At 48.8% G+C, this 143,821-nt stretch overlaps 1 protein-coding gene across 1 annotated transcript; it reads right to left on the reverse strand.

The window, feature by feature from the left end:
• Window positions 1-19,379: 19,379 nt before the first annotated feature.
• Window positions 19,380-113,077, reverse strand: LOC114584680 (heparan sulfate glucosamine 3-O-sulfotransferase 4-like). Its single transcript, XM_028706712.2, has 3 exons — window positions 111,417-113,077; window positions 24,087-24,762; window positions 19,380-20,571 (listed from the first exon to the last, which is right to left on the reverse strand). Exons 1-2 carry the CDS (start codon window positions 111,980-111,982, stop codon window positions 24,126-24,128), a joined length of 1,203 nt encoding a protein of 400 aa, XP_028562545.2. The 5' UTR covers window positions 111,983-113,077; the 3' UTR covers window positions 19,380-20,571; window positions 24,087-24,125.
• Window positions 113,078-143,821: the final 30,744 nt, after the last annotated feature.

Below are 143,821 nucleotides of genomic sequence, written 5' to 3' on the forward strand. Positions count from 1 at the left end.
GCTGGGCCTTAGCAATGAACTCGCTGACAAGGTGTTCTGCACTCGAGGGGAAATGTCAGGTGACAGTTTCTGAGCACATCTGGGACCAAGGAACAAAGCCCCTAATGCGCCAAGCTTTGCTCCTCTGTAGGATTTGGGGGAGGCAGAGGAAGGAAAAGGGAGGGGTTAGCTCAGCAAAACACCCAGGGGAGGATTCTGTAGGGAAAGCCCAACTTATTGCCAAGCTCCTGTTGCTGTGCAAAGGGAGATGTTGGCCTCACAGGAGCTACAGAACACATCAGGGTCCCCTTTGGCATGGAGTGTGTGAGGAAAGTGTGTGTGTGTGTAGCTTCTTTGTGTGTGCGCTCAGTCAGACTTCCAGCAACTTTTAATCAGAAGCATTACTGCTTCTGACCATGGAGGGTGAGCTGTGCCATCATGGATAGTAGTCATGGATATCCTTACTCTCCATGAATTTGATCTTGCAGCCTTGCTTCTTCAGCTGGGCTTAGAGATGCTGCTTCTCCACTTTCCAAAAGAGACAGTTTTGTGCCCTGCTTCTCCCCCTCTATTTGCCACCGGGAGATACCTTGCCATGGTAAGTCACCCGGTTTCTCTCCCTTCTCCTCCCCATCACCAGCAGCCTGTTTAAACTCTCAGCTGTTGCTTTTCATCTCTCCTCTCTCTCCACAAGAGCTTGCCATGGGAGGAGACCAGAGTCCATTAAGGAGTGAGTCTCTGCATGTCAGGCTATGTTTAGTATGACGGGGCTTGCCGACTCAGCGGTGTGTTGGCTTTGCTCCTTATTGGCAGCTGTGGCTCACCTCTGGCTTTTTTGTGCTCAGAATGGATTTGCGTTGCTCAGTTCCATGCAAGTGAAGCACCAGCATAGGGGAGAGCTCATTGCTTATCATGCGGCATTACACACTGAGCACATCAAATAGTCCAATTTAGGTTCAGAAGCTGCTGTGAGTGGGTAGTTGGATACCCAACTGTCCCCATTAGAATTACTGTGGTCAAAGAAGGTCCATGCATCCTGTTCAATTCCCACTCACAGGCTAGGCAGCAGGTCCAGAAATTCTCTCTGGATCTGTTGCTTCCTTCAGGGAATCTCAACTGGAACCCAGTTAGGTGCCTCTGGAGCTGCTGATGTTGAGTCTGTGCAGGGGAAAATGAAAAGTCAGTGAACATCCCTCAGAAAAATGATATGATTGCAAAGAAGAGAGTGCCTTTGGGCATCTTCAGAGTGCCCATCACTCATGCAGTAGGATCCGTCAGTAACCAATCTTCACAAACGCAGAATTTGAGAATGGTGTCCCCAGTCAGTATATGTCAATCTGACCAGGCATTATCCTGCATTTTAAAAGCAAATTTTAGAAATGCACCAGTTCCTCTTGAATGGTCTGGGGCTGTAAAGGCTGTGACCCGCCTTGGCTCACTTCCAGGAAGCAGAGTCCTGCACTAGGGTTTTCTTCCTGGCACGACCTGGAGCCCAGAATTTAAAGGCTCTTTCTCAGAGCACTCAGTGCAGCAGTGGTGGGGTGGGGGGCTATGATCCACATTATCCCACCCCCTGCAGTACATGGTTGCAATGAATCATTTGACCTGAGGCCCCCTTCCAATGTCATCTGAGTGGAACAAACATTATCTTTCCAGCTGGCCCTTCTCTTTCCCTGCCCTCATTCCCAAAACATGTCCTTCATTTGTTGGCTAAACATTCTGTTTATTCCGTTTTCATGCCTACAGAAATGCAAACAAGCAAAATAAAAACACAAGTAAGTAAAAAAAAAAAAAAGATGCCAAGATCCAAAACCCTCCAAGAGTCGGAGAAAACCCAGCTCTCAGATTCGTCCTGAAAAGGAGTTGGGAGAAGAGGAAAGTGGGAGGGTGCCTTCCTTCTGGGAATGCCACGTACAAGTCAAATTGAAAGGCAGAGTCAGAGACTATAATGGATTAGCTCCTCAAGAGATAGGCAGACATGCAAGTCTTGAAGGCTTTCTTCAAAATGGGGACTGTCATTCCAAACAGAATCCAGTCTCTGTCATTTCCTCCTCTTCTCCCCCTTGGTTTGCAAGGCAATTTGGCCCGCAATTAACAAGTCCCAGACCCTGCCAAACTATCAGTGAAGAGAGGGGAGGTTTTGGCTCCTCCACTGCACACACAATTAAAGTGTGCAATACTTCAGTTTCTACAGATTCACAGCTCATAAAAGAGGGACAGAAATTCATGATTGCAGTAGCAGGATAGGGAAGGGGCACCACCTCCACCACCCCATGCCATTCAGATTTGGGGAACTTGGTTGCAGGATTCACATCAGACACAATTTATTTGCCAATACTGTAGGCCAAGGGAAAACAATACCACAGCGCAAAATGTGAGTAAAGGCATCTGTTTTCTTTGCCACTATCAGGTCTCTAATTCAACTCCCATGGTAGCAGCACAGGAATGTGGCCTACCTACCTACCTAATATACTTGCACACATAGAAATGGAGTTGGAAGGGATCCCAAGGGCCATCTAGTCCAAGCCCCTGCATTGCAGGAATCACAGTTAAAGAAAATAATAATAATAATAATAATAATAATAATAATAATAATAATAATAATAATTTATTTATTTATTCTCCTCCCTCCCATCTGGCTGGGTTTCCCCAGCCACTCTGGGCAGCTTCCAACAGAATATTAAAATACAATAGTCTATTAAACAGGGTTGCCTTCAGATGTCTTCTGAAAGTCTGGTAGTTGTTTTTCTCTTTGATATCTGGTGGGAGGGCTTTCCACAGGGCGGTTGCCACTACCATGAAGGCCCTCTGCTTGGTTCCCTGTAACTTGGCTTCTTGCAGTGAGGGATCCACCAAAAGGCCCTCGGCACTGGACCTCAGTGTCTGGGCAGAACGATGGGATTGGAGATACTCCTTCAGGTATACTGGACCAAGGCCGTTTAGGGCTTTAAAGGTCAGCACCAACACTGGCAGGTTATCATCCAACCTCTGTTTAAAAGCCTTTAATGAGGGAGAGCCCACCACTTTCCGTGTAAGTCCATTCCTTTCTTGAACGACTCTTCCCACCAGAAAATTCTCCATAATGTTGAGTCAGAATCTCCTTTCTTGCCTTTTGAATCCATTGGTTTAGGTCCTCTACTCTGGAGCAGCAGAAAACAAGCTTGTTCCATCCTCCATCGGACAGCCCTTCAGATATTTGAAAATGGCTCTTCTATCCCTTCTCAGTTTTCCCTTCTCCAGGCTAAACACCCCCAACTCCCTCAAAACACACACACCATTGAACTCCCACTGTTTTGCCCTACTTTTGTAGCAGGTATTGACGAGCGAGTGTTTCTCCTTCTTACAGTTTTGACTTTCATACTGTAAGGTGTTTGGGTTCTCCCCCTCCCACCTCCCAGTGTGCTTAAATCTGCTGGAGTTTAAAATTCAGCTCTGTTTGTAGGAATTCAATTATCCCTGAAGATTACACAAAGATTATCAAAGCTGTAAACAGCCGAAGATGCTCTAAGATCAATGAAGCACAACAAAGACCATATTTAACGGGAGGCATAAAAGTGTGAACGTGCAGACAGACCCTGACAAGCGAGCAGAGCGCCTCACCATCACCAGGATGAAGGTTAGAGAGTCACAGAGATCTTGGCTGCAACCTAAGCCAGGACAGGGCACAGCACTGCTGCCTGGGAGCCCAGATTTCTCCTTCATAGCTGAGCAACAAATTTGCTCCAAGAAGGGGCACCCATTAGATTATTGTGCTCCTATTATTGAGCCTGAAAGGTGAGGTTCAAAGTTAGAGTTGCGCAGAAGCAGATGAGAGGAAGCGGCAGCTCACTTGAGGGGGAAATGTTAGAGAGGGAACCTGCAAGCAAAGTTTCTGCATTTTAGTTGAGGAAAAGCTCAGCTGGTAGAACATGAGACTCTTAATCTCAGGATTATGGGTTTGAGCCCCACATTGGGTGAAAAATTACTGCATTGTTGAATTAGATGACCCTCATGGTCCCTTGCAATGCTACAAATCTGTGAATCTGTGATTCATTATCTTTGCCACTGATTCATTAATCACCTTCTAAACCACAGTTTCAATACATTTCAAACAGGACTAAAACCCTAATAAGTAGACTCTCATGATAAAGACCTATTTGTCCAGCTCAGAGAGGCTTAGCCTACAGCCTCTACCCTGCCATATCCCAGTTCAGAGGGATGATGGTCTTGGCATCATCCAGTCTTAGGCAATGAGACTTATTCCTTTATTGGGATTACCGGGAGGTGCAGGGAACCCCAGTTTCAGAGCCAGAATCAGTTTTCCTTGCATGTCCTGCTAGACGTGACACAGGGTGTTCCAGAACAGAAGTTCTCATCTCATCATTCTCATCTCATGTCCCAGGAACTGAGCTGAAACAACCCAAAGGCAGCTTTCCACACTGGAGTCTCAGTATTGCTTCTTCTGCCTGTATACAGCAACCTGTTCACCATGGCAGCTTGAGCTGACTGAGTCTTCATATAGCTCCACTTTAGATGTTCTGTTGTGGGGTGCCACTTATCTGTGAGCACCTCAACAGAAAGACTTGCACAAGAGATCCCCACCCCCAGAGTTATGGCATTGTGGGATGGGGTGGGAAACACAGCCACATGAGAATGGCTCCTTTTAAGCAAGTCCTGTGTGGATCAGAGAAGGCAACTGGAAGTCTGTGTGTTGGGGAAGGCTTAGAGTCATGGGTTGAGTGATGCTGTGTAATCGACGGCTTCAAAGGATCAAACTATTCAAAAAATGACCCAAACTGCAATTCTGGACTATTTGACAGGCATACGTTCTGCCTTCTAGAGTCAAGAAGCTTTGTTTGCTGGCCCCACAGACTGTGGGGTGGGTAATCTAATCAGAACACTGCATGGTGCATCTCCCCACTGCCCCTGCACCAATATTTACCGGTACCTGCCGGCCATCCTTCTCCATCCCCAGTGCGATTGCCTCCCCCTAACACTTTTTGCCTTCCAAGTCCTCCCACTCTGAACAGGATCCAGCCAGCTGCTTCTCCTTCTCATAATATATTGTCGCTATAATACCAAGCCTACCAGAACAATGAACTTTACAGGATGGAAATACCGGCCTCCTGTTTTGCAAACTAAACATAATTTGTATTTGCAATCAGATTTGTGGTTGCTGCAGCTGGTGAGTGATGATGGAAGCAGAGAGAGGAAAGGCGGGAGAACACTATGCAGGCAGGAGTGTGTGTGTGTGTGTGTGTGTGTAAACACAGCTTCCTGGGTGTAGTCACGTCTTTGGGGGTATCTCAGGAGCACAGTATCCAGTAAATTGAACTGTCTGTGTTGAGCCTTAAGGAAAGGAAGGTGCCCAAGGCAAATGGTTGCAAAAAGTATTTGGGATGGATTGACCATGTGGGGTGAATCAGAAATGGTTTTTCTCTTCCTTTCCCTAGTTCTAGTCCCCACCGCAGCAGGAGGGTGTGAGATGCTGCTGGGAGTTGTTAACTGATAATAAATTAGGCAAGCACCTTTTGCTAGCAATCAATGTAAAATCCCAGAGCCATGGCTTTTACTTCAGTATCTACACTCTGTCTTCCCCAACTTGGTGCCCTCCAGAGGTTTTGAATGACAGCTCCCACCAGCCCCAGCCAGCACAGCTGTATGAGGCTGGTGCTGGTGGGAGCTGTAGCCCAAAACATCTGGCTGTCACACAAGGCTTGGGAAAGCTGATTGCATCCAGCCTCCTTTTTCATCTCTTTCCTGACATTGGCATTCCAGTGGTGTTTCCCTCTTTGTTTCCTTGCTAAGTGCCAGAAGTTATTTGGGAAGAGTCTCTTCCTGCTCCAGAAGACTCCTGCCTGCCTGACCCCGTTCCCCTTCCCCAGGCCTGTGGTCTCGTTCTATTTCTCCCCCTGCCAATGCCTTTCCCCTTTATTTACTTCTGCTTTAATCTGCATATTATCAGCAAGTGCAAAAGTCCTCCAGAGGAATGCCTGACAAATGATGCCGGTTTTTACAAAACCCTCCATACTCTCCTCTCTTGCTGCCTTCTAATTTGTGCTGGCATTATAACTATGCATCAATAGACAGGCAATATTATGTTAAGAACATGATAAAATGCCAGCAGCTTCATAATGGCACCAGCCAAATGGTAATTTCTGCTTCAGAAATTGGTCATTTATTTTGCCTGGTCCGTTCCTATGTTCAAATTAGATGAAGTTTAATATACTGTAAAATTGAATGTATTCTATCCTTTTCAACCAGCCTGGCATGTGTGCTGTGATTTATGGTCCCCACAAACCTTCAAATGTTAAATAACCTCCTTTTTGAGGTGTTGCCTCTCGTGCCAAACACTTTAAGTAACAGGCAGGCACAATTTTATGAGCTTCCTCTGCTCAGCCGCCACTTTCCTTGGCCCACATCTCAAACACCAACACCACCAGGAGCAGCATTTAACACACGAGATGGAGTTTTAAAAGCAGCTATATTAATTGGTACATTAATTTTCTCCTATTAACTGTAATTGGGAGGGAAGCAATTCTTTCCCAAGCAAGGGCTGTGATTTGTGATTTACATGTTTAATGGTGTCACGAGAAAATGGAAAGTGCCTGGAATATGTGAGTTCTTTCCCCAAGAACTGGGGGTGGGAAGTGGGGAGGGATGTGAGGCTTGTAGCACTTTCCCCAGGTGTGCCCTTTGAGCTTTCTTCACTCACTGTTGGTGGCACTACCTGCCCCTGGGCAACCGCTGCACTAGAAGTGCCACCTAGGAGAGGCAAGCGGGAGATGGAAGCGAGTGGAAAGAGCATGTGTGGGATAAAGTGGTGAGAAATAGCATCCTGCCTCTCTTGCTTCCAGCAGAAGATGGCTGCAAGGAGATGGTGGGGAGGCTCCCTCTTCTTTTGTGGAGATGCTGTGCAGTCAACTCTCCTCTGCTGGACCAGGCAGGTCAGGGCTTGCGCTAAAAGGCTGTCTTTCCTTTCCCAGCAGGATGGGAGAGATCTGGGTGTATGTACAGTCCCTGCCACCCATGTCAAAACTAACAAACATCCATCCAAGTCCACTTGGAGGAAACCCGAATGAAGCCTATAATTAACCCACCTGGTGTGCAGGAAGGCCTTACACTATGGCCTTCTTAGCAATGTGCTCCTCAACTTATTTTTTTAGCATCCCTTCTTGCCTTCTTGCATTGTGCTGGCCATAGATTGGGCAAAATGTCATTTGGACAAAATGAAGGAAGCCTTCTTGGCTCAAATAGCTTATTTGCCTCTGCTCATCAACCACACTGACGTCCTCTTGGCCCTGGTGGTACTTTTCCCAATCTGTTGTTTCCTTTCCCACTGAGCTGCTCTTATTGTGGTTTGGTACAACACCCAGGCATTTGGGAGAGATTTGTCTGTCTTTCTCTTTCAGTTTCCTTTTTTACCGATCCCCTCATTTCTTTTAAAGCAAAATGTAAGCACACTGGATTTCTTGGCAGTTGACATTTGCATGTATTTGGGTTTGATAGCAGTAAATATTGCCTATTCCCAATTGGATTAGCAACACTTACATCTTGCACCAGGTCTTGGGCACCACTTAAGATTAAGTCCAATGTCACTGCCCCTCTGGTGAATTCTAGGGCACAGCCATTTATGGTATTCAGAGACTTTACCTCTTTGTCATCACTGGAACACATAAGTAGCCAGTCTATGCGAGGTCAACTGAAAGACTGCTCTGTGAAGGTACCACTCCTCATTTCCCTTGCACAGCATCAACACTGCAAAGTAGGCTAGCCTGAGAGACAGTGAGAGGCTCACTGTCATCCAGTGAGCTTCATGGCTAGGAGAGGATTTGAACTCTGGTCAAGGAGGGGAGACTATTGGGGTTCCCAGGTGGGGTGTGTGTTCAAGGCTGGCTCTAGAAGAGCCCCACAGGTTGGCACTGTGGACACAATCTACTCTTGCTACAAGGCATGCCTGGTCTGGTGATCAGCCCATCCCCAGGAAGACTCCTCACACTAACAGGTAAATCACTGGGGGATTGCAAGACCTTCGTCCCCCCTCAGGCCTTCTCAGTTGTGGCACCCAAATCCTGGAACTGACTCGACCACGAGACCCTTCCTTGCCTGTCTTTAGAAAAAAGATTATGCTCACCCTCTTCCGATGGGCTTAACACTATTGGATCACATGCTTCCGTGACCATTGTTTTTCTGATCTCTTGTTTTTAGTGTTCCTTTCATTGCAATCATGTTGTTTTAAATTATTATTATTATAGTATCATTGTGAATGCACATTTTAAAACATTTGTTTATTTCTGAAAATGACATCTGATCCTTACCAGGGTGGTCCTCAAGAGAGTGAAAAGACCGTTGTCCACCTTCCCCCCATCTAAAACATCAGGAAAATAGAACTCCAGGAAGTAGGCATTCAGAACAGTGCAGGAGAGTTAATAAATTAGCATTGCTCACAGGCCTGGGGGAGCGGGGAAAGAAAAGTCTTTGCCTGGCCATGCCATGGTGGCAAAGTGGGCACCAGGAGCAAGAAGGGCATCACCACTGTTGGGAAACCATCACTGCAAAGTGTCTCTCCCTGTGTGCCACCCTCTCCCTGTCTGCCACCTGCTTTTTAAAGGTAAAGGGACCCCTGACCATTAGGTCCAGTCGTGACCGACTCTGGGGTTACGGCGCTCATCTCGCTTTATTGGCCGAGGGAGCCAGCGTACAGCTTCCGGGTCATGTGGCCAGCATGACTAAGCTGCTTCTGGCGAGCCAGAGCAGCACACGGAAACACAGTTTACCTTCCCACCGGAGTGGTACCTATTTATCTACTTGCACTTTGACGTGCTTTCGAACTGCTAGGTTGGCAGGAGCAGGGACCGAGCAATGGGAGCTCACCCTGTCGCAGGGATTCAAACTGCCGACCTTCTGATTGGCAAGTCCTAGGCTTTGCGGTTTAACCCACAGTGCCACCCGTGTCCCTCTACCTGCTTTTTAGGGACACCCTAAAAAGAGCCTCAGGTGTAGTTCTTGTCACACAGGGCAAGGCAGTCCATCACATACCTGATTCCTAAGCCAGGCCAGTCTTTAAAGGCAAGCAGAACCAATATCTTGAACTGTGCCATAGTTGATGGTGCTGAACTCAGCTGAGGGAGCCCCTGTGCTGCTCATAAGAACATTGGAAAAACCTGGTCACAACTGGATCAGGCCAAAGAGGGAACCATTGATACCCTTATCCTCCTCCATTGTCTAATTCATATTGGGCTAAGTTGGATCTTCCCTTCCCTTCCCTTGTCCTTGCACAGCCATCTCTAATTGACCAGATTTAAATGCCTTGAACTTACAAATTGCAGTATGCGAAACGTCGAGATAGGAATCTCTCTGCATGAGAGATTGAAACAAGACACCTCAGTCCAGCAGGAATTAACATGTGCATCAAGATAAAGACAGCACAGGCGTCAAATGGGGGTTACGAGAAGACAAGGGGGAAAGATGCAATGCCAAGAATTAAGCAATGCTGCAGCCTTCACCAAGCTGATCCCCAACCTGATAGCAGTGGATTACTACAACCCCCCTCAGCCACAACAAATAGGACTTTATGATGCTGCGGCTGATGGGCACACCAGGTTGGGGGAGGCTGAAGTTGGTTTCCAAAGGGGTTCCTCAAAAAGCAAAGGCAGCCAAGTTGCTCCCTCAGAAGGTGTGTGTGTGTGTGTGTGTGTGTGTGTGTGTGTGTGTGTAACAAATCCATCATCTGACAACATCTTTATTAGGACCATCTGAAATGTCCCAGAATAGTGAGCAAACTCTTCCAGTGTCAGTTTCAGAGTGATGCCTGCTTGAGTGTATCATTTCTCTGGGCCAGGCACACATTTAGAACAGGGGCCTTTCTCCTCCCTCCCTTGTTTGTTTTGAAAAATTGGATAATTGATTGGTGACCTTTACCTGCTTTTTGTTCTGTTTGTTCAGGCTCCTCATATTTCTGGCTGCCTGATTTGTATTTCTAGCCAGACTTGGCTGTGTAGCATGTGCCTGTATGTTGATTTCCGCCTGAGTGCACTAGCAAATGCCCTTTTGGGTGCCCCACCCAGTCCCTGGGGACAGTAACCCAATACACCATTCCATCCTAGAAACCAGAAACCAAACTCATTTGTGCACCTGAGATGGGGCCTGGAAAGCTCCTGTTACTTTATTGGTGTCCCTGGGACTTCAGGAGCTCTGGTTGTTGAGGGGCTCCTCCCTTCCTCCTTGTCATAACAACCCAGGAGACCAGCAGTGACCAGGAGCCAGAGTCAGAGGCTACAGTGTTCCTGGCTAATGAGCTGGTTCCTGGCCCTGATCCTGATGCTCACAGCCTGAGGCTAGTAGACAGGACCCCACTTACATCAACACTCCTGTGCCAGTCTAATGGTGCAGGGAACACACCAGACAAGAGGTCCTTGAGCACAGAAGTGACTGTCCTTAAGCCAGATTTTAGTTTGCCAAACATGGTCAGAGCTTGAGGCTGAGGCTTAGAAGGGCTCAGTTCGCTTCCAACCCTTGTCAGAGGAAGTTGCTCTCTTGGAGCTCTCCAAGGTTCTGCTTTGCTGCTACTGCTGCTGCTGCACTTCCTTGACCTTCAGCTGTTCCACTGGATTAGAACCAGGCACTCCTGTTGCACCCCTCTCAGGTCTCCTTCTGCCTCTGCACAGGCAATGCCAGCAGGAACCCAGAACCACACATACCATTCAAAGTTCCAGTCCCAGAGCTTCCTTGGTCTCTCCTGTGTGTTCCCCGCCACCTGAGATTCTGGGCCAGCAGCTGCTTGTTCAACCTCTTCCTAGTCCTGTCCTGATGCTGCTTCTGTGCAGCTCCAGCAAATCTCACAAGACCTGGGGGCCACATATAGAAATGAACCATCAGGCAGGTATGATTCCCCTCACTTCCCTTGTGGTGTTGGGCTTGCAGCCCCAGCCTGGCTCCCTGGATCCCCCCCCTTCCCCCTCTGACCAGCAGAGTCATTTGTGAAGAGAGAGAGTCCACAAGACATTTCAAGAGAGCCAGTCAAGTATTGTGGTTGGACTAGTGTGTTAGACTTGGACCTCAAAGACCAGGTTCAAATCCTCTCCTAGCCATGAAGTTCACTGGATGACGTTAAGTCACTCACTGTCTCTCAGGCTAGCCTACTTCTCAGTGTTATTATAAAGGTAAAGGTAAAGGGACCCCTGACCATTAGGTCCAGTTGTGGCCGACTCTGGGGTTGTGGCACTCATCTCGCTTTATTGGCCGAGGAGCTTCTTCCCTAAGGGATATTTGGTGTGTGTGCATGGGATCTTCATTGGCATTATGGCTGGGGAGGGAGTGGGTAAACCTCACCTCTCCCTGGATGGTGGTCCCAATACAAATTGCCACCCTGCATCAAAAGGATCCTTTTCAGGTATGCCCCTCCTTTTCTTGTGGTTGGTCCCACCAGGTTCCAGGACATCCATCTCCTCCACTCCCCACATGGCCAGGTATGGGGCTGTCTATGGGCCCTGAGCTGGAGCTGTGCTGGGTGCCTTCACAACCCTTCCACAGAAACATCTTGCATCCAGTTAGTAAAATATGCAGATTAGCTGCATAACTGAAGAGCTGCACATTAATTAATTCAGGAGGTTCACTGTTCCATAACATTAGAAAACCCACACGGCAAGACGGAGCTCAAAATTAGCTGGTGCCGAGAAGTGTTTCCTTGGGGGAAAGGAGACAGCGCGGATGGACTAAATATTTTACAAAAGATCAAATTTGTCCGTTGCTCATCTCGAAAACTTTCAAGTCAGTTGCAGCAGCCGGTTGAGTTCCTCCGCCCATCACCCCCCCCCCCCACTGATGGGATAAAACTGCAGAAACCTCATGGGTGGAGAGGGCTGGTTGGGAGGAAGAGGGTTTTGACTGAGGAGCAAGCAGCCACCTCTTGAAGACCAGGAGGCTAAGAGGCGCACTGCAGAAAATGTTCCAGGGGCAGAGTTGGAAAAGAGTTTCCTCACACACACATACCCCCCCAGTAAAGCCTGGGACCCCTTTCCTGCCTGTGTTGTCTCCTCCAAGCACTCTCCTGGATGGGTTTTTAAAAATGTTTTCAATGCAATAAAATATCCACGGGGTGATGGCAAGGATGAAGGGCCAGAACCCAGCTGCCTCTGACAGCTCAGCTACTAGAAGTCCAGGAAAAATAGGCTGCCAATAAATGGACATTTGGAGGGGCTGCCCTCAGGCACAGAGGGCTACATCTTGAGCAAGCCAAGGAGAGGCAAGCCCAAAGCAACCAGGATGGAAAATCACAACGTACGACTTTGGGGCTGTGCTCTTTTCTGGAGCCAAGTGACTTGCACAAGAGTATACCCCCCCAAACCCCCCCCCCCACACACATGGCTTTTGGGACTGCACTCCCACACGAATTATGTAACTTGCATGATGGCAACACTCTAGCAGGGGCCAGGTGACTGGTCCATGGGCCCAGACCAGAAATGGGCATCTTTGGGGACCATCCAGTCAGAAACTGGGATGGCTTCTGTAATTCTGGGATTACCTGCTAAAAGTAGGACATTTGAGGGGTATGCTCTCTTGACCTCTCTGCTAGCAGGCTGGAGGCAAGAGCTGTCCCTAAATTCTCACAAGCAGGAGAAGGCAGGAAGGAGACCCCCCCCCAAAATATCAGTATAACCCTGGGAGTGATGGAGCACAGATGAGGGCCACTGTATGCCCCCCTGAGCCAAGAACTCTTATTAATCCCTGGGCAACTCACCGGCAGGCCCTTCTCTAACAAGAGGACTCAACTTACTTTGTTCTAATCAGTAGCCATACCTTTCGCTTTGAGTGCCAAGTTGCCCCTTTGGGCTCACTGAAGTGATCATCGTCATGAAAATCCACCTGCTGATCACGCAAATACGCCCAATGATCAGCCTGGCACGCCCCCTAGCGGCTGGCATTTGCACCCCCTGGCGAGTGGTGCACACATGCCTGGCGTGCGGTTTTATGCAATCGGCAGTCAGATCTTCACGATTGGCAGTGGACGCGATCTGTGGGCAAATCTGTTTTGCGGCCAACCCTCCCTAAATGGGTTAACCTAAAAAAAGCTCAACAACTCTGGACAACGTTCCCAAATATTGCAATGTGGGGGGCGGTGTGACAAAAACGAGGGGTTGGCTCCCATCAGACCACCGTCTGGTGCAGGACACACCTATCAGCTGCACTGGCTAGGAGCACCAGTCCATTTCCAGGCCCAGTTTAAAGTGCTGGTTTAAACTTTCAACACCCTATCTGCACAGCTTTGAGGCCAGGGGATCTTCTCCCGAATGAACCTAGCCAGATCTTAAGATTTGCTGCAGAGGTCCTGCTCCAGGGGCCACCAGTCAGTGAAGTAAGGCAGATGACCACCAGGAAGATGGCCTTTTCAGTACTGGACCCCAGTTATGGGACAGCTATCCCAGAGACTGACCTGGCACCTTCCTTGGAGTCTTGTTGGCTCCAGGTGATGAAGACCTTTCTATTCACTCAGGCCTTTTATAAGGGTGGTATGTATATAGATGCAGGTATCATATTTTAATATTTTAATATAACTTCGTCTTGCTGGGTGGTTGACAAATGTCACAAATAAACGAACAAAAACTGGCCTTTCAGACTGCAGAAAAGGATGCCTGCCTCATAACAGTAACTTGGAACTGGGCTTCCAACATCGACTTCCTCAGTTCTGTGGAATAGAGTTCCTGATGAGATGTGACAGGTGCCCACTGTCTGTATATTCTGGAAACAATTGGAGACATTGATGTTTTGACAAGCTTTTCCATGTGGATGAAGGCACCTGCCATACCTGTTCATTTTTTATTCTTTAAAAACCCCATTAGTTATTTTCTCTACTGTTCTTATCGCACATTTGTTAATAGCCTTGAGATACATATAAAACGGGATCTGTTGTTGTTGTTGTTATTATCATCAGTGCTTTTTTCTGGGGGTACGCAGGGGTACACATTCCCCTAAACATTTTGTGAATCTAAGTTTGGCCTCATTGAGGGGCAGTATTTCAATATGAGTAGGAAAATGAGAGTACCCCTAAACATTTTTTTTTTAAAAAAGCACTGATGATGTTGATGATTATAATACCTGCCTGCCTGCCTGCCTGCCTGCCTGCCTGCCTATCTATCTATCTATCTATCTATCTATCTATCTAGGGAAAGAGGGTGGAGATTTCCATCTCTCCTCCTGCCTCACGGCTCCCTGCAACAAGCTAGTCCTTTAGCTTCCTGGTTGCTGGTGTTTCTGAGGGCGATGGTAGCCCTAGGTAGTTCAGAGGGTCCTTTAGAAAAAGATGAAGGTATTGTAGGATCCCTTCTGGCAAAACCAAGGTGAAAGCCTTTCTGTTCCCTGAATGTAGGCACAAGACGGTTCTGTTCCTGCTGCCTCTGCTATGGTACTTAAAGCACAGAGAGTAGCTTGTTGGTGTTGCTTTACAGGCTTGCACCTGCTGCATATGCCCCCACCAGGGGCTGCATCCATCTGGCCACTCATTTATGGACTCAATGGGTTTTGGGGGCTGGTGTGCCTGTCTGGGACTGCAAGAACTGAGCAAGGGTGTCTCAAGATTCTGGCAGACCACATCCCATGGAGACAGGGATGTATTCCATTTGGTGCATCACAAATTGTGCAGATCTGCTCTTTAAGGAAATCTGCTAAGATACTTGACACAACTCCCAGAATTCTTTGCTTTTCTCGCATGCTGCTTTTCTTTAATGCTGTACAGCAGCAGACAGCATTTTCCCTTAGGCTCAAGTTCAGGGAAGAGTGGAAATGCCCAATCAATCAATCATCATAGAGTTGGAAGGGACTTCAAAGTTCCTCCAGTCCAACCTTACCTGCTCAGTACTTGTGTACATCTGATGAAGCTGAGTATTATACAAGACAGAGAAAAGGAAGTAGTTCTTTATGCAGTTCAGAGTTAAACTATGGATCTCGTTCCCACAGGAGGCACTGAAGGCCAACAGCTTTAAAAGAGGATTAGACAAATTCATGGAGGGGAAGGCTATCCATGGTTATTGAGCCATGATGGCTATGCTCTGCCTCCATGGTCAGAGTTGCTGAAGACCACAGGCAGGAGAAATGCTCTTGTGCTCAGTTCTTGTTTGCTGGTTTCCCACAGGCAACACATTGGCCACTGTGAGAACAGGGATCTGGACTAGAAGGGCCATTGGTCTCATCCAGCAGGCTTTTCTTGTGTTCTTAGTTCATGAGATCCACTTCCAAGGCATTCCTGATAGAACACCTCTACTTACAACTTCTGAAGAGGGAGAATTGGCCAACTTCCCAGGCCAAATTTGCGGATGATACAACAGTGGTGGGGCTCATTAGTGAGAACGATGAGACTGCTTATAGGAAAGAAGTACAGGGGTTAATTCAATGGTGTAAAGAAAACAATCTTATGCTTAACACCAAAAAAACCAAAGAACTCATAATTGACTTTAGGAGAAAGAAAAGTGTATTTTTACCATTGCACATAAATGGCGAGGAGGTGGAGAGGGTTGGTAGTTTTAAATACCTGGGCATTTATATCTCTGAGGACCTCTCATGGACTGCAAATATTAATATGGTTGTGAGGAAGGTGCAGGGGAGGTTGTATTTCCTGAGAATGCTCAGGGGACTGAATCTATCTCAGCACCTACTTCTGTCCTATTATCACAGTACCATCGAGAGTGTCTTAACCTATAGTATATTATCGTGGTATGGGAGCAGCTCTGAAACGGATAAAAAAGCTTTACAGAGAATAATTAAAATTGCCCAGAATGTTATTGGGCTCCAACTACCAACCCTGGATGAGATCTTCACGTCTCGCACTTTGAAGAAGTCACACAATATCCTGAGAGATCCCACCCATCCTGCTCACAACTTCTTTGAACTGTTGCCTTCGGGCAGAAGATATAGGACCATGAAAACACGAACCACACGCCTTCTGAATAGTTTCTATCCAAGAGCTCTGATTGCACTAAATAATGATCTCAGGGCCAGTTGCAAGAAATAGCAAGCAGGGAGTAGGAAGGAATGAGATAGGTTTTAGGTTATGTTATGCCTTTAATAGGTTATGTTATATTCTGGATTATGTTATGTTTTTATAGATTATGTCTGAATAGGATGAGAGTGTTGGAGATACGTGCAAATGTGTATGTGAACCCGGTCTTTGGGTGGGTGTTTGATTTTCGTTGTTGTGTATACTGTGTATATACGGACAATGACAATAAATTTATCTATCTTCCCTGCTCCACTGCTCCACAGCCTGTACCATTAGGACTTCCTTCCTCCTGTTTTGCCTCAATCCCCTTCCTAGCAACTGGGACCCTCTAGATCAGGACCTGCCCTCTGGAGCAGCAGAAAACAAATTTGCTCCTTCAACTTCCTGACATCCCTTCAGATTCTGAAGACGGCTATTGCACCTCTTAATCGCCTCTTTTCTGGACTAAATATACCAAACTCTTTCAACCTTTTCACATAGAACTTCGTCTCCAGATGAAAGGGAATAGAGAAATCTTGTGACTCACCATCCTATTAAGGAGAAAAGACACTATTTCTGAAAGGAATTGTCATTTGAAAGCTTGTTAGGCAGGAAGCACGACCAGTCCTGCTCCATTTTTGCAAACTCTAAATCAGGGGTAGCCAATCAAGTGACTTCCAGATGTTTTGGACTACAACTCCCATCATCCCTCATGCTTACTGAGGCTGATGGGAGTTGCAGCCAAGCCTGCTCTAAATCAGAGGCAGATTTAGGGCGGTGTGAGCCTACACCAGGCGTGCAGCTGAGGAGCGTGCCTTCCTAAAGCCCAGTAAGGAGGCATGGTGGTTCTGACAGGGTCCAAAAGTCTTCCTTCCTCCTTTCCAAAGCCAGGCAAACACTTTCAGGCTTTGGGAAGGAGGTGTGAGGGCTCTAGACCCCTGCCAGAGCCTCATGACTCCTTCTCAAAGTCTGGCTTGGCTTAAGCCAGGGCTGCAAGGGCTGTGGGGAGGGCATCAAATGGCCTCGCACTGGGTGGCATATTATAAAGGTCTGCCTCTGCTCCAAATGCTGCCATTGTGAAGAATGCCAACCCATGAGGGACTCCTACCATTCCCATTCTACGCTTTTGCATTTGGCTCCCAGGCCTGAGATTCCCCCAACCCTGATCTATACTGAGCCCTCAATTATCTGAGGCTTATACCATAAGCATCCGGCAACGCTCAAATGGAAAGAAAGAGAGGGTGGTGATGTATCTGCATAGGATAGGACAAATATCATGGGAAACATCTATCCCAGTCCTGAATGAGTGACCGAGCAAGGAATGTACCTCTTCATAAGTGTGGTTCATGCCATGCATGAATCAATTCAACAGACATTCTGAGTCTTGTGGCCTTTGTCATTCAAGCTCAAATGTACACAGATTTCACTTTCTGCTTCTCGGGACTCTGTTGCTGTCTCACCCAAGGCTGGTGCTCTTTGTGGGTGGTGGGGGAGAAGCTTTCCTTTAATAGCAAGACCCACACTTTATTTTGGGCAGTGGCTCCAACTGTGGGACACCAGCCTAGGCAGGTGGGGGAAGGGAGCCAGCTTTCTGCTTGGCACACTGATGGCAGAGCCCTGCAAAGCTTTCGAGGGAACAGCAGGTGGGCACAGCCTTCTGTCTGATTATCTAAAAGTACAATGGCCCTTGCATCTTCAAAGGGCACACAAAGAGGAGAGTTTTCTGCCTTTTCCTTGCTTTCATCTTAATTCTGGTGATTATTTTGTACAGCTGCAAGGATCTGTCTAACTGAAGCTGAAAACCTTACTCAAAATATTTGCCTGTTTGCCTAACACAATGCCACCACATCGTCATTTGATATCTAATTCAACCTCTGGTGACTTTTTTAAACGTCTGGTGGAGGCGTGGAGTGGCTGCAAGGAGAGTGAGTGCCCTCAGAGATGCTTCCTGAGCAGGAAGGGCTTTGGCACCAAAACCTTTCTCTTTTGCCTAATGAATATTCCACCCTGCTTTGGTAACACCCACCGCTAATAGTGCTTAATGGTGCCTGTAATTGGTGTCTCAAGTTATTCAAAAGTAAATTTACTAGAAAATAATTAGCAATTTTATAGTTCACTACTTCTTCATTTTGTTGATTAAAAAAAAGAGAGAGGGGAAAAACCCAGTTGCTTTTTATCAGATGACACAATAGCATGAGGTTGTGAAATAGCTAATCCCAGCTTCCTGAACTGGGATGAGTGGATGCCAGACAGGAAACTTCCAAACCTATTTCCCTTTGGGGTCATTATGCAGCACAAGGGGAAGATTTAACAGACCTGACCTTACCCACTTTCCTATTAGCCAGGAAGTCCAGGCAAAGGCATCGCCACAGCTGCATTCAGATGCCTTGCAAAACCCAGCTGTGGAATATCTTGCAGGTCTGAACTTCCATCAGCTTCAAAGTGGACACTTCATGAAGGACCTGCTAAACCACAAGCTGGTTGGCAGGTGGAGTCACAAGTCACCATTATGGCCATGGCTCCTCCTCACATGGATTTATGAAGCTGAACAGATGGAGAGCAAAAGCAGGCAAGCAGCCACCACCATTGCACTCTGGGAAGCTCAGATCATGCAGAACTGTGGTTAGTGCCAATCATAGCTTGGTGTGATGTCAGAGTTGAGCCTCACTGAGATGAGGGGCCCTTTCCTGTGCAGGGCAAGGAGACAGGCAGCTCCATAGCTTACATCAGGAGCTGAAGAGGCAAGATAAGGCAGCTGAGAGGCTGGGGTGGCTGGGACTGGGTTCTGATCTCCACTTGGCAATGAAGCTCACAGTGCTTCCGCCGGTTTCAAGGGAGTCCCAGTCTTTCATTCTTGCTGCCCTGTCTCACAGGGTTAGTGGCAAGAACGAAGAAGGAAACTTTCCTGAGCACTTTTAGAATGTAAAAAGAGCCTGCTGGATCAGGCCAAATGGGCCCATTTAGTCCAGCACTCTGTTCTCACAGTGACCAACTAGATGTCTGAATGGGAAACACTGTCCCCCCCCCCCCCGTGGTTTCGAGCAACTGGCATTCAGAAGCACTGCAGACTTTGGGAGAAATAAGAGGATAGAGACATATGTGGGATAAGTGCCACGGTTCCTCCTTGGACCTCTCCTCCTGCCCCACCCCACACCTGTAGTTCTCCAATCAAGGTCCAGCTCTGTCTAGCAAAGAGGCAACAAGGCTTCCTTCTGTTGACACCAATAGCCCCAGCTAAAATTCAAAGGGTGTGTGTGTCTGTTGTGCTTTGTGCTCTTTCACTACCTCATATTTAATCCTCCCTTCCTCAGGTGAAACAGAGAGTGGCTTTGTCAGGTTTCCTGCTGGCCGATCAAACCCCCCCCCCCCGAAAACAACAGTGGCAAATGCAGCAAGCCCAGCCCTCCCCCACCCCCCTGCCCACCTCATAAAGGGAGCAGAGAAAGGCAACTGCCATGACAAGGTTTTTATTGTTTAGTCAGGTTTGGCTCCAGATTCACGCTTGGTATTTCCATATCTCTCAGGTAGAGGGTGATGACACAGAGGGGGGAGGGGAGGCGTGAAGACAGCGAATGGATGGAAGAGGGAGGCAGCTTAAGCAATTTAGCTCCTGGGCGATGAATGCTCCCATTGTCAATCTCTGAACTCCCCCCTCCCCCAGCTTTCCAGGACAATGACTCATCCAGTCTCTGTGAGTAGAAAATTAAATATAATTTATGCTTTGCTAATTGAAATCAAATACAAAATTCAATCTTCTGTGTGCTGGGAATGCTGACATTTAAAGAGGGGAGACAAAAGCCCAAATTCAAGGGAGCGCTTTCTGAGCTGGTGGCGAATGAGGAGGTCTTCTTGCGTAGCAAAAGCGGGTGGGTGGAGCTGAGGACTTTCACCAGTGTGGCTGATGCAGGCTAACTGCCAGGAAGAATAAATCCCCCAGATGCCATCAGCTCTTTGCACTGGGAGCTCACCAGTATGCTGAGACTCCAGGCCAGCAACTTCTCCACAGAGGTGGAGGGTGGGTCACATGAACGGTAAAAAAACAACACACACGCACACACGTAAATAGCCCCACTTTTTTGTGCTTGGGAAGAACACTGGGATGCTAGTCAGATTTCCTGAATCTCTGGGTGGGCGAGACCCAGGCCTTCCCTTCCCTTTGGCCTTGTGGGGCCGCTCCCGAAGTCAGTCTCAGGGGTTCCACCCATATCAAAAATAAACATCTGAATGTATGGTGCAGGATGCAGGGTGTGTGTGGAATGGCTCTTGCCCTTCACTCGCGTCAACTGGGCATTTCCCCAGCACAGTGGCCACCTCCTGCTGCAAAGGGACCCTGGACAGAAAGAAGCTCCTAGCATCTCTTGCCAAGGTCTCAGTCAATCCTTCTTCCTCTCTGGATGCACAAAGAGGATCAGTTGACTCCACCAAGAGTGGCCAAAGAGGGTCTTCCCTCGGTGTGTCCTTTATGCTCAGGATCCTGCTGGTCTGGAAATGTGGGGCGGAAGGAGGCGATTGTCCAGGTGCAAAAGGGATGGTGTTGCCCCCATCTTTGTCCATTGAGCAAATTCCCTTCAATTATGGTGGCCAGTTCTGGACCCAGATTTCAGGCTAGGCAAGTCCGGCCCTTTCCCCAACTCAGGCAGATTCTGTGTGGAGCGAGTAGGAGAAAGGCAGCAGTTAGAGACAGCCAAGACATAAAATCATAGAAGTGTAGAGTCAGAAGGAATCTCAAGGGTCATCCAGGCTAACCCCACACAATGCAGCAATCACGGCTAAAGAATCTCTGACAGGTGGCCATCCAAACTCTGTTGAAAAACCTCCAGTGAAGGAGAGCGTCCACCACCTCTTGAGGGAGTCCGTTCCCTCTGGGAGCCAGTGTGGTGTAGTGGTTAACCCTGAACTGGGTTCACATCTCCACATGCAGCTGCTGGGTGACCTTGGGTTAGTCACACTTCTTTGAAGTCTCTCAGCCCCACTCACCTCACAGTGTTTGTTGTGGGGGAGGAAGGGAAAGGAGAATGTTAGCCGCTTTAAGACTCCTTCGGGTAGTGATAAAGCAGGATATCAAATCCAAACTCTTCTTCTTCTACTGTCGAATAGCCCTTACTGTCAGAAAGTTCTTCCTAATGTCAGAAACTCCTTTCTTGTCATTCAGGCCCTAGCCCAGGCTTCCTCAACCTCGGCCCTCCAGATGTTTTGAGACTACAATTCCCATCATCCCTGACCACTGGTTCTGCTAGCTAGGGATCATGGGAGTTGTAGGCCAAAATCATCTGGAGGGCCGAGGTTGAGGAAGCCTGCCCTAGCCTCTGGAGCAGCAGAAAACAAGCTTGCTCCATCTTCTATGTGATAGCCTATCAGGTATTTGAAGATGGCTATCATACCATGCTCTCAGTCTTCTCTTAACCAGGCTGAACATCCCCAACTTCCCCAACCGTTTCTCATAAGGCTTGGTTTCCAGACCCTTTGTCATCTGGGTCACCCTCCTCTGCACACCTTCCAGCTTGTCTATGGCTCCAAAGCCCCACACATGAGGATCTCTTTGGCTTTGCAAAGAGCTATGGCTACTTTGCTGTAGCTCATGTGTGTGTTTAGTTTGAATAGCTGTGGCTGGCAGGCCACTTCACTTTTTAAGTTATTCTCCTATTTGTTTTTCTTAATAGTCCTGATCTTGGCCTCTTGTAACCTGAATGTTCCCCCTCCATCAGCTGATCTCCAATTGCCATTTCTCACCTAGAGGAAGAACCAAAGAAACTTTGTCACTGTTTTGTTCTGGCTGGTGCAAGATGACAAAGGAGCAGCAGGTGAGTGCCATTGCTCCAATTTTACAGCATAGTCCCAACTCCCACTTGACTAGCAAACTGTCTTGGTCCTGAGCAGAGGGGTGGCTACACGACTCCCACTGTATTTATCCAACATGCTTCATTTTACCATGGGGTCAGGATTGTGGGGGTAGGGAATCATGCTGAGCTGCATGATGAGGGCGCAGTTGTGCCCAGTGATTTCCCCTCCACTGAACACTGGTGTGTTTTTTTCAATGAGGGGCATCCCCCAGCTAGTCAATGAGGAGCTCAAACCTGGTAAGAGTTAAAAATGAGTCCTTCACCTGAATCCATTCATCACTGTGAATTAAATTGCACAACAACATGGCTCTCATTTAGCAGAGGAAATGACAGTTTAATAACATGTGAAACAATTTAAAGTCAGCCCTGGTGCAGATTTCCAATTTTCATGCAATAATAATTTGAGTGGGGGGGTGGAGATTGCGGGGTGGGGGGGGGGAGGAAAGAATGTTTTATGTCAGATGCTGTTTTTACTCCTAATCGGGCTAATATGAACCGACATTTACTTGTGTGGAAACAAATGGTCCCATCCTGGAGCCCAGCCTCCTGCCAAAAGTTGACAAATGAATTTAGCACCTTTTTCCTGATCCCAAATTCGGGGGCCACTTGACTGGGTAATGAAGCGCATGATGTGCTCTCAGCCCTGGGGTGGCTTTGCCTCGTTACGGAGCCATAGCTGCCTTCCGTGGCATTTCCAGTATTTAGCTTGATCAAGAGGGCGTCTGCATGCCAGAATCAAAGCTGAGCCTGGAGTTTGGCAACAGGCATCATGCACGTGCATCTGTGGCAACGAGGCCAGGCTGACAGATGCGGGGAAAGAAAAACAGCTGCGAAAACGGCTCTAACTCTCATTAAAAAAACCAGAGGGGGACTAAAATGGACTGATGTGGAAATGAACTGCCGCAAATACCCCACCCCCCTAATACATGAATGGCAGTGGAATGGACTCCCTCGGAAGGTGGTCAACTCTCCTTCCTTGGAGGTTTTTATATGGAAGTTGGATGGCAAGCTGTCATGGATTCATCATCACCACCACCACCACCACCATAAATTTATATCCTGCCCATCTGGCTAGGTTTCCCCAGACAATCTGAGTGGCTCCCAACAGAATATTATTATTATTATTATTATTATTATTATTATTATTATTATTATTATTAGAGCAATAAAACATCAAACATTAAAAACTTCCCTAAATAGGGCTGCCTTCAGATGTCTTCTAAAAGTCAGATAGCTGTTTATTTCCTAGACACCTGATGGGAGGGCATTCCACAGGGTGGGCGCCTCTACCAAGAAGGCCCTCTGCCTGGTTCCCTGTCACCTCACTTCTCATAGTTAGGGACCGCTAGAAGGCCCTCAGTGCTGGACCTCAGTGTCTGGGCTGAATGATGGAGGTAGAGATACTTCTTCAGGTATACTGGGCCAAGGCTGTTTATGGTTTTAAAGGTCAGCACCAACAATTTGAATTGAGCTCGGAAACATACTGGAAGCCAATGTAGGTCTGTGATTCCTGTATGACAGGGGGTTGGACTTTGGGTCTCTACAGTTCCATGATTCCAAACTTTCTTCTTTACAAAGCTTTGTTTTCATACCCACTTACATGGGCTGAGGGAAGACCAGGGAGGTAGCTATGACAGGCAGGAAACTGGGCAGCCTGGCTTGAACTTAGGAAGGCTAGAGGAAGCGGCCTTACACTAAGCCAGACCGCTGGTCCATCAAGCTCAGTGTCGTCCACAATGGCTAGCAGCAAAGGCTCTCCAGGGTTTCAGGCAGGGTGTCTCTTCCAGCCTTACCTGGAGATGCCACCAGTGGGGATTGAACCAGGACCTTCTTCGTGCCAAGCAGGTGCTCTACCTCTGAGCTATGAGGCGCCTTCCCCAGAAGCGGTGCAATTTCAACTAACCCTGGCAAAAAAACTTTCTCCGAGGGAAGGAGGAATTCTCCAACTGTGTCCTGGAGCCCCTCCCTTTCGTTGCAGTCAATAGAAAGTGAGTCACTGATGGAAGCCCTAAGGCAGGGGTAGCCAGCACAGTGACCCCCTTCAGACATTGCTGAACTCCCAACTCTCATCATTCCCAACCATTGCCCAGGCTGTCCACTGGGGCTGATGGGAACTGGAGTCCAACCACACACCTGGTTGTCTCCCCCTGCCCTAAGGAGTGCATCAGGAGAAACCCCAGGCAGAATCTTAGAGGTTCTTTTCCAATGGGAAAGCCTTCCAGGAACCCAAAGTCCAGTTTTGCAACCCTATCAGGCCCTACAGAAGTGTTTCATCACATGCACACACACACGCATACTGCTGATGACAATTCATTTACCTCTGGATAGGAGACAACTTCTTTCTGCCTGCCACAGCATCACTTATCCCCCTCTTCCTGCTCCCACTGGAAATCCTGGCCCGTCATTTGGTAAAACATGACATTGAAGGGCTTGTAAAATTTCCGGAGCCTCTGAATTACATCCCGATCAATTTTGGGGTGAGTTCGGCCCTTGGACTTGCCCAGGCACCGGGGGGCGCTGCTGTCCTCCGGCTTCTTCAGGCAAGGGAACCCCTTGGTCTTATTGAAATAGAAATATTTCTCCGACACCACCCTCTTGAGGCCCAGGAAATCCTGCACTTTGGCCATTTCTCCGGCAGGGTCCGTGATGAGCCGTTCCCCGCTGACGAAGTGGATCTGGGAGAGCGGGAAGTACTGGAGCCAGCTCTCCAGGTGCAGAGCATAGATCCCAATGCGGATGGCGCTCCAAGAGGCATCGATCAGCCCGAGAGTCCGGTTCTTGAAAGCCAGCACCTCAAAGGTGGGGATCTCCGGCTTCTTGGAGAGCGTCTGGGTGTAGTCGGAGATGGCCCTGGTGACGGGGTTCCTGACCACCACAATCAGCTTGGTGTCCTTGGCCATGGAATGGATGCGCTTGGGGGCCTCATTGGTGACAAAATAGCTGGGCGTCTTCTCCATGGTGAGCTGGCCCTCCAGAGTCTTGGGCATCACATCCCTAGAGGGCAAGAGAAAAGAGGAGTTTTGTTGGCCACAGACAAAGGCAGTGCCTGGATGTCCCACCCACCTGCCAAAGGATCAGCCTGAGCACAACATCAGAGTTGGAAGAGCTTCAGAAAAGGGCAACTAAAATGATGAAGGGGATGGAATGGCTCCCCTATGAACTTTGGGGCTGTTTAGACAAAAGGCGAGTAAGCGGTGACCTCATAGAGGTTTATACAATTATGCCTGGCATATCTCTTGACACTAGAACTCTTGGACATGCAATGAAGCTGAAGGTTCAGGACAGATAAAAGAAAGACCTTCTGAACACAGCACATAGTTAAATTGTAGAACTCAACCTTCCCCAGGAGGCAGTGATGGCCACTAACTACTTGAATGGTTTTAAAAGAGCATTAGAGCAATTCATGGAGGAGGGGGCTATCAATGGCTACTAGCCATGATGGCCATGCTCTGGGTCCACAATCAGAGGCATTAATGCTTCTGAATCCCAGTTGTTGGAAGCCACAGGAGAGGAGAGAGCTCTTGTGCTCAAATTCTGTTTGTGAGTTTCCCATGGGGGCGTCTGGTTGGCCACAGTGAGAACAGAACGTTGGACTAGATGGGTCATTGATCCAACAGGCTAGTGCTCTCAGCCCTTCACTGCAACAGAAGATAGAGCTTGACCACCCCTTGCCTTTGAGCTCCAGGGCATGGCAAGTGTTAAAAGTGGCCTCAGGAAGCCATTATACAGTCAATTTGCCATAGGCATATGTAGACAAAAGTTAATTGACAATAAACCTGTCCCATACCTGCCTGAGCAGCAAGCCATCTGCTCAATTAAGCCTATTCACTTCAGAGCCTTGTACCAAAGTGGTACATTTAGGATTACACAAGACCTTTTTGTTATGATGACATGCTTTTAAATGTCTCTGCTAATAAAACTTAATACAGACGAAGATCCCCTGCCTCTTGTCCCATAATTAAATTTATTTACTATCTTGCGTGCAAAGGAGGAATGACTTTTCTTTTATCTCTAATTCACATGCTCTGTCAATAATTAACTGCTGCTGGGTTTTGAGGTTCCTCTGCAAAGTGTTTTTTATGAGGCAGGAGGAACTTGCTTGCCACTTCACTAGTCGCGGAGCTGCACGGAGCTCCTTGGCAAGGCGGTTGCCTGCGCACCATGGCAGCTGCAATGCAAAGGCTGGCCCAGCCCACCAGGGAAGGGTAGAGCAGAAGGGGGTCCACCAGCATTCCAGATGCCCCTCTGGAGGGTGTAGCAGACTGGAATGTTTATGATGACGCTCTGTGGATTCCCATTTGGACCTAGTCAGCTGCTCAGACGTAATTGAGCAACAACCAGAGAAAATGGCTACTGGCATGGTCAGTTTGGTGTAGTGTCAGACTAGGACTTAGGAGAGACCAAGGTTTGAATCCCCACTCAGTCATGAAGCTCACTGAGGGCCAGTCACTGCCTCGAAGCCTAACTTACTTCACAGGATTGTTGTGGGATTAAATGAGGAAGGGGAGAACTCCTTGGAGAAAAAGGTGGAATATACAGTGGTACAGTGTCGGTTACAGACACTTCAGGTTACAGACGCTTCAGGTTACAGACTCCGCTAATCCGGAAATAGTACCTCGGGTTAAGAACTTTGCTTCAGGATGAGAACAGAAATCGTGCAGCAGCGATGCGGCAGCAGCTGGAGGCCCCATTAGCTAAAGTGGTACTTCAGGTTAAGAACGGACCTCCAAAATGAATCAAGTTCTTAACCTGAAGTACCACTGTAAATGGAAATAGATAGATGGACAGATGACAGACAGGCACCCCCCAGATCCAGCTCTGCTCTGGTAGCTTCTGGGGTTGTTTTTTGGGGGGTGGGAGGTGGGGGTGGGGAGCCTAAGCTGCAGGATAGGAGAACCCTCAGGACTTTCTTGAAAAGTGAGGCTCCGAAATGTCCAGCATTTTTTCGAGAGGAAGATGATGTAGAGGCATCCATATGAAAGGCATTTTGCTACCAGAGGCTGCTTCTGCTGCCACCCATCAAGCTCTAGCACCCATCACAGCTGGCTCTTCCATGCTCCCCCCACACCTTTCCCTATCACTGCCTCCACTATGTTTCTGTCCACCTCAATCTGAGGCTCTCGGGGTCCTTCCTCAGAGTGAGGCATTGTTGATCACATGTCTTTGTGCAGCACCTCTGCCATTTCTGCAGTGGCAAATACTGTTGGAGGTTGAATTAACTGTTTGGTTTTAGATTATTCATATACTTCTGGGCATTTCCAAAAGGGAAATCTCTAAGTGGTCTGGAGACATCACAGCCAGAAGGCAAAACCCCATAGATTAAAACACCATTAAAAATTACAGATAAAAATCAATGCCAGTCAATAAATAGCAGAAATCCCATCATTTAAATCAATGCAGTCAGGAACCACAACAAAGTGTGAAACTTTGAACAAGTGCTGTCTGTGGCCACCTCGCCTATATTGTCTCTTTCTGGAGAAGAACCCTCGGTGTTAGGAGCACTGCAAGCATTTTACTGCAGTGACAAAGTGGCAGTGGTGCTCCCGGGGAGCCTCTGCTGGCCTGGGGCCTTGGTCCCTGGATGACTGGGGTATCAGCAGGGTCAGCAGGAGCAGCAACCTCTAGCTGGGTACAATGGAACAGTGGCAGGCAGCAATGACAGCATAGGAAGCAATAGGCCAGAGACAGCAGAGGGAGCCTCTAACAGGTGGTCCTGGAGGAGCCTTGCGAGCTCAGCATTTCCTCCCAGGAAATCTTCCTGCTGTCTGTGATGCAATAAGAGGAAGGAGAGGGAAGGACCCTCGCCAACATCAAGGGATGATGCTAATGCCAAAGACAAAATAATTTCAGTCAGCCACTAAGCAACATTACAGTAGGGAAACATGGGCAGCAGCCATTTTTCAGTGAAATTAGCCGGGGGGGCTTAGTTCCTTTCTGTCACTATTCCTTTTGAATGTTGTGGAGGTCTGGATCCCATATCTGTTTGCAAACAGCAAAGCCACCCAAGTGAGGTCCAGCTTGCTCCCCGCTCCCCTAAATGAAGCCAGTGCTTCCATGCAAAAGGGAGGGTGCCACCCAGGAGTGCCAGCTTGGCCCCATGACTGTGGGTGCCCAGGGCCGTGGGTGCATAGCTGTCAACTTTCCCCTTTTCTTGCGAGGAATCCTATTTGGAATAAGGGAATTTCCCTTAAAAAAAGGGAACAGTTGACAGCTATGCATGGGTGCCATGAATCGTTCAGGGCCCTGGCACCAAAATTTGTGGGTTCCCAGCCCTTTCATGGGGAATTTTGTGGGTGCTTGGGCACCCCGGGGCCCAGAAAGTTGGCACCTATGCTGCCACCTTTTCCAGAAAGGGAGCAACTGAGCTCAGGCAAGTCATCTTGGCTGTGCATCTTGAGGGCTGATGCAAGGAGTGTGTGTGTGTGTGTGTGTGTGTGTGTGTGTGTGTGTGTGTACGCCTGGGAGGGCATTTTGGGGCCCATTGCACAGTGTCCCACCATGTCTGCCTCTCCCTCCCTCCTGGGGCCACAGAGGCAGGGCTCATGAATAAAAGGGAGAGGCCAGCAGAGCAGAAAAAAACCCTCATGCTCTTCCGTTCTCACCGCATCCCTCCTTGTAATTTTCATGAGTTATTGGAGAAGGTCATTGGCTGCTCTGGCTGGCCAAATATTTGATTAGCTGGCACTGCAATCCAAATGCAGGAGCTGGTGGGCACTCAAGCCTTCCCCTTGGCAATCAGACCTCCCCACAGCCCTCTAGGTCAGCTGCACCCATTGCTTTGGGCTCTGGGAAGCCTGATGGTGACGCCCCCAGATGCTGCTCCTCCTCTGCATCGAAATGGGGCCCAGAAGTCTCTTGGTATATTGGGGGTATTCCTGGGGTGCTCAGAGGGGCTGACGGTGCCTTCATCCTCTATATGCGAAGCTCCAATATCCTCCCTGGATTATGACCCTGCCTTAGGCAGGAAAACTTGATGGGATAATTCCTCTCCTGTCGGAACAGCCCACCTCTCTGTTCCATTTAGGGCACATATTATTTATCTGCAAGCGGGAGGAAATTTGTCTCCCGTCCCTGGTTGCGGCAGTGAAGGCTGGCTCCGAAATGCCTTTGAGGGGGAAAAGAAGGTGGCTGAATAATGGCTCTTAACTGCTGGCTTCAAACAAGCTCTTAATTCTGAAAGGATACATTTTATAAATTTGCGAATTTGCATGTTGCCAGCCCACCCCCCACCCCTTTGTGACTTATTTAAATCCAGATTATCCTGTTTATTCCTTCAGTCACAGCTGTCATTTATCTCTGCGTAGGCTGCTTGTTCATTATACGGGCGGGGGCTTCCTGCAATCCTGCACGGAAAGGCACCTTTTGTTGGCTGTGTTTTGATGCTTTTGCTGCAGAAGTTTAACAGGAACTCCCGCAGATCAGGGCCACTGAAGCGAAGGTGTCCAATGGGTGCCTTGCCAGGGGTGGCCTCTGAGCAGCAACCGTCTCCTCTGAGTGGCGTGGAGCCAGCTGCTCACCAACATAGCATGGGAGAAACATCTGTTTTCATCTTTAAACAAGAAGCTTGTGGCTTCCTCCTCCTCCTTCCCCATTTGTACATTAACACATCCGGCTGTAATTGCTTGGCCTCTCAACTGTGCCCTGTTAGTATCCCAGTCAGACAAGCTAGGAATTTTCAAGGGGATTGAGCCTGCCTGCCTGCCTGCCATTAAAGGCAGCAATCTGCATGAAAACCAAAGTCTATTTGCTGTAAGCCCCCGAGTCAAATCTCTTGTTGAATTTGCTCAACAAAAAAAAAGAAGAAAAAAGAAAGAAAAAAGGGAGGGGGGGGAGAACCCACCCTTGGTTTCTGCTGGAATTTGCATAGAAGTAATGTCTTGTAAATCTCTTTCTGCTCTCTGAATCCATATTCAAGACCAAAAGCATTAACTTTGAAATGTTGTGCTTAATGCTGAAAATAATTTTAATCTCTCCAAAGCCCCATCACCAAAGTGTGCCCTCCAATCCCTTTGAATAAGCAACTCAGACCCCACAGCTGCCGCTCCATAATGGGGGCATATTGCTTTAATTCCCTGGGGTTTTTAACAAACCTTAAACACAGCTTGTAAAGAGCTTTACTGAGGAACATCCTGGTTGCCCATATGCTCCTCATGGAACAGGAACTAGCCCACACCAGGGAAATGTGGAAGCCATCTTCCACAGGGTGTTGGTGTGCACTGAAGGTGCTTGACAGGTTGGGGGGCAGCAGAGGGGGGCCTGCAGATGTGGCAGGAAGGAGGGGTACAGTCTGGCCTCCAAGGAACTGCCATATGTGGACAGAAGGTGATCCAGGTTGTATGGAGGTGACCTCAACACTGGAGGGCAGCAGAGGATGCCTTGTGTGAGCCAGACCAATAATTCAGTGTTGTCTGCACTGACTGGCAGCAGCTCTCTGAGGTTTTAGAGAGGAATCTTCCTTGGAGATGCCATTGGGGATTGAATCTGGGACCTCCTGCACACAAAGAAGAGGCTATTCTGCTACAGGTGAGAGCAAGGAACATCCCACCATAGAGAGAGGCTTTGCAGTTCAGCCACCACCCCTTGCAAGAGGTCAGGGGCTGCCCTGTGAGTGAAAAGTCATTTCCCCTCTAGGTCTCTTTTGCTCTTCTTAAGGGAAGCATTCCTATGTTGGAAAGAAGTCTGTCCTGCTGCTCAGTAGGTGCTTCCAAGGAAGTTGACACAAAATAATAATCAATGTCTAACATTAAAACATTAAAGTATTTTTAAAACAGCACAATAATAACAAAAACAGCAGTAAGAGCAGCAATAAAGACCGAGAAACTACAGGAATAAAATTAACCATCCATGAAAAGCTATGGGGATTATCGTTGTCTTCTTCACTATCCTCCCAAAGGCTGTCCATCACAGGGAACAGCACTTCTGAAGTCAGAGGAACCGAAAGCAAGATTCCTGCCACAGACCTTAAAATCTGGGCAGGGTCGCACAGGAGTCCCAAACTGCAGAGGGCAGTTGTGCTTCCAAAACCCAAAGTAGGTAGTTCATGTCCCCTGGAACAGAATCAGTGGTGTACCATGTGTTGCCAGTGTCCAGGGCCACACCAAGTGGAAACGGATGGAGTATGCATGCACATTCAACTGCCTAATGGTGTCCACACCACCCAGAAGACTGCAGTCACAGAGATAAGAAGAGTTGTTCCATTGCCTGGAGAGATCACTTCCTGGTTCACATGGAGAAGCTGTTTTCACCAGAGCCCAGTGATGGAAACATTCAGCTGTATTGGGATAGCATTGGGTGTTGAAATTTTGTGCCCCTAACAATTTTGCACCCGGGGCAACTGCACCTGTGCCCCTCTCCCAGCTATGCCACTGCATAGAATAGAACATGGGTAGGCAAACTAAGGCCCAGGGGCTGGATCCGGCCAAATCGCCTTCTAAATCTGGCCCACGGGCGGTATGGGAATCAGCGTGTTTTTACATGAGTAGGATGTGTGCTTTTATTTAAAATGCATCTCTGGGTTATTTGTGGGGCATAGGAATTCGTTCCTCCCCCCCCCACAAAATTGAGTCTGGCCCCCCACAAGGCCTGAGGGACAGTGGACCGGCCCTCTGCTGAAAAGGTTTGCTGACCTCTGGAATAGGACCTTACAACAAAATCATACCGTATTTTTCGCCCTATAGGACGCACTTTTTCCCCTCCAAAAATGAAGGGGAAATCTGGGTGCGTCCTATGGGGTGAATGCAGGCTTTGCTGAAGCTTGGAGAGCAAGAGGGATTGGTGCACACCAACCCCTCTCACTCTCCAGGCTTCAGGAAGACATCCGCAGCCTAGGCAGCCCTGCGGGAGTTCCCGCAGGGCTCCCTACGCTGTGGATAGCAGCCTGCTTCCCAGAGCATCGGGCGCCCTGAAAGCAGAGGGCCCGGCGCTTCAGGAACACATCCACAGCCTAGGCAGCCCTGCGGGAGGTCCCCGCAGGGCTCCCCACGCTGCAGATAGCAGCCTGCCGCCCGGCGCAAGGGGCGCCCTGAATGAGAGCGCCCCTGCGCCGGGCAGACATCTGCAGCGTGGGGAGCCCTGCAGGAGTTCCCCGCAGGGCTACCCACGCTGCGGATAGCAGCCTGCCGCCCGGCGCGAGGGGCGCCCTGAAGCAGAGCGCACCCGTGCCGGGCAGACATCCGCAGCGTGTTGGAGCCCTGCAGGAGTTCCCCGCAGGGCTCCCCATGCTGCGGATAGCAGCCTGCCGCCTGGCGGGCAGAGCCCACTGAAGCAGAGCGCCCTGCGCACCGGGCAGACATCGGCCAGCCCCACAAGCTCGGGGGACAGCAGGGAGGCGCAGCACCGCCATCCTGCTGTTGCTCGACCTGCTTCGGTTTCCCCGACCTGCTTTTGGGGGGAAAATAAAGGAAAAATATTTTTCCTTTATTTCCCCCCCAAAAAACTAGGTGCGTCCTATGGGACGAAAAATACAGTACATATCTTTACTCAGAAGTGATTAGCTTTCATATTGATGGGACACCCCTCCTAGGAAATCCTGTTTAGGAGTGCAGCCTCCAATCAGCCAAGGTCTCCTTGTCACTGCCACTCAGAACAAGCACCGGTTTATCCTCCTTTCCAAGTTCAACAGTTGCAGCACTGGTGGGGGAAATAGGGACATTCAGGGATCAAATCTGTGTTGGGGTTTGATTTCTTTGGGAGAGGCAAATATCCAATTTTTCCAGTTTTGAAAGGTGTCCACAGGCCTCTAAAGGCACACACACACACACACACACACACACACACACACACACACACCTGGCTGAAGGCAGGAATCTAAGCCTGGAGACCCCGCCCTGAGCAAGGGTTTCTTTTCAAACAGGGCATCAGGGCAGCTTCTTTCTCTGTGACCACCTGAAACTTGCATTTGGTATCCTTCAGAAAAGTGTGGATGCTTCTCCTCCCCCCCCTGCCCCCCCCATAATACCATGTCAATGGAATGTGTTTGTGAGTATTACCATAACAACCAAGGTGCCAACGTCAGCTACAACCTGATAGGATCAGGAGAAGCAGAGGATGGAAAGAAAGGAGTGAAGTTGCTACAGCAACCAGACCGTGGATTTGGAGACTGTGTCAACAGACAAGTTACAGAGGAAATCAAATGGTATCTCCACCCGCCACCATCTGAACAGCAGTGTCGCTGCTCAGGTATTCAAGGAACATGTGCAGAGGGTGAAGAGGGTGCATGCGCTGTGGTGCATTTGCGGCACCTCCCCACAACGCCCTGCTCCTGGCCTGCAATGACTCCCCCAAATTGAGCAGGAAAGGCTCACCAGTGTATCCACCTGAACATGCTTAGAAGCCCTGGCCAGGGTGCAGCTCATAATGCAAGGCTCCTGATTGTGTGCCGGTGTGCATGGGGCATGTGTCTAGATGTGCATTTGGGTTTCTCCAGACCTGCACTCTTGAATCCATTCATTCCCCTGGCCAAATATTATTCTTCCCCATACAACTTCCCCATCCCTGCCTCAGCTCTGAGCCTTTGTCATAGAGGCACTTTCTGCAAGACCAGGATCAGGAATAGGTCCTAAAGTGCTTGAAGGCAGCCTGAACAATGTGCCCGATCAAGGACATCTAAAGTATCCTCCACCCCTTTTAATCTGGCTATGTGACAGAGACAGCATCCCCAATCCAACACCCCATAGCCTCTCACTAAGTGAGGCAAAGAGGTCATTCCCGACCCCTCCCAACTTTCCCAATGCCCGACTTTCCCAATCACTCTGGCTGCATCTTTCCCTCTGCCTGCCTGTTGCTTCTGCCAGCAAGGCAGGGGGACGATCTCCGCACAGCAATTCACCCAGATTGCAGAGAGGCCACTCAGAACTCCCCTGGGGTGGGGAAGGAGCTCATCAGTGGAGAGGAAATAAGGAGAGTGCATGAGAGAGAGAGAGACAGAGATGTGACCAGGCAATCTGAAGAAGTGTCAGAGATAACAATCATCAGGACCACAGCAGACACCGTGGCTCCCCGTGAGGCCCAAAGGCTGCTCTCTACAGAGAGCTCAAGAGGTCTCTGCTGCATGGCAGGAGGAAATAAAGGAATGTCTGGGAATCGGAGGGGGGCGTCTGGGTCAAGGAACTTTCCTCCTCCACTTACTTTGCTCCCAAGGGATGTGGGTGGTGCTTTGGTCTAAAACACTGAGCCTCTTGGGCTTACTGATCAGAAGGTCAGTGGTTCGAATCCCTGTGACAGCGTGAGCTCTGTTCCAGCTCCTGCCAACCTAGCAGTTTGAAAGCACACCAGTACAAGTAGATAAATAGGTACTGCTGCGGCGGGAAGGTAAATGGCGTTTCTGTGCGCTCTGGCACTCATCACAGTCCTCCGTGCACCAGTAGCAGTTTAGTCATGCTGGCCACATGACCTGGAAAACTGTCTGTGGACAAACGTCAGCTCCCTTGGCCTGAAAGTGAGATGAGTGCCACAACCCCATAGTCGCCTTTGACTGGACTTAACCATCCAGGGGTCCTTCACCTTTACCTTATTTTGCTTCCATCTCCAAGAGAGGAGTTAAAGACTGCCCCCCACCCCAGTCAACAAGTTGAGTGAGGGATGGAATCAAACTCTGTGTTTGTGTGTGCACTAGGGTTGCCATATTTCAAAATGTGTTGAGCTTTTTTTTTTTTTTTTTACACTAGCAACATGTGCTGCCATATTTCTGGATTCTCCCGGAGATTTCAGCGTTTACTGCCCAGATGCTGCTTAAGAGGGCTGAATACCAGCTGTGCCCAGAAAATTCCAGACGTATGGCAACCCTAGGTGTGTTTGCGCGGGGTGGGGGGGTGGGGGGATGCATTCCCAAGCAAACCTTCCTCCCAGAAATCTGCTCCAGAAATGATGCAGTGGTCATCTGAAAAGTAGCTCCAGTTCTGGGCACCACCATCCATGTTCAGAGAAAAGTGCATAAATGGCCCCAAAAACATTTAGCAGAGCTGCTGACAAATGCCCCTCAAAATAATTTCAAAGTGGTATTTTTTTAAACAAACCTTCAAGAACTTCCCCATGTGAGGGAAAGTGGAGACAAGCATGCTGAGTGCTACCTGCACCCCCTTTGGGGAGAACACCACAGTAGATCATCAGGGGGGAGCATCCCACATTTAATCCCCATGGGTGTCATCTCCAGGCTGGCTGGGAAAAGACTCCTAGCTGAGAAACTTGATTGTAGGACAACCCTAAAGGCTCTCTATTCAGTCAGTTTTGGACACTTAGCTCTGTGCTCTCTCTCTCTCTCTCTCTCTCTCTCTCTCTCTGTGTGTGTGTGTGTGTGTGTGTGTGCGCGCGCGTTTGTGTCTTGTGCTTGGGTCCTGCTAGCAGGTTTCCCACAGCCATCTGGTCAGCCATTCTGTAAGAAAAATGGCCTGACCCAGCAGGCATCTCCTGTTCTTATATTTTGCTGGTGTTTTATATATTTTTTTACATGCCTTGCACTTTACATTACGAATTTATGATTTTTTTGGTCCTTAATATTCTAGGTTTGAGTACATTCTATTCTGCCTTGGAAGGGACCCTCTAAACAGTGAGATACAAAGTAAACACAATAAGGAGGGTTATTATGCTGAAAGTGGTTCACAGAAGACAGTAAGTCGAATAGCCATAACAGCTAAAAAAAGAGAAAGATGTCCTGCCATGTACCATTGACATTTCAACCATTACAATTCATTTAAAACATAACAACAGTTTAAACAAGGATGAAGCGATATCCCCAACACCAATAATATCAACATTATATCCACAAGGAGCAATTCATTTAGTGGTTCCTATTAAGTGACTGAACAATCAAATAACTCACCCACGCCAAACTACCAGCAAAAGAGACCCTCCTACGGTTTTCAGCAACTGGGATTCAGAAGAATTGCTGCCTCCAACTATGGAGGCAGAGCAAAGCCATCATGGCGAGGAGCCATCAGTAGCCCTCCCCCCCTTGAATTTGTCCAGTCCTCTTTTAAAGTCATCTAGAGGTTGGCTGCTATTACTGCCTCTGGTGGGAATGAGTTTCATCATTTAACTATGCACTGTGTGAAGAATCTAGTAACCTTCAGCTTCCTGAATCTAGTAACCTTCCTGAATCTAGTAACCTTCAGCTTCATTGGATCTCCATGAGTTCTAGTCTTTTGCGAGAGCAAGAAAAACTTTTCTTCCATCCACTTTCTTCATGCTCTGCATAATTTTATAAAATGAAGTTTACAGCCTCTCCCCACTAGGAATGCTGGAAAATTCCAAGAGAAATGGAAATGGGAGGAGGAATTGCAGGTGCTCACTTATTCCCCCCCCCCCCCAGGCCCAGAATGGAAATTGATCCAGTGAGTAAGATTGGGATTTGCTGTTTCTGTTGTTTTCATTCTGTAAATCATATGCAATTTATGAAGTTTCCCCTCCCACATTTGCACTGTGTTTTCTTTGTGCTGAAATGGATGGTGTGGAGTGTAACAATAATGTAATTAGTGACATTAAATTTTACCACAACAGACAGCGAGATGAATAAAGTACGTTTTGTCAGAAGCTGGACTGCAGGGGAAGAGAAACAGTGCTGCTTGCGACGGAGATGGATTCGAATGGAAACTGATGCCTTCTCCCATCTCAATTTCCGGTCCCACATTTTTACAGCTGAGCAATGCAGGAGCCTCCCATTTCTGCCATCTCAGCCAGGTAGGCCCGCCCTGTGAGGTAGCGAAGAATGGCTCTGGAAAGCAGTACCCCCTGCAAATGCCTCAAAGGCTTTGGGGGAAGAGAAAGACACCATGGGGAGGTGAAAAGCAATGCAGCTCCAGGTTGCACAAGCTTCTTCAAACTCAGCCCTCCAGGTGTTTTTGGCCTACAACTCCCATGATCCCTAGCTAGCAAGACCAATGGTCAGGGATGATGGGAATTGTAGTCTCAAAACATCTGGAGGGCCGAGTTTGAGGAAGCCTGCTGTTGCAGCATAAGAATGTAAGACCCCTGCAGTAGGATCAGGACAAAGAGGGACCCCAAGTCTTCTGCTCTCACAGTGGCCAACCAGATGCCCCAAAGGGAAGCCCAAGCAGGATGTGAGATCCTTCTTCTACTCTTTTTCTCCAGCATTCCAAAGTAGACTGGCTCTGTCCATGGAGGTTCCATTTAGGAATAATAAGAAACTAAGAAGAGCTCTGCAGCAGCTCAATCAGGCCAAAGGGCGTGCGTCTCATCCAACATAGTCTTCTGCTCACAGCGGCCATCCAAAAGAAGCTCACAAACAGGGCCTGAGCAAAACAGCAGCAACACTCCCCGCTTGCAATACGCAGCAACTGGTATTATTCAAAGGCATTCCCCACTTCCAACAGTGGAGGTATAGAGTACAGCCATCAGGCATGCCTCCCCCCAGTGAACAGAAAGAGAGGAGTTAGGGGAAGGCACTCTTGGCCTCAAATAAGCTGTGCGGATCAGCTTGCATTGTGACTAAGGGTGTATGTGGAATGCAGGGAATCCGGGCTAAGAGTTTTTAAAGCCCGTTCTCTTCTTTTGTTAAAGCTCTAAGGAGCTTTGAGAAGCCTTCCTGCTATCATTTGCCTGCATCGGTTTTGGGTGGGGTGGGGCTGGGACTGAGCAGTGCATCTCGAGTGGGGTATTCTCTGCCTTTTAATGCCATCTCTAAAGGGCCTGGAGGAAAATGCCTTGACCGTCTTGATCCCTTTGCTCCCTGGATGCTCCCTTCTGGGCCCATTTCCCAGCTACTCATAAGACAAGGACATAAGAAGAGCCCTGCCAGATCATGTCAAACGAAGCCCATCCCTTACTCACAGAGGCCAGCCAGATGCCCGTTATAGGAAACTCTTAAGCAGGATCTGAGCCCTCTCCTTTCCTGTGGTTTCCAACAACTCGGATTCAGAAGCATTGCTGCCTTCCACTGTGGAGGCAGAGTGTAGATATCAGGACTAGTAGCCACCACTTTCCTCCATGAATTTGTCTAATCCTCTTTCAAAGCCATCCAATTGGATGGCAGCCATAACTGCCACCTGTGGGAGCGAGTTCCATAGATTAACTCTGCACAGAGCCTAGGACTTGCCGATCGGAAGGTCGGCGGTTCGAATCCCCACGACGGGGTAAGCTCCCATTGTTCGGTCCCTGCTCCTGCCAACCTAGCAGTTCGAAAGCACGAAGTGCAAGTAGATAAATAGGTACCGCTCCAGCGGGAAGGTAAACGGCGTTTCTATGCACTGCTCTGGTTCGCCAGAAGCGGCTCAGTCATGCTGGCCACATGACCCGGAAGCTGTACGCTGGCTCCCTCGGCCAATAAAGTGAGATGAGCACCGCAACCCCAGAGTCGGCCACGACTGGACCTAATGGTCAGGGGTCCCTTTACCTTTACCTTTATGTGAAGAAGGCCTTTTTCATCCCAGATGTTCCCTGCAAGCCCAAGTCCAGTCCTTGGCACTGAGGGGCATAGGGTCTCTTTGGAGCTAAGCTGAGGGTTTATGCTAAAGGAAGAGAGAACTGCGTAGGGGTCACAGGAGGGGAACCTGGGATTTCAGGGAGCAGAGAGGGAGAAACAAAGATGGAATCCATTTTCCTTCCTGGGTAACAGATGCCAGGAATCACAAACCTCCAAGAGAGCTGCCTTCCTCTGTGGATCCTGCAGAAGTGTCAAGGGGGTTGCTAATACCCAATATTAATATTATGGGTTTCAATTGCCGGTGTGAATCTGCAAAGTGAGCCAGCAAAGGGAAACCAGGCGGCTTCAGCCAAACCAAGGGAAATAAAAAATTGACTCATCTGTGCAATTTAGGGCTATCTCACCCTGCACCCCCCTCCCCCAAAAAGAGAGCAGTTGGTGTTTCTGAGGAAGAGAGGGAGGCTGTCAAAATGGAATGTTTAAAATATAATGCAGCAGGTCTCTCTGGTGACGAGTTCAGTTTCATCGCTGGGGGAATTTACTCCCACCCAAAAGAGCAGATGAGAAATAATGGTCCTCTAAATGAAACCCCCACCCCCCACAGGATCAGCTTAAAAAGCTTTTAGGAGGAAAAAAGGTAAATAAATTCCACTGCTGAGCTGTGGATATGGATGTTATCCTAACCCAGCACGAATAGCCAGAGCGATAGTAATGGGGGAGTCATCAACAGCTAAGAAGATTGCAACTCTTAAGGGAGAGTGGCAGCTATGATTGAGCTGGAGGAGAGGCGGGGTGGGCAGGGGGACTACATGCACACACACATCCTGCTCCCCCCTCATTGTCTTCCTATTTCAGGAGGAATTTAGGCAGGGGTGCTAAATAGAAATTTCCTATTTATTGGCAAAGGGGAGGAAGCATCGCTCCGGTCCTGGTTTCAAAATCAAATCTGATGGGCCCTGTTCATGCATTATTCATAGGTTGGGCATCATTGTGTAGTCTGTGGAGTGGGTCCTGATGTTGTCTTTACCAACCTGGGAGCACCTGGGAACATCAGTTCAGAGGGGATCCCTGCATCCGGGATGCCCACAGAGCCAGGTGCCACAATGATGTGGGAGACCCTACTTGGGAGCAGGTGCCTGCGTGTTGTACTTTCTTTTCCGATCATCTGCACACAGCACAAGGTTGTTGAAGGAAGATGTGATTTGGAGGCTGTGCTGGAGGCTGGTCTATGCAGTTATGCCACATGGTTGAGCAGAGTGTGAGTAGGGCTGCTGTGACATCATGACACTGGTGCCAGGATCACTGACTGGCTGGATCACACAGCCAGCAAGAAGGGCAAAACTCTTAAGAACAGCAACAGCAGCAAGGTGGGTGTGGTGGTGAAGTAGGGTGAAACAACATGAAAATGGCAACGGTTGGAAAAGTCATCTGGATAATGTTTTGAGGACCCAGAACTCTCCCTTTAACCACCTACAAGGTTCTGCCTGCAAAAATGTAGCTTGGTCCTCCTAGGAGCTAGAGAGAGAGTCACTCACAGTGGTGGGTTTTGCACCACAAAGCTCAAACAGCAAAATGACACGACCCTTATAAAATATGTTAGGCATGCAGAGAGAAGAAGAGGGAGCATGTGGTCCTCTCCCTTTGGCCTTGAAGGGAATTCCCAGCCATTTCAGTGATTGCAGGTAGGTGGAATATAGAATCATAGAATTCTACAGTAGGCAAGCACCCCAAGGACCATCTAGTCCAGCCCCCTGCAATGAGGGAATCATAGCTAAAAAATCCCATCCAACCTCAGTTTAAAAACCTTCCAGGAAGGAGAGCCCATCTCTTTCTAAGTTAGTCCCATTCCACCGTTAAGCAGGTTTTACCCACAGAATGTTCTTCCTAATGTTAAGTCAGAATCTCATTTATTGTAGTTTGACTCCATTGGTTCAGGTCCTCCTCTTTGCCTGCTCTGGTCTCTTGCCAGCCCACAGACCAGATGCATACCCCTCAACTGTACTGATTAAATTGGGAAATCCAATTTTTGGGGGGCCATGCTCTCACACGGGTCATGCAAGTCATGCAGGAGCGTGGCCCAAAAAGACAGGTGTCCAGCTTTTCAACTGCAACATGTTGGAAGGTATGCAGATGGACCAGACCAGCCTACCCAGAGCACCCAGGAGGCTTCATTAAGAGGACTGAGAAATGGTCTGGTTGTGCAATGCTCTTTTCCTGGGAAGCACCCCCTCTGTGGGCACTTGCCCTGCACCAACTAAGAGTAGGCTGCCTGCTCCCTTCACACCAGAAACTGCTCTTGTGGTGGGAAAATGGATCAGCATTGCTCAGCTTGCCAATGCCTCTTCACCACCACCAGTGCCATCTGTGCATACAAAAGATCCCAGCTTCAGCACCCAATGGCACCTCCAGGTAGACCTGGGTAAAACCCCTTCCATGAACCCCTGCAGAGCCATTGCTGCCAGTCAGGGTAGACAATACTGAGCTAGATGGAGCAAGGCAAGTTCCTATGCTCTCTTTTCTGCAGCTGCAAAGTTTGGCGTGGCCTCCCACTGAGTTGCTTGCCCCCACTCAAGCAGTCTGCCCTTTGACCTTGTCATGGGCCAAGCAGGATCAGAGCCTGCCCTGAATCTTCCAACATTCAGCTTCATTGGATGTCATGTGGCAGTAAGCTCAGTATCATGAGAGAGAGAGAGTTCTGCTACCAGCAGCCTGGTGGTCAGATGTGCTTTAGAGAACCTTCCTTCTCCTCCCCATTCTGAGTACTAGCTATGAACAAGCAAAGGTTGCCACCCTGAGCCAGGCCACTGGCCCATGTGGTTGACAATAAATCTTAACAACAACAACCCCTTTGCCCAGCACTGACTGCTCTGAGTTACGTCAGCTCTCAAGGGTGGGAAGAACTTGTAAATCCTCCTATCGCCTAAGGCAGTCAGTTGACCCTAAGGACACCACAACTCCCACCCACCTAATATTGAGCCAGAAGGAGGCAGCTGTCACCCAGGCCAGCACCCAAGGGCAGTCCTGCTGTTTGTGCCTTCCCTGCCTTGCTCGTGCCAGGGCTGAATTTCATTCATTATGCATGCAACTATGGTAATTCCCCCCTCCCCCCTGCATCTGCCTGTGTAGCATCCAGCATCCTTATTATTCCAAGTATTCCCCCCCCATCATTTACTGGCTGGCCTTATTATGGTCCCTGCACCCTCCCTGTTCTGTAGGGTGCTTAATTGCAACAGAGGTGCAATCAGAGCCAGCCATGTGGCTGGTAATTGACTGAATTCTAATAACCGCCAGCCCAGCAGAGCCACAGTAGCAGGCGGAGCTGGTTGGAGGGGGCAAGGGGGGAGCTGCCTGCCCCCCAGGCCCACGGGCAGTGCCTGGCCGGGAGTGCCAGCAAAACAGACCCGCTCACGCACTGGCATACCGGGTGACAGTTTGGGCATTAACATAGATAGAGTGCTATTTATATCAGTTTGTACATTTAATCAGATTTTTTGCAGTTTTCAGCAAGATGTGGACTCCATCCCTGTCCAAGGCATTTGGTTCAAATCAGTTGAGACAGAGAATAATCAAGATTTATGATGCTCATTCTGAGTCCGGATCACACAGTCAGTGCAGCTGGAACGGCTCCGGTGCTGCCTCTCCCAGAGCCTGGCCGGCTGGCAAAGGCTTCGCTCTCCCTCGTGCGGGAGATTTAATGTCCATCTTGCAAACTGTCAAAACACGTCAGCTGCTGCAGATAAGGGCAAAACAACACACACACCGTTTCTGATCGGCACTTTCCCTCTGACTAAGGTGGGCATCTGTGCTCAGGAGCCATTTACCTCCAATGCATCTAACAGAGGCTGAGAGGGCAATAGAGTCTTCCTGGAGGTGATGCTTTTAAGAAGCAAAGCCAGTGGGAAGAATCCAGCCCACCTGACGTCATCACAGGAATGCTGCTTCACACATCATCAGGGTACCTGTCCATCTGGCTCAGTATTGTCTACACAGGCTGGCAGCAAAGCCTATCCAGTGTTCCAGGCAAGGGACTTCCCCAACCCAACCTGGAAATGCCACTGGAGACTTTCCATATGCAAAGCACTTGCTGTATGATTGAGCCATGACTCCTTCTATCACATGTAGCTATGGCGGCCTCTGCTAGTTGTGAGCCAAAACTGTGCAGGCCATCACAGGCTGATAGCAATGGCTGGAGGGAAGGGGAGGTGCTGCAGGTCTCCACTTCAAGATGCTTATTGCCACCCAGAAAGGCCAGGGTTGTCTTGGCGGGGGAGAAAGAAGGGAAGCTCAGTGAAGCCACTTTTCAGACTGGGCCACATAAATGCTATTGAATTTCCTTTTAACAACTGTGGTGGTAGTGGTTTTTATGGTTGTTTTCACCATGAGGTCCCTGGGAAGGATGTAACAATTTAAAAAGACAATATTAAAACAAGGGAATAGGGTGGGCCTTTCCATCTCTTTCTCTCTCTCTGGTGTCCAAGGCCAGAGGAAAGAGATGTGTCTTCAGCAGATGACAAAAAATGACACACAGAAAGTGCCCAATATCTCTCTGCGAGGAGGAAATTCCACAGCTCGGGGTCTGCCACAGATAATGTCATTTCCTGGGCCACTCCCAAAAAACTTATGAGGATGCAACTACCACCAACCTCATGAAAACAAAACCCCTAAACAGGGCCGTCTTTAGCATATGTGCTGCCGGGGTGCAAAGATCCGCCCAGTGCCCCCCAATTTAGTTTAGCCCCCAAATTAACTTTTAATGTGCTTATGAACTGTAAGTGATGAAATAAAAACGTGATTTGCAATGTTTCACTTGGGGTCAGCAGCCCCTTTGACATGACTGATCTTGCACTGCCTGCCTGCCTGCCTGCCACGAGATCAGTCGTGTCAAAGGTGCCGCTCACCCCACTGCCGCATAGCAGCTCAATACAATACATAACATAATATTTTGATGTAAGAGTTAATTTCGCGTGCACGGTGCCGTTGAGTCTGACAAGCGCCATCATTGTGAATGACAAGCGCTGCCACTGGCGCTGGCACAGCGCGGCTTTGGTAAATAAGTGCACAAAGTCGAAAGTCCTTTAGTGAAACAGTAGGTATACATTTCGGTAATACCTAGGTATATATGTATTTTGTTTTTCTAGCTTGATCAGAATTATTTATTATTTCATAACAGGTAGATAGTTAAGAGCTTAGGTGGCTTCAGTGGTGGGCGCCTGGCGCCCCCCAGAATTCGGCGCCCGGGTGCACCACACCCCTTGCACCCCCAGGTAAAGATTACCCTGCCCCTAAACTTCAGAAAAACCCAGTGGTGGTAATTTTATTTATTTATATAATTCAGACATTTATATACCACTTAATGGTTTGCATTTCTAAGCAGTGGACATACAAACAATCCACAGCAAATGGCACAATAAAACAATAAGAAGTTATCATAAAACTGAATGGGGCACCACCCCACCAGTCTCAGTGTCTCCTCAGCCAGCCCCTACCTGCTTTCTGACTCCTATCTAAGGGATGGTGGTCCTGGCTGTCAGCTTTCTCCTCCTCAATCTCAGCAGGGGGGATGAGGATGAGGATGCAGACAACATCCATTCATCATTGGTTCTGGTTCCACCTACTACTGGGCCCCCTGATTCCTGGCTTCCTGACTTCCTAGTCCCAGTGGGCACCAGCTACCACTGGAGAAACCCATGCAAGAAATCCCCGGGCCATGCCCTGGGGTGGATTTCTAGTATCACTGGGTAGAAAAGGGCTCAGCATCCTTTGGAGAGGCAGCCAGATGGATGCAGTACCTGGAAAGTCTTGGGCACAGTCATCTTAATTTCCTTCCTAAGGAATGTTGAAAGCTGCCTTGTACAGAGACAGAACCTTGGACCACGTAACTCAGTGCTACCTACACAAAGTGGCAGTGGCTGCCCATGGTTTTAGATGGGGCATCTTTCCCCACCCTGCCTGGAGATGCCATTGGGGACTGAGCCGTGGTGGTGTAGTGGTTAGAGTGTCAGATTAGGACCTTGGTAGATGGGTTCAAATCCCCACTCAGCCATGAATGAAGCTCACCTTGGGCCAGCCACCACCTCTCAGGCTAACCTACCACACAGAGCTATGGGGATTGATGGAAGAGAGGGAGAACCTTGAGCTCCATGGATAAAAGGTGGGATATACATGCAACAAATAAAAAAACATTCTAATCAGGTGCTCTACCATAAAGCTATGGACCTTCCCACAAATCCTGCCCACCCTTGATGCTGGTGTGTGAAGCTGCTTGGAATGAAAGAGGGTTCAACTCACAGCTTCCTCCCAGTGTGTGAAACCCAAGAGCAATTCCCCATCAAGTCAATAAGGTAAACAAAGCCCAATTTGGGTAAACAGAATTAGTGGTGCTGAAGAGCTGTGGGCATTGCTGCACATACTGATTAGCATAAATGCTCAACACAAACCAATTAACACTCTCCAGTCAGCTTATCCCATGTCACTTTGCACAAACACAAAGCCCGACACTAAACACACATTGATTTCTTCGTAAAGCCCAGCCTCACGCGATCCCAAACTCAGCAAAACTGAAGGCAATTACTCCTTCCAAAGCTCACATTTCCTGAGAAGCTGATGAAGGTGTACTGAGTGAAGACCCAACCTGCCTCGAGGGGGTAGACTGCAGCATGTGTCTCCCCTCTCCTCAAAAAGGATGTTCAGAACAGGGCAACCCAAATCATCAAGGGGAGACAGTGACTCCCCTATGAAGGAAGGTTGCAGTGTTTGGGACTTTTTAGTTTAGAGAATGGACAAGTAAGGCAACATGGTGGAAGTTTATAAAATTATGTGTGGCATATCTGCATAGAGTCTGACACAGCAGGCTCTTCTTATGTTCTCTCTTCCTTCAGCTAGTGGTAAATCACCTTCAAAAGCCCAGCCCCAGAAGACACATGTTGCTTTCTGGCCAGAGACCTTGCTAAAGAGCCTGTTGGCATTCCAAACAAAGCAGCACTGGCTGGGAGCCTTATTGAAAGGGGTTGCTGAAATCATCTCCCCCACCCCCACCCTATGGATGGCTCTCAGCAACGGTTGCATTAAAGAATGTGGGTCCCTGAAAATGACTCATCTTCAGGTGCCCAACAACTTGAAGTCCCTGCTCCCTCTCACTAAATCAAGCAGCCCGGAACAGCTACAGTGGTTGTTTGTTTAGGGACCCTATGTTCCAAAAGACGATCCTAGGGCATTTTTACACAAACCCTTTAGCACAGAGCCTCCTAGTGTCCCTGTTTTCCAGGTATAGTCCCAAATTGACAGAAGCCGTCCTGGTTTCTGATTTGATCCTGGAAAGTCCCACTTTTCCTTAGGACGTCCTTATTTTCATTGGAGAGGTGATGGAGGGTATGATGGTAGGACATCAATTATTGCCCAATAGCTTGTTAGAGGAGGAGAACTTCCTGAGACCAGAGTATGGTACTGCGGATAGCCTGGTGGGGTAAAAGATGATCAGCACTAGTTGGTTGTTGGAAAAGACAACAGTGGGCTGGAGAGCAGCATTGCTCTCCTGTCTCCACAGTTTCTTCCAGACATTTAGTCTGGAATACGAATAATTCAGTCACTCAATTTTTATGGAGAATCCAGATGCTGTTGCTGCCAGGTTATTGCATTCCACTCTGCTTGTGTTGTCTTTATATATATATATATAAAATCTAATTTGTCGTGGTCTTTGTGTGTGTGTGTGTTGAAATGCAGCTGCAGCACCAGCCTGCCCGCTGTGGCCTGCAAAGCAGTACTGAGGCTTTCCAGGGCTACTGTCCCTTTAGTTTTCTATCCCTTGATTTGTTTCAGCTTCTTAGCTCATGACATTCCTGAACCAGCCCCTTATTCAGTAAATTCCTGGGATGGTGGCTCTAATTACTAGATGCCTCTTGCGTGGACAGAGCAATTACTTACTTTTTAGGACTAAGCAGAAATCCTCCATCTGCTTCTGTGGTTCCATTCATGGACCATGAGAGGGGAGGGCATTTTTTGCTATTTTTGGTGGGTGGTGGCATCAAATCACTGTTGCTCCCCTGCCACCTTGGTTGCTGCTGGCTGACATGTTTAAATCTCTACAGTGGCTCAGGAATGCATCATCCACAAGGAGTTGGGGAAGTGGCAGTGAGCCTCACCCTCAAAATTCAACCCCACCCTTGAAATATGAAAGTGGGGAGTGCAAAGCACCATGGCCCAACACTATTTTATTTTACTCTTAAGGATCAGAGCTGTACAACTGCAATTAATTTTAAAAATGCAAAGAGGAAACTAGAATTTAAAGCTGCCACTGCCATGATTCCCTCCCCCCCCCCCCCCGGGAAGGAACAGGAACTGACTGAGAGCTCACCCACACTTACCTTTGCTTCGCATTTCTATGCACAAGTCCTGGCTTTCCAGGTCTGTGTCCTGGGTTTGGTTTGGTTTTCTCCCAATGCTTTCCCTGCAAAAACCCTCTCTTTACCACTGAATCAGAGCAAACAGCAATCCGTGAAAAACCTGAATTGCTATTTGCTCTAATTCAATGGTAAAGATCAGATTTTCCTGGAGAAAGCAGTGAGGCAAAAAAAGTGTCGATCTGTGCCTAGAAAAGTGTAGGGCAAAAGAAAAGCGTGAATGAGCCGGGATTAAGGGCTGGATGCAAGAACACTGCAAGTGAACAGAAAGCACTAAAATAGCAGAGCTGATTTCAGAGAAAATGGAGACAAGAGGGCAATGAATACACAGGGACAGTTGCAAGAAGAAGCAGGATGCAAGATTACTACTACATTGCAGGAGGTGGACCAGATGACCTTTTGGTTCCGTTCCAGCTTGACAGTTCTATGATTCTGTGGGAAAGATGGTGGGGTCTTGCTCATGGAGAAAGGGTGCTGCTGGATTTGTAAGAGAAATTTAACACTCTATTAGGGGCTTTCTGAACTGCTGTTTTAATTCTGCTTCCAGCTGTGTGTGGAAGAGCAACACTTTTATCAGTGCTAACTGCCCTCCAACATTTCTCCAATGAAAATAGGGACACCCAGTGTGTGTTTTTTCTAGAAAAAGAGGTGCCGGAACTCACATGAACACCTCCCTTGTTCTAAGAGTGTGCAATGGCACCTACCTGAGAGGTGCTGGAACTGAGTTCCAGCTGAAAAAAAGCCCTGAGGTTTGGGTCCAACCTGGTGGGGCAGTGGCTGAGCTGTTCCCCTTTCAGAGGAGGGGCAGGACAGCGAGATGCATGAGTGGGAGCCGAGAGAGCCATCTGCTAACATGCCTAATTGCATGAGCTAATTCCAATGCCATCCAGGTGTTGCCGCCATCAACAAGGTTAATAAAAGATGAGGGGGGCACAGCTGGCACTGCGGCTTGCAAGGTGGACAGGCCAGGAGAGCCAGCTTGGAGCAAGGCGCAGACAGTTTGGCTCCAGCCCTCAGCAAGCACTGATTAAAAATAAATCTCCTTTTCGTTTTGGAATCTGCCCGTCAGCGCCTCCTTGTAGGTGGAATCCATTAAAAAATTATCCTTTGCAAAGGTGCTCAAGTCTTTTTGACGGTTAGCAGCAGCAACAGCCTGCATCAAGGAAGGTGGAGGGGGGAGAGTCAGGGGAGCTAATTGGTGCCAACCTGCCTCCATTGTGGGCCAGCATCAATAAGCAAGGCTGTGCCAACAGGCCGCTGACTCAGGCAGAGCCCATTCAAGCTCTCCTGCTGTGGTCGGGAAGGAACGACTTCTGCGCTTCATGCTAATGAAAGGTAATTGAAGCTCCAGTCATGACTGCATCTTGCCAAGCAAAGTCTGGCTGCTGCAAACTCAGGGTGGGCCAGTGAGTAACTAGCTAGCAAGGTCTCATTATCTCCGCAGAACCAAGCCGTGGAGGGGGGGGAGGGGGAAGGAGGAGGACGAAGGGAGAGAGAATTCCTCTCCATAAAAATTAACACTTTAGCAGGGAGCCAAATGGTGACAGCTAATGCACTTTTGAGCGAGATCTAAATTTTATTCATAAGCTTCAGTGTCAGGCCTAAAATAACATTTTTACAGACACTCTGAGCATAAACAGCCCCGCTGACTCCAAATCAGGGAATCTGGGCCTGGGAATGAGGCAACTCAGTCATTTGGAACAAGGAGAGGCGCGTTTTTGAGCCATTGCTCCCGATAACAAAGGAGGCCTATGTGCTCCTCACACCATCTGCTTGCCTGCAAGGGAGCCCGTCTGCTGGAGGAATGGCAGCCCAGGGCTCCAGCCGAGGAGGAGGAGGCAGCAGCAGCAGCAGCAGCACACTAAGACTTACACAGGGTCCTCAAAGGGAGCTAAGCCCACAGCAGGTCCTGAGACTCTGATGTCCAGAGGGGCACCAGCCAGCAATCCAGCCATGGCATCATCCCCACAGCTCTGGCCAAAGGAGGAAGCCATAGGCAGGAGAGCAGCCACATTGTCCGGAGCTGTCTTCATGCATCAGGAACTCTAAAGCAGCACTCTACAGCCTTCAGGCTACAATTCCCTGCCAGCACAGTCATTGGCCATGTTGACTAGGGCTGATGGGAGCCGTAGTCCAAAATGTGTGCAGGGCACCAAACTGGGCATGGCTGCTCTCCAGGCTTCCAGGTGAGGGATGCTCAGAGTCCATTCCAGCTGCTCCCCAGCCCTGGTCCATGGCTTAACCAGGAATAGGTCTTGCTTGGAGCCCCTCTGACTTCATCTCTCAGTGTCTTGGCCCCACAGCAGGGCTTACCTAAGACCATTTGTGGAGACAATACCCTCAGCACACTGGCTTGAGTGAACCAAGAGTGCCCAGGGTGGAGGGGAAGCCTTTGGGAAGACTTGGGCCCCACTCCTTTTAACTCTGGTCCCAGCTTCCACATTCATAGATTAATTTTAAATCTATTTATTTAGAGCAGCTGGCCAATCTCTGTCATAACGAAAAGGTTCAAGGGGCAGGGAAGCGTTCTCGACACATAGCAGACACCTCTCCTGGGAAACAAGGCACCCCAGGGCTTCTTCATAAGAAACATTGAGCCCTCCCATTTGGCAGCTTTTCTGCCACTCAAGTCTGGAATGGATCAAGCTGGGGAGGACGCACACATACAAAGAAAACCCAAACAAATGTGGGAGCAGAGACAGGCAGAAGGGAAGCCCAGCAGCACCCACAGCACCCAGCTCTTCCTGCCAAACTAAATCTGTCTCCCAAGGAAGCCTGGGTCACTCTACCAAGCTGCCACCTACAGTTGCCATTGGGATGTTTCCCAGAAAGGGCGGCGATGGGTGGGCGGCCACAAGCCTTCAATCAATATTTACTCAACACGTAGGCTACCCTTTGGAGACCCTTAATTGCAAATTAATCATCATTAACTGACAGTAATTGAATTTGCTTAAAGGCAAGTCTCCCGCTTGCTCCCATCAGCAAACAAGGCACTCGGGATGCTGCTGCTGCTGCTGCTGCTGCTGCTGCTGCTGCTGCTGCTCTCAAGGGTCTGCAGAGGGACATGGGGCCTTCTGCTGAGTCAGACAATTGGTCCATCCACTTCAGTAATGTCTACACTGACTGGCAGCAATGGCTGTCCTGGGGTTCAAGCAGGGTTCGCTCCCAGCCCTACCTAGATATGCCGCCAGTGAGGACTGAATGGGGGACCTTCTGCATGCAAAGCATTTGCTCTGGGATTGAGCCACAGCCCTTCCTCAAACATGGAGAGTCAGCAGGACCTGGACCAGGCAGACACCCAGCTGAGCTCAGCTTGGACTAAGCTTGAACCCTTGCCTTGTGGCTCCCTCTCTGGTAGCCGCCCTGCTCCAAAGCATCCCAGGGAACTCAGAGCACCAAATGAGGAGGAGAAAGAAGGAGGGCACATTTTTCCCAAAGGGACTTGTGCTTCAAAAGGCACCTCCACCAAACAAGTCGGGGAGCATTTCAAGGGAGTCCCCATGGTAAGGCTGCCTGCAGAAGGAGCAAGATGGGACTCTTGATCTGGAGAGACAGCAGATCAGGGCTCTGTGAGCTGATGACTGAAGCCATGAAGATGCAGAGAGTTCCTGTCTCATGTCAGCACTGTTGGGCAGAGGTACTGAAATGGCACTGTAGGCACCCACACTGATAGGGAACTTGTTTTTCCTTCCATGCCCAAAAAACAGAATGTCTGTGTCACCAGTCCTCATGGCAGGTTTGGCATATAGAATCACAGAATTGTAGAGTTGGGAGGGACCTCAAGGGCCATATAGTTCAACTCCCTGCAAGGCAGGAATCACAACTATAGAATCCCTGACAGATGGCCATTCTGTGGGAAAATCTGCAGTTAAAATGACAATTAGGTTGGCTAAATAAGCATACAAAGCGGTTGAGACTTGCAGAGTTCCTGTATTCCTGGTGAAGACAGGTCTATGTGACGTCATATCCCCTACTTCCTGTGGCAAAAAATGGGACAAATGATATTAATCTTTTCTCCTTCCTCCTTGCCTCACTTCATCTTTTTCTTTCAAGCCAGCAATGTGAGCAGACATCCATGCCTGGGGTTGGCTCAGAGCCCAGACTCTATTTTGGAAACTAATTTTGTATTTTGCAAATAAGAGGGATTTTTACCTGTATACTACTTTAATATATATGCTGCCTGCATTGGAATGTAAGTAAACCTTTTAGTTTTCACTAAAATGTGTGGTTTGTTCTTAGCAATGAGGACAGAAAGGGGAAAGGTCAGCAGATCACAAATAAATAGGGATAATTCCTAGCTTCCAGTAAGCTGCAAAAGCACATAAGTGTTTTTACTCTGCTAAAAGGGCTTCAGAGCCTGCTTACTCTTGTATTTCTACCACACATGTGGGACAGGAGGTTTAAATTTTAATTTACAGATTTAATCCTCAATCCATCTCCATCATATCTGACCTCTGTTTAAAAGCCTTCAATGAAGAAGGGTCCACCACCTTCTGAGGGCATCCATTCCACCAGCAGACAGCTCTTACCATCAGAAAGTTCTTCCTAATATTTGATCACAATCTACTTCCTTGTCATTTGAATCCATTGATTTGGGTCCTACCCTCTGGAGCAGCAGGAAAAAAGCTTGCTCCGTCCTCGAAGGGACAGCCCTTCAGATATATGAAGGCTATTGTCGTATCACCTCTCTGTCTTCTCATTCCCAGGCTGAGCTTCTGCAACTCCCTCAACCATTCTTGATAAGGCTTGGTTTCCAGAAATGAGAGATCCTGTCTCCTCTAAGTTCAGTGCAGGGGTAGCAGTCAACATCTAGCCCTCCAGGTGCTACTGTTGGACTCCAATGCTTATAAGCCCCAGGAGCCGGCATGCACAATGGTCAGGGATGAGGATGGGAGTGGGAGTTGCAATAACATTGGGGCGGGGGGTGGGATCAGACTGGCTACCCCTGATTTGGGACAAATACCTCTGGGGACACCTGGCCTGCTGTGGGAGAAATGATAGAAAGCAGGGAAATGTGCAGTTCTGCTTCACAAAACAGTCAAGGAGCAAACACGGCCTCACAGAGGTCAAAGCAGCAGCCAATGGTCCTTGGGGCTGGTAGGGAGGAAAGCAGGGAAGGCAATTGTAGATGGCACCGGAGCAAAAACAAGCAAATCATGTGTGTCAAAATGAGATAAATCTCATTTCTTCTTTTGATGGAGTTACAAGCTTGGTGGATCAGGGAAATGCATTAGTGTCTCTTGATTTCAGTAAGTCTTTTGATAAAGTCCCCCATGATATTCTTGTGAGGAAGCTGGTAAAATGTGGGTTGAATGAGGTAACTATTACGTGGATTAGCTGGTTGACTGACTGAACTCAAAGAGTACTTACTAATGGTTCCTCATCATCCTAGAAAAAAGTAACAAGTGGGGGTGTTGCAGGGTTCTGTCTTGGGCCCATTGTTGTTCACTGTCTTTATAAATGATTGGATCAAGGAATTGAGGAGATGCTCATCAAATTTGCAGATGACACCAAACTGGGAGGGGTAGCTGATGCCACAGAAGACAGAATTGGGATTCAAAATGACCTTAACAGATTGGAGACCTGGGCCCAACCTAAATGAGATTAGTTGTGATTCCTGCACTACAGGGGTTAAACCAGACGACCTTTAGGGACCAGCCACCAGTGGCTCCAAGTGTTTTAGAAGTAAAAAGCCAAGTGTGGGCAAGATCCCCAAAGCACAGGTTGGAAGAGCTTCCAACTCTTCTCTTCTGAGCCAAGGACAAAGAGGCTGAAAAGCCATTTCATCTTGGCCAGCCACTCAGTCGTTCTGCTGATGATCTGGATCCCATCCTTGGCTATAGGCAGCAGAAAGTCTTCTCTCTCTCTCCTCTGCTCCCTGGATGGTGCCCTTCCACCTTTGCTTAGGAGCTGCTGGGGCAATGAATGATTTACACCTGAGCCATGAATGGAGCCTTGGAGGATCTTCATAAATTCTCCCCACCACCACCACCACTGGAGTGACTGCCATATGTCATCGGGGAGGGTGTCATCTCTGTGTCTTCTCCTTTGTTGTGATCCACACAGAGCCCCAGCAGTTGTGTGATGTGGGCGAGGAGGGCAGCTCCTCCGGTGTCTGCCTTTTTCCATGGGGCTTGACAATGTCATTTCAAAGGGAGCAACCACTGTTTAAAGATGAGGCCGCATGTTTTTCGCCAGCTCTCGCTCTCCCTGGCAAGCTCGTTTTATTTTTCTGAAGGGAAGCGACGGCTAGGAGATATCAGCATGCAGGCCTCTGCACATGTTGAGCTAGGGAGGGGAGGGAGGGGTGTACAGGGGCGAAAGGGGAAGCTGGTTTGCATGCAGCAATGGCAGCAGGAGCCAGCCGGAAAGCAATCGCCTCCTCTGCCTTTTGTAATGTCAACAAAAGAGCCCAGCTGCAGGGCAGCTCAAGACAAACCGCTACTCCTGGGAGGCGAGGAGCACCCAGCCAGCCCCTGGGCCTCCAGCAAGCCAGAGGGACATAGAATAATAGAACTGTAGAGTTGGAAGGGACTCCAAGGATCATCTAGCCTTTGCAATGCAGGAATCACAGCTAATCTGACATACACCCTTCTTACGCACAATCAGCCTAGAAGGTCGCTTCTTTCTCCTTAGCTTCAGTGTTGTCATTGGAGACTTCAGAGGAGAGTGGGGAGGAGGACAAAGTCCAAATCCATGGGGTCTGCTTAGAATCTCAGAATTGCCGTTGGGAGGGACCTTAAGGGTCATCTAGTCCAACCCCCTGAAATGCAGGAATCTCAGCTAAAGCATCCATGATAGATGGCCATCCAACCTCTGCTTAAAAAGGAGAGTCCACAACCTCCCAAGGGAGTCTGTTTTCAAATATCTAAAGGGCTGTCACATGCAAGCATATCATATGTCCTCGCAATCTTCTCTCCTCCAAGCTAAACATACCCAACACCATCCCCAGCTAATCTGTGCGGTTCAGTTGGGCAGAGAGGGGCTATGGCCCGCCCACCTTGCTCATTAAATTACCAATCTGATGGCCAGAGAATGAGCAGGTAGCAGCACCATAAGACTGCCTCAGCCTGGTGTCTATCCTATATTCCTTCCCCCTCCCCTTTTTTGCTGCCACAGTTAAATTCAGGGGTGATACCTCCAGGTAAAGCTGGCCTGGGAAAAGACTCCCTGCTGAAACTCTGGAGAGCCACTGCTGCCAGTCAGTGTAGATAATACAAGATGGATCAATGGACTGACATGGTACAGTATAAGACAACTTCTGGTGTTCCTATGTGCTTAGCAGGCTGGGTCAGGCTCCCAAACTGGGTAGTTAACCAGGGGTAGCTCTGATACAAGGGTAGGGAAAATATTTGGTCCTAGGGGCCGCAAACCTTCCTGGGGAACTTTCTCAGGACCAATCTCTATGCTCCATCCAGGCAAGGAAGAGCAGTCCGGATGCCCCCTGAGGATGTGTAGGAAATCAGAGGACAACTTCTGAGATGTCCCACATCATGACTGGCTGCTGATACAGAGCTGCCTGGAGCCTCCAGGTACCTCTGCAGACGGGCAGGTCAAGTGGACCTGGGGAAGCAATAGTCCTACCAAGTAAAGGTAAAGGTAAAGGGACTCCTGACCATTAGGTCCAGTAGTGACCGACTCTGGGGTTGTGACACTCATCTCGTATTATTGGCCATGGGAGCCGGCGTACAGCTTCCGGATCATGTGGCCAGCATGACTAAGCCGCTTCTGGCAAACCAGAGCAGCACACGGAAATGGTGTTTACCTTCCCGCTGAAGCGGTACCTATTTATCTACCTGCACTTTTGACGTGCTTTTGAACTTCTAGGTTGGCAGGAGCAGGGACCGAGCAATGGGAGCTCACTCCGTCACGGGGATTCGAACTTCCGACCTTCTGAACGGCAAGTCCTTGGCTCTGTGGTTAACCCACAGCGCCACCCGTGTCCCTTAGTCCTACCAAGTAGAAGGGTGTAAAAAGAGCAACTTGCCTCCCTGGTCCTGGACAGAGCAACCTTGAGAAAAGTAAACCACTGGCTTTTAGACTCTTATAATCTAGATGATGGGACGCGGGTGGCGCTGTGGGTAAAAGCCTCAGCGCCTAGGGCTTGCCGATCGAAAGGTCGGCGGTTCGAATCCCCGCGGTGGGGTGCGCTCCCGTTGCTCGGTCCCAGCGCCTGCCAACCTAGCAGTTCGAAAGCACCCCCGGGTGCAAGTAGATAAATAGGGACTGCTTACTGGCGGGAAGGTAAACGGCGTTTCCGTGTGCGGCTCTGGCTCGCCAGAGCAGCGATGTCACGCTGGCCACGTGACCCGGAAGTGTCTCTGGACAGCGCTGGCCCCCGGCCTCTTGAGTGAGATGGGCGCACAACCCTAGAGTCTGGCAAGACTGGCCCGTACGGGCAGGGGTACCTTTACCTTTACCTAATCTAGATGATGGGGGTGAAGAGAAAGCCCAGAGAGCAAAAAGTGGCTTCTAGGTACCAAATGCCTTCTTTAAAGAGATACCCAGCTGCCCTCCTGAACCATTTTCTTGCCCCTCACCTCTGTCCTGGAAAGGCAACTACAAGAGAGCCAAATCTCCTCAAATCACTGCAGAGATTCCCTTTGCCTACCTGGGCATGGAAGCTGCAGTTTACCTGGGAGCAAGAGCAGGGCGCTGGGGTGAGCCACAGCTCAAGTGCCAATGACAAATTAGACCTTCCCCCCAAGATGAAGCAATCACAGATTTACGGTTTCATCTGCAAGGGCCTCAACACCTCCTTCTGTGCAGTTATGTGGCCATTATGAGGGCGATTTAGCAATAAAATGTGACTGACTTCATTAAGGGCAAAGAAAAAGAGCACGGCGGCTCTTAAATCACAGGCAGGCCACACACAGGAGGAGCGGGACACCCACGCTGGATTTGCGCAAGGACCCTGGTACTGCAAGGGTGTGGGGTGTGTGTGTGCGCAGTGATAGTACTGCATTTTAAAACAAAAAACCAGTTCCTGAATTATGTTCCCTAGTCCAGACCCCAAAGGAGGAAAAGGTTCTTCCTGGGCAGAGGACTGCCTCAGGCTCTGGTGTGTGCTGTGCTGGATTTGAAATGGCTACCAATGGCTACTAACCACAATGTTTTGCTTCCACAGTCAGAGGCATCAATGCTTCTGAATACCAGTTGCTGGAAAGCACAGGAGGAGAGAGGCCCCTTGTGCTTGGGCCCTGCTTGTTGGGGCATCTGGTTGTTCATCAGGGACCAGATAGCCCATTGACCTGACCCATCAGGCTCTTCTTATGTTCTTAAGGCTGGGGGCAGGGAGTGATCACTGTCAGTATTGTGCTAAGGCCACCTCTCCCCACTCCAAGCCCAGAGCAGGAGGAGAGCAAAATCTGAAGGCTTGGCAAATGGGGCACGGGGCACAAGATCACAGCACAGGAGGCCACAATAGTGTCCTGCTTGTGGGCTTCTTCCCATTGGGGCATCTGACTGGCCACTGTGAGAACAGGATGCTGGACTGGATGGGTCCCCTTTGGTCTGATTCAGCAGGGCACTTGGTGCCTGTAGATTCAGTGGTTACTAGATGACCCCTGATAGATGCTTCATGGAGCGGCTCAGCCACCAGCAGAGAGGGAATCTGCTTTCCATCTCCCAGCCACTGCTGCCTCTTAATTTTGTTGTTGAAGGGTTCACACCAGGGGTTTGGGGGTTAGGCATTTCTTCACCGGGGGCTGCCCTCCCCCTGCCACTGGTGCAGAATTCAAGGCTGCCAACAGCCAGGGCTGCATCTAGTAATGTCTCTTTATAGCTGTGGCACGTGTTGGGGGTGGCGGGGGCAGGGGAGGAAGTTGGCAGGCTGTGCCAGCAAAGGCAGGGACTGACTTTCTGTTCTTGGATATATTTAGACACATGCTAAATTGGAAAACCTAGAAAGTTTAGGCAGAGCTTATAGGTGGAGGGCAGCTGGATGAATGGCTCTCCTGCAGAGATGGCAGACTGGCAGGCCAGCAGGAGGCTTCAACCAATGGAAAGTTTCCCCTTTCACAGAGGCAGGTTCTCTTTGCAGAGGGATTTGAGGCTGGTTCCCTGGGCACTTTGTGTGGCTTCCTTTCTCCCCTCTCACCACGGGGATGGGGGCGGGGGACGGGGACGGGGACGGACTCAAGAGGTGAAGCAGGTCCTCCAAATGCTTCGCCACAAATCCAGTCTGAAGTCATGGCCAACTCAGGAGATGGAACATCGATGGCAAAACACTGCCCCTGTCCATGCTGACAGTAACAACAAAAGGTTGTGTCAACCAAGGACCTGATGCTCTCTGTGTAGCTGACGCAGCTTCATAACTGGGACAGAGCCAGAAAGGGAGGGGGGGTGCAGATGGGGAGACCCAGCAAATGTAGTAGGCAGAGCCCATAGGAGGAGAACAGTTGGGTGAGAGGCTTTCCTGCAGAGATGGCAGGCTGGCAAACCACTGTGCACCCAGCAGTTTCAGCTGAGAAGTGGCTGTTGAGGCTGCCTCCTTTTTGCAATCCCCGCTGGCTTCCCTGCTGTGCTTGGAATGTGGGGGTGTCAGGATTTCCACCTGGCATTCCTGGAAGCAGCTACCAAATGGGCTGGAGAAGGGATGCCATCTGCCCAGCAGCACTCTTGCCGCCTCCTCCTCCCCATTCAGGGTTCATTAATAAAAAGAGCCAAGGAGAGAGGTGGTTGCCAAGTGGGGAGAGGCTCCAGCATCTCTAACCTATCAGCTTCCAAAATGACATCCAAGAGCCCTTCCCAGGCAGCAAAGACAGGTTGAATCAATATGCACAATAGGCTCTGACCTGCTCCTTCTGCCCCATCCTCTCCTGCACTGCTAAGGGTCATCTGGACAGAACTGCTGCCTTCTCTCTCTCTGCATTGCAGGGGGTTGGACTGGATGACTTTTTGGGTCCCTTCCAACTCTACAATTCAGCCAGGCTCAGCTGCCAGCATCCTGAATACTCCTCCATGATTATCTGAAAGGGGGCAGGAAGGGAACTTGAGATGGGGGAGGCAGAAGACATCTGCCAGGCAGGAGACACCTGTCCTTCCCAAATAGCAGGTGCACATCTTGAGACAAGGGAAACTCCTCCCTCTTGCTCCCCAGGCTGGGAGAGGGGGGATGTTGCAATGAGCAGCAAACCTCACAAGAGTAGTGGAGTGGAGGACAGTTCCCAAAGGAGCAAGGTGAACTCTCAGGGCAGGATGACACCAAGGAAACTCAAGAGAGGGAGAGAGAGAGAGAGAGAGAGAGAGAGAGAGAGAGAGAGAAACCCTCTGATCAGGAGAGTGTGTGTCTGTGTGGAGGTGGCAAGATGAGTGAGAGCCAACCCTGCCTTCCCAAGGCATCCAAGGCAGGAGGCAGTGGTGTAGCATGGGTTGCCAGCACCCAGGGCCGTGCAGAGGGGAGTGGAAAGGAGGAAAATGCAGTACACATGCACATTCAACTGCCTAATGGTATCTGCATCACTCAGAAGATTGCAGCTACAGAGATAAGAAAGGAAGAGTCATTCTATTGTCTGGAGAGGTCATTTCCTGGTTTGCATGGAGAAGCCATTTTCAATGGAGCCCAGTGATAGAAGCACACAGCTGTAATGAGGCAGCACTGGGGATGGAAATTTTGTGCCCCCAACAATTTTGTGCCTGGGGCAACCACCCCTGTGGCTCCCCCATGCTACACCACTGGCAGGAGCAGAAAAAGCCTACCTAGGCCATTATTTTCACACCTGGACGCTTGTGATGGGGATATTGAAGGAAAAGGGCTACTTGCTTCTTTGTCCCCTCCCTTCCCCTCTGTCTTAAGCCTGGTTTCTTGAAGGAGGGTGGCAGCTCAGTGGCAGAGCATTTGCTCTGCATGCAGGAAGTCACAGCTCCAACCCCTGACAGCATCTCCAGGTGGGGCGAGGAGAGGAAACCCTGGAGAGCTGCTGTCAGTCCTAAGAACATAAGGCAGGACCTGCTGGATAAAGTCAAAGAGGACTAAGCAGATGCCTCTTCCAGGAAGCCCACAAGCAGAACCTGACTGCAGCAGCAGCAGCCGCACTCTCCCCACTTGTGATCCCCAGCAGCTGGCATTCAGGGACACCATGCCTCTTACAGCAGAGGGAGGACACGGCCATGGGGGCTACTCAGCGTAGACGATGCAATGAATGTTCCGACTCGGTACAAGGCAGCTTCTCGGCTGCTGCTCTGTTCAGTGCCCATCTGTGCCGACAGCACAACCAGGCACACAGAAGCAAGCAGCCCCCAGCCTCTTCCCCGCCTCTCCTCCGCATTAAGAGCTGTGAAATCCTAAATGTGCTTGTTAAATGGAGAGCCTTCTCTGCACTCGGGCAGCTCCGCTGTTATCTCAGATAAGTCAGAGCCAAAATCAATTTTGCTTGACAGGTGATGCACTTCAAGTAAACCTGCTCTACAGGCCTCGGGGCGCTGCTGACTAGCTGAAGCAACTTGGCTTCTGTGAAGAGAATATAGAGTGGGATGGGCTGCTGCAGGCACGGAGGCAGTGAGCAGGGTTGGAGGGGGCAAAGGGGGCCTTGAGCGAGCAGCAGAGCACCTAGAACCAGCCAACACTCTGCGAAAAAAGAGGAGGGGAGTGGGCGCTGTGGACTGTGCCCTGCTCTCCCAACCCAGGAGCGTGACTTGGCCCTTCTGCTGCAGAGAGATGTTGAATCCAATCTGCAGGCAAAGGGCAGGGCTGGTGCAACAGGAATGCAGCTGGCTTGCGCAGCCACATAGGGTGTGTGTATGCATGAATAAGGTAGTTCTTTCATATTATGGGGGGAGGAGAATGCACCAGAGGGTAGAGGGGTTCCCCAGAGAACACCCCACTTGAATTCTGCCTAGGGCCCCCTTTACAGCTGCTTGCAAGCTCCTGGTTTTTATCAGGGTTAAATACCAGTGGCAAGGAGAACATAGGCTGGAACTGAGGCCCAAGCACTGAGCCCAGCAAAAGGGTCTGTGTCATTTTCCTGCCCTTAGAATCCGCTTGCACACTGCTGCCTGGGGATCAGGGGATGCTACTGGAGGGCTCAGTTTTTCCTACATTTTTCATATCAATAGTGCCTCTGTTCCTGCAGTGAGGCTACAGTAGTACCCCGCAAGACGAATGCCTCGCAAGACGAAAAACCCACTAGACGAAAGGGTTTTCTGTTTCGGAGGTGCTTCACAAGACGAATTTCCCTATGGGCTTGCTTCGCAAGACGAAAACGTCTTGCGAGTCTCGCCATTCCCCCCCCGCTCCCCCCCTTTTTCAAAGCCGCTAAGCCGTTAATAGCCTTTTAACAGCTTAGCCGCTAAGCCTTTAATAGCCGCTAAGCCGCTAAATCGCTAATAGCGCTAATCCTCTTAGCCGCTAATGGGGTTGCTTCGCAAGACGAAAAAACCGCCAGACGAAGAGAATCGCGGAACGGATTCTTTTCGTCTTGCGAGGCACCACTGTACTACAAAACCAGGAGTCTGCATGTGCTCCAGTGAGTCTTCTGCTGCCCCTGGTGACCATTAGGAGGCCCCAGCCCTCAGCAGTGCAAGGCAGAAATGGCAAACTTTGCTGGGCGATGTGCAGGGGAAGTGCTCTCTTTGGAGCTGCACTTCCAAGGCACTCCATGGAGCAGGGGTGGGGATCCCCTCCATCACTGTGCTGTGCTCCAGAAGGGCTCCATGCTGGAAGCAAAGGAGGGGAGTTGGCAACGCTCACTGCCCCCCTTGCACTCCCCTCTTGAGGCACAGAGCAAAGTGAGGGAGATGTCTTGGTAACACAAAATGTTGTTCAGCTACCAAGGCTCCTGCACAACACCTTTGCATGACATGGGCCTGATTCAGCTCTTGTGTAGGGAAGGATCCTGCCCACTCAGAGCCTATTGCAAAGCAGCAGGTGCAGGGACAGTGCTATGGAAGGAGTAACAGTCACCAATTGTCAGGTTTCCCTGGCAGATGCCCTGGATCTCCACTAGGGATGGGCAGCAGAGCCGGCTCTGCCATTAGGCAGACTGAAGTGGCTGCCTCAGGTGGCAGAAGCCTGCAAAGCATCAGCCCTGCAGGCCCCCCACCTGCTTTGCCACCGGTGCAGAAGCGGCACCAGTATTGGCTGAAATTGCATCCAAAATCACATAGGATCCCGCAGTGCTCAGAGATCTCATGCAATTTAGGTGAGATCTCACCAAAATAGGTGGGATATCACCCCAAATTGGTGTCAATGGAGGCAACACTTCTCCACCAGCAGCGGAGACAGCAGGGTGGGCGGAGAAATGGCGCTGGCCCCAGCAGGTATGGTGGCAGTGGCAGGGCAAGGTGGCACTTTCATCTCAAGTGACATGCCATCACTGGTGGGCAGGGCTTGTCTTCCAGAACCCTCTGCAACCAGATCAGCCCCACCATGAGGCAGGGAGAGTCTGGGGTGTGATTGAAAAGCAGCAAGTAGTTATTTAAAACTTACTGTTAATTGTTTTTTATATCTTACTGTTAATTGAAGGGACGTGGGTGGCGCTGTGGGTTAAACCACAGAGCTTAGGACTTGCTGATCAGAAGGTTGGCAGTTCGAATCCCCGTGATGGGGTCAGCTCCTGTTGCTCGGTCCCTGCGCCTGCCCACCTAGCAGTTTGAAAGGACGTTATGTGCAAGTAGATAAATAGGTACCGCTCTGGTGGGAAGGTAAACGGCATTTCCGTGTGCTGCTCTGGTTCGCCAGAAGCGGCTTAGTCATGCTGGCCACATGACCTGGAAGCTGTCTGCGGACAAACGCCGACTCCCTTGGCCTATAGAGCAAGATGAGCGCGCAACCCCAGAGTCGGTCATGACTGGACTTAATGGTCAGGAGTCCCTTTATCCTTTACCTTTACTAGATCTCTTAGTCACCTACTGCAAACAATTCCTCAGGTGACTTGCAGAAAGCGCAAAACATACAAAATGTAAAAGGAAATAATATTCTCAACACAGAATCCGAAAAAATGACAACATCTTATAATGTGGCAAAGACAAGTGTAGTCAACAGATACGAAACACAGCTTGATATCCATCACTCAGATACCATCAGATACCGCCAAATGCCTTCAATGCCTGGGAGGAGAGAAAAGTCTTATCCTGGTGTTACAAAGACGATAAGTTGGCACCAGGCAGACCTCTTACTGGGAAGGACATTCCACCAATGTGGTTCAGAGACAACTGCAAACGCCCTTGAATTTTTACTGCCAGGAAGGGGAGAGGTGCTTGCAATATTTTCTGCCTCAGGGGCCAAAAGAACTTGGCTGGCCACTTTGGGTACTAACATGCACCTTGATCAGGGGGCTGGGGATCATTTGCAGCTCTGCTTCAGGCAGCACAATGTCTTGGGTTGGCCCTGGCACTGCCCATTTGATACATGAAGCTCTCTCCCCCCTGGTCCTTGCTCTGATTAGCCTAACTTAGCCAAATGCTGGATGCTCTGCTCTCCAGACAGCAGCTGGGTGACTTTGCCATGGGACAACCTACTCCCTTTTCAGGTGATCATACTCTATATAAAAAAAGGTAGGCACCCATTGAGCGTGGGGCATTGCTTGGAATCAAATGTGCTTCTCTGAACAGCTAAAAAGGAGCAGAATGATAGCAGCCTCTCTTAGGGCTACCCCGCAGCAGATGCTCTACAGTAGCAGAATGGCTCTGAAAGTGTGTGGTGTGTGTGTGTGTGTGTGTGTGTGTGTGTGTGTGTGTGTGAGAGAGAGAGAGAGAGAGAGAGAGAGAGAGAGAGAGAGAGAGAGAGAGAGAGAGAGAGAGAGACTATCATCCTGGCACCAATTTGCATCAGTGAGAGCAACCATTTGAATCAGGGGCATGCAGGTTTTTATCAGCAGTTATTGAGAGGGGACACAGGTGGCACTGTGGTCTAAACCACTGAGCCTAGGGCTTGCTGACAGTTCGAATCCCTGTGATGGAGTGAGCTCCCATTGCTCGGTCCCTGCTCCTGCCAACTTAGCAGTTCGAAAGCACGTCAAAGTGCTAGCAGATAAATAGGTACCACTCCGGCGGGAAAGTAAATGGTGTTTTCGTGCGCAGCTCTGGTTTCGCCAGAAGCAGCTTAGTCATGCTGGCCACATGACCCGGAAGCTGTCTGTGGACAAACGTCGGCTCCCTCGGCCAGTAAAGCGAGATGAGCGCCGCAACCCCAGTGTCGTTTGTGACTCGACTTAACTGTCAGGGGTCCTTTACCTTTACCTTTTTATTGTTAGGTGGGCAATGATGGGTCCAAAGAGGCAGAGGCCCCTGCGGTGGTAGAGAAAGGTTTAATGGTTCCCTCTAGAGCACCAGGAGGCTCCCACCTCAGTGGAAGGAAGTGCTGTCACATGGAAGATGGAACAAGCTTGTTTTCTGCTGCTACAGAGGGGAGTACCCAAACCAATGGATTCAAACTGCAAGAAAGGAGATTCCAGCTCAACATTAGGAAGAACATTCTGACAAGGAGAGCTGTTCAACAAGGGAATGGACTCCCTTGGAAGGTGGTAGACTCTTCTTTCACTGGACATTTTAAAGCAAAGGATTGCCATCTGCCAGGGATTCTGTAGCTGTGATGCCTGCCTTGCAGGGGGTTGGAATAGATGACTCCTGGGGATCCCGACTCAGCAACTCTATTATTCAATGTGGCAAAAGGGTTTGGCAAAGGCAGCCCGCGGCTTATGAGGGGTCTGTGGCAGCAGCGGCAGCAGCTAAGCCCATCCCCCACCCCACCTCACCCCACCAGAGCCCTCTGAGGAAGAAACCCTTCTTCATATCAAGGGCAAAAGGAGCCCCAAACCTTTACAAGCCAATTTGCCAATGACACCTCTGCCTCCCGCAGCCGTAAATCCTACCGGCACTGCGGGGGAACAGCTGGCTTTGCCAGTCAGATTTGTAAGTCACTTTTATAGTAGCCACAACTCTGATATATCTGTTTTACTGCGGCTCCATTTCTACCTCCTTAAGGCAGGCCTGACTCAGCACTTCCCACCTGGAACGTTGCTGCTGCTGCTGCTGCTGCTGCTAGGACTTTATGGCTCAGGAATTAACCCTGGCAGCAAAAGGGGAGGAGGGGGGGAGGAGGAAGGAGCCTGGATCTCATCCCTATCCCCCATAATAGTCCACTGTGGCTCACACAAACTGCCACTCATTGCACTCCACAGAGGCCACTCCAGCAGCAGGTGAGCAAGGCAGGAGTGGGAGGCTCTTTCTTCACTGACCCCATCTGCTCATTCACCCTGTCCCAGTCCAGGCACAGTTGCCCCCCTTCCCAGCTTTGGGCTGCGGCCTCTGTCTCCCTCTTGACCTTTCTTCCCGGAGTCCACCTAGGCAGATACTGTCATTATGCAGTTTAGTCCCTAGGTGGCACTAGGCTGAGTTGCTCCTAAATTGGGGTGTTTTGTTGGAGTGGGAGGTGTTGCTGTTCTCTCTCTTTTTGGAACCTTTATTTTATATCTTGCTGTGATTTATGTTGAAATTCATAGAATCATAGAACTGGAGAGTTGGAACGGCCCTGGGAGTTATCTAGTCCAACCCCCTGCAATGTAGGAATCTCAACCAGGTCATATACAGTGGTACCTTGGGTTACATACGCTTCAGGTTACAACTCCGCTAACCCAGAAATAATACCTCGGGTTAAGAACTTTGCTTCAGGATGAGAACAGAAATCGTGCTCCAGCGGTGCAGTGGCAGTGGGAGGCCCCATTAGCTAAAGTGGTGCTTCAGGTTAAGAACAGTTTCAGGTTAAGAACGGACTTCCAGAATTAAGTACTTAACCCAAGGTACCACTGTAAATGGAATCCATTGGTTTGGGTCCTTGCCTCCGGAGCAGGAGAACACAAGCTTGCTCCATCTTCCATGTGACAGCCCTTAAGATATTTGAAGATGGCTATCATGTCTCCTCTCAGTCTCTTTTCCAGGCTAAACATACCCAGCTCCTTCAACCTTATAAGGCTTGGGTTCCAGACCATTGATCACCTTGGCTGCCCTCCTCTGAACACATTCCAGCTTGTTCGGTTTGGTGCATTTTTTTAATGTCTTATTTATTGTTTATGACTGCTGGATACGTATTTTTTTCATGTTGTGACCCACTTTGAGTATGGTTTGAACTGTGGAAAGGCACCATACAAATAAAATTATGTGTGTGTGTCTATATGTATGTTATGACCCCTGGGGTGGTCATGCCGAGTGAGCCCCAGCCTTTACTCCAGGGTCCATGACTGCCCCTATAAGCAACTCTTTTACACCTGGCTCTGGTTGCTGGACTTTGGGGTTGCAGCAAGAAACAAAGTAGACCCTGCAAGGCAAGAGCCTCCCCACTACTGGCTTAGAAGGCAGCCCTGTCAGGAGGCTGGATAAGGACTTCATACCCAACAAGTGTCCCATTTTAAGTGGGACACTCCAGATCACAGAAGCCAATCCTGGCTTCTGTTTGGATCCTGAAATGTCCCGTTTTTTGGTCTGGTACTCTGGCGTGAGTCCTCATGCAAGAACAGCAGACAGAAAGATGTTTGCTCTGGCACGAGTTAGCAGGGTCACTCCAGCTCTGACTTGCCCCAGAGCGCTGGACCAAAAGGTGCTCTGGTGTGACCATGCTGAGGAGCACCAGAGCTCCTTCTGCTCTGGCACTCTGGCACAAGTCAGCAGGGTTGCACAGAGGAGCCTTCCTTCCAGCTCCCTGAGATGATGCTGCAGACGATCAGCAGAGCACCGGACTGAAAGGCACCCTGCTCCTGACAGTCTAATTGGGAACGAAAATGTTGGGAGGTATGTAACTTTACTGTCTCTTCTTAAAGGAGAACAGAACAGATGGGCCACCCTCTGCATGCAATGCAGATACTCCGTAAATGAGCTATACTGCCTTCTGTTGAGTGAGGCCATTGCTCCATCCAGCTCACTACTGTCTGCATTGAATGACAGCGGCTCTGCAGGGCTCCAGGACACTCACAGTCCTGCCCAGAGGCTGAACCTAGGATCTTCCGCATGCAGTGTGTGTTCTCTGCCTGTGAGAAGGCAACCCTTCTGTTGGCTGATGGAGGGTGTGTGCCTGCCCCACCCGGCCCCCATCTAGCTGACAGGGCAGCTCTCCAGGCTGGTGGGGGTGGGGGCAAGAAAGGCCCCATTTTAGCCAAGTGTAAGTCTCCTCCTTAATGTGCTTCCTGGAGGGCAGGTGTTTGGCAAGAGCACTGCCCATTAAAGAAATCAATGGCCTTCGACTTTCCTTCCTGTGGCCCACCCTCCAGGGGGATTTGACAATGATGGAAAACAGATTTGTGTTAAATACTGCCAATAGGGCTTCATTGTTCAAGGTTACACAGGCTCTGCGGGAGCACCAGCGGCTTCTAATCCACTGTATGCACGGGAAAGGCTGCTTTGCACCATCAATTATGGTGGGGGCGGGGGCGAGGGGGAAGACTCAGAAGCTGAAAGAAAGACAAGATGGATATCTGTAGAGCCCAGCTCTCACTCCATGCAGGAGGCTAGGTGTGTTGAGGATGGGGTGGTCTGCAGCACCTCACTGGGACCCAGTCCACCTGGAGAGGCACAAGACCTATGTCTCATGGATGACACCAAAGCTCATCCTTCTGCAGCACATCCTTGAGATCTGCATATTTCAGATCAGAATTTATCACCACCTGTTCCGGAAAAGCTGATGGGTGTCAGGCCATTTCTCTCTCTGTGTTCAGTGAAGTCCAAATTACAGGGTTTAGATTGACCAATTTAGCCTGGATTTTCAATAGTCTCCACCTCCAAATTTCTCAGTTTGCTAAGTGCCCTAAATGCCAGCTCTGGTCTTGGATAAAAAAACAACAACAACTCGATCCTGCTTTGAAAAACAAAGCTAAAATGGGAGGGAGTGGATTTGGCTTTCCTATATGCAAATAGCAGCTGTGGGGTGGGGAGTGGGGATGGGGATGCCCACAAAGAACACCAGAAGACCTCTGTAGTGCTGGATTGGGCCAAGGAGGGGGCATCAAGCCTAGCATCCTGTCCTCACAGTGGCCAGCCATATGCCCTAATGGGAAATCTGCAAGGGGAGCAGGATGGCAATAGCAACCCTCTCCTGACTGGTAGAATAGAGCTATTATGACCAGTAGTAGCCACTGGCTAGTAGGAGGAAAAGGTGCTTTGCAAGCCCTCCTCTGTTTCAAGACTGCTGCCACCTTGGACTGGCTCCCTAAGGGGAATGAGATGGGGACAGGACAAAGGGGTACCTCAAAGACTAATGCTACTCAGGATAGGCCCACTGAAATTAATTAGGTCCATTCATTTCAACAGGTCTATTCAAGTTATATACAATCCCAAATCTCCAGACAATGGCAAAATGCAGCTGTTCTAGGAGTTGGTGACAGGGAGAACTTCACAGCTTTGTAGGCAAGATGCAAACGCTCACATTGCAGGCTGGCTCAGACCCACACCAGAGAAGGTGCTCAGGACCTGCCTCTCAGCAGGACAGTTGCTGCCCCTGCAGGACTCTTCTGTACAAGCCAGAAAGGTCACCCAGGCACCACTGTAGCAGCCACTGCTTCTTCTGGTTCTTCAATGGAACAGAGAGCTGGGTGCTCAGCCATGAGAGAGTGTCACTGCACCATTCTCCAAAAGGCTGAGCACCAGAAAAGGAGAGGAGCATCAGGAGATGCCTAGGATTGTGTGTGTGTTGAGGGGGGGGGGGGGAGGGCTGGAGCATGCAGTACCGAAAATCCACAAATAATTTCCATTTGAGAAGCTCAAAACTCAAGGAGCGATATTTGCACCAAACTCCATTTACACAATCCAGAGAGAAATGGGATGGGTGCAGGATCCACCTGGCTGCAATTTTTTCAAACAATTATTAAATGTTGCATTTTAAATTGCTGTGACCAGCCCTGGGACCTAAGGGTGAAGGGCAGGAAATAAACTAAATTATCAATATCATTAATATTAATAATAGCAATACATTTACTTTACTTATTATTTATTTATAGTTTATACTGTATATGTTTAGATGGCCCTTCAGCCAAAGTTTCTCAAGGTGGGATACCAGGAATACAAAACAAAAAACAAAAACATACCAGGAATGCAAGTTTCTCAAGGTGTGATAGATACCAGGAATACGAGAAAAGACAACTAAAATCAACAATACAAACCCTGCAGAGAAGGCACACAACTGCTCCCTTGTTCACATCACAGGAGGTGTCTCCTCTCTGGCCAATGGCATCTCTGCCCACCCACATGAGTCTCCCCAAGGAATTACAGAAACTGGCTGCCGGTGCCCTTTCAGGCTCAGTTCTCAAGTTGGAATAGAGAAAGTAACACGGAAAGCCGTTTTATGGGACATAGAAAGTCAGACCGTGGATCCTTCTTGGCAGGGAACTGCCATCAGCTCAGAGGCGAGAGGTGGAAGGGCAGTTGTGTTATAGGGAACCTCTGAAAATCTTGTGAAGGAGTTCCTGCTCTGGCGTGGAGCAAAGCCCCACCTCCAGTGGAGAGGAGGTGCGGGGACCAGGGGGTGCTAGGGAGAGCCTCAACACCGAGCCTGAGCAAACCGGAGGGGAGGGAAGAACCCCTTTGCCAGCGCCCATTCTGCACAGTAGGTTTTGGTGCAGGGAGGGGCGGAACAAGGCTGAGGGTCACGAGACTGTTATGCTGGGGGAGGTACAAAGACTGACCACTCCCAGATTCTGCTAGTGATTGAGCCAGACATGAACTTACGACGCTCTTCACTGTAAATAGTTTTCACTAAGAATAAAACCTGGAAAAGACAGGTTGGAGTCTTGCCTGTTTGCTGTTGAGCAACCACACCAGCACCTGACACTTCTAGTTCAGTATTTAGGAACAGAGGAAGCTTGGTCCATCTGGCTCAGTGTTGTCAACACTGACTGACAGTGGTTCTCCAGGGGTTCAGACAAGAGAAATTCCGAGCTTTCCCTGGAGATGCTGGGGATTGAACCTGGGACATTCAAGGCAGGTGCTCTCCTTCCCTTTAGGAATATAGAAATCTGCCTTATATATCAACCATTGTCCCATCTAGCTCAGTATGGTCTACACTTGCCTGGCAGCATCTCTCCAGGGTTTCAGGCCCTTGCATCTCTGTGGATTTAGCCTGGCACCTTCTGCATGCAGAGCAGGTGTTCTCTCGCTGAACTCCAATGTCTCTTCCAAAACCCTTTGTCGTCTGAGCGATCACAAAAAGCCCTGTCCCCATCCAAGCCACTATGTCTGCTTTGCCAGGGCCTTTGTGCTGAAGCTCATAGAGTCCAAGTTGAAAGCACTGGCTGCAGCAGCCCAGCACCAAAGCCTCATTAGCTCTTGGGTGGAAAATGGGAGCCAGTGGCAAAAGGATGCGGAGCCAGATAAGAGAAAGCTGTGGCAGCCAAGACCAGCAGGACGCCAGACGCCCCCAGTCTCACTGCAAGCTACCAATGAGGGAGATCAGGGTTATAGTAACAGGTCCAGAGAGTGGGGTTTGGTGGAGGTGGGGGTGGGAGATTCTCTTGCCCACCACCCAAGGAAACCTCTTAGGGCATAGCTTCTTAATCCCCCTCTGTGCTGCCAGATCCATTATTTATTTGCTCTGTTCCCATGAATAATGCAGGCATCTCTATAACAAGCAGCAGCTGCTCAGAATAAGGAAACAGAACAAGGAGGATTCAGAGCAAACTTAGGTAACAGATCCCTTTGAGCTTAGCTTCAGCTCTGGTGTGTGTGTGCGTACGCATTCCTGCACTCACATGGGAATCTAACTGAAGAGAAATCCCCTTTTGACAGAGACACCTGCCCATGCACAAGATTACCCATGGCTAGTGTCATCCTGGTGGCCAAATTGCTACTTAATGAATGTAAGAAGAGCCTGCTGGATCAGGCCAAAGGGGGCCATCGAGTCCTACATCCTGTTCTCACAGTGGCCAACCAGATGTTGCTTCCTTAAACACAAGAAGCAGGACTTGACCACAGCAGCAGCACTTTCTCCACGCTCAGAAACTTGGATTCAGAAGCATCCTGCCTCTAACTTTGGAGTAACCCTTGATAGACTCCTCCTCCGACTCCTCCAAGGATTTTGTGGGATATTTAAAATGCAGTCAAAACCAACCATTCATGTTTTGCTAGAAAGGCACATGATAGGAGTTGAAACTCACAGAGTTTTCCTGTAAACTTACTGGAGAAAACTCTATGAGAAATACTCCCACTGTGACCTGACAGTTGGAGGCCAAAGCTATATATTGTCCTACCTTCCTGGACAACACCCTCTTACTCTTTCCATCTTTTCCCGCTCTGCCAGCAGTGGATGAACACCAAGCTCAGTCCACTATTTTAAGCTAGACTTAAGTATGTCTTTGTAACCAAATTACCATTTTACGCTTGCCTGAACAAAGCTGCTGTATCTGTTTCTATTCAACAAGTATTCCGAGTGAGTAAATGTTATTTTTACCTTTTACAAGTCTGTTTGTGCGATTATTGTTTTAAGGGGGAAATAGCAGAAGAATCCAATCTGCCTTAAAACATTCTGGATTACTAAAACTAGCCTAAGTTCTCTTTTAAGCTGAAAAGGAATGGCACTCTGCTGAACTCACAAATGTGAGACAGGAAGGATATTTATACCGAATAAATATATCCACTCCTAACATCTATTCTATTCACATCCTAACACATTTGTCTAATCCTCTTTTAAAGCCATCCCAGTTGGGGGGCAACAACTGACAAGCTTCCCTTTGCTCTCTTGTTCTTGATCTGTGGGGCCTGGGCTGTGGAGGCTGATTGGGGAAAGGACCTAGCCTTTGCTAGCAGGGATACAGAAATACAGCATGGTGTGTGCTATAGAACTGTAGGGCTGTAAGGGACCCCAAAGACCATCTTGCACAACCCTCTGCAATGCAGACTAAAGAATCCCAGACAGATGGCTATCCAGCCTCTGCTTAAAAACCTCCAAGGAAGAAGAGCCCACGACTTTCCAAGGGAGTCCATTCCACCATCAAATAACTCTTAGCACCAGGAGATTATCCCTAATGTTCAGCTGGAATCTCCTTCCTTGGCACTGAATCCATTGGTTCAGGTCCTGCCCTCTGGAGCTGCAGAAAACAAGCTCGCTCCATCTTCCAGGGGACAGCCCTTCATCACCTCTCAGCCTTCTCAACTCCCAGCTAAACAATCCCAACTTCCTTGTATTTTGGGAAATAGAAAAGACAAAGGTAGCAGCAGCCCCCTTTCTGCATCTGACCTGCCTGCCGCACCTCCAAGCCTTCAGCTCAGAATATGTTGAGTATTTTAAGAGTCAGGAATGTGTAGCAGGCAGCTCAGTGGAAGCTCAATGGCCAGGATGTCTTTCCAGGAGATTTGGAGAACCTCCAGAGAGGGAATGAAACCTTCCCCATTCTGCACCCTCACCCCTTGACCATCTCTAGCCTTTTAGCCTGCTAGCAAATCACAGATGTAGCTAAGAGGCAGGCAGACAACATTGAACAGTTAAGAACAAACTGTGGGCGTTGGAAAGAGTTGTTCTGTGAATGGGGGTGTGGCGCAGATAGATGGGGAAGCCTTTCCTGAGTGCTGGGGTGGAGTTCGTCTCCTTTGCAGCTTAGAATCCTCAGGTTGATATTAATTAGGATCAGATGAAGCATTTCCACAGCCACTCCAGTCCCCAAGGTTGGTTTGCACTGGGAAGGTGGCAGAAGCCTTTAATAGGGGGTAGAGAATTCTGCCCCACAGGATGAGCCGTGATCCCCCGCAAAACTCCCATGGCTTCTGTGCTGGCTGCAGATGGAGTGGTCTTTCTTCCTCTCTGCCCAACCCTGGAGCTAAGAGAGCTGCCAGGAGATGCTCAGGATGATCTACGAGCACCATTGCAACCACCTGGGGGAACAGAACGGCCTGGAAGCGCAAGGACGGCTCTGCCACTTAGCTTATCACGTTCAGAGCCCAGTGGGAGAATTCAGGCAGTGGAATCCAATACTTTGAAGCCCCGTTAACTTCAGCTGGCTTCCTTCCCTCTTAGGCAAACCTCGCAGACTTAGAACTTCGAGTTCTTTGGCTTGAGGGGAAGGGGCAGTGAGAGAGGGTGGGGGAGATTATTGGGGTGTCTCATGCTTTTCAAAATTCTGCATCTTTATATATTTGTTGCTGTTAGAGTCTTGTCTCTGAGGAACATTTCATGATCGATTGCATTTATATCCAATCTTCTTCCTCCAAGGAATTCAAGGTGCCATACATGGTTCTCTCATTTCCTCATTTAATCTGCACAACAACCCTGTGAGGAAGGTTAGGCTGACAGTTACTGGCTCAAGGTCACTCAGTGAGCTTCATGGCCAAGTGAGGAGTCAAACCCTGTTTTCCCAGGTCCTAGTCTGACACTTTAACCACCAGGGGTGCCAACTTGAATAAAATATTGTGGGGGCCCAGGTAAGCCCCGCCCCACATAATCACATGACACAGTGCACAAACACCATTTGAATGGGAATGCCCATCAACTTTGTGGTGGTCCAACGCCCTCAAATATTTTATTGTGGGGACCAAAGCCCCAATAGATCCAAGGAGTTGGCTCCTATGTTAACCACTATGCCAAACTGGTGCTTAAGAGAGATGTGAGTTGATCAGATGGACAGAATACATTTTGCTGCTGGATGCAAAGGACAAGAGGGGACCCCCTTCCATCACCCCCACAGGCAACTTGGCTGGCAGCTGAATCTTTATTCAAGGGAGGGAGGGTTGTAGTTTTTGACAGAACAGCACCCCTCCCCTCCCCAGGGGGGTGAGAGTGTGAAACTCGTGGCCAGTCCCTCCCCACCACTTTCTGCCACCTGAGAAGAGCTGGCCCAATACATTTTGGTACATTTTGAGGTGACTCACAAAGTGGCACCCCCTCTCCCACCAGGGAAGGTCAACATCAGGAACAAACAAAAAAAATTCCTTCCAGTAGCACCTTAAAGACCAACTAAGTTAGTTCTTGGTATGAGCTTTCGTGTGCATGCACACTTCTTCAGATACACATCAGGAACAAAGGCAGGGAATCAGATCAACTTTGCCTGATGTTTGAACTGGGAGTCAAAGGCCATCAGAGGGGAGGAAGTGGCCTGCTATGAATCATGTCAGGTGAGGGGCACAGACTAGGAGACCCAAGAAGGCAGCCTCCCCATTCCTCCCTAGGGGTAGGATGCAACCAGCAGTGCTTCCTATTCACTGAAAGGCCACTGTAAAGGTGGCAGGGGGGGCAGGGGCTGCCAAGGAAGAGGCAAATCTGACCTCCAAGGAGTGTGCCACAGCAGCAGCAGCAGCAGCAGCAGCAGCAGGCAAAACATTCCTTGGAGGCTTGATCTGCTTCCCCTGTGCCTGAGGCATTTGCTTCACTTTGCCTCATGGGTGGGCCGGCCCTGCACCTGAGTCAGCTGCCTGACTTTGCTTGATGTATTTGAGTTTAAACGATTCTGCAGAAAAGTTCCTTTTTTGTGGAGAAGCAGAGCGATTCCTGGCAACACATCTCCACTTGTTCCTAGTCACCAACACCCTTATTTCTGCTATCCCAGAAGTCTTGATGGGCCACATGTGAGGAAAAGGACACCAGGGCCAAACGAGAACTGTCCTCCCTCTACCCTTCCCTGCACTTAAGGTAGCCTAAGGTGCATATTGATGAGCCTCATCCCTCCCCCTCAAAAGGTGCTGCATGGGGGAGAATGATTCACACAGATGCAGCACAATGCAAATGAAGAAGAGGCAAAGGAGGGGGGTGAAGCTGTGCTGGGAGGAGAGAAATGGTGGCACCTTAGAATTATGCCCAAGATGTTTCCAACATGACATCCCTTGGGGGCAAGAGAAACTCGCTCTCTCTTGTTCTAATAGTGACAGCTCAAAGAGTTCACTTGCAGAACTCACTTCCTGCGAAAGTGAGATTGAAATGCACCCAGGATATGTGGCAGTTCTGTTTCCATTCCAAGGCCTGGGTTGGGGCTTTGCCTCTCCATTAGCCCCAAACAAAATGGACCCCCAGAAGCCCTTGGAGGCCTCCCCCCATCTCCAAGGCTCCTTCTCTGACAAATCTTCTTTGCAAACTGGAATAGAGGAGGGCAGGAGCAGCTCCAGGGAAGGGCAGCAAAGTGCACAAGCTCTGCAAAGACCCAGTGTGGTTGGCACTGGCCGCATTGCAGGCTGGCACTGGCCCCGGCGTTTCAGCCGCGCAAAGCCTCAGAGTCACTTTGGGGTGCTCGGCTCAGCTCCAGGCTGCGATGTTCAGCAGCGTATTAAGGGCCCATTAGCATTAAGCCAACTGATGAGAATCAGCTCAGAGGCTGCTCCTGTCTTTATCTCCTGCAGGCTAGATTACCCTAAGACTTTGCAGCTTGCCAGGAGGACCAGCATCTCCAGCTTTGCCTTTATTAAAACCAAAAGGGGGAAGTGTGTACTGATTATACTCTGCATCAGGGGCAGAGACCCACTGGCCCATGGACCAGTTCTGATCCACCACACATTTTCTGATAGCCCCCCAGCACTCTACCCAACTTACTGGTGGCAGCATTGGCAGCAGCTGCCATTGCATCAGCAGGGAAGGGGCATCTGCAGTGGCATCAAAGGAAAGAAGCAGCCATCAGATGCTTCCCCCAGTGCCATGACCCAACGTATCACTAGCAGAGCTGCGTAGAGTCCAATGGCCATGGCCAACACTCAGGAAATATTGCAGCAGATCAGCAGTTGGAAGTTCAGTGTCTGATCAAATGGTTCAGTTTGGGGACCAGATCCAAAGTCTGGACCCCAAATACAGTCATATCTCGGGTTGAAGTAGCTTCGGGTTGAGTGTTTTCGGGTTGCGCTCCATGGCGACCCGGAAGTAACGAATAGTGTTACTTCCGGTTTCGCTGCTTGCGCATGCACAGACACTCAAAATGACATCATGCACATGCACAGAAGCGGTGAATCCCTTGCACATGCAGACGTGGGTTGCGTTCACTTCAGGATGCGAACGGGGCTCTGGAACGGATCCCGTTCGCATCCAGAGGTACCACTGTATTCTCAGCAACCACTAAAACAGATGGGGCATAATCCATCACACACTTGGTATTTTTGGCAGCCATTCTGAGCTCAAGAGCATGTTCAGAGTTTCATAAGGACATAAGAACAGCTTCCTGGATCAGGCCAATGGCCCATCTAGTTCAGCATCCTGTTCTGACCGTGGCCAACCCTGTGGGAAACCAACAAGCAGAACTTGCACACAAGAGTCACATCTCCACTACGTTCAGAATTGGAGGTTAAAAACCTTAACCCTCCACTTGAGAGTAAATTGAACTTGCTGGGAACTTCAAGCAACCTGGAGCATGAGAGGGGCCTTGTACCAGCAAGACGACTATATGAGTTCCTACTGAGCTCACTGTGGGGCTTCCACCGAGGGCAAGAAGAATGCTGGCTCTCCTTCCAAAGTTTCTGGCAGAATATGATGGACAGGAAGCACTTAGCGCTGCATAAATTCTGAGCAGTGTTGTTCTTGGGGCCCAGGACTCACCCAGCAGGTTACATCTGCTCAGAAACCATTTTTGGGTTCATTCAGCGGGAGCTGGCAAACCGGCGCGTGAATGACAGAACCGAGATGAGTTGAAAAGGAACGGAGGAGATTTAATAAAGGAACATTTTCAAATGCATAATTTACACACACATGGAAGATGTATCGTGATGAGGCCAAATATCTCATGTCAAGCAAATCACTTGGCAGCTTCAGCCGTCATGCCTTCAAAACGGAAGATGGCAGGAGCGATACCCAGAACAGGGAGAAGATGAGGAGTAGGGCTGCCGGGGAGCGTGTTCACATTTCAAGGGCTGGCCTGAGCTGCTGGAAAGGGGAGGACAGGCTCCTTCCTACATAGACATACACAAAGAGAACTTCTGGGATCTGACCCTTCCTCAAGCTCTTTGTCCACGAGAGAAATTTAGCCAAAGTCCCTGCCACGTGCAACTTGACTGATTTGCTCAAATCTTTCGGAGCGATGGTTTGCATTACAGGGGAGGTTTTCAGGCAGGGTGGCAACTTGTTACTTGGATGAGGGGGCCTCCAACCATAGTGGCAGAGCTTAACCACCAATAACCATCTCTTCCACAAATTCGTCTATTCCTCTTTTAAAACCATCCAAGTTGGTGGCCATTACTGCCTCCTGTGAGAGCAAGTTCCATAGTTTAATTATGTGCTGCATGGACCAATGGGTTCAAATGACAGTAAAGGAAATTCCAACTAAACATTAGGAAGAACTATCTGACAGTAAGGGTTGTTCTACAATGGAACAGACTCCCTCGGGAGGTTATGGACTCTCCTTCATTATTGCTTTTTAAGCACAGGGGGTTGGACTAGATGACCCTTCAGGTCCCTTCCAACTCTACAATTCTATGATTCTATTATTATCTCTCAGACCTGCGCTTGACTTCCTGCTGTCTTTGCAACAAATCCAGCTTTTTGCTTTCCAGATCTCTCCTTCCCCAGTCACCACTCTAATAAATTTCTAGCTTGTTTCTACAATCATTAGAATTGTTAGTGCCAAGTGCTCTAAAGGGATGGTAAATTGAGCTAACAAGTCAGTTCCAAGGAGACAAAACAGCCAAGATAATGGTGGCCAATCCTGAGTGTGTTGTGAGTAAATTGAGGCCGATTTGACAAGGACCCTGGAGAGGGACCTGCCTGGTTATGAGAAGGGCTCACTGTTTTCAGGAGGTCCTCACAAGGAAATCAAAGGAATCAGTCAGAATCTAGGGTGCCCTCCAAGTTGAGAGGCAGGCAGACACTGCACTGGAGCCCTGTGGTGGGGAGGGAGTCTGAATACCCAAAGCCTGGGTAGAAAATGAAATAAAAAAATTACAGGAAGACCGTCCTGAAACCATTTGGACTCCCAAACTGACCAAATGTTTTCTCTGCAAGGAGGGAGGGGGTGAGGGAACCTTCCCATTGTCTCAGGAATTGGGAAATCACCATCTCAAAGGAATGGCCAGACTACCAGGAAAGGCAATCAGATAAGGCATTATCAGATAACCTGGCAGACAGGAAAAACAGCAACATTCAAATTCCTGTTGTAGACTATCTTTTCTGTGATGTAGGTATGATCTTTGTGGGGGGTGGTCTTGGGTTGCACCCCTTCTGTGATGTATCTGTATGTATGATGTATGGAGAGGTGGTCTTGAACTCCAGGGCAGGAAATTTAAAATGTCTATATAAGGGCAGGCACACCTTGGTTCTGGGTCCTCTTCCTTTCCTGGGTGTGAGGGGAGCACCCTGTTGCAACAGTTCAATAAAGATCAGGCTTACTAGCTGCTTTGCTTCTCAATATTCTCTGGCTGGCCTCTGTTATTTTCTACTACTGATGGAGAACCAACAACGGACTCTCTAAGGGCTCTTGTGTCCCCCATAAGGGAATAAGGGCAGATTTTGTTTATCACAGAAGAGGTATGGGTGTAGCCAGGATTTTTGTTAGGGGGGGGGGAAAGGACTTTGTTGGTGGGACAGGATTTTTGTTAGGCGGTGCAGAACCGATATGAATTGTCAGTTAGTTAAGTATTTTTTATTGTTTTACTTGATCTGGGCGGGCAGGGGGAGAAGCTGCCCCCCTGCCCCCTCAGCTATGAACCATGAGAAGAGGTGCCTTCAGTGCTTGAGTTTCCCATGAAGGATATTGGGTTTACCCTCACACCATCCGTATGGTGCTACAAAAGAGCTCTGCCCCACCACCAGTCTAAATTACCACCAGGCACATGTACACAAGTCACACAGTAACAAGAGGAGGAGAATTCTCTCATTTTGCACAAGGAATCATAGAATTGTAGAGTTGGAAGAGACCCAAAGGTTTCATCTAGTCCAACCCTCTGCAATGCAGGAATCTCAGCTGAAGCATTCATGGCAGATGGGCATCCAACCGCTGCTTAAAAACCTCCAATGAAGGAGAGTCCACCATCTCCTGAAGGGGTCCATTCCACTATTGAACAGCTCTGTCTCATCTTTGTGTGCAGCCAATGCAAAGACAGATTTCTGGCACATGGAGCAGCTGTAGAGTAGAGCTGCATCATCTGTGAACAGGTGTGTGAATCTGAACTTATTTCTATGGTTTATCTCTGTAGATCATAGCATAAGTGAAAAGGCTGACATAACTTAAATATGACATGAGATTCTCCATTGTGAACCACACTTGACCCTGTTACCAGCTTCATCTCAAAATGGGTCCTGAAGGCATTCAGGGAGATATTCTGAGTTCCTCACACTTTATAAAGGTCAACATGCAAATTTAGTTGCCAAATACAGTCTATTCAAACTTCTAAATGGGGGCCCTCAAGGTAATGGTCATTCAGACAGCAGACAAAGCGATGACCAGTTTCAGTCAATAGCTTACTAAGGTCACAGTCTTTCACCCTTTTATTAAGCAAAACACCAGAGTGGGAAGCAATCAGCGTGTCCAGTTTTAGTCATTTTCTCACTAGGAAATTAAACTCTTAATTTGCAAGATGGGTAGGGTTGGAAATGGGCAGGAATTGCTTGTTTCAGAGCCCCTTCCTTCCCCACTAAGATGGAAAAAATATTAGAAAACTCCCTGATTTTCAGTAGTGAGTTGGCTGTCAGTAGCTATCCTAGCTCCAATGAAGAACTGTCTCTTTCTCAGCCCTCTCAAGAAACAGCACGAACACACTTTGCTTTAAGGACAGGTATATTCTTCCCTTTCTATTTCTTGATCTTAGCACAGGTCCTGCTGGCAAAATGGTCCCTGTAGGCTTTTTAAAACAGGGAATCTTTCACTCTACAAATCAAGGTGTGTGTGCATTGTAGGAGTGCAACCTGCTAAAATTGTGATTTCGCTATCTGAAGCAGCATTTCTATATTCTGTCAGCTCTATTTTGTATAATAAATCAAGATTTCTTTATTCCTTTGGTGTGATAAAATCTTGTGGGAATAAGGTTAAGGGTTAAACATGTATTCATAACAAGCGCATGTCATAACCCGAGGAAAAGACCCCCAACCTCTTTTTGCTGTGTGCGCAACCCTGCTCCCAGAGCAACTGTACACACAGACTGAGAAACACTTTTCATTGTTGTAGACGCATTTCACAGAGTGGCACTGAAATGACAGATGATGGTGGCAGCCCCTTATTCTCTGATGCCACAGCCAAGTCAGGTGGAGTTGAAGGTTTAAACTTTGGGACATCTGGGAGGACAAAGCTGCCCATCTCAGGCTCCAGGATAAAGCTTTCATGATATATAAAGTTTCTCCTTGTTGCTTATTTTTAAAAAACACTTTGTGGGTTGTTGTTTTTTCATTCCAGAATTTGGCATGGAACCAGCAAGGCTTGGGGAGATCTTAAGCAGGGCAAATGTTAAGATAAACCATTAGGCAGAGAGAAGCTTCTAAATCCAGGGTGGGAGGCTTACCCTCTCCAAATGACATGCGGGCAGCAGTGGAGCGGGGGGGGGGCGGCGGCCCTGTCAGGTGCAAAACACACTCAGGGAAACGCAAACGAAACAATAGCTGGGAAGGAAGAAACCTTTCCAAGAGTCCACAGTGGTAAACCGTTTCAATCAACGCCCTTCAACGTGTGAAAAGAACTGAAAGTGGGCTGTGTAATTATTAATTAGAAGGATGGGAGGCCGAGGGGGAGTGGGGAACCTGCTACTAGTTTGCACAAAAGCAACACTGGAACGAAGGCACCATCAAAGGCGTGGAGAACAAAGGGCTCCACTTGATTGCTCAGCGCTGGAGGAGGCAGGACGAGGCGGAGGAGGCAGGGTGTTTAATGAACAAGTGAGGGATGGCTTAAAAGCATGCAAGAGATTAATTAAGTGGATCCATGTCCACATTAACAAGCTATCAGTTAAAAGGGGGCTGGCGAACACAGGTCCAATTCATTCGGCTTTCCAAAGCTGAATTCCAGAGAAAGTTGCTCAAACAACGAAAAGGTTGTGGTGGACTCCGCCTTTTATCAAGATGGATGGAAGAAAGTCCTTCACTTGGAGCATCATTAAACTATGGAACTCTGTGTTTGAAAAAGGATCAGGATGGTAAAAGTAAAGGGACCCCTGGCCATTAGGTCCAGTCGTGGCCGACTCTGGGGTTGCGGCGCTCATCTTGCTTTATTGGCCGAGGGATCCAGCGTACAGCTTCTGGGTCATGTGGCCAGCATGACTAAGCCGCTTCTGGCAAACCAGAGCAGCGCACGGAAACTCCATTTACCTTCCCGCCAGAGCAGTACCTATTTATCTACTTGCACTTTGATGTGCTTTCGAACTGCTAGGTTGGCAGGAGCAGGGACCGAGCAACGGGAGCTCACCCCGTCACGGGGATTCGAACTGCCAACCTTGTGATCGGCAAGTCCTAGGCTCTGTGGTCTAACCCACAGTGCCACCCGCGTCCTTTAAAATGCATGGAGGTGAGGGCTATTGATGCGATGGCTCTGCTCTGCCCCTGTAGTTGGAGGCAACAATCCCAGAAACCACAGGAGGGAGAGTGCTCTCATGCTCAAATCCTGCTTGCAGGTTTCCCATAATAGGCATCTATTTGGTCACTGTCAGAACAGGAGGCCAAGCTAGATGGGCTACCTTTGGCCTGATGCAGCAGATGCTGGTTTAGATTGCTGCAATGCGTTGCTTGTGGGGCTGCCTTTAAAGATGGTCCAGAAACGGCAGCTTCTAACGGATGTTGCTGCAAGCGAAAGTGCAAGAAGAACTTTCTTCCCCAAATAAGTTATTTCACACAAAAAATACTTGTGTATGAAGCTCAAGCTTTGGGCAGTTTGAGAAAACTAGATGCCAGGCAGAGAAATCAGCTTCTCTGGCCCCATCTCCCCCCTGACATTGTATTTGCTTCATCCTCTAAAGGAAAAACTCACATTTTACTACAAAACGGCCACAACACCCCTGTGAAGCAGTCTATTCCTGCAGACAGGGTTGGCAGCAGCTTGAGTCACTGCAACCAGCCTTAAGGGGAGATTGGTGCTGGATCCGAGGCAGGAACAAATCTTTAACAGGGGGCAGAAAGGAGGGCCAGCTCTAAGAACTCAGCCTCAGCATTTTCCTGCTTCGGAATCCATAATCCATCACAGTCATATCAATTCCATCAATACATTGGATCTTTTGAAAAATGGCTGCAGCACGATGTGCATAACTTTCAGCAAAAACAGCACCTGAAAGACTAACACATTCATTTTGAAGCAAGCTTTAGCAGACTCCTGATGAAGTGGACTGTAGTACATGAATGTTTGTGCTGTAATGAATTTCCTAATGTTTAAGTGGGGGGCAGGGCTCTTTGCTGCTTTTGCAGCTAGTGGCTAACAGTCATTGACACCTCTCTGGAAATGATGACTTTAAGACAATTGTCACTGCTAGCATTATAATATCACACAGCACAGATGCAAATTGTGTTTGGGTTGCAACATAAATTTTATATTCAGTAAACCTGCCATTGTATGTATATATTGTGCTCTGCTTGTGGATTGAAGCAAATACATAAATAATTTTTTTTAGCCATCAAAAGAAAAGGAAGGAAACCAGTCAAGAGGGGCAGAATGTGGAGAAAGAGGCAGCCATGGAGAGCCACCGACCCAAGAAGAGAATTTGGAGCCTGGGGAAAACTCAGTGCAAGGCTTGCTGTACCACTGCAGAAGGAAGATGAAGAGCCAGGGGGAGAAGAAGCAGAGGCCCCCAAGTCAGCAGCCTGGAGAGAAACAAGGGCAAAATTGCTGCCTGAAGAGTGTCTGTGGGTCAGATCTTCCCACTCAATCCCAGTGCCCAGGAAAACCTGGGCCAAACAAAGAAGCAGTTTGGGGTTCAGCACCCACCTGGCAGGATGCAACCTCTGGGTGCCCCATGATGAGGGAGGAGGGCCCTGACAACCCCACCCCCAAAGAGGAAACGCAAGAGGGGGTACAGATTTGCATATGGCTTGCATGTGCTCATTTAGATGTACAGATCCACAAGTAGAACTAAAGACTAGGATTCAAACAGAGATGCTAGCAAGACAGAGACGCAACACAGTGGAAGCAAAGTGTTTGCTCACTTTGCTTTCCCTGGGGATGGGCAACTCCCAAGCAGCCCTCCTGCTCTCCCTTCTGATGGCTCTTGGACCAGAGGACTGTCTTCTGCAAAGCAGGGCACATGGCTACCTTTGCCTATGGCTCAATCCCGGTCTAGATTAGTTAATAGCTCTATGGATGCCTTGGAGGCACTGAGAGTGATGTGGGGGATCTCCAGCAGCAGAGTTGGTCCCCAACCACTGCACCCCCATATCCCAGCATCACATTATCTTTTCTGCCATCCTTCTGGAACCTCCTCCTCCTTTGGGGTTCCCATCGCTCAGCCCTATACTTGGACTCCTGGGAAAGGCAGGCAGGCAGGTGTGTGTGTGTGTGTACTGTGTGTGTGTTTGTATGTGTAAGGAAGGACCAAGGCTGTGTAAAATGGCTGTGCCTTTATGCTCCTGCAGGAAAGAAGTAGGTGCTTCTAATACAGTCTCCCCTTCTCACGGCCCTCCCCTCCCCCGTTCCAAACTCCTCTCCGCCCCCCCCCACCTCTCCTTCCTCCTTCTGCTCTGTGTCAGGTGGGCGGTTTGCCTTAGACTATTTTCTCCACAAGCACCTGCAGGCTTTCCCAATTAGGCATTTGTTCTGTGCCTGTTGTTTTTTTTAAAAGGCTACTCCCCCTCCCCTTTTTCACACACTAAAAAAAGCTCAGGGTGAAGAACATACCCTACAACATATCTCTGATGAAAATAGGGACGTCCTATTTCTTCTTCTTCTTCTTCTTCTTCTTCTTCTTCTTCTTCTTCTTCTTCTTCTTCTTCTTCTTCTTCCCCCACCCATCTGTCTGGGTTTCCCCAGCCACTCTGGGCAGCTTCCAACATATATAAAAACAATAAACATTAAAAAAAACCTTCCCTACACAAGGCTGCCTTCAGATATCTTCTAAAGGTTACTTATCTCCTTGGCTCAGGGGTCACACAACCCCATACTCTCCAACATTTCTCCAATGAAAATAGGAACATTCTAAGTAAAAGTGGGTGGCGCTGTGGGTTAAACCACAGAGCCTAGGACTTGCCGATCAGAAGGTTGGCGGTTCGAATCTCCGCGACGGGGTTAGCGCCCATTGCTCAGTCCCTGCTCCTGCCAACCTAGCAGTTCGAAAGCACCTCAAAGTGCAAGTAGATAAATACCGTAGGTACCACTCTGGCGGGAAGGTAAATGGCGTTTCCGTGTGCTGCTGTGGCTCACCAGAAGTGGCTTAGTCATGCTGGCCACATGACCCGGAAGCTGTATGCCGGCTCCCTCAGCCAATAAAGTGAGATGAGCGTCGCAACCCCAGAGTCGGCGATGACTGGATCTAATGGCCAGGGGTACCTTTACCTTTACCTAAGGAAAAGCTAGACATTCCCGAATCAAATCAGAAACAGGGACGGATTAGTTTTGTGATGACTGACACAAAGGGACAGCCAACTGGTGCTGGGCAACACCCACCTCCCCCCTGAACTGGTAAAACAGGGTCCTCTTTCCCTGCACCCACCCCAATCTCCCCACCACCATGCCACCCAGAAATGCAGACAAGGACATAAGAACATTAGCAGAGCCTGCTGGATCAGGTCAAAGGCAACCCATCTAGTCCAGCATTCTCTTCTCACAATGGCCAACCGGATGCTTGTAGGAAACCCACAAGCAGGGTTCAAGGACAAGAGCATGGGTAGGCAAACTAAGGGCCGGGGGCCGGATCCAGCCCAATCACCTTCTAAATCCAGCCAGCAGACGGTCCGGGAATCAGCATGTTTTTACATGTGTAGAATGTGTCCTTTTATTTAAAATGCATCTCTGGACTATTTGTGGGGCATAGGAATTTGTTCTCCCCCCCCCAAAAAAAAAATAGTCTGGCCCCCCACAAGGTCTGAGGGACAGTGGACTGGCCCCCTGCAGAAAAAGTTTGCTGATCCCTGGACAAGAGCAACTCTCCCTTCCTGCGGTTTCCAGGAGAATTGCGGCCTCCATACAAGTTCCATGATAAGTCTGCTTCCTAAAATGATCAACCTGGCACAAAACTAAACTACACCCAATGTGGGACAAAACACCCTTTAAACCAGTGGCGTGTGGTCAGTGGACTAGGGGAACTAGGTTGGTCCCCAAAATGTTCCCCTCGCACCTTCTTCCCAAAGGCTAGGAAGCTTCTGCCTGGCTTAGGGAGAGAGGCACAATCCTCCAACAGGCTCAGCAGTCCTCCCGCCACCTTCCCAAAACCTGCCTGGCTTTGTAAGGAGGCAGGAGGGCTCCAGCATTCTATCAAAGATCTGGCACCACTTTCCTTTAAGCCTGGGGAGCTTCCACCCAGTTTAAGGAGGGAGGTATGATGCTCACATGTGCGGTGTTATGATGTCACGTGTGTGATGTAATTCCCCCTGAGAGCCAGTGTGGTGTAGTGGTTAAGAGCGGTAGTCTCGTAATCTGGGGAACCGGGTTCGCGTCTCCGCTCCTCCACATGCAGCTGCTGGGTGACCTTGGGCCAGTCACACTTCTTTGAAGTCTCTCAGCCCCACTCACCTCACAGAGTGTTTGTTGGGGAGGAAGGGAAAGGAGAATGTTAGCCGCTTTGAGACTCCTTAAAGGGAGTGAAAGGCAGGATATCAAATCCAAACTCTTCTTCTTCTTCTTCTTCTTCTTCCCCATCACCCTCACAAGCTAGCGCTTCTGTCCCAAACTGTGCCACTACACAAAATTTCACCACACACCACTGGTTGAAACCATCATCTTCTTTCTCGGGTCCCCAGAGGTGAACAAAGCTGTCCATTGGATTGCCTGGATTGCAACTCCCTCATGCCCCCTGTGGGGGTGAGGGAGGAAAGAGAGTTTGTCCCATGCCAGGCCCTTCCTTCTCCAGCCAGCTTTCACACATCCAATATAGGGAACTCCCTTGGCACTGAGAAATTAAGTAGGGCCCCAGCAGTCCTGCATTTGTAAACAGGTCGCATTTCCCAGCCTGCCAATTCTTCCCTACAACTGGATCTATTCGGTCATGTTATTATAGATTGCAAACTCCCTTTAAAGGTCAGATAACACAATACAATTGAATCATATTAGGGGGCAAAGCGTATCTCCACTTGGTATTTTACTGCAAAACCCTATAAAGCAGGCGAGTGGCTGCGGCGAAACATACATCATATAATAAAGTCGGCGTAATTGTCTCAAGAAACAAACAATCAGTTTATGAGAAAAGCCGGCTGTAATTGCAAGCTCCCCCCCCCCCGCCACCTGCACAGCTGCTTTTGGCACCAGGGGGCCAGGAGGGAGAATATCGAACGCAGGAGGTGATATTCCACAGCACGCATCCTGCAGAATTTAGGTACAGTGCCGAAACGCCTAGCAGAAGGACTAGCCGGGAAATAAACAACTTCCAAGAGCATTGTTGTGAGACAAATATTCAATATGCAGTTTAATGTATGGATTGCTGTTAGCGGTTAATTTAAGACAATGGGGACAGGGGCTCCTTCTCTTTCCACGCAGGCAGCTATTAAGGAAATGCAGAATTGATTGCAGGAATGATTGAAGATTTCGGAGGAGGGCAATTCCCAAGCCGGCCATGCCCTGCGTGGCACTCCTGAAAATTTGTCTGTAATCTGCTCTAGCAAATCCTTTTTATCACGTTTATTTCCTTCCTGCGTTCCCATCGCTTTGATTAATTGCTTAACTTGGACGTCTTTCTCATCCCATTCTACAGTCTAATTTTTCATCTGGCTGTTAAACGGTTTTCCATCCTAAATGGACATCATTTCTTTGTGGGCTTTGTCACTCCGTTAGATTATTAACAGGAGCTTCCAATCAGCCAAAACCTAGTCCTAAAGATAGTACTGTATTGTATCTGGGGGAGTCTGCAGGAGGCCAACCTAATTTGTCACTGCAATGTCTGTTACAGAAGGGCTTGCACTCCTTCTCCGTATGCGGTCGGGCTCTTCCTAGATCCAGCGGACCACAGACTACGAAGCACAGCCAAGCAAGGGTCCCACTCTGGAAATTCTCAAGCCAGGCCACAAGAGAGGAACAAGGAACACATGTCAAACTATTATTATTGGCCTGATCCTGCACAATCGCTCAGGTAAGGCAGGAGACTTTTAATCTCAGGGTTGTGAGTTTGAGCCTGCATTGCACCAGGTTGGACTAGATAATCCTTGTGGTCTCTTCCAACTCTGCAATTCTATGATTCTGCAATGAAAGGCATAGCTCATATTCACACACTGCTCCCCTTGGCAGACACGAGTGTACATACAAGGGCAACAGGCCTGACAGAAGCCCCCAGGTTCAATTCCCAACAGCATCTCCAGGAAAGGTTGGGAAAGATCCCTAGATTTTAATTGGATATGCAGTAATAAAAAGATATAGAATAAGTAGCTGCAGAAAGAAAGGGAGGGAAGTCAAAGGGAAAGCAAATTGGATTCGTAAAGATTTTGTTTAAAATATTTGTAAAATGTGAAAACAAAAAATTCAGTTATAAAAAAGGAAAGTATTCCTACATGAAACCCTGGAGAGCTGTTGCTGCTGACAGTCAGTGTAGACAATACTGAACTAGATGGACTAATGGTCTGACTTCCTATACTCCTGGCACAGGCAAACCATTTTACACAGGGAAATGTGGCTAGCCTAAAGTACAGTGGTACCTCGGGTTAAGTACTTAATTCGTTCCGGAGGTCCGTTCTTAACCTGAAACTGTTCTTAACCTGAAGCACCACTTTAGCTAATGGGGCCTCCTGCTGCCGTCACACCGCCAGAGCACGATTTCTGCTCTCATCCTGAAGCAAAGTTCTTAACCTGAAGCACTATTTCTGGATTAGCGGAGTCTGTAACCTGAAGCGTATGTAACCTGAAGCGTATGTAACCTGAGGTACCACTGTAAATCAAAGCATTCTGCATGCATTCACTTAGTGATCTCCACAGCAACCTTCTAAGAAGTGTTTTCAAATTGCAGACAGGGACTTGGGTGGAGATTGTGGCTGGTCAAGGCTCAGCTTCGTACATGTCTCCCAGGACACTGGCTCTGCCAAGTGAGCCACCTCAACAACTGTAAATTGTTCACTGCCACACCTTCCCATGCACAATCTTGAAGGTTCACCCAATAACCTCCATGGTGTGCTAGCAGAACAATGCAATGTGAAACTGCTTTCCTATCTAGATGTGAAAAATACGGGAGTCAGTCTATTAGATCACCCAACATCTTATCCTTTGCTATGAAGCATCAGGTGCTTGGGGACCTGAAGCTTTTCCCTGACAGGGTCAGTTGCAGCTTTGGGGCAGGAGATTCCCCTTGGGCAAACAATGCAGGTGTGAGGGGGAAGGCTTTAAATAAAATAAATAGATGAGCCCACTATCAGTTTTGACCAAGGGCTCGTTCACACCTCCATTTGCCCCACTGCTTCCCCCACCAAACTTGAGGTTTATTGTTGAATTGGACCAATCAGCGATTGGGTTTCCAATGATATTTTCCAGCTGCAGAATGGCTTGGACCCATGCTTTCTAGGCACAAGACAAGTAGAAGTGTGGATGAGCCCCAAACTCCTCTTTTAAATTGTAAAGTACCGGTAGCCTTCACAAACATGATTCCCTCCAGATGCTTTGGACTACAACTCCCATGAGCCCCCACCCAGTGTGGTCATTTTGGACTACAACTCCCATCAGTCCCAATCAGCACAGTTATGTAGCACAGTGTGAAACAGGAATTATTTATGGGTTGCCTAAAGCTGTTCGGTGCCCGCTGATGCCACAGATCTCCAAAAATGGTAAGTGGAAAAGGAAAGGCTGTTAGTAGCTGGCGGGAAAAGACCTTTCATTGGCCTTGCAATGCCATTAAACCCAAGGAGAAGGTGAGGAGGGGGAATGGGCATTATTCCCTAGCCTGGATGGAAGTCATGTTGCGCTTTGTGAAATCACATTGTCTTGTTGCAAACCCTACTGGAGACATATGATGAAAGCAAGTGGCGCCAAAGAGATGTTTGCATTAAATGACACTTCCTCCCCTCCCTTTCTCATGCAATACCAAATGCAGAGGGTAAAAACTCAAGGTTGCCTTTCCCAAGACCGTCCACATTACAAACCAACACTTTGCTTTCTAATGTTTATGATGAATTAAAATAAATTTCATTGTAGTGTAGATTGAAGGATTTCATAAATAGAACACCTCCCGTCCACACGCACCTTAATTTGCTGACACCCCTTTGGATTCTTTTTAATTCCCATAATAAACTAAAATAAATCAAACTTAATTAATTCATTATTACTACACGCACACATACACAACCCAACATTGATTGGCTTCCTAAAGATCACATGCATGAATTAGGCTAATTTGCATTATTACAACACAGCACCCCGACAGTGATTAGCTTCGTAAAGATCACGAACACATAAATTAAGCTAATTTGTGATTTTCCAGTTTGGAATTATCCGATAAAAACCCATATCAATGCCAGCGTCTGAGATGGCCCCTCCAGGAAGGGCCACCTCAGCATCATCCACCTCCTAATAAAAACGTGTCCACGTGCTCCAGAAAAGCAACATGGCAGACAGTACAGAATGCCACCAAGAGGCCATAGAATCATAGAACTGTAGAGTTGGAAAGTACATTGAGGGTCATAAGACCCCCTGCAATGTAGGGACCACAGCTAAAGAATCCTTGACCATCCAATCACTGCTCAAAAAGCTCCAATGAAGGTGAGCCTTCCACCTTCCAAGGGAGACTGTTTCACTGTCAAACAGCTCTTACTGACAGGAAGTTCTTCCTAAAGCTTAGTCAGTATCTCCTTTCTTATAATGTGAATCCATTGGTTGGGGCCATACCCTCTGGACCAGCAGAAAATGAGCTTGCTCCTTCTACCATGTGACAGGTCCAAGGGAACCACCAGGGCAGCCTCCATTCTACAGTATAAGCCTACAGCCCAGGTGACCAAGGCAGTTTCCTATCCGTAACTAGACCTGGATTGAAATGTACCCAAACGTTCCGAATCAAGTTCTTAGCTGCTTCAGACAATACTTTTTGATCAAGCTAAATATGAAAACAACAGAACAAAGTCCCGAGAGATACTCTGCTGGGGGGCTACCTCACAGTAGAGAGTCCCCAGGGCCCTGGAGAGTCAAAGGCTGGACCTGTTTTCCTGGAGGTTCTGCAAGACATTCACCTCCAATAGCTAAGATAAACAACTCTCCCTCACCCCACTGTAGTTGCTTAAAAAATAATTGGCTGAAGTTGAGTTGTAGGTTGAGCTCAGTTCCCTGCTCTGAGCGCTCAAAGAAGAGCACTTGCAGTCTCAGGGGAAAACGCCTACATGCAAATCCACATCTCAGAGGTCCGGTGGCTAAAAGCAGTCTCTAGAGAAAGACATTTAGAACATTTAGAAGGTGCCCTTTTCCAGCCAGCCGTTTCTCTGCCCCAAATCGCACACACACCGCAATGACTTCTCGCCATCGGTCTTCAATTTGCCTGGGGAAGTTTTGCTTGTGCCTTGCAGGGTGGAGCCCATCAGCGGCATGAAGGAAAGGGTGCTGTGACCTCATGTGTAAGGCTGCATGCACACCATACATTTAAAGTGCTGCCCCTGAAGACTCCTGGGGATCATAGTTTGTTAGGGGTGCTAGGAGCGTATTTTAAAATGCAGCCAAAACCAATGATTCATGCTAGATAGGCACATGATAGGAGCTGTATCTCTCAGAGGTTTCCTGTGCCCTGACAGTGGGATAGTGCAGCTATATATATTCCCATACCTGCCTGGGCAAACACTCTCTTTCTTCTCTTCATCTTCAACTCATCACCAAGCCAGAAATGTGAAGAACATCTGCTGTGTCTCAGCTCCGATGCTCAGACACCATTTTAAACAAGACTAAAGGATGTCTTTGGAACTGAATTGCCATGTTAAGCCTGCTTAAACAAAGCTGCTGTATCTGCTACAAATATTCTAAGTGAGCAAATGTTATTTTTACCTCTTACAAGACTGTATGTGTGATTATTGTTTAAAGGGGGAGAAAAGGGGGAGATATTGGGAGAAACCAGTCTGCCTTAAAGCATCCTGGATTACTTAAACAAAAAGGCTAAAACTAGCCTACCTAAGCTTCCCTTTCAAGCCGCACTCTGTTGAACTCACAAACGTGAGCAAGGAAGGATAATATCTGATAAATATGTCCTCTCCAAGCATTTATTCATATCCCTACAAACTATAGCTCTCTGAGGAGTAAGCTACAGTTCCCAGGATTCATTTTTGAGGAGTGTGTGTGTGTGTGTTCTTTCAATATAAGGAGTGTACACAGCCTAAGATCCTAAAACTGAATATTGGCTAGTTAGAAAAATAATGTTCATGTTTATTTTAGGGCACCCTCCACAGCTGTGCTGAGCTGGACTCTTTTTGAGGGGTGGGGCAGCAGCCTCCAGGGCCCACACACTGGAGTATTGTTTGCTTAGAGCAGGAGTGCCCCCCCCCACTGTGGCTCTTCAGGGGCTCTTGAATTAAAACTCACATCAGCCCCCCAAAGTCAACAGAGCCAGTGGGAAGGGCTGACTGGTGCAACAGTCCGGCATCACCTGAAGGGACACAACTGCACCGCCACATTACCACATATAGTACACTACCACCACACACTTATAAAGGAGCTCAAAACTGCTTACTAAGATCTGGAGTAAGACAGTCCCCGTCTTCAGGCTTGGAGTCTAAAAGGCACACGAGAAAAAGGGGATCTGGAGGGTGGAGGAAAAAAGTGAGCTCAGGCTCTGGTTCTTAAAACCGCAGCTCTTGACTGGCTGGGGTGGAAACAGTTCGAGTTATTTTATATACCCATTAGCGTTTGTAGCCTTACTCATGCCAAAGTTTTGTGTCCTGTAACAGCGAAGCAAAACCAGGCACACAAATCCTGAATCAATCCTTGAGTTATGCTGGATAATAAAATCCCCGTCCTCCCATGGCTTGCACTAGCCCAAATGGAAAGGTCTTGCAAGACTCCCAGAGGGCATGCAGGCTCAGGCTTAGGTGTGCTTTGAAGGAGGAAGGATGGGGGGGGGGGGACCACCACCCTCAAGCTACCCACCCCTGCACACACTGGCTGCTTTCTCCCCCTTGGGCAAAGATGGCACTGCCCAGAGGGTACTCCTGTTCAATCCATCTTGAAGAGTCAGTTCTCTGGAGCCAAGAGCCTTCTCAGCAGTAAGAGCCATTCAGCAGTGGACCGGACCCCTTGGGAGGTTGTGGACTCTCCTTCTTGGAGGTTTTCAAGCAGAGGTTAAATAGCCGTCTGTCATGGCTGCTTTAGTTGTGATTCCAGCATTGCAGGGGGTTGGACTGCATGACCCTTGGAGTCCCTTCCAACTCGACAATTCTATCATGCCTATTCCTCTCACTTGCTTTACCTAAAAACCATTTGAGAAAATACAGTATCTTGAAACACAGTGGTACCTCGGGTTAAGAACTTAATTCATTCTGGTGGTCCGTTCTTAACCTGAAACTGTTCTTAACCTGAGGTACCACTTTAGCTAATGGGGGCCTCCTGCTGCAGCTGTGCTGCCAGTGAGCGATTTTGGTTCTCATCCTAAGGTAAAGTTCTTAACCCAAGGTACTATTTCTGGGTTAGCGGAGTCTGTAACCTGAAGTGTCTGTAACCTGAGGTACCACTGTAGAAGCCCTGTGGTTGGCCGACTTTGTGCTATTTCAAGATTTGTCTCACCAATGTGCCTTCACTGGCTTGGGTCCAAATCGACAGGTTTGGAAGGAGAGAAGAACAGGAATAGCAAGAGTGCATTTGGCTGGCAATGCCCAGTGGGCTTGTGGAGCATTCCTGACCTGCTCTCAGGAAGTATTATAGCTTTGGCTGCAAAGTCTGTGGGAGATCCAGGAGAGGATAGTAATGATATTTACTTAAGTATTCATATAGTGCCCTTCATAACTTTTTTTGTTTAATTAGCAAAAAATATTTTTTGTTGATTTATGGCATGCATCGGAGCAGAGAATACTTCTTTGTCCAAGACCCTCCTCCCTTATTTAACTCTCATGCTACACACCTTTATTGGCCCTCCCTCCTTCTTCTCCTATTAAGCACTGGTGGAGAAGCCTGCAAGCTGCCTCCACCTCAGGGCCTCCTTTCCCCACTTTTAAAAAAGTGTAACGTGGAGCCAAATGAAATAATGAGAGAAGCTCATTTTAATGCCACAGAGGGAATTGTTTTATTACTAAAGCAGCAAATAGAACTAATTGAATCCGCAGTTTAAGAAGAAGAGGAAGAAGAGAGAAGAAGGGGGTGGGGGTGAGGAATGAGGATGGCACATATATGGAGGGGGCAGCAGTGCCGGGGGAGGGAGGGGCAAAGTGGGTCCTGAATATTCATCGGCCGAGAAGCTGCAAATCTTGGGATGCAAAACATCTTCATAAATGGGAATGTTGCCAGAGGCGAACCATGCCGAATCCGCAGAGGAAGCAAGTCTGTCACAACTAAGGCACTGTTAAGAGGAATGTGCAATGGTGGGGGGAGCCTTTCCCACCGGCACAGCGATGCCAAGCTGCAGGGAGTTCATGCCCTTGACTCGGAGATGTGGAAAGGCCATAGATCAGTGGTAGAACATCAGTGTTGCATACAGAAGGCCCCAAGTTCAATCCCTGATGGCATCTCCAGTTTGGGCTGAAAGACACTTCTGCCTGAGACCCTAGCTCAGTATTGTCTACACTGACTGGCAGCAATGGCACTCAAGGGTTTCAGACACTGGGATCTCTCCCAGTCCTGCCTGGAGGTGCCATTGGGGTTTGAACCTCAATGCATGTGAAGTGGATGCTATACCCACTGAGCTACGGTGACCCTCCTTGTGCCCACAGAATGCCTAGGTCTTAGGAACTCCTTGGAAAGTGAGGTGAGCAGCAACAGGTGAGAGACCTGCACAGCTGGGCTGGCACAGGGCATTTTGGCACCTAAGGCAAACCACAAAATGGTGCCCACTCGCCATCATGGAAGAAAAAATATATCTACTTCAGGATCTGCTGTCCCTGCGAATCCTGCTGCCTGAGGCAGTCACTTCACCCTGCCTCATGGGTGGGCTGGCACTGCTGCACAGGGGGCGCCAGCATGAGGCCAGGATTCACCCACTCAAATGGGACAATTCGGAAGCTCCATGAGGGAGCCACAAGAACATAGATCCCAAGAGCAGAGCCACACTGCCCAACTTCCTTTGGCCGAGCCACCACAACTCACCATGGAGAAGAGGAAGGAAGAACAAGGACTTCCCGCGACATGCCACGGATTTTGCCACAAAATGTTTTAGCTGTCCACAAGAGCTTGGGCATTTTGTGGCAATCTGATAGAAAAGAAGAGCTGCCTCTGAAACCCCAGAAGCTGTGCTCAAATGAAGGGGAAAGACCACCTGCACTGTGCCTTGCCTGTGTATTTTCAGAGGTGCCTGACTGGAGACTTGGAAACAGAACCTGGACAGCTGAGCCACAAAGAGGAAAGCAGGTCTACAGAAGAGTCAGTGGCATGGCTTGCCAGGGGCTGGATGAGGCTCCAGTGGGCACAGAAATTGCAGGCAGGCAGCAGCAACAGCAGCTTAAGAGAGTCCTTAAAAGTGAATTCTTACCTCAACAGCATCACAAAATTGTAGAGTTGGAAGGGACCAAGATGGTCATCTTGTCTAACCTCCTGCAATGCAGGAATCTTTTGCCTGAGGTAGGGTTTGAACCCACAACCCTGAGATTAAGAATCTCATGCTCTACCAACTGAGCTGTTTACATACAGGCTTGGAGAGTGACTGTTTTTGCAGCCTGGACAGTTCTCTTCATCCAAATGGATCCTAACTCTCTTTTCTTTCTTTTTTTAGCCTCTTCAACTCTTGGCTTTCATCTCAGCGTAGGCAGACCTTTGGTCTCATGCAGCTAATGGTAGTCCTTATATGTCAATCCATAAGGTAAGGTAAGGTAAGGTAAGGTAAGGTAAGGTAAGGTAAAGGACCCCTGGATGGTTAAGTCCAGTCAAACGCGACTATGAGGTGCAGCGCTCTTCTTGCTTTTCAGGCCGAGGGAGTCAGTGACAGCTTTTGGGGTCATATGGCCAGCATGACTAAACTGCTACTGGTGCATGGAGGACTGTGACAAAATGCACAGAAATGCTGTTTACCTTCCCGCTGCAGTGGTACCTATTTATCTACTTGCACTGGTATGCTTTTGAACTGCTAGGTTGGCAGAAGCTGGGACAGAGCAACGGGAACTCACCCCATCACATGAACTGCCAACCTTTTGATCAGCAAGCCCAAGAGGCTCATTGGTTTAGACCGCATCCCTGCAAGTCAGTCCACAGATCGTTCCCAAACGCATCATGGTTGCCTGGCAAGGATTATTACTTACTGTAAGTGACCAAGACAGGGGTTATATTATATACAGATTGGTACTGACGGGCCTACTCAGGTCCTTAAAGAAATTGCCTAGCAAATCCATGTCTGCCCTAGAGCAAAGGTGGCGAAGCCAGGGGCTGAATGCAACCTTCCAGACCTCTCTGCCCGGCCCTTGGAACTCTCCCCAGGCCCCATCTTTCATTGGCCCTGTTTTGCACCCTGCTTGAGTGTTTTTGCCAGGCTGGAATGCTGCCCATGAATTTCAGTGAGGCCTCTTGCTTCCCTGGATCGAGGCTAGAAATGGGTGTGTGGGTGTTGGTGGGTGTGTAAACTAGGGTTGCCATACGTCCAGAATTTCCCAGACATAGCCGGGATTTGGTCATTGAAAACAGTGTCTGGGAGCTGAATTGCCTGGGGAAATCCGGACGTATGGCAACCCATGTCGGAAATGTAGAATATGGCAAATTTCATTAAGAATAGCTCTAAAACTCCACCTACTTTTTTATCTGACACTGCCCACCACTGGAATGTGGCCCTTGGAAGCTTGCCCAGAAGGAAATGTGGCCCTTGGGTTGGGAAAGTTTTCCCAACCCTGCCCCAGAGGGAGCACTGAGCCTCTGTTGTGACCAAACTCCCCTCTTCATTTGCTGGTGGGCAGGGAAATAAAAAGGGCTCTGTCCCTGGGTGCTCTAGGACTTCACACCTGGGGTTTGGAGACCACCAAGATTTTAGCACCCGGCAAAATTACTTCCTGCCACCTCCACCTGAGGCTGACCTGGTGGGTGGAGGAATCCAGCCGACCCCATCATTCTGCAGCTGAGCGTTTAATGGCTCCATCCTTTCAGCGCTGCACGCAATTCAATTAAACTTGCCCTGGCTCTTCCCTGACTCACCACCATTTCCAATGGCAACACAAATATTAATTACAACACAAAAACCTGCATTAATGTAACACCGAGGTTATTCATTAAATGCCGAAGAGTCAAGCAATAAACACGCACGGGGGCTCACACATGTTAACAAAGAGGAATTGGTGCTCCAGGAGGTCGGAGTGGCAGAAGAGCGTTGCCTGCATTGAGGAATCTTTGAATGCAAGGAGGGATCAGGAGCCTTGCAGGAACAGGGTGACTACCTAGGAGAGTGAGGGGCAGCCAGGCCAGCACAGCCATTATGGCACACAAGGGACCAGTGGCGTTCAGTTCAGCCCCCCTCCTCACTTCTTTGCCTTCCAGCACCCAGGCAAAAGGCTTCCTGATAGCACACCATGACTGGGCTCACACAAGCATTTCACAGAATCATAGCACTAAGAAGGAACCCCAGGGATCATCTAGGCCAACCCTCTGCAGCACGGGTATTTCACATCCCATCTATCAAACCCTCCACATGTTTTAGCCAAGGGGAACCAAACCAGCACAGGAAAGAACAGATTCTCTCCCTCCTCCCTTTAAAAAGTATTGTGCCACACTTCTGAACTTGCCCATGCTGTGCTTGCAAGTGCATCTTGGGAGATCACCCATAACCAATGCTACACACCCATTCCCCATCCCAAAGTCTTCACAGCTCCTGCCTTCAGAGGCTCGTATTATTCTATTTTACTGATTGGAAAGCATCTCTGTCCCACTGCTCCATGCTGGGACACGAGAAAACAAAACAAAACAGCAACTTATTGCCAATGCAGCAATATAAATAAATACAGATCAGAAAATATATGAAGCAGAACAGCAGGCGGTAATGAACAAATGCCAGGGTAAAGAAATACGTTTTTACATTGGCAGCGGAACATAAGATTGTAAGACAAGCCTGCTGGATCAGGCCAATGGCTCATCTAGTCCAACATCTTGTTCTCACAGTGGCCAAACAGATGCCCCAATGGGAAACCTGCAAGCAGGATTCAAGCACCAGAGCCCTCTCCCCTCCTATGATTTCCAGCAACTGGTATTCAGAAGCAATGCTGCCTCCAACTGTGAAGGCAGAGCACAACCACCAGGGCTAATAGCTCACCTGGGCTGATGCCGACAAGAAAAGATGCCATGCTATAACTGGGGTGCCAGGCCAGTGATGGGAGGTGTGATGCCCCTCGGTCTGTGTCACCATTAAGAAAAAGAGGTCAGAATAGACCAGTATATATGTGAATTAGGGACGCGGGTGGCGCTGTGGGTAAAAGCCTCAGCGCCTAGGGCTTGCCGATCGAAAGATCGGCGGTTCGAATCCCCGCGGCGGGGTGCGCTCCCGTTGCTCGGTCCCAGCGCCTGCCAACCTAGCAGTTCGAAAGCACCCCCGGGTGCAAGTAGATAAATAGGGACCGCTTTCTAGTGGGAAGGTAAACGGCATTTCCGTGTGCTGCGCTGGCTTGCCAGATGCAGCTTTGTCACGCTGGCCACATGACCCGGAAGTGTCTCCGGACAGCGCTGGCCTCCGGCCTCTTGAGTGAGATGGGCGCACAACCCCAGAGTCTGTCAAGACTGGCCCGTATGGGCAGGGGTACCTTTACCTTTACCTTTATATGTGAACTGTCCCTGGATGAAGTGACTTTTCTTCTTTCAGTTCTCCAAGTTCTTAACCTAGCCCAAATATGTCATCTGAACTAGCCAGATGTTTAACTAATAATCAAATTCCATCAGCCCATCATCTAAGAAACAAGAATTTAGAGCTGTCTTGCCCCAAAATGACAACTAGACATTCCGTTTTGGCTACTGTGACCTTGGTTTACGAAGCCATTTGGTGCCTAGCTTATATCTCTGAGTTTCTAACACTGCCTGGGGGCCAGATAGGAAGGCTTAGAGGGCCAGCGTTGGCACCCAGGCCCAGGGCTCCCCACTCCTCATCCAGACATGATATCACTGCTTTTTAAAAGTGATGCCTCAGCTCTGGAATTGCTGCCGAGACCCCAGGGACAGTTCAGTTCACGTCACCCAGCGATGATGTGAGACCTACTTCTGTGGACCAAAAAGAGTGCAAAGCAGCCCTTGGTATGAAACTTTAACAAACCTTAATGGAGAGCCTAACAACATTTGCTCTAACATCATCTGTACAATTTAGGAGCAATAAAGCATCAGGCCCAAGTCTGCACAAATAAGCTTTCAGCTCAGGTTGCAAAGTTCAGCCCATTAAACAAGGCCAGCCATCACCTCCCTGCAATGAGTAATGATGCCGAATAGCATTTAGAGAGATAAAAACCCTTTTTGCATAGGAATGAGCTGCGTGACTCGCTGGATCTTCCAGCTCTGTGGCCGGAGGTGCTGCTTTGCCAACGAAGTCGTGGCTCCAGGCACTCCTCTCTGGCGCTTTGATTTGTTCAGACTTCCAGAGGATTTTGAGCTGAGTAAGGAACCTTGGCTCCTCTTCATCTAGGTGTGCGCAGAGGGTGCCCATAGCATCAGACATGCCCCTTTTCATCCGCAAAGGGGCTGGCTGATGAAGTTCAGGCACTGCACAGCTCCACAGACCCCCCCCCCTCCCCGCTTCCATCCAAAGGCAACTGCTGGGAATTATCATGACTGTGTGTTCATGCATGCACACACAAACCAGCATACATTTTCCCACTGTACATCTGACAAAGAAAGAGAAGACCGGTACAAAAGCTTTCTTTGACAACCAAGCAAACTGACACTGTGACAAGTTTTCAGAAATGCCAAATTTTCAGAGCAAGGCAGCAATGCATTAGTAATGGCACTGGGCTGAAATTGCTGAGAATGTTCTCAAAATACAGTCATGTAAACAGAAATAATAACAGTCCTTCTCTTCCAGCCATTTACCTGCAGTGGCAGTGAGAACGCCTGTCTCTTCACTTATGCTCCTCTCTCAGTGAAGTCATAATGTAGCATAAAGCTGATTGGCTACATACCCTCATGACATCAGCCCTTTCATGGTGTGATCCCCAATTGGCTGGGATCAGCCAAGTGACTATTCCTGGGAACATGAAAGCAGCAAAAAGCATCAATGAAGGTTTGATTATCTGGATTTAAAGCCTTTTCAGGAAAACTTCTTCCCCCTACCCTGCACTATTTCCAGTCAAACACAAGAGAATATTTGGTGCAGTCCTAGTAATTAACACATCAGTCTCCAAGATAATAGTGACAAGACAAATTGGCTCCTGTGATCTTATGCAAATAGGAAAACAAATCGTTAACCACTTTAGGACAGAGTGCTCTGGGCCCTTTGTTTGTTTATAGAGATTTGCTTGATCTTATTGTTTTAAAAGTTGTATTAGGTCATCCTTCCTCAACCTAGTGCCTTCCAGATATTTTGGACTACAATTCCCATCAGTCCCAGCTAGCCTGGCCATTAGATGGTGCAGTGGTTGGGAACACGCCCATGGTGGCTGATGGGAGTTGTAGTGCAAAACATATGGAGGACAGCAGGTTGGAGAAGGCTGTACTAGGCAAAGACACAGCTTTGGAGATGGAACCCAATGCAGAAGGTACCATAGACACTAGACTTCAACCTTGGACTGGCCCCCAGAACTGCCAAAGCCTCCTGGGTTTCTTGACTCCACTTCCAAACTGCTCCAGCAAAGTGGATTTCACAAGCTGACAACTCTATTTCTTCTGGTAGGGGCACTTCTTGTGTGACATCACCATACCTATGCAGGGAGCAGCAAGACAGACAGAGAGCCCAATTTTAGCAAAAGCCAATTTCACTTTACTTTTAAAAAATGGTGGGGGTGCATGACTCTCTAATAGCACAGAAATAAGAGGAGGAAGTGGTGGCAACTCCATCACTCCCTTCCTCTAGTCTTTTCACATATCCAGAAACGGACCAGCAGCCAGCATTCAAGGCGGTTGATGATATCACCCAAAACACCTACAAATCCAGTCGCTCTTAAGTATGAGAGAGAACCAGTGTGGTGCTCAGTGGGGGATCGTGGGCCAGTCACAGCCTCTCAACCTAACCTACTTCACAGGGTTGTTGTGAGGATAAAATAGAGGGGAGATAAGTATGTACACCACTTTGTTGGAGGAAAGGTGGGATGTAAATGTAGTAGTAGTAATAGTAATTCTAGAAGAAGCAGGTGGTTCCTGGAAGACCAAGCAGGAATCTGTTCAATTCAATGGGATTGGATTGAGTGCAGTGGGATTTTTCTCACTCTGCACGGGAAAGACACCCTCTTGAAATAGCAAGCATCAAATCAGAGGGATGCTCCGTAAGAAAGGAATAGGAAGGAGAAAGTGTTGGCAAACACACCAAGACATCCAACAGAGTAGCAGAGGCTTCCCTAGACTAAGGATGGATAGGAACAGAGATTTCCTTGTAGCATTTTTGACTCACTCACTCACCTAAAACTATTGAGCCTGGAAGCAGGGTGCAATTCAGGCAGGGCACTTCCCTTGTGGGTGGCAGCAAGGATCTGCACAGCAGTTACGGCAACTGTTCTCTGGGTCGGTGCCAGAATGGGGCTTGCCTGGGATTGTGAGATGAAGACACTCTCAGCCCAAGTGAGCCTCCCACATCCACACTGTGGGCTGAAGCCTTTAGCCTGATATCGATCCTTTCTCAAAATGGATTGGGAAGCCATGGCCCTGTTTGGTGACCCAGTCCTATACCTTGCCTCCTTCTTCCCTGGCCTGGGTCCTTTCCTGTAGGCCTCTTCAGCCAACAGCACACCCTAAGGCACCCGGTAAAACACCTAATGAAAATAAGTGGCTGAGGCGTGTTAAACGTACGTGCTGAGAGGTCCTGAATGAGGCTGGGATTCATTTAGTTCAAATAAATAGTCGGGAAATTAGCCAAAAGGGAGAGAGCTGACTTTGCATGCAAAATAGGGCAGGATCGATGCCTGGCTGTATCCTCTGAGGGAACAGCCCATCGTCAATCAGAGACCTCCTCCAGGAGAGCCAGAGAACCATCTGGAAGCTACTTTTGGGGGGGAAGCTTACACAGCTTAAATGGAGCTGGAGGGACACACCAAACTCTTCCATGGAAGGACTGGTAGACTCCCCAAGGAGGAGGTTGCATCAGGCAGACAGGTGTAACTGGGGGGGGGGGGGCTCTTTAGAAAGCTGAGATTGAGGCAGGGACTGTTTTTTTCCTGGAAGGGGCCTCCCTGATCTCGGCAAACAGATCTCTTTCCTCTGTTCTATGACTTTGCATGCCAGGGGCATGATGAGCGGTCAACACTGTGCCTAGGTGCTGGAGACCACCAGCCCTATCCCATTAGTGAATTCACTGCTTACTTAAATGGACCAGCTGTTAGCTCTTCCATCCTCATCACAAAACACACCATGCACACCACTTCCATATGACCACACACCCTTCAGTCACCCCTTCCCCCGAAGAACGCACACAAAAGCACAAGTGGGCCCACACGTTTTGTTGGTGGTGGAGGTAGAACTGCAGACATGGAGGCCCAAGCATGTAGACTTTATGCTATCTTACTCAGTTGAGTATCTTGACCAACAGAGAAGATGATGCCATTTTTATCCCTTTCTGCACATGGCACCCTCCATATATTTAGGACTACAACTCCCACCAGACCCAGCCAGCATAGCCTCGTTGGGGAAGGATGGTCAGGTGCAGAGGTGGGAACCTCAGGAGTGAGCGCCAAACGTTGGCCTCTATCTGGTCCTTGGGGCTCTGCCAAGACCACACTCCCTCTCCTAGCCACCCCCTCTTTTGCCAGGCCACACCCCTCACTGCCCTTGCTTCACATCCCCCTTGAGTGTTTTGCCAGGCTGAAATGTGCCAAATTGGACTCTGACCTTGCCTCGTGCTTGCCTGTATGAAGCACAGAGAGGGTATGTGTGAAGAAACTAGCCTCCTGTACAAAGGTAAAATTTACATCTGTTGCTTCACCCACTTTTGCCTTGGGCCCCACCCATCACTGGCATGTGGCCCTCAGAATGTTGCTCAGAAGAGAATGTGGCCCTTGGGCTTTAAAGGGTTCCCCACCCCTTATCTAGTGGGATTCCAGCTCTCTTTGTCTGGCTTGACTTTGTGGGTGCCTTTGCTGCTCACCTCTCAGCCCCCTCCCCTCAAAACTGCACATGCACCACAGCCTTGAAGGCACACATGGCTTTAACGCCTACAATGAATTTTAGGTACACTCTTCTCCTGTTTATGTAGCAAAATAAATTCTTCAGAGAAGCTGGCACACTTCATGGGAGAGCTTGTGGAGGTAAATACCTTCATTTGCATAAAATGTGCCTGGCGATTGTAATGCTGAAGTCATAAAGAGCTGAGGGGTTTATGATCCATACTTTGATGCTTGCAGGATGTAAAATCTGACATGACGGAGGGAGGAGAGAGAGACAACATTTACCAAACTGGTTCTAAGGAAAGGGGAAAATGGAAGATTTACAGAAATAGCCAATTCCTTTTATATAACTACAAATTCTGTCTCCATCTTTCAAAAGAGTTTTCCTTTTTTTAAAAAAAGGAAGGGGGTTCTTTCTACCACTTTTGAGATAAATTACATTGAAAGGAAACAGCAGCATTAAGCATGGAACAGGATTGAAATGAAGAGTTCCCAGGATGAAGACTGTGGGAAGGAGAAGGGTCTCCAATGGGCAGGTTTGCTCCCAGGAGCTCAGATTCCTCTGAAGGTGCAGAAGGTTTTGCAAAGCCTGCTGCAGCATGACAGCCTTCTGGTGCCTGACAGAAGCCAAGAGGAAAGGTGTGCAGGAGGATCCCAGCAACATCATAGAATCATAGAACTGTATGATTCTATGGAAGAGTTGGAAGAGACCCCAAGAGTCATCTTGTTCGATCCCCAGCAATGCAGTAATCACAGCTAAACTATATCTGACTGATGGCCATCCAACCTCTCTTGATAAACCTCCAAGGAAGGAGAATCCACACCTTCCAAGGGAGTCCACTCCACTGGTGAACAGCTCTTACCATCAGAAAGTTTTTTCTAAGGTTTAGTCAGAATGACCTTTCTTGCCATTAGTTTGGGTCCTACCAGCAGAAAACAAGCTTGCCCCATCTTCCATGTGAAGGCCCTTCAGATATTTGAAGACGGGTATCATATTGCCTTTTAATCCTCTCTTCTCCAGGCTAAACATTCCCAACTCCCTCAGCTGTTCCTCATATGTCCAGCATTCTGTCCTTACAGTGGTCAACCAGATGTCTCTCTCAACCAGATCCCACAAATGGAATCCAAGCACTCTCCCCATCTGCAATTCCCAGCAATGGGTATTCAGAGGCATTTACTTCTTCCAGATGTTTTGGGACAGCTCTCACTACCACACACTGGCTCATTTTGATGAAGGAAAGCTGCTTCCAGTAGGGTGACCAGAAGTGGCTAAGGGGGCAGAACCTTCTCTCCACTGATTTCCTCATTCCACAGCAGTGGTTTTAGACCTGCATGGGAAATATGCAAGATTATACATAGCTCTAAATTATTCTCATTTTGCAGATGAGGAACAGAGGCTGGGAGAATGATAGATAGACTGATCTACCCAGGGGCAATGGCCAAGAATGGGTAGAGGGGTTCAAGGGGTACAAGATACAAGATGGGTGACACCTGGCTTGAGAGCAGTACATGTGAAAAGGATCTAGGAGTCTTGGTTGACCACAAACTTGACATGAGCCAACAGTGTGACGCGGCAGCTAAAAAAGCCAATGCAATTCTGGGCTGCATCAATAGGAGTATAGCATCTAGATCAAGGGAAGTAATAGTACTGTATTCTGCTCTGGTCAGACCTCACCTGGAGTACTGTGTCCAGTTCTGGGCACCACAGTTCAAGAAGGACACTGACAAACTGGAACGTGTCCAGAGGAGGGCAACCAAAATGGTCAAAGGCCTGGAAACGATGCCTTATGAGGAACGGCTAAGGGAGCTGGGCATGTTTAGCCTGGAGAAGAGGAGGTTAAGGGGTGATATGATAGCCATGTTCAAATATATAAAAGGATGTCATATAGAGGAGGGAGAAAGGTTGTTTTCTGCTGCTCCAGAGAAGCGGACACGGAGCAATGGATCCAAACTACAAGAAAGAAGATTCCACCTAAACATTAGGAAGAACTTCCTGACAGTAAGAGCTGTTCAACAGTGGAATTTGCTGCCAAGGAGTGTGGTGGAGTCTCCTTCTTTGGAGGTCTTTAAGCAGAGGCTTGACAACCATATGTCAGGAGTGCTCTGATGGTGTTTCCTGCTTGGCAGGGGGTTGGACTCGACGGCCCTTGTGGTCTATTCCAACTCTATGATTCTATGATTCTAAGTCTCCCAGATCAAAGCCTACCTCTGCATCCACCAGACCTCAGTAGCTCTCATGGGGTGTGGAGTGGGACGGAAGCAGGTATCTCAAATCTTTATGTGGAAAGGGCTGCAGGTACCCCATTGGCACATAATGCTAAAGATTTGCAGCAGGCAAAAGGGCCAGCCTGTCTCCTGCATGGCTGGAATGAGGCAGAGGCCATGGACTATGGGACCCACCAGTAGGGGAGGTCCCCAGGTGGCACCATCCTCAGGCACCTCCTTTCAGTGGGTTGGGAAATCTCTTTCAACCTGAGGGCCAAATTTCCTCATGGGCAGCAATCCAGGGGCCACATGCCAGTGTTGGCATGTGTAGCTGCAGTTCATCCATGCAGGGCACAGAGCTCTCTTAAGTGTACATCTCTCTACCCAGACAAGCAGGATTGTGACAATCCAAGGACACATTCCAGCCAGGCAGGGACACTGGAAGAGCATGTGGAGCAGGACCAGGGATTGGACATGGTCTGGGAAAAGTCCCCAGGGCTACAGAGAGGGCCTGGAGGGCTGCACTACAGCCCCCTTGCCCACCCCTTGAAGATCTAAGGCAAGAGGCGAGTTCCCAGCTTCTTACAGCCTAATCTTTACAGCAGCAGGCGGAAAGGGCTTGGATAACAGGATGAAGGTTAAAACTTTGGATAGTGGAAATAAATTGCCAATGAAACTTTGGGGGTCATTGGGGACTCCATGCAATACATTACAAAGAGGATAGAAAAGCAGATTTCAAAGAAGATTTTAAATTACGGTGGCCCGCTGCCTATTTATGTAGTGCCAGCAAAATTATAATATCCACAGTGAATGCTCGAGGAAGTTTGATGGTGTGTGTCCCTCCGCTGGATTCGGTGCTAAAAGCTTAGCCGTTCATTCATACTCATACCCTTCTCAATTCATTGAAACCACTTCAAGCAAAAATCATTTGAAAGAAATTACCACTGCACCATGAGCAGTGAAAAATGTCCCACATGAGCCCCACCAGCCCCAAAAGCAATAAAATTTCTGCTGAAGTGCACAGTATAATAACTCAGGGAAAAAAGGGGGAAGGTCCCCATGACAACAAGAGGAAGGAAAAAAGCCACAGAGCAATGCAGAAGATTCAGTCCTCCCTCCATACAAGGTGTCACCAATTTGTGCTGCCGTGTGCCGCCGCCACAGCTCTCACTTGGAGCCTTCAAGGCCTTCGCCTCCAGTTCTCCTAGGAAGCAAGTCATTTGGTTGTTCCCAGGGAGCAGTGAATGCTGCTCTTTCTGAAGCAGGCATAGGGCATGGGAGGGGCCCTGCTTTTTGCATATCTATAGACCCGTTAATTCACCTAACTGCACCCACTACTGACTTTCCTGTTGCCTAAACCAGAGAATAGTCTTTTTATTTAGTGCATGACTATTCCGCCCTTTTGGGAGAAAAGCAATGACAAACCTAGCATCTTAAAAAGCAGAGACATCACCTTGCCAACGAAGGTCCGTATAGTTAAAGCTATGGTTTCCCAGTAGTGATGTATGGAAGTGAGAGCTGGACCATAAAGAAGTCCGATCGCAAATTGATGCTTTTGAATTATGGTGCTGGAGGAGACTCTTGAGAGTCCCACGGACTGCAAGAAGATCAAACCTAACCATTCTTAAGGAAATCAGCCCTGAGTGCTCACTGGAAGGACAGATCCTGAAGCCGAGGCTCCAATACTTTGGCCACCTCATGAGAAGAGAAGACTCCTGGAAAAGACCCTGACGTTGTTAAAGATTGAGGGCATAAGGAGAAGGGGACGACAGAGGACGAGATGGTTGGACAGTGTTCTCAAAGCTACCAGCATGAGTTTGACCAAACTGCGGGAGGCAGTGGAAGACAGGAGTGCCTGGCGTGCTCTGGTCCATGGGGTCACGAAGAGTCGGACACGACTAAACGACTAAATAACAACAATTCTGCCCTTCCTCCTGTGGGAGCCTATGGATGATGGAGTAGGAGGTGCAAGGGGCGTGGAAATGGGTGCCTGCTACACACTCAAGGTTCCTCTCACAGTCGCAAAAAAGGGAGCAGGAAAGCCAAATTGGACATGCAGCTCAGCCCACGTGTGAAATTTCAGATTTCCAATTGGGTGAAGCTTCTTTTGGCCAGTTAGGAACTCATTGAGCTATCTCTACTGCAGTCCCAAAACCTTGGTCACTGTCCATAAGTGTCTTTGGCATGACATGTGCCATACTGGGACAACGAATAAGCCCTAAGATTATCTAACTCAGAAATTAAGGCAGCCAAGGCCAGCTGGCTGGGGCTGATGAGTGTTGTAGTCAAAAACCTCTGGCTCCACGTAGGGGACAGGGGCAATTCTGGCCCAACTGCACTGGCTGCCAATTAGTTTCAGGGCCTAATTCAAAGTGCTGGTTCTGACCTGTAAAGTCTTAAATAGCTCAGGGCTGCAATACCTCAAGGACCACCTCTCTCCAAATGAACTGACTAGGATCCTGCGGAGATAATCTGAGGCCCTTCTTTGTGTGTGCCCCCTCCATGAGAGGTCTGGAGGGTGGCAACAGGAGAATGGGCCTTTACTGCAGTGGCTCCCCACTTGTGGTATGCTCTTCCTTGTAAGACTCAACAGCCACCTTTGTTACATATATGTAGGTGCCAGGCAAAAGCATTCCTCTTCTCCCAGACCTTTGGCTAATTAAACAATCTATGACCTTTTAAACTGTGTATGGGGGGATTATTGTTTTTGTTTCCTATTACATTATGTATTTTTTGTCTTTTTATATTGCAAACTACCCCGTGATCTTCAGATGAAAGGTGGTAGAGAAACTTTAATCATCATCATCTGTTGGCATTGTGTCTGGGTTGCCCATTCATAAGCAAGGCACAAGGGGAACAACCTTCCCCTGCAGCTGGTGTTCTTCAAAGCATGGGCCCTGGCAAGGTCATGGCCAATAGGTTGGAAGTTTGGTTGCAACTCAGCTTGCAGAAGAGGGCATGGCATGGGGTTAAGACAGATAAAGCGAGCGACCTCCACATTCCCAGAATATCCTTGTACAGTGGTACCTCAGGTTACATATGCTTCAGGTTACATATGCTTCAGGTTACAGACTCCACTAACCCAGAAATAGCACCTCAGGTTAAGAACTTTGCTTCAGGATGAGAACAGAAATGGTGTGGTGGTGGTGCAGCGGCAGCGGGAGGCCCCATTAGCTAAAGTGGTGCTTCAGGTTAAGAACAGTTTTGAGTTAAGAACGGACCTCCGGAACAAATTAAGTACTTAACCCGAGGTACCACTGTACCTTTAACCTGTCACCTGTCTCTACAGACTTGCTGTTTAGACTGATACAGTGTGTCTTAAGTTGCATTATGCTTACAACCTCCACCTCCTGCTTCTCTCTTGGCCCCAAAGATGGGTTGGTCCTTAGATGAGGAGACCTCACTGAAAGGAGCCCCACCCTAGCATCACCTTGAAGAAAAAAGGGGGGATCAAAAGGTAATAAGTAAGAGCAGGGATGCACATGTGTTTCCATGGATCTTTGGGGCACTTTGTTTTCCTCCACAGCCCAAGACATCCTCAGCGCAACGGATCCACGATGCACCTGAAAGCCCCCCCCCCCCAGCGATACAGAACAGCACTCAGCAGGAGCCAAGAAAATCAATAGCCCTTCCCAAAGATATAAGAAGCGAGCGGATATAGAACACACCTTCCCCCTCCAGACGCACAAGAAGCATCCGCCAAAACGCAGGAACTGCCAAGGGGTTGGAATGGTTTATATCACCAGGCAGGAAGAAAAACACACTGCCCCAGTCCAGATGCTTTCAAAATCTCTCCAATGTTAGCAGGAAGGAGCAGGCGTTGCGGATGCCAGCTCTCCTGGCTGCTGAGAGCCCAAAGGCTTCCAAGTCTGTCCTGCAGCCCAACCCATCAAAGGGGGCCTGCAGAAAATGGACTCCATTTCGCAACCGCACCCACTGCATTTCTATGTTTATGACTATATTCAAAGTAAATTATCCAGTCAATGAATGAGAGAGTCATTCAGTGAGCCAAGCACACAGAGTCCGCGAAGCAGCATTTCAGGGACTAAGGACTGGTTGAAGCAAGCTTTCAGATCGCACAGGGTTATTCTTTAAGACTGAAGGCTTGGAGGAAAGAGATGTCCTTGTGCCAGGCAGGGGTGGCGCTTGCCCAGTTTTGTGCGATGAACTTCTGTAGTTGTTGCTGATATAGCAAACAGAAAGGATAAAAGGTTTTTTTTTTTAAAAAGCCAGCTTACATTAACAAGAAGAACTTCCCATCTGTTCTAATTTAAGCAAATAGATTAATATAAGAAGTCCATATGTCCAAATAGGCATCTCAGTGAGAGTGATGATTATAAGCTGTAGAAAGGGCAGTGAGATTTTCTGACCCCTGAGTAGGAGATGATGAAGAGTGTGTCTTTCTGGCCTCACAGCAGAAGTTTCTTGGTCACCATAAAGGCAAGAAAAATATATTTTTATTTTTGTTGTCCTCATACCACAAGGATGTGATTTAAGTGCAGGTGAACATCCCCAAATACTAGGGATTTCTGCAAAACAAATCATTAATTTATTACCAGAAAGAAGAAGATGCCACAGGACATGTCCACATTGGAGAGCATTATGTCACCAGTGTCTATCAGAAGTAGCCAATTCCTTCCTGTAGAGACAGTGTGGAGCCCAACATACCCAAAGTATCAGGATGGACTCTGCTGCTACGTGTGCAGAGCTTTCATTCACGAAGCTGCTCTGCTCTACTGGGTGGTATCAACCACGAGGCAAAAGGAACCATCACACAGCACAACCTTCTGTGCAGATAACTCAGGACTGTCATCAGTCAGCAAGCACTTGGGCCTCCAAAACAGAGTTGTGTAGGCAGCTGAACTGATTGTCTTTTATTCTGCTCTTGAGTCATTCCCCCTCTGCCTATTGCAACCTTCCTCTCCCAATTCACGTTCTCCACCTGGAAGCAACCTCAAGTGACTCCTACCATGCACACTTTCCCCTCGTCACCAAAATCTGAGCTGTGGGTAAAACAAATGCATGAAAACAGGCCACTGGAACAGACACCAAAACTGATTGCCGCAGCCAACCTCACTATTCTTGGGGTGCTCAATATGCAAGCTGGTTGCACACAAACACCTTGAGATGATTTTGAGTAACTAAACACTCTAGACGGGAAGCGGTGTAGCCAACTAAGTCCTACTCAGAGTAGACCCATTGAAATGTGTCTGTCTCAGCTTAGCCGTGAGTCAGTGGTGTAGCCCACCCACCTGCAAGTAAGGTTGATCCATTGCTCACATGTCCTTAGGCTGACATAACCTGACAGGTAACTTTAGGATTAGTAAAAACTGTAGGATTAAAAAAACTGAAAAAGCAGTAGCTTGAAAGGAATCTGTTGCAAGTTTGCATCAGAAGAACAGGCCTTACACATTTAACTAGCTTTGAATTAAAAGGTTGTGCATCTTGAAAAGCTGTTTTGTGATATTATAGGCTGTGCAAATGTGAAAGAAAGAGCTAACATTTACCTCCTTTTTCAAATTAACCAAGTAAATGTATTTGTGCCATCATTTGGATGGTGTCTGCCAGTGTGTGCCTTTGCCTGTCCTTTCATTGGGGTGAAATGGGGTGGGGTGAGGGGCCCTGTGACGTCTACTATGGGGCAACACTTTCTTGCAACAACCTTACTCAGTGTAAAAACCTTCTAAGCAGGTTGTCTGGTGACAAGGAGGGTGGCGGGTGGCGAGGAGAGAATTATCAGAGGATACAGCCAGTTCTGCTTTATCACATACACTAAGAAGCAGCCTGTTAATATGCAGGGGTGGCACCCCAGCTTAAATCCCTGGCCCAGGCATGACACTTTGGCACAGCAAGCCCAAGGCTCCCACAACCCATGGAAAAGCATTGCCTGCCGAGAAAGGGACTCCATTGATTTCTCTGCAACGTGCAAGCAAAGCCATACAGACACAATCAGATATCTTAGACTCGGAGACACCCAATTATAATTGGCTCTGAACTGAACCGGATTAGCCACACACAGAGCAAATGACAGAGAATGTGGGATCAACAGCCTGGAGGAAGCTTGGTGTTCTCGTTGCCCAGGCGGGGGTGGGGGAGGGGAGGAGGAGGAGGAGGAGGAGGGGCCGGCTGCAGAGCCGATCAGGCAGCTTGTGGCTCCTCCATCCACTCCGTTGCGCAAGGAGAGCAAAGGATCCTTCTGTGCAGCAGATCGGTGGAAGGGGTCTGGGGGCCGGAGTTGCAAACTACCATTCCGAAGAGATTCGCGCACGCCCGACAGAAAGACACGAGCCTCCCCTTTACATCTAAGGCCGGGAGGAAACCCTCCTGGAAACACCAACGGGAGCATCGTGTCACTGTAACGCTTCTTCCGGGGCGCCCACCAATTGCTCCTGTTCTCGGATGCCCCAGAGGAAGACTTCAAGTTGCCCAAGAGAAGCGGGAGCTCAGGCACAGCTGCACCCGCGGTGGGTCTGGGTGCCCTGGACCCCTCTGGGGCATTCCCACGCACGCACCCCCAGCTGCTATTGCTGCTGCTGTTCTGGCACCATAATCGGTCTAAAACCTCTTTTCATGAGAAGGAAGCTATCGCCGAGCGAGCCCCCCAGGCGCCCCCCCCATTTCTGGCACTCGCAAAGCAGGAAGTCCCCAGAGCAAAGCCGCCTCTGTGGCCCCCGCCCGCAACAAACTGGCTGCCTCGCACTGGCCCTTCCAGCCCATCTATTCATTATATTTCTTAATGAACTGCATGCACTTTGCGTTAAGTTTTATAGTGCCTTTTTATTTAAGCTTTCAAATATGTTGCGAGTCACATGGAGACCTTTGTGCGTAACAAGAGACTAACGAACTAAAGGTAATAAGAATAATTTACACTTCAGCAAAAACACACGAGGGAGGCGCTCAATAAAATGAAGCCTTGGCTATTTGAGGACGACCCATCCGAGAGGGTCCCCATCCCTGCTCCTGCCCGCTCCTCTCACCTTTACAGCGCAGGCAAGTGGCTGCGGGGATCTCCTTTCCCATCAGCAACCCGGTTCTCCTCGGACTCCTCGGCACCTGAACAAGGCAGGCTTAGCGCTCAGGCACAGAAACCTGAGGGGCTGCTGAAGCCTTCAAATCTCCCCCAGAAAACTTGCCTAGAGGCGTAGAGTCCCTGCTCGACAGGGCGACACCTCGCACGGAGCTCATAACTCTGCCCTCAGCCTGCCTTGAGGAATTTCTGCTTTCTGCCCCAGGAAGGGATTGAGAAGAGCCCGTTTTGGAGAGTGCACCTTGGACAGCATTTTACTGCAAAACCCGGTGGTGATGGTAATACTCAGAGCGTTTCAACACAAAGTTCTTATCCCAGGGGATCAGGATTGAGTTTTCAGGGGTTCCCCTCAATTGCACAGGGCCACGGGGCCGCTTTCCAACCCCAAATTCGACCAGGTCTAGGACTTTGCTGCTCTTGGAACAGGGGTGAGTGGGAGGGTGGAACGCAGCATGACTTTGTTTGGGGACATCTCCGAAATATTGTGAACAGCTTTGAATAGCTGGACAATCTTCTTAAAATGAAAGGGACACGCGCAAGCGGCTCTCAGGAGGAGAGCTGAGCTGAGCTGAGCTGAGCTCCCCTGTGGCACTACAAGGACTCCTGACTCCCTAACTGCGTTTTGACAAGCAAGGAGCCACCTGCGGCTCATGGGCAGGGAGAGTCGCTCCGGTCTTTTGGCCCGTCACAAGCTTTGCACTCGGCCCTCGGCTCTCCCAACCATTGCTGGTCCCTTCTCCACAACGGGGCGGCTTTCAGGACCATGGACAGCGCTGCGCAAACAAGCTCCGCGCCTCGCTTGCTTTGACACCCTTCCGCGGCGGGAGCGGCTTTCAGACCACATCACCTCTCGGGGAGGTGGTCTTTTTCCCAGCCTAGGTTCCTGGCTTGCAGGGTGGCACGTCTAAGCAAGTGGAGGCGAGAGGCTGCCCTAAAGCGCCGGGAGAGAACGAACTTTCTCCCTTGGGATTCCCATGCCAAGGGTGTAGGGCAACACGTGGCGGCAAAAGCCCCGCCACTCGCGAAGGTGAACTGCCCCAAGGAGAAATCGAACCCTCGGAGGCGACATTCCTGTCCCGGAGGGACGGAGCCCGCCACCCACCCAGGGCTAAGCTTGGTTCCGAAGGGGGCAAGCTCCAATCGCCCTGGCCTAGGGTCCTTTCGGCGACATGGACAGCCCCGCTTTCTGGCCACCACCAGGAGGCTCAAGGCCGGCCGCCGGAAAGTCCTAGCCATTACTCCGTGCCAGAGCAGAAAGGCCCCGGTTTCAATCCGCGGCAGCATCTCCGGGTCAGGCTGCAAAACGGACCCTGTCTGGATCACCGGAGAGCGGACAATACTGAGTGAGGTGGACTCCCATGCTCGCTCTTCCTCGGTGCCAGCGCAACCTCTGGGCGCCTTTACCCGGCGAGTGCCCCCTTCCCGCGCCCGCGCGGTGCTCACCTGTACCAGTCGAGGCCCTTATCGTAGTTGCGGTCGAAGAAGTGGGGTTCGGTGCCTACGGCGCGGACGTCGGGGTGCGCTCGGAGCGCCTCCAGCAGGGCGCGGGTGCCCCCTTTCTTCACGCCGATAATAAGCGCCTGCGGCAGCCGCTTCTCCCCGTAGTCCGGCGTGGCGGTGGCAGCGGCGGCGGCAGCTTCGGAGCCCGCGGCGGCAGCAACGCTGGCGCTGCTACTGCTGCTGTCGCCGCCAACACCGAGGTCCCGGTCCGGGGCGCTGCTGGGGCTGCTGGCTGAGGGTGGGTCTGTCTCGGTCCAGGCGCGGCTGGGCTCGGTGGCCTCGGAGACAGAGGGCGGCGAAGGGGTACGTAGCCACGCGGGGCTCCCGTTGCGCGGCGGAGGGGTGTCGACGGCAGAGGGGCTGAGCGGGGAGCCCTGCGGGGCGAGCGGGGACGAGGGGAGGGCGCCGGGGCCGCCCATGAGGCTGTAGCAGGCGTAGGTGAGGCAGAGCGAGAGGCTGCACATGCAGAGCAGCTTGCGGGCGGGGGGGCCCTTAGGCGGGGGGGCCATGCCGCCTGCCCGTGCCCAGCCCCGGCCGCATCCTGTCAGCCGCCCGCCGGCCGCCGCCCCCCCGGCCGCACGGCCCGCCGCCGCCGCTGCTCCTGCTGCTGCTCCTGCCGGCCCCCGGCCCCCCAGCCGCCGCCTCTGCTCGGGGGGAGCCCCGCATGGCACAACCGCCCGGGCGGGCCCCGCGTCTGCCCAGCCGAGGCTGCTGCTGCTCCTGCTGCTCCCGCTCCTGCTGCTGCTGCTGCTGCTTCCGAGCGAGGGAGTCCCCGGCGAAAGTTTGTGCTGGGTGCTGAGCAGGAGGCGGGGCGGCGGCGGGGCGGGGCGGGACGAGGGAGGGAGGGATGGACGGAGGATGGACGCGGCGAGGGCTGTCTGCTGGGGCGGGGACGAAGCAGCGGGCCCGGCAGCTACTAGCTCCGGCAGCCCACCCAGAGAGCCCCTGACCTGCTGGGAAGGGTCTACCGGAGCTTTCTCGGCTAGCCCGGTCCCAAGAGGTGCCTACGGAGATGGATTCTCAAAGACAGCCAGCCGCCTCCGCCTCCGAAGCCGGACGCAGTGAGGGAGTTCAGAGCCGTTTGCCTCTAGAATGGGGTACAGCTGGTCCCAAAGCGCCCAGCTTCTGCCTTTCGATTCGCTGGTTGGGTCGGGACACGTGGCTTCCTCTCTGCCCCAGTTTCCCCCTTGGGAACAGCAGTGGCCTACCTGGCCTGGGTGCTCTGTGTGTGTTTGTGTGACGGAATTAGCGATGTCACCTGCGTGTGATGCGCCTATCTGATCCTTGGGCCGGACATTCCGTGAGCAATGCTCTGGCCATTCTGCGTCGGAAGTGGCATTTGGACGTGCCCCACCCCTGCTCAGCGCTCCCGCTCTTGACCGCTACTCTCCTCCGGGCCGAGGCAGGTTGCACGGCCCATAAGTTGAGAAGGGAAGCCAGAGACCCGAGTTCACGCGTCACTTGGGAAGAGGCTCCTTGCACAGAGGAGGCTTTCCTTCCGCGGGGCTTGTTAGGTCCCGCTCGCCTAGCCAGGCGGCGGTGACGGCGCTCGCGGGCTGACTGAGCATCTGACAGGCGCCTTGTTTGGAGAAGGGAATGGTGGCGTGTCCTGATCCGAGGCGTCCATAAACCCTTCCCAGGTTTCCTGTCCGGCCTGGCTGCCCAAGAGTAGCAGCAGCAGCAGCAGCAGCAGCGAGATTTCAGCTCGCTGCTGCTCTCCGCTGGACAAGCGGTTCTGCTCGCAGCTCCAGTCCAGATAAAGATTATTCCTTTCTAATATATTTTTATGGTCCACATGAGACCGCTGAAATGGAGAGCCTGGGCGTTCCTGTAAATCATTTTCTGTAACTGGTGGATTCCCCCCTCGGCTCCCTTACGGGCGTTAGGCAAACGCGAGACTGGGACTGACAGGCCGAGCAAGGAGGCTCTTCTCCGGCTTTGACAAGTCCTGGAAGAAGCAAAGCAAGCCTGTCTCAGCCTGGTGTTTTTGCAGAGGTTATTCCTGGGAAGTGTGTGGTGTATGGGCGTGCGTGCGCGCCTGTTTGCATCTTTCTCTTGCCCCTCTTTCTCTCTGCAGGACTGCCTTGCAAAGGGACAGCACTGCTCCAGCTCCCTTAGCACAGATTAATTACTCCCTTGATACCCTTTTCCTGTTCTATTGTGCCAGCCTGCACATTACAGGTCAAATGCTCATTTAACCCAGCATCCTCTTTTCACTGCAGCCAGCCAAGTGCCACCTTCCACTGGGAAGTCCCCGAGGAGAATTTGAGTGCAACAGCAGCAGCAGGAGGACTCTCCCCACTTAGGATTCTCACTCAGAGGCATATTGCCTCTGATAGGGGAAAAAGTCATTGTGGCTTGGAGCCATCAATAGCCTTGTCCTCCAGGAATTCTTCTCATCCTCTTTTGAAGCCATCCAAGTTGGTGGCCATCACTGTCTCCTGGGAAAGTGGTTTCCATAGTTTAACAACACGTTGCATGAACAAGGACTTTCTTTTATCTTCCCTGAATCCCTCCTAGAAATGTTAGGTGCTTCCCCACAGAGGGTGTTGCTCATTTGGCCCCAAACTCATTTGTCAACCACTTTTCCGGGCCTGAACAACAAGGATGGCCTTGGGCATTCAAAGATTGCTGAGGCCTATTTGGGATTCAAGAACTGCCGGAGCCCCAGCCTTGCTCAGATCCTCCACAGCTGGCAATGCTGTGGGATGGGTGGGAGGGGTGTGGCTCCCAGTCCAGAAGAAAGGCAATGGGATCAAGCCATGGTAAGGTGTGGTGAGCAATTGTGGTTTGGAGGAGCCATAGCAAAGCTCTGACAGCCGTGGCTGTCTCCCCCACCCCTGCTCATGGCCGTTCACAGCTTCACATGCAATTGGGCAAAATATCTTCCATTTCCATGCCTCAAGGCTGCCATTTCCCAGCTCCCTTTCATGGTGAAATGATAAGAGTGGCCCTGCTTGGCATTTCCTCCTCCATGATATGTTGAGCGACAGATCGTAAACCTGAAAGAACATCACTATTAGGGAAGAAAGCGAGATGCACCTGCCACCTGGAAATGAAGAGGAATCAGGCTAGGCTTGGTGCCTGGTGATTTGTGATTCCCAGATCCATCTCACAGGGAACTGGAAGCCAAGACCCTTCCTAATAAGCTCAACTAGGCCCATTCTGGCTCAATCCAGGCCCTCCTCACTTGGAAAGGTAGAAAAGAGACCGCTAGCAGAGAGAGAAAGAGAGAGCGAGGGAAGGCGGGCTGTGATGGAGAGCCCCTGCCTGGCATAATACGATGGAAATAGATAGTGTAAGTTATTCCATCTCCTGCCTCAGAGATATCAGGGCGAGAGGAGGCAGGTCATTTGCAGAGAGGGCTTGGCTCCCAGGCCTCCTTCAGCTAAGTGGATTTTGAAAGTTTAAATGCGGCATAAATCAGGAAAATAGGAAGATCTTCACACTCCAATAAGAAGCTATTACTCACCAGCCCAACGCATCGCAGCTCCTGGCCTGAACTTGCCAGCGCGTGGCAGCTGTCCGGGGTCAGGGAGGGCTGAGAGGCAGGCAGGAGCTGAGTGGAGAATTGCTATCTGGGGGGCTTCAGGGCTGCCCCCACAGGCTGATGTTTTGCTCTGTCCCCGTCCCCCAAATCATCCCATTTTCCTTCCTGAAAAGACTTCCTTTGAAACATCACACAGCAAAGCAAAACGTGAGATGTACAGGACAGGAAGAAAACATGGCAACTGCAAAAACTAAAGACTACTGTTGCACACCACCCCAGTCTCTGGTGGTAAAAGATTCCAGGGGTTCCAGGTTCAGTTTCCTTTGAATTAAGGTCAGCAGAGACTTTGGTGTCTTCAGGATATGTGGATTTGTTTACATATATATAATACCCAAGCACAAGATGGAGGGACTCACTGCATTAACTCCCCAACAGATTCCCCCCTTCTTTCTCCCCCCATCTCCTTGATTCTCTCCCTACAACCTCACAAAGCTCATGACATCAGTGTCTCACACCGAATGTAACTGACCTGTAGAAAGGATTATATGAATTGAAAACAGAGATGTTGTGTATACCTTTGTTATCCAAGAAAATATTTCAATGAAAACAAATTGCATTGAAGTATTTGTTGCCTGCGTTGAAATGTAAGTACAGTAAACTTCTTTGTTTTTACTAAAACATGTGGTTCATTCTTAGCAATGGGGACAGAGAGGGGAAAGACCAGCAGGCCACAAAAAATGGGGATAAGCGATGTAATTGCCTCATTCCTAGTTCACAGTAAAAACTTATGCAAAAGTGCATAAGTGTTTTTATTCTACTAAAAAGGGCTTCACAGCCTGCTTACCCTCACATTTCTCCCACACACACGGGACAGGAGGTTTATATCTTAATTTACAGTTTTAATCCTCAATCCATCTCCTCCTCGTGGTAAGCTCACAATCAGTACCTGCATGGAGGAGCCTTCCTGTGGTTTCTGATATTCAGAAGTATTGCCACATCCAACTGTGGAGGCAGAGCATAGCCATCTGCCCAGACACTGAGGTCTAGCACCAAGGGCCTTCTGGCAGTTCCCTCACTGCGAGAAGTGAGGTTACAGGGAGAGGGTCTAATAGCTGTCGATAGCCCTCTCCTCCATGAATTTGTCCAACCCGCTTTTACAGCCATCTAGCTTGGTAGCCATCATTGCCTCCTGTGAGTGCATGCCCCACAGTTTCAGTGCCAAATTGAATAAAATATGGGGGGGGGCGCACAAGGTAAGCCCACCCCGTATAATTGATCACACGACACAGTGAACACACACCATTTGAATGGCAATGCCAATCAACTGGGGGGGGGTGGCTGCATCAAATATTTTATGGGGGGGGGGGCAAAGACTCCTCAGCTCCCTATGTACTGCGTGAAGAAGGACTTTTCTTTTGTCTGCCCTGAATCTTCCGAAATTCAGTTTTGTTGGATGTCCATAAGTTCTAATGTTAAGGCACTTGACACACACACACCCTGGAGACATGAAGTATGGCTGTAAATTTTTCTTGATTTTATAATTTTCTCTTTTCGTAAACTGATCTGAGGGCTTTTCTTACAATCAAGCGGTGTATAAATTCGTGAACCAAACTGACAAATGAGGAGGGGGCAATAGGGTGGGAGATGAGCCATGCCATGGCCTTGCCTCCAGGAGGGGAGGCATCTTTGGGTGGCAGGCATGCCAGGCGTTGCGATCTGATTAATTTTTCCTTAATGCAGCGATGGCTGGCTGCTCTTTTCACCATCCCGATAAATATACAGAAGCCTTTCCCAGCTCCAGCAACGGGAGGGAGCCTCACTAAGTCTTGTTTCTGCCTTTGATTTATGACACGGCTGGTAATTTAAACATCTCTGGAGGTCTCTGCCTTTCCTGAGTGATGCTGGAGTTACTGCCTTGATGTGGAAGGCGAGGGAACCACTTTGCCTCGCGCAGAAAACAAGGCAGCAATCCGGAATGCGAGGGGCGGCTGGGCGGGGGGCTGTGAGCTGGCAGAAGCAGCCAACACATGACGTTAATCACATTTTAAAATGGGGAGGGGTGTGTGTGATCATGCTCAGCACTACCTGTTTTGATTTGAAGGGAAAGCAGCAATAAAGGACCCTTTCCAGCTCTGGAGTGCAGGGCCAGATTTTGCTTTTCCTACAAAGTAAAAAATTAAGCATGCTTTAAAAAAATAAAATAAAAACCAGTATTAACAATACATGTTGGGTTGGGGCTACAGAGGAAAACAAACATAAGAAGAGACCAATGACCCATCTAGTCCAGCATCTTGTTCTCACAGTGGCCAACCAGATGCCTATGGGGAACCAGCAAGCAAGATTTGAGCACTAGAGCACTCTCCCCTCCTGCAGTTTCTGTGGGAATGTTCAGGGAGGCAGGAGAGGATATATTGTTTATTGATATCCTTCCTAACTTGCACTAGCAAATTCTATAACTTAGCAGAGTTTTAACATTCCCCTTTAAATGCACAGTGGGTAGCTGATTGCAGGCTTGTTTAAGCTTCTCAATATAGATTCCTGGTAAGATCCCTTATTTCCCTCTTAAAAGAATAAACACGCCACAATCTTATTTAAGAGATATAAAAGTAGTTTACTCACAGTGTCATCAGTTCACAGATGGATCCCTGAAGGCAGACTTAGTTACAGATACATGTGATTCTATCCCATATGGAGATATTCTTTTTGTCCTCTGCTGTTGGCTATCTCTGGCTTAAAGGGTGCTCCAACGAAGAGAGAAAGTCAAAAAGAGAGAAAGATGGCTGCATGCCTTGTGCTTTTGTCACCTGCAAAAAAGGTCACACCCACCTCTAGACACATGCAAGAGGAAGGATGCTCCAGGACAGGAGGAAACAGGACGTTTTCAACTGGCTGGAACAAACATCCCCTTTTCATGTCCACTCTAGGAAAACTAGGAATGTTGTACAGTGGTACCTCTGGATACGAACGGGATCCGTTCCGGAGCCCCATTCGCATCCTGAAGTGAACACAACCCGTGTCTGCGCATGCGCAGGTCACTTCCACACATGCGCGTGACATCATTTTGAGCATATGCACATGCACATGCACGAGCGGTGAAACCCAGAAGTAATGTGTTCCGCTACTTCCGAGTCGCCGTGGAGCGTAACCTGAAAACGCTCAACCTGAAACTACTTCAACCTGAGGTATGACTGTACTTGACTGCTACTTATGTATCACATCCCACAGTTTCCAGCAGCTGGTCCAACCTTAATAGCTACTGATAACCTTAAAGGTAAAGGTAAAGGTACCCCTGCCCGTACGGGCCAGTCGTGTCCGACTCTAGGGTTGTGCGCCCATCTCACTTAAGAGGCCGGGGGCCAGCGCTGTCCAGAGACACTTCTGGGTCACGTGGCCAGCGTGACGAAGCTGCTCTGGCGAGGCAGCACCAGCGCAGCACACGGAAACGCCGTTTACCTTCCTGCTAGAAAGCAGTACCTATTTATCTACTTGCACTTTAGGGGTGCTTTCGAACTGCTAGGTGGGCAGGAGCTGGGACCGCAGACGGGAGCTCACCCCGCCGCGGGGATTCGAACCGCCGACCATGCGATCGGCAAGCCCTAGGCGCTGAGGATTTACCCACAGCGCCACCCGCGTCCCCTACTGATAACCTTAAGGTAAAGGTAAAGGTACCCCTGCCCGTATGGGCCAGTCTTGACAGACTCTAGGGTTGTGCGCCCATCTCACTCAAGAGGCCGGGGGCCAGCGCTGTCCAGAGACACTTCCGGGTCACGTGGCCAGCGTGACATCGCTGCTCTGGCGAGCCAGAGCCGCACACGGAAACGCTGTTTACCTTCCCGCTAGTAAGCGGTCCCTATTTATCTACTTGCACCCGGGGGTGCTTTCGAACTGCTAGGTTGGCAGGCGCTGGGACTGAGCAACGGGAGCGCACCCCGCCGCGGGGATTCGAACCGCCGACCTTTCGATCGGCAGGTCCTAGGCGCTGAGGCTTTTACCCACAGCGCCACCCGCGTCCCTTACTGATAACCTTACCTGCCATGAATTTGTCTAATCCTCATTGAAAGCCATCTAGGTTGGTTGACATCATGGCCTCTAGTGGGAGTGAGTTCCATGGTTTAACAATGCCCTGCATCACAAGCTGGTTGTTCCTTTCTGTGCAGTCATCCTGCAGCCTGGCAATCTGGGTGGAGTCCCTCCCCCAGTTGTGTGTTAGTTAACAAAAGACAATAGCAGAGTTGGGAGGGGAGGTTGCTAAGGTTACAGGGGGCATGATGTCACCACAGGAAAAAAATAGCCTTTTGTGTGAGGCACAGGTTGCAATTTTATCAAGGGTTTTTGGAAGAAGGGTGGGGCAATAGGTCATGCAGGCTGAGGGATGGACACACCGTGTGGAAAAGACCAAGAGATGGCATTTCGGCTGCTTTTGAATCCAATGCTGTGGAGAGCATGACTCTCTTGAGATGTGATGCTTGGAACCTTCTCTCCATCCAGACTCAGGGGTAAATATGTGTAAATAAACCATATTTCATAAAGACACTACAGTCTCTGCTGTGCCTCATTTTCCCCAAGGCAAACACAAACCCTGGCTGACTGCCAAGACCCCTGGAATTTCGCACTCCTCAGCAGAGAATGGGGTGGCTGGTAACAATATGTTCTCAATACCCCCTGAATAATATCAGCACCACAGAGATACAATGTTATTTCTGTTCTGGCTATGAGATGCGGATGTGACCTTCATTACGATGATTTTTTGCCAGTCACTTTAAGAGCTTCTCAGGACAATAGAGCTGGATACAGGCATTCTGAATGAATGAATGATGAATGAATGAACGAACCAACGAATGAATGATCCTAGCAGGATGTGACTGGGAAGTTTCACCAAGAGGGAGGATTTACTTTAAAAAGTGCCCTATATTGAACAAATGTTTACTGAACATATTATGATTCACATGATAGGGGCCCACAATTATGGAGAACAATGTTTAAAGCGCAGTAAAAAGGGCAGCTCTAGAACAGAGGAGCAGTTCCCAGAACCTGGGAAGCATCAGAATAGATCAGACATGCCCAAAGTCTATTTCGGGGGCCTAATCCAGCCCATTAAATCCGGCCCCTGTGGCAGTATATGTCCTGGGGTAAAATCCTTAAAAAAGCTCAACAACTTTCAACTTTGGTCGGCCCTCATGCATGTTCACTTCATCAAATCTGGCCCTCTTTGAAAAATGTTTGTGCACCCCTGGAATAGATGAAGAGCCTGTTGGATGAGGCCAGGGACCTATCCTGTACAGCATCCTGTTCTCACAGTGGCTGGCCCGGGTCAGGCCAAGATATTTTTGTGCCTGAAGTGAACTATAGTATGATTTGTTCCTCCCCACCAATGAAGAAGGGGTAAGTGAAGATCTACATGAGTAACAAGAGGGGAATAAAGATCTCCATTGGGATCTGCTGCCCCCACAGATCCTGTTGCCTGAGGTGGTCACCTCACCTTGCCTCATGAGTGGGCCAGCCCTGAGACAACCAGATACCTGTGGGAATCTGGCAACCCAAACAGAAGAGCACTCTCCCCTTCTGCCATTTCCAACAACTGGTATTCAGAAGCATTGCTGTCTCCAGCTGTGGAGGCAGAGCAGAGCCATCGTGGTTAAAAGCCTTCAGTGCCCCACCCCCTTCATGAATGTGTCCAATCCTGTTCTAAAGCCATCTAGGTTGGCGGCCATCACTGCCTCCTGCTGGAGCGAGTTCCATAGTTTAGCTACGCTCTGCAAAGTGTCCCAACTGGGAAAATTTGTTTCAGGATGAATTAATGAGAGATAGAAAAGAAATGGTTTCACTACTAACAGGGTTTATTCTTGGCTAATTGGGAGGGAAACATGAGAGATCTCATAAATGAATCACAGCTCTGGACTCTGAGGAACCCCACAAGGAGGGAGGGGAGCGGGGTTCTTTGGCAAATGATTATAGTACAGCATCAGATTCTTCTCCCTCTTCTCTTTTCCAAAGAAAAGAAATCTAGCAAAGGGTCTTTCTCCAGCAGAGACCAGAAACAACATCAGAAGAGCAAGAGATGTAAGAAGAGGACTTTGATTTACAACTTTTCTGACTTTTTTTTTTTTTTGCCAAGCAGCCCTAGGAAGCCTTGAGCAGTCCTGGACCAACCATGTTTATTTTAAATTTAAGACTGAGAAAATAATTCACAGACTCTGTGAATGAGCTGCACGCCTGCAGCTACTCCTAAATGCAAGAGTCCCTAGAGCTGTTCCTCCAGGACTTGTGGGTGGATGCATAAAATACCCTTTCTGAAGGATGTGGATGAAGCTAAAAGGGGTTAGAGAAGATTTGCAGTCAACCTATTTCTTTAATTTTAAGGGTGTTTTTAGTGTTGTGTAACAATGTGTTTTAACATAAATGTTGTGTTTTAATTGTTGTAAGTTGCCCTGGGACCTCAGGGTGATGGTTGAGTAATAAATTGTAATTATAATCAAAGGGGAGCTTGATAGGTTTGGGCATGGAGCTTCTGGGGCACTGCAACTAGGAAGTCAGATTGCTCAGTTAGGTAGAGCATGGGGCCAATGACACCAAGGTCGTAGGTTCTGTCCCTGTATGAGACAGCTGCATATTCCTGCATTTCAGGGTGTTGGACTAGATGATCCTCGGAGTCCCTTCCAAGACTACAGTTCTAGAATTCTATTATTCTAATAGAAGGTGAGAGGTGGGGATGTGCCAGATTTTGGTGCCACACAGGGCACCACTTCAATTTGAGACACCAAGGTCCGACTCTTGTAATAGCAGTAGTAAGGTAAAGGGAACCCTGACCATTAGGTCCAGTCATGACTGACTTTGGGGTTGCAGCGCTCATCTCGCTTTATCGGCCGAGGGAGCTGGCGTACAGCTTCCGGGTCATGTGGCCAGCATGACTAAGCCACTTCTGGCAAACCAGAGCAGCGCACGGAAACGGCGTTTACCTTCCTGCCAGAGCAATATCTATTTATCTACTTGCACTTTGACGTGCTTTCGAACTGCTAGGTTGGCAGGAGCTGGGACCGAACAACGGGAGCTCACCCCGTCGTCAGCAAGTCCTAGGCTCTGTGGTTTAACCCACAGCGCCACCCAGGTCCCTTCAATAGTAGTAGTAGTAATAATCATCATAATAATTTGAAAGATGGCTGTACTTGAAGATCCACAGCAAAGAAAGATGGTTTTCTTCTTAATACTAACCTCCACACTCCATATTTTTACATACTTCCAAATATTTGCAGGGGGCCTCCCTTCCTCAGCAAGGCTAACAGGATCTGGGTGTAACTCTGTTTTGGACCCATTGTTGAAATATGCTGGCATCTCTTTAAGGCTCTTTGTTCTCTAGTTGCTGTTGCTTCTATAAAACAAAGAAGACTCATGACATTGGCTCAAGTGACATCTCAGTAACGTTTGATATGGTGCCACATGGCGACACATCAGCGTTCCTCAATGTGAACTGTTGGCAAGGATGGGAAAAGTGTTAAAGCCTAGAGAGAATGATCAGAGATCAGCTACTCCTCCTGGCAGGCAAGGAATGCATTGAACAACAAAAGTTTTTCCCCCCTTCCTCTTAGGACCAATTATTTTTAGCTAGTGCTGTGCCAAAAATTTCTCCTGCTTTTTAAATTCATTTCGGCCATTCTCTATCAATTTATGAGAGAGAGAAAAATTACACTTGGAAATTATGAAAGGAGGGAGGGTTTTCTTTGTGTGTGAAATACTCTTGGATTGGGGTGCAGGGTTTTCGTTGTGCTTGCCATACTTTCAAGGTGGCTGTTTTGTGAGATTCCTCTCCTTCGTCCTGCAGAGCATCTGCCCTCTGCAGCCTTCCTGGCGGTGGTCATTTCCTGAAAAAACTCATGACCTCCTCAGTTGGGCTTTTCTGTTGGGATGGGAAGGTGGGGAGGCTGCCCACCAGTAGCCGTGATGGCCATGCTCTGCCTCCACTGTTGGAGATAGCAGTGCTTCTGAATAAGACCGCTTGCTGGAAACTGCAGAGGGGAGAGAGCACCTGTGCCGAGCCCTGCTTGCTTCTCTCCAGCTTCCCCTTTTGCACAAGAAGAGAGCAGGAAGCCAATTAGCCTGAGCACATCAGAGGAGCAGGGTCCCCTGGGCTCGCCACAAGCACACTCCAAACCTCAAAGCCAAATTAAAGAATGGTTTTTATTAAAATCCATGAACCAAGGAGCAAAAAGTCCCCCCTGAACGTTAAGAAAATAAGCATTAAAGAACTAGCAAACCTCTGGAACATCTGGGGGAGATGGCAGTGCTGTGCCCAAATCTGACCTTCAGCATCTCAGACGTTTTCTTCTCCTGCAAAAGAGGCTCCAATATTTCTGCTTCATTCTTAGGGCACTTTAGGATTTTATTGCGTGTGGGGGTCTTTCAGCTCACCTTGCCCTTTTGAGGTGGCTGAGGGCGGAGGGATGCTTTTAATTTCCACTTATCAGATTTCCCTGCCCTCTTGCAGCCTGCCTGGGCTCCCTGCACTTCCTGATCTGATTGGAAAGCCTCCCTGTGGGAGGAGTTGGCTTACCATGTCTGGTTGCCTCACCTCGAAAAAGATATTGTAGAGTTGGAAAAGGTTCAGGGGGAAAAAGAGCAACCAGAATGAATAAGGACATGGAGTGACTCTCCTACGAGGAAAGGTTTGGGGCCTTTTAGTTCAGAGAAAAGGCGAGGAAGAGGTGACATGATAAAATCGTGCATGGCATGGAGAAAATGACTAGGGGAAAGTTTTCCTCCCTCTCTCCTAATGCTAGAACTCATGGGCATCCGATGTAGCTGAATGTTGGAAGATTCAGAACAGATAAAAGAAAGCAGCACATGGTTAAACTATGAAAGTTGGTGGCCATGGCAGGAAGAAGTCATGGCCACCAACTAGGATGACTCTAAAACAGGACCAGACAAATTTGTGGAGCAGAGCACTATCAAAGGCTACTAGCCATGATGGTTGCACTCTGGCTACATAGTTGGAGCCAGTAATGTTTCTATCCATCCTTAAGGAAATCAGCCCTGAGTGCTCACTGGAAGGACAGATGGTGAAGCTGAGGCTCCAGTACTTTGGCCACCTCATGAGAAGAGAAGACTCCCTGGAAAAAACCCTGATGTTGGGAAAGATGGAGGACACAAAGAGAAGGGGACGACAGAGGACGAGATGGTTGGACAGTGTTCTTGAAGCTACGAACATGAGTTTGACCAAACTGCGGGAGGCAGTGGAGGACAGAAGTGCCTGGCGTGCTCTGGTCCATGGGGTCACGAAGAGTCGGACACGACTAAACGACTAAAGAACAACAACAACAATGTTTCTGGATACCAGCGAAAGGAGCTGACAGCCAGCAAGGTGAGCTCTGTCAGGGCAGGCTGGCCTCACACGGTGGTGGTCTCAATTGTAGTATTGCTGGCCTTCTGCAGAAGGAAGGCTATATTATTATTACAGCAACTCCATCATGTGACAGCTACACCAAGTTACTTAAGCCTTCCAAATTAGGTAACAGGAACACACACACACACACACATTCTTATTATTTTAAAAATGTGAACAACGTGATACTCTGGAATACTAACGAAGCCAGCTTGAGAAAAGCCCCTGCCACTGGCAAAGGCCCCATTCCATATGGTCTGACATAAAAATTATGCAAATCCATGCAAATGCAACTTGGCACCAAGAGGATACGATAGAACCAGTGGCACCGTATGGCAGTCATTTCAAAACGTTGTTTTGCCTTTGCTCATTAAATTACTCCTTAAAAGGCTGCTCAGATCCATCCGCTCAAGGACTTTCCTTTCCCACCAAACAGGCTCTGCTGCCCGCTTGGGGCTGGCGGGGGTGGGGGAGGGGCTGAAGCCTGCTGGGGAGGTGTGTGTTTGTTTTGGGTGGGGAGATGCCAGACTGAATGCAAAAAGGGTTGCCTGCAGGTTCTTCTTGCTTTCCTTCCATTTCCACTCTTTCTTTCCACTCTCAACCACACAAGGCCAGACCCAATGAAGCCGAACATTTGAAGATTCGGAATAGACAGAAGAAAGCCCTTCTGAATGCAGTGCACAGTTGTACTACGGAAGTCACTCCCACAGGAGCCAGGGATGGCCACCCACTTGGATGTCTTTAAAAGAGGACTCTCCTTCCTTTGAGGTTTTTAAGCAGAGGTTGGATAGCCATGGATGCTTTAGCTGAGATTCCTGCATTGCAGGACATTGGACAAGATGTCCCTTGGGGTCACGTCCAACTCTACAATTCTATGATTCTATGAAAGGGCCACTGGTAGGCATCCTCAGTCAGTTGGTTAGTCAGGGCCCCACTCTCCTCAGCCAGGGGAAAAGAAGCTGGAAAGGCAGAGAGCAGGTCTTGAAGGATGCACAGCCAAGATGGTCCCTCAAGATAGTCTCTATTGCATGTGGAAACCTGGAAGGGGGGCATGGATCAGTGGGAGGATTAGTGTGCATGAGGTGGGCATAAGCCAGCTGTTTGTGTACGTTCAAGGGTATAACACATAATAAAAATACTCTGTGAATCTCAGATCCTTAGTTGTGGGGAATCTCCATGTGGAGCCCTGTATTGTGCCTTAGCTACTGAACCTACCCCATGGCATATGAGACAGGTAGACTCACACTTCTTTTTCACCCGTGTTTGCCCCCCTCCCCATAACTGGGAAATGACTATGGCTTTGAGCACATGCTTTGAGGGCAGAAGGTCCCAGGTACAATCCCCAATAGCATCTCCAGGTAGGGCTGGGAGAGACTCTGGAGGGCTGTTGCTGCTAGTTTATGTAGACAACCCTAAGCTAGATGGAGCAATGGGTCTGGCTCAGCATAAAACAGTTCCCTATTTTCCTAAGGAGCAGTGGAGTATGACTCACAGGAATACAAACCAGGACCAGCCCAAGACATATTGGCACCTGAGGCGAACCACACAATGGAACCCCGCTGCCAGGGAAGAAAGGGTGATTGAAGTTCTTCATTAGGAACAAGAGTGGAAGAAAGATTTGCAGCCCCTGTGGATACTCCCTCCTGAGGTAGTTTCCCCACCACACCTCATGGGTGAACTGGCCCTTATAAAAACCCAAAAAGCAGTGGGCTCTGGGTTTCCCCTCCTTCCTTGGTTTCTCTCCTGTCTTCATCTCCAGCACCTGAACCTGCTCCCCAGCTGCATTTCTATCTGCTCTAGATAGGATGTGGGTTTTAAGGGCTCCTCCAGGCATCCTTTTTTATTTCACGTTCATAAGGAGTTGTGCTCATGATGCTACTGAGGCGGTCGCACACAATCCCACTTTCAATACACTTTGCACCTGCAAATGTTTTGGAGCAATCCCACCGCTTCACCTCCAATCAGGGTATATCCCATAACTTCCTGCTTAAATCCTCTAACTGTCCATACCACAATTTTCTTTTGGGGTGTGTGGAAATGTTCCACTCCCATGGCACTACAGCCCCTCTGCACAGCAATCACATTTCGGCATAGTCAGGTAAGCATCACAGAAGCAGCGAAAACAGAATAATCCCACCACCAATACACTATTACTGTACTGTGTCAAGAACATGTTGTGGGATTCACCCTAAGGAAGAGCCCTAGCATTCTTCTTGACCTATGCTGGGCACAGGGGGCATCTCAGTGTCACAGTGCCCCATTGAGTCTAAGTACCCCCCCTTTTAATACAGTGATATAAGGGCTGACTGTGATTCCAGCATTGCAGAGGGTTAGACCAGTTGACTCTTGGGGTCTCTTCCAACTCTAAAATTCCATGATTCTATTCTTCTCCTCCTCAGAGGTCCCCTGTTGCTTTGAAAGTCTCATTATCCTTCCTAAAATGTGTGGTGTTTTCATTGAACCCAGAGTGCAGGCTCATCTCATCTCAGAGGCGCTTCGTGTATTTTATCATTATTTTTTATGCTAGTACAATTCTGATTCTGTATTCTCTCCTTGACATTTCCTCTAAAAACTAGTTCACACCGAAACATCTAATCTAATCCAGGAGTTCCGCCTTGATCAAATATGCATGTACTACACTCGGCTCACAGGGGCTGACAGGCTGATCCAGCCGTCCTGCTCCACTTGCTGAGTGCCTGCTTACACCAGCGTAACACCAGCACAATATTGTTATGAATACTTTGCACTTCCAGCAGCAAAAGGGAACAGTGAAAAATAAACCCACAGCAGGTAATGTAACAAGACCAGCAGGCCTCAAAAAGTATATTGTAGAGTTGGAAAATCTTCCGAAAAGGGCCGCCGAAATGATCAAGGGGACAGAGTGATTCCCCTATGAAGACAAGCTGCAGCGTTTGGGACCTTTTTAGTTTAGAGAACAGGCGAGTAAGAAGTAACACAATAGAAGTTCATAAAATTACACATGGCATGGAGAAATGGGATTGATAAAGACTTTTCTTTCCCTCTTATAGCATTAGAACTCGTGGACATCCAATAAAGCTGAATGTTGGAAGATTTAGGACAGATAAAAGAAAAGACAGTATTTCACATAGTGCAAAGTTAATCTATGGAACTCACTCCCCCAGGAGGCAGGGAAGGCCACCAATTTGGATGCCTTTAAAAAAGAATTAGAAAAATTCATGGAGGTAAGGGCTATTAATGTCTACTTGCCATGATGGCTATGCTCTGCCTCCACAGCTGGAGGCAGCAATGCTTCTAAATATCACATGCCCTCCAACATTTATCCCATGAAAACAGGGACCTCCTAAGGAAAAGTGGGACATTCCGGGATAAAATCAGAAACCAGGATGGCTTCTGTAAATCTAGGACTGTCCCTGGAAAATAGGGACACTTGGAGAGTTTGCCATCCAATACCTTTGCATTTGCATTTGAGTTTTGTTGTCATGCGTTTCAACCCAGCTTCCCATTCTTTCAAGAGCATTTTGCATTTCACTCCTGACTTATTCAGTCTTAGCTGTCCGTCCCAGTCTTTTGCCACCTGCAAATCTGTTAAGGCTTCTCTTCACCCCTTCATTAAAATCATTGATAAAAACGTTGATGAGTACCAGGCCCAGTACCGAGCCCTGGGGACGCCACTCAAAGCTGCTTCTATAGTGTGATGATTGAACAGAGCTTCTTTGAGCATTTTTGGAACAGAGGAATATAGACCACTAGACCAGTGTTTCCCAACCTTGTGCCTCCAGCTGTTTTTGGCCTACAATTCCCATCATCCCTTGCCACTGGTCTTGCTAGTCAGGGATGATGGGAGTTGTAGGCCAAAAACATCTGGAGGCACAAGGTTGGGAAACACTGCACTAGACCATCCATCTTTGTGTTTTCTGCACTGGCCTAACAGATCACTGCTATTTCCCCAGGCAAGAACAAGTTTTAGAAGATCTCTGAAGAGGAAGCAGTGTCCAGAGAGCTTGATCTGCTCTCCTTCTTATACTTTTCAGTTTTCATTCAGCAGGTTGTTTATTGGTTGGGTTGTTTGACTTTTAAGGCGCCTCCAAGGTACATAAAGCATTTAACTGCTGAGAGTTCGGACCCATTTACTTTGATCCCCTCAGAAATTATATTGCTCTCCTAGCCCTCCTCTGTTTGGCTTTTCTCTGTTTCCTTGATGTTGACAGAGGGACTGGGTTATTTAGACATGGGATGGGCTGGCCGTGGGGTGGGGGAAGCAGGGGAGGAAGCTGTCCTCCTTGATGTGGCATGGATCAATTTCAGGAGTCAATACAAAAAGCCTGTCAGCCAACAAAAGAGAAGAGATGGATTGTAGACAATGAATGTAACATGAACAACACAGTTCTGGGTATTCCAGGTGGAGGACACTCCCTACAGAGTAGCAGGAAGTGATGTCATCATGATGCTTGGAGGCTAGGATGGTGACATGTTGTTGCCCACTCTGCACCCTAAGAGCCCAGGGAAGGCTGCAAGTTTTAAAAATACAACTGTAAAGTGATTTCAAACACTAGAATAGGATAGGTCCTAATATATATATATTTCAGGTGTGGAAGGCCAGGGTAAAGAGATGTGTCTGCAGTTCAACATGAAAGCTGGATGCTGGAGGTGTCAGATGCATCTCTGTGGGGAGGGAATTCCACAACGTTGATGCTGCCACAGAGAAGCTCCTCTCTCACAAAGTTTTGAGGGTGGCGGAGCTACTAAGAGGGTTCACCTCTGCTCATCTCAACACCCAAGAGAGTCTGTAGGGAAGGAGACAGGTTCTCAGATATTTGGGGCCTTGGTCATTTAGTGCATTAGATACCAAGTTGAATACCTTGAATTAGGCTCCCAAATGATATGGAAACCAGGGCAGCTGTTGGAAAACAGATGTTATATGAATGTAATCCTAGCCATTATTTTGGTTAATGCGTTCTGGACTTGTTGACATTTCCGAGTCATCTTCAAGGGCTGCCCCACATAGAGTGCATTGCAATAACCCAGTAGAAAGTGAGCAAGCTCCAGCAAATGTCAAGATAGCATAACCTTCCTTTTCCCAGTCTTTGGAAGCATACTGGGCTGCTGGCAGCTTTTCACTAGTCTGGGAATGCTCTCCACTAGTTAGATGTGTGATAATGCATTGGAGGCAACTACGGAGCGTGAATCCAACAATCCTCAGATTGACTGATGTATGTCAGCTCAGATCATAACAAAGGGAAAACACTTCTCAGTACAACAAAGCTGAGCATGTCTTGGAAGAGCAGTTAATTAAAGACAGCACCTCTCAACACCTTTCCTCTTAGCCAGTTTTGGTACAAGAATTGAATCGTTATTATTTTCATTATGCTCAGTCTGTATCAGCGCCAAAGGCACACAGGAAAGTTCTTTGGGGCAGACAGGCCAGGTGATGGAGAACGCAAAGCCAGTTGATTAAAAAGTATCCTAATAGGAAGCCCTCAAGTAGGAACCAAGCACAAGAACACTCTGTCTTGCTGCTGCTTCCAGCGACTGGTACTCAGAAGCATTACTGCCTCCAACTAGGGTGGCAGAGCAGAACCATCATGCCTAGTAGCCATCATTAGCTCTCTCCTCCACAAATTTGTCCAATTGTCTTTTAAAGCCATCCAAGTTGGTAGCCATCCCTGCCTCTCGAGGGAGCAAGTTCCAACTATGCACCACGTGAAAAAAGCCCTGTCTTTTGTCTGTCCTGAATCACCCCAAATTTAGCTTCGCCGGATGTCTGCAAGTTCTAGTCTTATGAGGGCCCTAACTTTATAACAGTGGTGTGTGTAGGGGTGTGTGTGTGTGTGTGTGTGTGTGTGTGTGTGTGTGTGTGTACATGGGTGATTGGTAGACTCTGAGTTACAGAAAGATAGTTTGTTTCTCTCTCTCTTGGAAATGACTCATGCAGCCTAATCCTCTGTATATTTTAATATATGTATGTATTGTAAGAAGTTGCTGAGCTGCTCTTTAACATAAGCTCCCCAGAGGACCAGCATCTAGTTACAACAGCCTCTCACAATCAGCTCCCCCGAAGATCTTTTCAACTCCACACCCCCAGAATCCCACTGGCAGTGCTGGCTGGCTGGGGCTGATGGTGCAAGTTGCGGTCTGAAATATCCAATAGAATTCAAGCAGTCACTTTTTATATTGTATGCCTCTCAGGGTGGGTTGTCCTCTGCTTTTTACCATAAGTAACATTCCCTCTAAGCGACCGGCCTGCCTCAGGTATGCTGGGCGACACTATCCCACAGCCTGTTCTGAAGGTGCCATCTTAGCCCCAAGCAGCAAAATGTCTTAGGCCAGCCCATTGAACAAGCATGCTTTACAAGGGAGTAAATGCCTTAGACTGCAGAACCACTTTCTATTCTGGCAGCACCAGACCCATCTGGGGCAGCTTAATTTGTAAGAATTCACCGTAAGGAGGGGAGGATACAGCAGCAGGATCTCTTTATCACTCACTGTAGGCATGAAATACTTCCCTGCCTCTGAATTCTGCTATAGGAAAAGCAATTTATCACTCTACGTGCCCCCTCCCCCGACTAGTTCTGCTGCTGAGGCACTAAATAGCCAGCTGCCAGGGCCCCCGTTGCTGTCTGGCTGAAGGTAATATGATAGATACCAGGGTAATAATCAATCGATACTTTTGCTTAGGCCCTTGTCTATCAGTCTGGCATTGTGTGGACTAATTAGATGATAAAATGTGATGAATGTGTATTAAAGTCAACTTCTCCCTGTTAGCACTCCAGGGACCCTTTCCATTTTCTCGCTGACCTTTTAGATCTCAGCTCCATTGTACGTGAATGCAATTAAATCCATTTGTCAGATATTTGCATTGCTCTGGCTTGTTCAGAATTCAATTAGTCAGTGTCACTTCCCCGTCCTTGTGAGCCTCTGGAACAACAGAAACAGCAGCTACTTAGTCTTTTATATATCTAAAGAGCCGTCTTAAAATTGCAAGCCCCACTCCTTGTTGGCTAGCCTTCTCCTCCCTCCCTATAGCCCACTTGCCCCTTGGAGGGAGACATCCCCCCCCCCATTAAACCCAATGCTTTCTCCAATCCAGTTGTCTCCTTCCTCCCTGGCTGCTGGAACCAGATAATGCTGCTAAAAGGAACAGAATACATTGTTGGGGTCATTTTTTGCATTTGCAAGAGGGGGAACTCAGGGGAAGGGTCCTCCTTTGCATGCAGAAGCTCCCAGGCTCACTCCCTGTTAGAAGCCCCTTCAGGTAAGGCTGGGAATGTCTCTCACCTGAACCCCTGGAGAGCCATTGCTGCCAGTCAGCGGAGGAGTCCTCCTTGACTTCAAAGTGACAACATCTGTCAGTGCAAAACAGGCCAGATGTTAATCATGTTAAGCAGCCCACCTTGCCTTGTGACTCTGGTGACATTGCTGCTGGGACGGCTTCTGAGCTGTTCTGAGCTGGCAGCTAACTCAGCCACACTGCAGAGCAGTGGGGAAGCTCAGAGACAGAGCACCTGCTCAGCATGCAGAAGGCCCCAGTTCCAGTCTCGGAAAGATACCCTCCCTGAATGAGATCCTAGAAAGCTGCTGCCAAGTCAGTGAAAGCAAAAGTGAGCTGGGTGGACCAATGGTCTGGCTTGGTGTAAGGCACCTTCTGATATCCCTGCATAAGGAAAACTGGAGTTGGGGACATGCACTAGAAGTTTATGGATGCACAGAAATGCAAGAATTGGCAGTCAACCTGTTAAATTGACAATGTGGCACAATGGTTAGAGTGTTGGACTATGACCTGGGAGACCAGGGTTCAAATCCCCACTCAGCCATGAAGTTCACTGGGCGACCTTTGGCCATTCATTGCCTCTCAGCCCAACCTACCTCACAGGGTTATTGTGAGGATGAAATGTGGAGAGGGAGAGAACCATGTGCACAAGCTTGAGCTCCTTGGAAGAAAAGATGGTATACAAATGTAGTAAATAAATAAATTAGAAAGTGCTTCAGTAGGCAATGGCTTCACTGAGATGTCATGCCAAACTATGGCTGTGTTATGTCTGAACCTCTGTCAACTCACGGTTTATGGGGACTGCCAAGCCAGGATATCAAGCAACAGGTCAAAGCTGCCTTTGTAGACCACAGTTCTCACTAACTGTGGTTTGCTGCTACCTCTGAATTAAGAGACTTCCTTTCTTGCCATTGCTTCACCTCAGGAGTCTTTTATGCTACAGTGAAGGCAAGCAGGAGCAAGCTATGGGGGTTTGCAGCCAAAATAGTAATGCATTCTTGATGTTTAGTAACTCTAGGGACTAAGAACCAGAGAGCTAAAATTTCTAGATAAACAGCTTGCAAAGAAAAACAATGTAATTGGCAGAGACAGAGCTCTGTGTGATGTGAGTTCTTTGGCGGGAAAAAGACAAAAAGGTTTTAATCTTTTCTACTCCCTCCTGCCTCAGAACTCATTTTCTTTTTTTCAGTATGCGTCTGAGGCAGACGGATGTCTGGTCTCCGCTCCAGCGAACACTCCATTTTGAACTCTATTTTGTAATCTAGAAGTAGAATTTGCCTGCCTTGTTTTTGTTACTGTTACTGGGAGAAATCAAGTGCAAGATTTTATGTAAGTAAACACTATTTTTATGCCTACTTTACAGTCCGTTGCATAAGAGGGGGAAACAGGGGAAATCCAGTCTGCTACCTTAGCCTGGATAAATACAACCTGTACAGCCTAGACTCAAAGTTTCCACTTTAATGCTGCAAGGGATGGTATTTTAAACTCTGCTAACTAAGCATATTAAGTCTAAACACTAAACTGATTACTTTAAGCATTCTGCTCACACATGTAACAGGGAGGATAAACAGTAAAATAATACATTCTGTCCTCCCTACAAAATCCATCCAACACAAATTTCTAGAGCTGAGTGCTGAATGGATAGAAACTGGGAGCAGACAGACTACTGGAAACCATGCCTTGCCTACAGGACATTTGCAAGCTCAGAGCATGGGGTGGTTTCTTAGCTGTGGCTGGTGCAAACAATGTTTTCATGTGTTGACCCATTGGAGTTAATGGGCCTGTTATGTGCATGAGGAGTGTGAGCTCTAATCATTTTCTTTAAAAAATAAATAAATAAATAAATAAATAAATAAATAAATAGAGCCTATATGGTCAAAGAGCATGTATTACTTCTTGGTGTAGTTTACCAGGGGCAGCCTCTGGCCTCCTTTCAAAAGCCCTCTGTGAGCGATCAGTTCAGATCCATAACAAGAGCCATCTGCACCACTCTGGCAGGCTGCTGGGGGCAGAGAAGGGGGAAAAGTGGGTGGCTTATAAGCATGCAGTCCTTGACAGATTAATCCCAAGAGAAAGCAATCCTTGAAGAAATATGACTGTAGGCAGACATTCATTCATTCATTCATTCATTCATTCATTCATTCATTCATTTATATACCGCCTTTCCTCCAGACCTAGACTCAAACAACACAGATAAAATACAAAAGGCTAAAAAAATATAAAAGACAGTTGTTGCAAAATAATTCAGCTGTAATGGAATTAAAACAATGCAAAAACAAATATATAAAAATACAGATGGTAAAAACAGCACAGCACTACTAAAATCCATTTTCTTAAACACGCACGCACATGTGCACACACACACACAGTTTCCAAAAGCCTGTCATCATTTGCCAGTGGAAGGACAGCAAGGAGAGAGGCTTCTCTGGGAAGGGAGTTCCAAAGCCTGGGAGCAGCTACCGAAAAGGCCCTCTCCTGCTTCCCCACCAAGTGCACCTGTGATGGTGGCAGGACCAAGAGAAGAGCCTCCACCCAAGATCTGTGCCTAGGAAGGTTCATATGGGAGAATACAGTGTTTCAGATAGCCCATGTAGGGCTCTATAGTTCATAACCAGCACTTGGCATTGTGCCCGGAAACAGACAGGTAGCTGTCCTTCATCTCCAGCCTCCCTCTGGATTTCTCCACACTTCTCTTCACTGTGCACTCACTGCATTTCCAGTCCTGGGCTTTTAATCCATGTTGACACAATGCTATACAAAAGGCAGGCGTATCCTGTACTTTGTTATAAGATGCTCCTCTTTGATGCCTTGTTTCTCAAACCGACTGGAGTCTTTAAGCCATTCCTGATCCATCTCCATGCAAGTTGGGAACACCTTTGCAGAGGGCAAAGGCATCCCTGCTCATCAATGCTGTGAACAGAAATGAATCTGACACTAATTAAGCCCTGCTGATCTGAACAGCGGGTGGCAGGGAGAGAGCTGGGAAATCCACCAACAAAAACAACAACTTCACTGTGCTTTAAGGTGATAATGTGAACACACACACACACACACACACACACACACACACACAATCTTAGCCCAAATAGGAACACTTCCCCATGGCAGTCATGGCTGCAAAGCCCCCCCCCCCTTTTTTTTTGAAGGGGAATCCAGAGTGTTCATTATCTCATTGGTTTCATTGGGGAGTGGAATTGTGTGCTGCCCCTCCCCAGCTTCTTGCTGCCGATGGAGAAAAACTCATCCAGCCCAGCTGTTCTCCCAGGGGAGACAGAAAGAGAGAGAGACGCCTCCTTACTTACATGGAACTGAGACAGCATTTGGAGCCTTGCAATTATTTTCCTTCCTGCTGCTATAAAGTGATGGTGCTTTTATCCATATTTTATCACACAGGGAGAAACTCAAACAATCTGGATCCAATTGCTTGATTTGCAGGTGGCAAAATAGTAAAATTGGCACTTGCTTGTTCTTGAAGAAATGGGGAGAGGCCAAAGGGGGCCCTTCCAATGTTGTGTTGCCTCTGGGTGCCTAAGCTCAGCTCACCCTCTCCAGGGACTGGCCTTGGACTATAGCCTCTGTCCCAGCAGAGAAATGGGAAAGGGAGGGAAGTAGGGAGTAAAGGCTCCTTGTTATTGACTTTGCCCAGTAAACCAGTGCCTGACTGCCCTGCTGCTACCCCTGAAGGGATCTCCAGGAAGACTGGGAATGCTTTCTGCCTCCAATCCTGGGGGGCCATTGTTGCCAGACAGTGCACGTTCAATGGTCTAATTCAGGAAAAGGCAGCTTCAGGTGTCGCTACTGCTGGGCCTGTCAGTGGCCTTTGATGCAGGTGATTCTCAAGTACAGAGTGAATCCAGATGATCAATTGCCCACACAAGTTGTGTTGTGAGCTCTCCATGGGATCTGCAAATGAAGGGCATTACTAAATACATAAATAAATAAATGTGAGGAAGCTTATCTGCTTTGCAAATGTTTGTAACTGTACAGGCAACAAGTGGCTGGCTCTGCCTAATTATGGGATGGCTGCAACCTCACCCTTAGTTACTGATTTTTTTCTGTTGCAATGGAGGGGAGGTTTCTCTGCCCCTTCATTCATCCCTTCCAGGTTCCTTGTTTAGGGAAGAAGATGCTTTCATGTGTTCCTGAAGGTTCCTTCCAGGCGAGGTCTGTTTGCTCTGCAAGAACTCTGCTCCCTGTTTACTCACTTTGGAGGGGGGCAGCCAGATCTCAACAAACCATCACCCTCTGCTCTCTCAGTGCTGGGTCCAGCCCACCCATAAGGCAAGGTGAGGCAACTGCCTGGGTGGCAGGTTCCATAGGAGCAGCAGATCTGGCCTTCAATGACTGCATTGCCCACTGCCACACACTACTTGGAGGCCAAATCTGCCACCTCCACAGCAGACACCCTCCACATGCCAATTCCACTTCTACAGCAGCCTCTTGGTGAATAGAAGGTACTGCTGGTCTCCTCCCACCTTTGTTCCTAATGTAGATATTTATTTCATCCATGTACCTGATGTAGATCTTCACTCATCCCTCCATCCCTGCTGGAGTGGGGAGCACCATATTGTTGTTTACCTCGGGTGCCAAAATGTCTTGGAATGCCCCTGGTTGTTCCCATTTTTAAAAAACAAACTCCAGCACTTTTGTAAGAAACTGGACAGTTGTAGTGCAGAAGTTCTCTGCCCCACCCATAGAGTGAGTATAGGAATGTAAGAGTCATGGACATCCAATGAAGCTGAATGTTGAAAGATTCAGGACAGGCAGACTTCCGGGGGAGAAACATGGGGGACTGAACGTCTTTTGTCAGCAGGCTGCCAGTAGAGATAATTATGTGGTGATTGATAAATATTGGCTATCAAATTTACTCTGGGGGGGAAAGCGAACAGGGGTTTAACCTCTGATGCTCTGAAAAAGCTGTTTTCTGTGTCAAGAGGCTGAGAAGTTTCCTCTCCTCTCCTCTCCTCTCCTCTCCTCTCCTCTCCTCTCCTCTCCTCTCCTCTCCTCTCTGTTTTTTCCAAGAAAGTGTTGCCTAGAAATTGAAAATAATTCTGCCGCTTGATACTTCCTACCTCGGGAAAGGAATGTGTTTACTCTAATAAGAGATAATGCTGTGAAGATTTTAAGGTGCAGACAGGAGATGTAATGAGACTGAATTGTTAATATGATAAAAATATTCAGTATGGCAAGTATATCTTTGGACATTCCACTGACTGTTGGCATCCTTCGGCAAATGTTTGATGAGCAAATAAAATTGATTAGATCAAAGTTTGATCTAATGGAGAATGAAAGTAAACCGGAGATGAGTGAAATGAAAAGCAGAATCAAAGGTGACACAGAAACTCCAGAGCAGAATATCGATAAAAGATTGGAGGAACAGGAGGGTGAAATGGTACAGAGTTGGAGGAAACAGATGGTGAAATGGGAAAGTCCTTCACACAGGTGTTTGGAAGAATGAAACAGCCAAATGGTGGTGCTGTGGTGCTGTAGGAGTGGAAGGTAGCCATTTATGGAGAGACCTCTTGATCTGGCATTGCTAGAGCTCAGAGAGAAAGGGCACTGTGTACAACTTGGAGTGAAACTTAGAGGAAAAATCTATGAAATCTCTGGTGTTTTTCTTGGAAAAAGAATGGAAGATACATAAATGGAAGAGACTATATATATATATATATGGTTACGTACTTAATTTGTTCCGGAGGTCCGTTCTTAACCTGAAACTGTTCTTAACCTGAAGCACCAATTTAGCTAATGGGGCCTCCCACTGCTGCCACGCCGCCGCCACATGATTTCTGTTCTCATCCTGAAGCAAAGTTCTTATCCCAAGGTACTATTTCTGGGTTAGCAAAGTCTGTAACCTGAAGCGTATGTAACCTGAAGTATATGTAACCCGAGGTACCACTGTGTGTGTATGGAAAACCACAAAGGAAATCTGTCCCAGCTTCCTCTTCCCACAGTTCCAATCTGCCCTCAATTGGGTACCATGAAGAAAACAGATGGTAAAACTGGGGAAATCTTCCATACCTCTGGAGATTATCATACAGGCACTCTGGGTGTGTGTAGGGTAGGGGTGCAATCTATTCTTCCAGCATCTGTTTGAAGCAACCCATAGAAAAAGACTGAAAATTTCAAGTCAGGCAATCCCAAGAAGTCAGTGTGGTATAGTGGTTAGTGTTTCAGGCCAGGACCTAGGAAGAGACCAGGGTTCAACCCCCCACTCAGACATGAAGCTCACTGGGTATGGCCTTAAGCCAGTCTCTGCCTCTCAAGCTAACCAACCTCACAAGGTTGTTTTGAGGATAAAACAAGGAGTCACGGAGCCCACCTTGGTTCCTTGGAGGAAAGCTGGAATATAAACATAATAAATAAATAAGGCAGGGGGGAGATCAGCAGCAGTGTTCCCCCCTCACCCATCCCCCTCAGCCCACCCATCCCCATATCCAGGTGTAATTATCCTAGAATCACAGAATTGACAAACTTGGCTATGATGTATTGCCAACTTTTTCTTAAATAAAAATAAGAATTGAGAAACCTGGTATTTTATGAGCTTGCTGTTTCCTGGAACAAAGAGCAAAGTTAAAAATATGGCAGGTGAATAAATGAGCCAGGAGTGGCCCAAGTAAACAACCGCAGAGAGCATTTGGGCAGTAAGGGTCGAGAAAAGGGGTCCCCATCTGCCTGTGGCTTGAAGTGTTGAATTCAAGGCTTTCCCTCCCAGGCTAAGCTGCCCCTGCCTTTCCCAGTGGCTTTGGGGGCAGTGGCTATATATCAAGGGGAAACCTGCCTAGTGGCTGGACTGGCTACCTGTGTCTTTTGCTCTGGAGCAGGTCTGAAATGTTTAATTCCTAGCCCCAGCTTTCCGATTTGGCACTCGCCATGGTGCCACAGGCCTTGCTAGGAAACAAACAAACAAACAAACAAGCCAATGATGCAGCCACATCACTGTCACCCTGAGGGCACTGAGCATGTCTTGCAGAAACCAGCAGCCAGAAGCCATTGGTAGAAGGCAGCATAGCACCAGGAAGCGTAATTAGATGGAGAGGCAGAGGCCCAGGCATGTGTGTGCGTGTGTGTAACCCACGAGAACCCACGAGGGTCCTGCTCCCATTAGCAATAATTGGCCTCCGTGCTAGAATTTGTGCGTCTGATGGTGGCAAGGAGATCCTAATTCAAACCCCAGCCAGGGGAATGCAGCCTCGTTTGCACTGCAGTGCCTTGTCTGTGTTCTTTCTCTCTCCATTCCCAAGGATCCCCTTTCCAGCCTTATTATACAGCAGCAAGTGGTGCTCTGCTGCCCGGGAACAGGCCTCACTGCAGAAGGGGTGGAAAATGATTAAGGGAAGAGGAAATCCTCAACCTGCCGGCTCTCCCAGCAAAGGGAATGTGCTTGCACAAAAGAGGCAATAGGACGGTCTCCCTTGCCCCTTTAGGCAACGCTCCGACTTATTGGATCCTGCAGGAGGGATGCAGAGATCAGAGAAAAACACTCATTCAGAAAAAGTTGACTGCATTTAAGCCCCCGCCCTTGAAATCTAAGTTACATATACAGTGGTACCTTGGATTACAGACGCTTCAGGTTACAAACACTTCAGGTTACAGACTTCGCTAACCCAGAAATAGTACCTTGGGTTAAGAACTTTGCTTCAGGGTGAGAACAGAAATCGTGCGGTGGCAGTGGGAGGCCCCATTAGCTAAAATGGTGCTTCAGGTTAAGAACAGTTTCAGGTTAAGAACGGATCTCCAGAATGAATTAAGTTCTTAACCCCAGGTGCCACTGTATGGTAGAATAATATTACAGAGTGGCTGCACTGGGGGGAGTGTGAAGAGATGGAATGATACTGTGTCATACTACCCCAATCTCCAAGTGGTTCCAGTGCTTACTCAGCGTTCTGTTTCCTTGGAATGAAGGTCCGCAGAGACTGTGGTATCTTTAGGATATATGGTCTTATTTACATGTATATATAACCTGAGCGTAAGGTGGAAGGGCTCACAGCATTAACACCCCAAAAGTTCTTGCTTCTCCATTAGATGCAGCTTTGGATCCAGCACAGAACAAGCATGTTTCTGTGACGCCAGCTGCCAGCCTGCTTTCTTGCTCAGCTCACACAAAAGTCTCTCTCTCTCATGTATTTCTTCCTAGCAGCAAGCGGGAGTAGGAGGCCTGCCCTTTAGCCTGGAGGGCACCATCACTTGATTGTAGCTCCTGCAACCTTGCTCATCATGAAAGTCATTGTTTTACAAAGAAACTTATTAAAATTTATATACCGCTTGCTTATAAAAACAACCTCAAAGCAGTTTACAAAAGGTGTCAAATATCTGTCCTGGTTTGCAAAAAGTGTCACAAGAACATCAGAAGAGCAAGGCTGCTGGATCAGGCCAAAGGGCGGCCATCTGGTCCAGCATCCTGTTTTCACCATGCCCAACCAGATGCCCATTATAGGAAGTCTGGAAGCTGGACATGAATGACAGAGAACCCTCCCCTTCTAGTGTCCAGAAGCATCACCCCCTCTCACCTTGGAGGCAGAGTATAGCCATTGTGGCTAGTAGCCATCAATAGCCCTTTCCTTCATGAAGGACAGCTGCACATGGATACCTGGCCTATAGTGCTGTGCCTTCCCCTTGGCTGTAAAGCATCACTGCTCCTGCTATCTGTGCTTCCTATGTGCTACAGCAGCAACATGTCTATCCCCAGACATCTCCCCAGTGTGGACAAGGCTCTTCTCATCCCCCCCACTGCACCCCACAGACTTTTTTTGTCCTGGGGGAGCATTTATGAGCAGGCAGAGCCAGAAAGGTCATGCTCTCTGCCTGCCTCTTCATCTCAGTGGGCCAGTTTAATCAAATCACAGGCTGGAAGCTGGCTACAACCCCAGCTCTTTGAAGTGGAGATGGATGTTCTCTTGATTCCTGGGGTTAATGTGCAGTGGGGCTGGGGAGTCATTGGGCTATGCCTGTACATTAGGAGAAGCACATGTGAGCAGGCACCCGATTGGCTGTGTGCTGGCAGCCCTGAAGCAATGAGGCACTGGAGCTCTCCGCTGGCCACAGCCTGCCAGCACACCGGCCAGGCAAGCATCTGATTAATAGCCCCCAATACCCAGAATGAAATACAAAGTACAGCTGGTGATTCAGGCAACTCCAGCAAGAACGGTCCAGAGCCTCGGGCTGCTCCATCACCAGTCATGAATCATAGGATCATAGAACTATAGAGTTGGAAAGGACCCTAAGGGGCATCTAGTTCTGCCCTCTGAAATGCAGGAATCAAAGCTCAAGAACACCTGACAGGTGGCCACCCAACCTCTGCTTAAAAGCCTCCAATGAAGGAGAGTCCAGGGTCTTCTGAGGGACTCTGTTCCACTGTCAAACAGCTCTTACAATCAAAAGTTCCTTCTAATGTTTTGAAGGAATCTCCTTTCTGGTAATTTGAATCCCTTGAGTCCTCTGCTCTGGAGCAGCAGAAAACAAGGTTGCTTTATCTTCCATGTGGCAGCCCTTCAGATATCTGAAGGTGGCTACCACATCACCTCTTTCTCAAGCTAAACACCCCCAGCTCCCTCAACCATTCCTCACAAGGCTTGGTTTCCAGATCCTTGATCATCTTGGTCACCTTCCTCTGCACACCTTTCAGCTTGTCAATATCCTTTTCAAACTGGGGTGCTCAGAACTGGACACCAGGCATGAAGCCTCTTGCCTGTGCATTCTCCTGTTACTCTGTCTTCACCCCAGTTGTAGTGGAAGTGAGAGGTGGATGGAAACACAGCTCTGAGATGCATGGGTGTGTCTAGATCAAAAAATTCTATACTATGTCCATTAGTGCAGGCAACCCAGTCCTGCTTGGTGCAGAAGGGAAGCCCTGATGTGGCCCTTCCAGTCTCCTTGCGACCTGCCACCCCCAACAAAATGTGGGCAGTGGAGGCTCCATCCCAGGAGAGATATGGTCACCTCAGTGCACTGTGAGCTGGTTGGCAGCAGCTGTGGCATGTAGCTCAGTCGGTGGAGCATGAGACTGTCAGGGTCATGGGTTTGAGCCACACACTGGGCAAAAGATCCCTGCACTGCACGGGGTTGCGCTAGATGTCCCTTGGGTTCCCTTCCAGATCTACAATTTTAATTCTATGATGCGCCTGCATGCAAAGCAAAGGTCTTTGTTTGGATTGGTTCCCCCCCTTTCTTTGGCATCCAATTTCTAGTTCATGCAGAACCTCTCCATCAAGGAGACTGCTACCCCAAGAAATGCAGGGGTTGCATTGCTGCTTATTTATTTTGCTTATTTATTTGTCGCATTTATAGTCCACCTTTTTAACTCCAAGGAGCTCAAACTGGTGCACATGGTCTGTCCTTCCCTCATTTCATTCTCCACAACAGCTCTGTGAGGTTAGTTAGGCTGTGAAATAGGACCTGGGCCAACGTTACCCAGTGAGCTTCAGGGCCAAGTGGGGGTTTGAACCAGCGGCGTAGCATGGGTTGTCAGCACCCGGGGCAAGGCAAGTAATTTGCACCCCCTAACCCGTGGATTTGCGCCCCCTAACCTGTGGATTTGCGCCCCCTAACCCGTGGATTTGCCCTAACCCCAGATGTTGTGCCCGGTGCGGCCGGCCCCCCCTGCACCCCCACGCTACGCCACTGGTTTGAACCCTGGTCTCCTGGGTCCTAGTACAACATTCTAACCACATTGACTCTTAGACATAACTGGCAGCTGGAGCATTTCACTGGCAATTGCAGGAGGGAAAGGTGGTCCCCAGCAGCATTTGCCCAATGCAAGCGGTCACGAAGATTTTGCCTGAGTTCCACAGGTCAGGCGGCAGGGACAACCCTTTCCTGCCAGGGCAGCAGCAAAATCTCAATCCCAAGAAACTCTGTAAGGAGGGAGGCACTCCAAGACTGCCTTCCCTTCTCCTCTTGGCAGTTGGTTGGGCCACATCCAGCTCCTTGGGATGTGCTGAGACTGCAGCAACAGCAGAAGTCCTGAAGGATGAGCCCCAGGAGAGGTGAGAGTTGACGGGCTCAGAGCAGCAGAAAGGGGATGCTCTCTTTTTTTCTGCTGTTGTTCACTGAGATTGTTGGGTGGGGTTTGAGGGTAGGATAAAGGTAACAGGACCCCTGACCATTAGGTCCAGTCGTGACTGATTCTGGGGTTGCGGTGCTCATCTCGCTTTATTGGCCGAGGGAGCCAGCGTACAGCTTCTGGGTCATGTGGCCAGCATGACTAAGCCGCTTCTGGCAAACCAGAGCAGCACATGGAAACACCGTTTACCTTCCCGCCGGAGCGGTACCTATTTATCTACTTGCACTTTGACACGCTTTCGAACTGCTAGGTTAGCAGGAGCAGGGACCGAGCAACGGGAGCTCACCCCATCGCGGGGATTCAAACTGCCAACCTTCTGATCGGCAAGTCCTAGGCTTTGTGGTTTAACCCACAGCACCACCCGCGTCCCGAGGGCAGAATAGGATATTATTATTTATCATTTATCCTTCCTCTTACTCACTTGTGTGAGTTTAATGTCTAGTTCAGGCATGTCCGAAGTCCATTTCAGGGGCCTAATGTGGCCCGCCGGTCGATTTAATCCAGCCCCCGTGGCAGTATGTGTCCTGGGGTGAAATCCCAAAAAAGGTCAACAACTTTGGTTGGCCCTCACACATGTTCACTTCATCAAATCTGGCCCTCTTTGAAAAAAGTTTGGGGACCCCTGGTCTAGTTGAACTAGTTAAATTTACCATCCCTTTGCTGCATAAAATGTGGAAGCTTCTAAGACAAAGGTTCCTTAATCTTATTTAGCAATTATCCAGGATACTTTAGCAGACTGGATCTTCCCCCTTTTATCCGTTTAAACAGAATGACAACACAGAAGCCTGTAATGTAAGTATAAAAATATTGTTTACTTCCATTAAGCTTCAGACTCGATTCCAGCAGAAAGTAGCAATGAAAAGCAAGACAGGCAGAATGTACTTATATGTTACAAAATACATGGTTAAGATCATTTTGAGTAGCACCCTCTTTCTTTAGTTACACGGTGAAGAGAATAAAAAAAAGCCTGAGCTCTGAGCAGGAAAGAAGTAGTAGTAAGGATGACAGTATTCTCTTTTTGTTACTTTCTCCTGCCAAGACAAGCAGGGGATGGAACCTCACAAAGAGCCTTCTCTATGAATTTGCAGAGAAACTCCACATGTCTTAACCCTTGGCTTGTCTAGGGTCACCTGAAATGTTATTTTTGACTGCATCAGTATTTTGGATCTTGCCA

Source organism: Podarcis muralis, chromosome 14, assembly GCF_964188315.1.
Source record: "Podarcis muralis chromosome 14, rPodMur119.hap1.1, whole genome shotgun sequence".
In the NCBI taxonomy this organism is placed as follows: domain Eukaryota; kingdom Metazoa; phylum Chordata; class Lepidosauria; order Squamata; family Lacertidae; genus Podarcis; species Podarcis muralis.

Bases quoted from the DNA above. Each gene is read 5' to 3' on its own strand.
- LOC114584680 (XM_028706712.2), bottom strand. From the start codon at position 111,982: ATGGCCCCCCCGCCTAAGGGCCCCCCCGCCCGCAAGCTGCTCTGCATG. The intron at 24,763-111,416 runs GTGAGCACCGCG...CTTGCCCTCTAG, and splicing joins AAGGGCCTCGACTGGTACAG to GGATGTGATGCCCAAGACTC.